At 38.9% G+C, this 143,561-nt stretch overlaps 9 protein-coding genes and 1 non-coding gene across 17 annotated transcripts; 4 read left to right on the forward strand and 6 right to left on the reverse strand.

Annotated features, from left to right (window-relative positions):
- The first annotated feature begins 2,344 nt into the window (after positions 1-2,344).
- LOC141599113 (succinate-semialdehyde dehydrogenase, mitochondrial) lies at positions 2,345-19,428 on the forward strand. 6 transcript variants are annotated; one of them, XM_074419022.1, is made up of 22 exons: positions 2,346-2,527; positions 3,236-3,432; positions 3,986-4,099; positions 4,884-4,983; positions 6,121-6,169; positions 8,398-8,485; positions 9,020-9,148; positions 10,624-10,734; positions 11,520-11,582; positions 11,703-11,813; positions 12,455-12,520; positions 12,612-12,689; positions 12,766-12,843; positions 15,100-15,166; positions 15,259-15,344; positions 15,859-15,891; positions 15,987-16,019; positions 16,240-16,340; positions 17,591-17,676; positions 17,843-17,949; positions 18,021-18,098; positions 19,089-19,428. In XM_074419022.1, exons 2-22 carry the CDS (start codon positions 3,313-3,315, stop codon positions 19,122-19,124), a joined length of 1,734 nt encoding a protein of 577 aa, XP_074275123.1. In that variant the 5' UTR covers positions 2,346-2,527; positions 3,236-3,312; the 3' UTR covers positions 19,125-19,428. The 6 variants fall into 6 exon arrangements, with proteins under 6 accessions (XP_074275125.1, XP_074275123.1, XP_074275122.1 ...); XM_074419021.1 differs by having other exon boundaries at positions 2,353-2,446; XM_074419024.1 differs by lacking the exon at positions 9,020-9,148 and having other exon boundaries at positions 2,345-2,527.
- Positions 19,429-21,651: 2,223 nt separating this feature from the next.
- On the forward strand, positions 21,652-29,200 carry LOC141599115 (ribonuclease TUDOR 1-like). Its single transcript, XM_074419027.1, has 17 exons — positions 21,652-21,988; positions 22,681-22,849; positions 23,396-23,470; positions 23,601-23,732; positions 23,825-23,920; positions 24,145-24,351; positions 24,457-24,669; positions 24,764-24,871; positions 25,235-25,405; positions 25,496-25,693; positions 25,959-26,318; positions 26,701-26,931; positions 27,055-27,243; positions 27,459-27,539; positions 27,632-27,826; positions 28,240-28,620; positions 28,759-29,200. Exons 2-17 carry the CDS (start codon positions 22,700-22,702, stop codon positions 28,945-28,947), a joined length of 2,976 nt encoding a protein of 991 aa, XP_074275128.1. The 5' UTR covers positions 21,652-21,988; positions 22,681-22,699; the 3' UTR covers positions 28,948-29,200.
- Positions 29,201-36,473: 7,273 nt separating this feature from the next.
- On the reverse strand, positions 36,474-37,208 carry LOC141600600 (uncharacterized). Its single transcript, XM_074420844.1, has 2 exons — positions 36,962-37,208; positions 36,474-36,796 (listed from the first exon to the last, which is right to left on the reverse strand). The coding sequence occupies exons 1-2, from the start codon at positions 37,206-37,208 to the stop codon at positions 36,474-36,476; spliced, it is 570 nt and encodes a 189-aa protein (XP_074276945.1).
- Positions 37,209-37,798: 590 nt separating this feature from the next.
- LOC141599116 (uncharacterized) lies at positions 37,799-42,961 on the reverse strand. Its single transcript, XM_074419028.1, has 11 exons — positions 42,649-42,961; positions 42,441-42,549; positions 41,110-41,198; positions 40,894-40,950; positions 40,656-40,764; positions 40,467-40,568; positions 40,221-40,285; positions 39,672-39,772; positions 39,512-39,576; positions 39,028-39,082; positions 37,799-38,085 (listed from the first exon to the last, which is right to left on the reverse strand). Exons 1-11 carry the CDS (start codon positions 42,804-42,806, stop codon positions 37,925-37,927), a joined length of 1,071 nt encoding a protein of 356 aa, XP_074275129.1. The 5' UTR covers positions 42,807-42,961; the 3' UTR covers positions 37,799-37,924.
- Positions 42,962-45,305: 2,344 nt separating this feature from the next.
- Positions 45,306-54,485, reverse strand: LOC141599117 (potassium transporter 4-like). Its single transcript, XM_074419030.1, has 9 exons — positions 54,202-54,485; positions 51,629-51,869; positions 51,293-51,538; positions 48,996-49,046; positions 48,635-48,895; positions 48,110-48,162; positions 47,667-47,781; positions 47,320-47,574; positions 45,306-46,610 (listed from the first exon to the last, which is right to left on the reverse strand). Exons 1-9 carry the CDS (start codon positions 54,244-54,246, stop codon positions 45,526-45,528), a joined length of 2,352 nt encoding a protein of 783 aa, XP_074275131.1. The 5' UTR covers positions 54,247-54,485; the 3' UTR covers positions 45,306-45,525.
- A 27,275-nt stretch (positions 54,486-81,760) lies between these two features.
- On the forward strand, positions 81,761-81,867 carry LOC141603675 (small nucleolar RNA R71). Its single transcript, XR_012525533.1, has one exon. It is a non-coding gene; the product is annotated as a small nucleolar RNA R71 (small nucleolar RNA).
- A 3,434-nt stretch (positions 81,868-85,301) lies between these two features.
- LOC141599118 (chaperonin 60 subunit alpha 2, chloroplastic-like) lies at positions 85,302-95,929 on the forward strand. 2 transcript variants are annotated; one of them, XM_074419031.1, is made up of 11 exons: positions 85,302-85,364; positions 86,889-87,127; positions 87,722-87,896; positions 90,048-90,169; positions 90,264-90,471; positions 90,560-90,705; positions 91,583-91,889; positions 92,224-92,474; positions 93,294-93,494; positions 94,139-94,499; positions 95,498-95,929. In XM_074419031.1, the coding sequence occupies exons 2-10, from the start codon at positions 87,005-87,007 to the stop codon at positions 94,424-94,426; spliced, it is 1,821 nt and encodes a 606-aa protein (XP_074275132.1). In that variant the 5' UTR covers positions 85,302-85,364; positions 86,889-87,004; the 3' UTR covers positions 94,427-94,499; positions 95,498-95,929. The 2 variants fall into 2 exon arrangements, with proteins under 2 accessions (XP_074275132.1, XP_074275133.1); XM_074419032.1 differs by lacking the exons at positions 85,302-85,364; positions 95,498-95,929 and adding an exon at positions 95,396-95,482 and having other exon boundaries at positions 86,887-87,127.
- Positions 94,726-99,541, reverse strand: LOC141599119 (nudix hydrolase 12, mitochondrial-like). The gene is made up of 5 exons (XM_074419033.1): positions 99,139-99,541; positions 95,956-96,070; positions 95,746-95,829; positions 95,469-95,618; positions 94,726-95,266 (listed from the first exon to the last, which is right to left on the reverse strand). The coding sequence occupies exons 1-5, from the start codon at positions 99,210-99,212 to the stop codon at positions 95,018-95,020; spliced, it is 672 nt and encodes a 223-aa protein (XP_074275134.1). The 5' UTR covers positions 99,213-99,541; the 3' UTR covers positions 94,726-95,017.
- Positions 99,542-121,130: 21,589 nt separating this feature from the next.
- Positions 121,131-124,158, reverse strand: LOC141599120 (small ribosomal subunit protein eS27y). Its single transcript, XM_074419035.1, has 4 exons — positions 124,041-124,158; positions 123,790-123,891; positions 123,633-123,661; positions 121,131-121,486 (listed from the first exon to the last, which is right to left on the reverse strand). Exons 1-4 carry the CDS (start codon positions 124,041-124,043, stop codon positions 121,360-121,362), a joined length of 261 nt encoding a protein of 86 aa, XP_074275136.1. The 5' UTR covers positions 124,044-124,158; the 3' UTR covers positions 121,131-121,359.
- A 2,947-nt stretch (positions 124,159-127,105) lies between these two features.
- Positions 127,106-132,496, reverse strand: LOC141599121 (calcium-dependent mitochondrial ATP-magnesium/phosphate carrier protein 3-like). Of its 2 annotated transcripts, none has more exons than XM_074419037.1 (4): positions 131,118-132,496; positions 128,546-131,078; positions 128,340-128,430; positions 127,106-127,630 (listed from the first exon to the last, which is right to left on the reverse strand). In XM_074419037.1, the coding sequence occupies exons 2-4, from the start codon at positions 129,378-129,380 to the stop codon at positions 127,453-127,455; spliced, it is 1,104 nt and encodes a 367-aa protein (XP_074275138.1). In that variant the 5' UTR covers positions 129,381-131,078; positions 131,118-132,496; the 3' UTR covers positions 127,106-127,452. The 2 variants fall into 2 exon arrangements, with proteins under 2 accessions (XP_074275138.1, XP_074275137.1); XM_074419036.1 differs by having other exon boundaries at positions 128,546-129,325; positions 131,576-132,481.
- Positions 132,497-143,561: the final 11,065 nt, after the last annotated feature.

Raw genomic sequence — 143,561 nt, forward strand, 5'->3', positions numbered from 1 at the left:
GGATTAGTGTATTAAATAACAAAAAAAAAGGTTATTAGTCAGATAAGTAACGGAGTGATGACGGAAGTTTGGCAAAGGGTATTTTGGGAAGGAAAAATGTAAACACATGGGTACCATATGTAGAAACTTAAAATGAGGGGTACCATGTGTAATCTGTCAAAGTTCGAGGGTACCATGGGAAAAAACCGTTGATTTAAATGAAAAGCGTATTGTTTTTTTTTTGTCAATATTAGAAAACAGGTATGAAATTATAATTGATATAAGTTGTACTCCCTCCATTCAACAATTATCACCTCATTTCTCCATTATATGTGAGAGGTATTATATTGGAATGGGGTGATAATTGTTGAATGGAGGGAGTATGAACTTGTCTAAGTTGAGCTTATAGGAATTGAACAGAACTTATAGGAGTAGAAATTGAACTTAACTTATAAGAGGTGAACTAAACTGAACTTATAGGAACGAAACTGAACTTAACTTATATGAAATGAACTGAACTTAACGGGAGGTGACTTTAAGTCCAAAAGAATAGGACCTTATTCCTCCGATTTCGCTCATTTATTACCTTTTTTTTATTATTAGGTAAGAAACACAAGATTTATCTTATTGGGTAGGACCAACCTATCTCATTCTTTCGAATGAGTGACGTAAGTTGAAGCCACCGACTTTCAAACAACCTCGAAAGAGTTGGACATGAATGTCCAATAGAAGCCATAAAACCAGCAACTTTGTTGGCTTCACGAAATCAATGTTTAATTATAATTTCATCGAAGAAATGAAGGTTTAATTTTACATCCTTGATAATACTAGAAATTTCCCAATGAATTTGCCAAGTATTACGAATTGAGTTAATAACACATAGATTATCACCTTGCACAATTAACTTTGAGATTCATAGGTATTTAGCTGCTAAAATACCTTCTTTTAAAGCGAGAGCTTCCGCAACAAGAATACTATTAGATCAACACTTTTTGCTCCCAACAAAACAACTTCACCATTATGATCTCTTATAGAGTACTCTAAAACAGCTTTATTACCATCTATTTTCGATCCGTCAAAATTTAGCTTTAGAAAACCGTTTTTAGATTTCTCTCACCAGATTGTTTTCTTATAATAGTGTTTCTAGATGAGTCATCTTTCTCGAGATTGCTGAGATCTTTATGTCTAGTTTCATTCTATATCTTAATGTTATTACCACATAAGAGAATAAGTTTCCTGATATCTAAATGAACATTATTAAAGATAATATCATTTTTATAGAAACATGTATTCCACTTAATAAAAATAATCTTAATAAGCAATTTTTGGAATTATGTCTTCGAGATAGTTTTTTTTCATTATAAAACTTTGACTAGTAATATTATCATGTATTGCCAAAAATTTATTAAAACTAACTAGTAATGTTCGTTTCTTGGATAATTAAAACAATCAACGGACATTTGAAAAAGAAATGATCTTTGTCTTCAAATGGACTATCGCATAAAACACAATGAGCTAGGGGACATTAATATGATTTTTAAGAAGGCTACCTTTCGTAGGAAGGCAATCAACGCAAGTTTTGCAAAGAAAAACTTTAACTTAAGAGGAATATTCAGTTTTCAAATCCAAAAAAATTTACATTTTCAAGACTTTGATCAAACAAACCTTCTGCTAACCAAGTTGCTATTTTGGTAGAGAAATTTCCATCCACAAACAGCTCCCAAATGAGGGTATTCAGAAAATCATTTTGCGAGAGTGAAATATCAGTTATCTGATTAACAATATCGTTATTCACATCCCATTGTTTATCAGGTGTTATGAAATCTTTAACCAAAAGATTAAGATCACGTGCACTATCAGCATCAATAATGTTGGTAAGAGGATATGAAAAAGCCTTATTATCAGATCAAAATTTAATATTGCTACCATTACTTACTTGCCATCTCAACCCTTTTCTAAACAGAGTACGAAGACTCATAAATTTACTCCATTAACAAGAAGAGACTGTATTAGACAAGTACTTTTTTATTTTTTTATTATATAATTCAGTCTTAGTCATAGTCCTAACCATCATTCCGATGCCATGTCAATATTTTCCGCTGAGTAAATGGTCTGAATTTCTAAAAGTGGGCTTAATTACACATCTTGTATAACGTGTGGGGCGAATTTGCACCCGTCGAAAATTATGAGACTAATTTACACATAATGTCAAACGTTTGAGACTTATTTGCCACTACCAATATTTTTAACTTTGATTGTTATAAATTTATAATCCTGCCATATGGCACTTTAGTGAGAGGAATTCGTGACATGTGGCAGCTCAAGATACTCCGTATATATTTCTTTCTTTGATTGACCCTTCTTTCACAACCACACTTGTATAGTGCTCACTCTTGTACTTCGCATCATCCTTCATCGTTGTCTATTATTAGTTGAAGCAACTATATGTGCGCTACTATCGTTTCAAGTACCCTCTCATTGTTTTTTTGTTTGTCAGCTCTACTTTCAAGACGGTGTCGACACTCTAACTGTCTATCTGCCTTGTGAGGTTGATTCTTTTCCTTAATTTCGAAATTGGATCTTCAAATTGAATTGCTTCTACTTAATTCACATTAATTAATATACATCTTTCAATTTCATCATTAAGTAATTGAGTGTAAAATTCTCATTCAATTAGGGTTTGTGTGATTTGTCGGATTCGAATTTGTTCGATATAATTGATATTTTGGTGGCAAATGAATTGAGAAATCACAAATTGAAAGGTGTAAATTAATCTAAAATTCAGCTTATTCTCTTCATCTCTTATCTTCTTGATTGTATTTGCTATAGTGGTATTGCGGTCATTTGTTTATTTATTCCATTTTAGGGTGTTTCATTCAATTGTTTACGTTTCTATTTTGGAAATCTTTGTATGAACAATTTGATCCTACACTCAATTAGTGGAGTAATTTGTTTATTTATTCCATTTTAGGGTGTTTCATTCAATTGTTTACCTTTTTATTTTGAGAATTTTTGTATGAACAATTTGATGTTTCACCCTCAATTTGTTCCACTTGTCATCAAATAATTGGTCCGTTCTATCCTCTTTCCTTGGTCGTCTTTGTGCCAAAATAAAAGGTAAACAAATGATGGGATGGAGGGAGTAGTTTTTACTGGAATCGAAAGCTTATCTGATTGTAGAAAATGGGTATGGCAAAGAGTAATATTGACTGATAAGTATAGTTTTTGTCTGCTTAATTCTGTTTTGTATCCGTAGATTCGGCTGGGTTGAGGCACGTATATTATGACGTGAAGCAAGAGATACACGAGCAATTCCGTTTTGTTTCAAAGAAAATGGGAATGATTAGTAGAGCGACGAGGATTTCAGGCTTTTCAATCAGATTACTTTCACAGTCTTTGCAACCTGTTGCATACAAGCATCGCTGTTTTTCGTCTCATCTCTTTTGTCGCCAGGCATTTTCCTCTTATGTGCATTTTGTTCATTACAAAACTTGTTTCCATCCCTCATCATTGTATCATTTGATTGATTTATCTGAACGGAAATGATTTTATTCCCTACCTCGTTGGCATAATCAATCAATCGTCATATTTTATTTGAATTTGGTATTGTTCTTTTTATTTGTCATATTTTCGCAATCTACTCGTTGCAACGAATGTGCTCACCTACTAGCCCCCAGCGTTGTACTCCCTTTATTTCAACCAATAAGCCCCATTTCCTTATTTTTCCATCTATCTAAATAATTGACACCCTCTGATGTCAAAATTGATTTCGTTTTTAAAACCTATAAATTTACCTGACTTTTGTATGTTTCACTCCCCTTTTGTTTTTCACTTTTCCTTTTTGTATGTGCGATCACCCATGGACGGTTCTAAAGGATGATTCATGTCAGCCGACCCCAAATCATTCTGGGATTAAGGCTCTGATGTTGTTGTTGTTATTATCTAAATAATAGTTATTATCTAAATAATAATTGACACCCTCTGATGTCAAAATTGTTTTGTGTAGATGAGTACCGAAGCAGACAATGTCATTGCAAGGCTTAAAAGCTCGGGTTTGTTACAACATCAAGCTTTAATTGGAGGAAAATGGACGGATGCGTATGATGGGAAGGTTATCGAGGTATACTTCTCTCATTCTTGTTCTGTTTATTGCTCAATGTGGAGATTGGAGTGGTTGCAATTTATGATCTTTAATATTTCAATTTAAGAAAATTGTCTGTCTGAAACTCTCGGCTGATATTATCTGGACAAGCTCTAGAAGAATCTGTTGGTGAGGGTAAACAAAGTCATTATTAGTTTGATATCACTTGTTTAAATTGGATTCATTTTCTACTCAATGCTGCTTGTCTGTTAGCTTTGTTTTGAAAATTTTAAATAGCAGAAGTTTGATTGACATAATCAGATGAAATCAAATAATTTTAACGCACATGATGAAATCAAAATGGGATTGTTTTAGGCAGGCACAAACTTGGGACTAGAAATGGATAAAACACCTTATTCTATATGGTGTTTTTTTGTTCGTGTTATTAAAAAATACTGTACAACTTTCTTCTATCATTTTCATAGGGAGAGTTAGTCTTTTGGGGGAAGATATCCGTGTTTTAGTTCTTAAATCTTGGGCTTTTTTATGGGTTTTAAATACTTGGAAAAAAATATGTTGCGGAAAAGAAAAAAATCCTGTTAGCTAAGTGGCTGTGTCTGGCAGTGTCTTGGTGAGTAAGTGTATTCATAAGCTCAATTTTTAGAATGCAACAATATGAGGAGTTTAAATGCTTGAAGTGTGACAGCCACGATTGTTGACTGCTGCTAGACGGTTTAAATCTATTTTCTAGTGGCTGATACTTGAATTTCTGTATACACCACAGTTTACCTGCCTGTATTAAGAAACTGCTTGATGTGCTCAGGTAACTAATCCTGCCTCAGGGGACGTCATAGCAAATGTTGCATGTGTGGGTACAAAAGAGACCAATGATGCGATATCTGCAGCTTCTGACGCTTTCACTTGTACGTTACTCGATTTTGATGCTTGTTTGATTAGTTGCAAGTGTTGATTATTGAAAATCACAAGAAAACATATGCTTGATCATTTTAGTTTTGTGATTAAGCTCCGAATTTGTAATATACTATGATGGTGGTATTCTGTGTAATACGTGAGTTGATTTGGTGAATTATCACTTGGAAAAAATTTTAGTCGTTCATTTTGTTGCAAATTGTGTGCTTAGTTTATCCTAATAATAAATGAAGATCCAAGAATTTCTTTAAGCTTTTTGCAACAACTTTTGTTTTTCCACCTATTCATACCTAGAGGTTGCATCTCGTATTCAAGGCGCCATCTTTTTTTTGTCTCGTATTTTAGGCTGGTCAGCATCCATTTTAAAGGAATAGCGGTGCTATTACTAAGAGAGATTGTCATTGGACTGTAGGGAATTATTCACACCTAAGATAAGCGCATGTCTTTTTGAAGTAAGATGGTTGTCGTGTGAGCTTAACAATGAGACGTGAGACCATTACAATTTGAGACCTTAGAAAAGTGGTAACCTCGAGCCATTGTCATAATACACTCTACGAAATCACATCCTACATTCTAATACAATATGATTCTACTTCGTGTTACCCTTCATACACCTTTCTAAAAATTAGCATTTCTGTCATCTCTTTTTTTCCTCCTTTTCCATATTCCACCCTACCCCATAAACCACTGCTTCACCACCTACCCTATCACTGCTTCACCACCCCCTTACTACCACCACTAACTCACCTACCAACAGCAGTTGGGACTATGGGAGAACCAAACTAGAATGCTAGCATATTGTCAGAAATGCTAATTTCTAGAAAGCTTAGTCCACAAGTGAGTACAATCTCTATAGTCGATAGTGGTTTTTATACATTGTCAGAATTGACTCTCAAGCTTTTTCACTTCTTATATTTATGATGTACGAGTCATTCAATGCAACCCGAGAAGCAATGCCGTTTCTCTTTGTTTCAACAATGAGTAAGGCTAGGCTGCATACATTCGAACCATTACCCGACCATAGTCGGGAGCAGTTGATGCATGAGGGTAATGTTGTTTATATTGGTATTTAGACATGCTCGATTTATACAATGACCCTAACCATCAATTTCCTTCCTTTTTCTCTCTAGCGTGGAGCAGAACAACAGCAACAGAAAGGAGCAAATGCCTACGGAAATGGTATCACTATATTATGTCATAATTTTTAACAGATTTCTAGTTAATTGCTTCTATTGCTTGCATGCCAACATTGCTAACAGTAACATTAAGCAGATGAGAGTTTGAATGTATATATTTCTTTCCACCGATTTAGCTTCACTCAGCTTGAGCTTATATAAAGTAAACAAGGGCTTTTAGTGGCGCTGCTTGTTGCTTCACTCAAATATTTAAGACAAAAAAATATAATTCCTCCATTCATTTGGATTCACTACATGCTCAAATGCACGAGTTTGATGAAAGGGTCATGTGAGAAGGGCATATTTGTCAAGTGGATGGAGAGTGTAAGCAAGCAAGCGAATGAATAGTTGAACCCACATACTTTCGATGGTGTATCATGGTCTTTTAACTGTCAAATTTACCCAAAAGAGAAACGTAGCGAATTGATTAGATGACTGAAAATGGAAAATGTAGTGAATCCAAATGAATGGAAAGAGTATATCAGGGTGAAATATCAAGGTCATAGTGCTGATCACACACTAGAACCTACAGTATGACGAATAAGCCTAAAAATCCCTGATTGAGTGGGACTTTTTGCAGGCCTTATCACCTGTTCCTCTCTTCGTACTATTTAGTGTCGTGGTTTAAAGCTAGCAAATTAACCATTTATAAAACCTTACGATATTCACGACCTAGGTAGAAAGTGGTAAGGGTTGAACCCAGGGGAAAGGATGGTTTTGCTAAGAATTGATGCTAAGTAAAAAAACTAAGGGCAATTATGGAAAAAAGGAGGGTTTTAGTTGGTATCAAGTCTAAAATAAGGTTGAACAATAACATAACAAGATTAATTAAAACCAACACGAGTAATATGATTTTTTTTTTGAAAGGCAAGTTATTTGACATATTTAGTATTTTTATTTAATTTTTAAAAAATTTTATTTGTTTTTCTCTCCTTTATCAGTTATCACCTTTTTTACAACTTTTTTCTTATATATTTTACTTGGTTCACTTTTAAGGTATTCCGGACCCTTAAATTTTATTTCGGTTTTCAAAATCGTTTTAATCTTTATTCTCGATTTAAATTTTAAGTTTTATAAAAGAAATCCGGACTTCGATTTTAAAACCTATAAGTTTACCTTAACTTTTGTATTATGTTTCACTCTCCCTTTTGTTTTTCATTTTTCCTTTTTTTTTTTTTTTTTTTTTTTTTTTTTTTTTTTTTTTTTTTTCCCGCATTTTGAGGTGTGCGTTCACCATGAACGGTTTTAAAGGATGATTCATGTCAGCCGACCCCTTAAGGCTCCGATGATGTTGTTGTTGTGAAAGGCCAGTTATATGAATTTTTATAAATTATTGGAACTAGTCTTGTGTAATCCCATTGCTACATGGATGATATCATTGTAAACTTGCAAGACATTTGTTAGTGACCAAGTACAATTAGAAACTTGTATCTTTCAATCATTAATTGTAACTTAGGGCACATCTCAATCATTATCTTCACCCTTCTATTGTCAACGACCCCTATCCCTAATGACTAGTTTAAGAATGTTCAGCGAACAATATCTCCTGGATAAAGCATCAATAATAGTTAATTCAGCTTGTCAGACTTATGCTGAGTCATGAAATTAAAAGGTGACGAGTTTTTTCCTACATAGCATGCCTTGAACTTTCATTGTGTTGGTCGATGGTCATTTAGGAACATAAGAGCTCTATAATCTGAATGCAGTTTGAAGCCTTTTGACAGAAAAAGATATTTTGTGCTTTGGTAATTGCACTAAGCACCTTTTCGTAGGTAAAAAATTGCGTGTTGCCATCATTGAGTATCTCACTGAGAAAGACTTTGGTGTACTCTCTTGAAATAAAACAATTTTAATGCCCACTTCTGTATCATCCCATATTACCTCAAAAATTTTCTCAATATCTGAAACTGAGGGTAGTGGACCTAATGAGTTTGGTACTTTGGTTGTAACAACTTCAGGCTGATACCTGCACCTTGAATCCACTAAAATTTCTGACCACTTAAGAATTATGAAGTGTTCTCACAAACTGCTCTTCCAAATAGAAGCTTCTTCTTTTGGTGCTCTGCAGACTGTCATAGCTCATTATATTCTTTTTCCTTTGGTGGTCTGCAGACTTATTATTTATATGTTTTCTGACAGCTTCATATATGTCGTTTTGTGAAAATTTACTTCTTTTTCTACATACTTGTGGATGCTTTATTATTTTTTTTTCATCTCAATGGTGCATCTTAGGTATGATCTGCTGATTGCTCACAAGGAAGAGCTTGGACAGCTTATTACTCTAGAGCAAGGAAAACCTCTAAAAGAAGCAATAGGGGAGGTAATTGTTTTGGACTTAATTTTCATTAGGGGAAATTCAATAATAGCCTGTGTAAAATCAACTACATGGTAAGGTTGTGTTCATCTGAGTATCCTTACCTTGTCAAAGAGAGGAGCCTTTGAGACATAGGGTGATATTGTTGGTGGACATTTCCATAAACAGAAAAAATGCTGGTCATTGTACTTCTACAGAGTTAATGAGCATACAAAAGTTATCATGTTCAAGTAAGGTCGTGTCTTACACACTTTTACATATGGCACTAACTTAATTTGACAATTGAAAATGCTGATTGAGAAGCCTTTTTCAGTTGACACCACAGAGAATTAAGTTGCAGCCACAAGAAACAACGACTTGCGTAATCTTTTAGCGATTCTGAATTGTACACATTCTCTCACATAAGTCTCTCTAAAACACTCTAAAACAATCTTTCTGCCCGAGTTCTTTCTTTCCATCCAAGAATTCTTGCAGTTAGCTACCATTTCGTGATATTCTTAAGATTAATTCCTGATTGTGAGTCACCTCCTAATCGGTTAGAGGAAGCACGGACAGAAGAGAAACTCTAAAAGCGCACGCATGTTGTATCTAGCCAAAAGTACGGAGTACGTTTACTCCATCAGTTATTCCATCAGTTACTTAGTCATAGTCCATCAGTTACTCCATCAGGTACTTTGTCATAGAGTTCCGTTTGAATATGGTGATGTATTTCATTGAAATCTCCAATCATGACAATATTTAGCAACATGTGAAAGGAATCACATGATTACTCTGTGAGTTGGTTAATGACTAAGTATCATAGCTGATGGTATTGAGATGCCAAACCATGCACATGGGTGCATGTTAGAGTCACACCGAAAAACTTCGATAAGGTTTCGCTTAATATCAATAAGGTTTCTGTTTAACTATTCCTTACATGTCAGGCATATTTTGACCATAAATATGATGTTTGTATTTGTCATGAAGCATGATAAAATTGTTGTTAAACAAGATGACAATTCAATTGAAAAAGTGATTGAGATTCATAAGGATGATAGTTATCCCACCTAATTTTCAATTGAAGATGATAGAAGCAAAGATACTTCGTGTAATTGGACAAAATACAAGTAGGACAGTGGGATATTGTTGGAATGTGTATTGTCAGATTGTTACAATCCACGTCTGTTTCAGCCAATCTGGGGATTTCAAAACTATAAGTCCAGTCCAGGGGACAAAGAAATAGGAAATGCTATTTGCTTCGTAAGAAGACTTCTATGAAATTAAAAAGTTTTAACGGGAATTGTCTCCCATGCGAAAGCCAAGCCTAGTCATCTTTATTAATTAAAAAGCTCATCCAGATATAATTTTTATAATATTTTATGAGCCGTTGATGTTTCGAGTGTTTCAATTGTTTAAGACTCGGGTAATGTTAAATGGGCTAATGGTCATGTATATTGTATATGACGATTGACGAGTTAGGCATTCTTTTTATTAGTCTTACTAATTACAAGTTGCAAGGCCTTGTAAGGAATTCGCTCAACTGAAAGCGTCTTAGGATTCCGCTCCTCCATATACAGAATTATAGAAATCAAAGGCGTGTAATTTTTAGTTAACCAGAAGTCCAGACCATAACGAGGATCAAATTCCCCAAGTAAAGAGAGAAATATTTCAGCCTTTATGTGTTAAACATATGGTTCACAGTACTTAGCACCTCTTATTTTCATCCTTGATTAATTTTGTTACAAAGTTTTGTTACAACATTGTTTCGGAACCCTACTAGAACTCTTCATTTTACACTCCTCTTTCATCAATATTTGCACTTGTACCCTCTCTAGTTTTTTTCCTTCCAAAAAATATAGATATGCATCAATTAAGTGATATTGAAATGTGCTCGATCAGCCACTGTAGACTTGTAGAAGATGAATCTTTGGTGATCTTTGGAAAATTTTTCGACTTTGGAGGAATGTGGTCATGATGATTGCTACTTTTGTTTCTTGTTATAAAGTGTTACTTGAGCCTCAGTAGGCATTTAATTAATAACTTCTATTTTCAGCCCTGCAAACCTCTGGTCCAGTTTTTTTTTTTTTTTTTTTTTTTTTTTTTTTTTTTTTTAAAAAAAATTTTTTAATGAGAATTACAGCAGACACTGAAGATGTTTGTTACAGGTTGCATATGGGGCTGGCTTTATTGAATTCTTTGCAGAGGAAGCAAAACGTATTTATGGGGACATCATTCCAGCTCCTCTATCTGATCGCCGACTGTTTGTTCTGAAACAGGTGTCTAAACGTACTTTTTATGGTTCATTATGTGTACTCTCTGGATCGGAAATAATAATTCCACCGACTTGCCATGTCCTTGGATGTCTTTCCTTTTGTCCATGTTTTGTATGGACAAAGGATTGCTCCTAACTTAGTATAGCGCACGCGCGCGCGCGCACACGCACACACATTTCCATTTCTTAGATGTCTCTCCTTGTGTATTCTCCAGATAGGAAATGATAATTCCACTGACTTTGCTATTTCTTGGATGTTTTACATTTGTTCAAGTTTTGTATGGAATTGTTCCTAACTTGGTATAGCAATGAAATAGGTGTTTCAGTTCTTGATCTACAACTCAGAAAACGTGTATATAGAACCATAATAATGTGAAATAGGTGTTTTCAGCTCTTGACCTACAACTCAGAAAAAAGTCATATGAATCATGTAAAGTTAGGATGAAGAATTAGAATGGGCAAAAATGTAAAGTTACAGAAGAATTATGTAAAGCTCAACATCTTTTCTCGTCTAAAATTTCAAATGTGTGTTTTCAGTTTTGGACCTACAATTCAGAAAAAAGTCATATGATGGAAGTTAGGATGAAGAGTTACAGGGGGCTAGAATTTAAAGCTACAGAACAATTTTGTAAAGTTCAACGTCTTTTTTCGTCTAAAGTTTCAGATGTGTTCCTCGTGCAAGGTTGAGCAGCATTGAATTCAGTGTCGTTATGCCGTGTTAGAATGACTTATTTCTTGTGTACAAACTTGTACTTATGAATATGGTGAAATTCTGTCTACACTCTACAGCCAGTTGGTGTTGTTGGGGTAATTACACCTTGGAATTTTCCATTGGCAATGATAACCCGAAAGGTACAAATCCTCCCCTTTTCTTTGCTGTGACATCTAAGCAATTTTGTTTGGACATACTTCATATTTGACATGATACATCTCCCCTTAAAATTTTTTCTTCTGGTTCTTACTTTGTGTTAGGTTGGTCCTGCTCTTGCTAGTGGTTGTACTGTGGTGATAAAGCCATCTGAGCTTACCCCATTGACAGCTTTGGCAGCAGCCGAGCTCTCTATTCAGGCTGGGATACCTCCGGTAATGATTTTAATTTGCGAAGTTCTATTTGACGAGCTATCACTTGGAGTCGGTTAGAAGTATATGAGACAGGCGCGTGCTCAAGTGTTGGAGTCAACTATTTTATCAAGCATCCTCATATAAATTGCTTAACTGAAGTGTCCCATTGTCATACTACTCATACTTGTGTCAAACTGTGGAGCACATGTACCCGAGTAGTGAGTAACATAGATGACAGTTCCCGAACTATAAACAAATGGAGATCGGCTTCTGTTCGATATATAAATTCTGTTGGTGGTTTTGACTTAAAATTGGTGATATAGATCTTTGCTTAAGCTCACAGGTTGCTGTCAACTATTGTGGTTTGTGAAGTTATCACTGAAATGTGAAACTACAATAAACGATGTATAACTAGATGTCAAACAAGTTCTAGTAACTAGTTTGTTCACCTTATTATGGGTTAAATCCATCGTTTGTGGAAATGAGCCTGTGAAGAAGCACTAATCTAAAAGGCCTCCTAGTTTCAATTTTATCTATCAACTGTTTTAGCATGGGTCGATTTGATGAACTTGAAAACTATCTATTTGCCTGCGTAGGCTTTACTGTGACTGGATTTTAGTTAACTTCTAATAAGGCAAGTGTTTAATTTGTTTACTATTTAGGGTACAGTGAATATTGTTATGGGAAATGCTTCAGAAATTGGTGACACATTATCAGCAAGCACACAGGTTTGCTACTGAACATGGCACTTTTATATAAGCTTAATGAAGTATCAGACTGGGTAGAAACATGGATGACAATATGCTGTTGATTTCGTAGGTGAGAAAGATTACCTTCACGGGTTCAACTGCTGTCGGGAAAAAGTTAATGGCTAGCGCTGCCTCTACTGTGAAGAGGGTACAGCCGTACAGCTCATATAAACTTTCTTAATCATGTAAACTTGTCTCCTCATGTATCTCATTGTTGTATTTAGATTTCCTTGGAGCTTGGTGGAAATGCACCCTGTGTAGTGTTTGATGATGCAGACTTGGATGTAGCAGTGAAAGGAGCTGTAAGAATTAAGACAGCGTTTTTTATGTGCTTATTCTTTTATTTAATTCAAGATATCTATAGCTTCCTGAAACTATGTTTCTGGATAATTTTGCATTGTATGGATCTTTGGTGGTTAATTGGTGATGCTATCCTAAACCTCGAAAAGAGATATGTACCTAACTCAGTTTAACATATTAGCAACCTAAGAGATAGATTAACAGCTAAGTTGAACAGTTTAGAAGGAACCCATCCTGGATACAACGTTGGGCATATACATAGGTATACATAGAGGCTATGCACTACCGGGGTGAATGTGGTACTGGTGAGAATTTAGTAAACTAATTCGTGTTTTGTTGAAGATGGGCCTTGTAAGATTTTGTTATCGTTTCCTGTGGAATAATAAAACCAGAAAGAACAGAAGTACCTACCGTTCATTCAAAGATTTGGTTTCACGAATGAAGTCATCAACTGGTGGGATATATGCTGTTTTCTCCCATTTTTAATATCAAAACTGCAAGAAAATAGCGTGATTTTAATCTTTTGCTCAGCTGGAATTTTGTCAAAGATTTTCCCACTCGATTTTTAAGATTTCCGTAAAAGGGTCTCTCTTTTCGAATCTCCAGTATTATCTTTTTCTTACTTTCTGAAAATCCAGCTTCTCTTGGTCCTTGTGAAAGCTCGTTCTTTCCTGGATCATGCATCTTTTCAGATTCCTTAAAATATGAAGAGATACTGCATTGTTGTCATTTAGGTTTGCGTTTATGATATAGTTCAGACATCTCTTGTTTGAGCTTATTTTACTAAAAAAAAAGACAGAATAATTTATCTGATGTAGCTGTGAGAGTTAAAATACCACCTTTTTGTGGGAAACCTTCACGGTTTCCTAGAAAGCATTCGGGTTTTTCTACATAGTACACCTATGTTTTTTCAAAGTCTACCTTATACAATATACACTCTGCGTTAAAGGTTAAAGTGACCCTAAGTTCGTTTTCCGCCGATTAGGTCCGTTAAATTTAACCCTTGTGAACACCGTTAAGACCACCTATCTCCTTCATCTACCCATCACCTGCAGCCAAAACACCATTATTAAAACCACCTCTAAGAAGCGCCCACCCCACCGTTCAATCACCGCAACCTACTCCAAACCACCCGATATGACCACCTCAAACTCAATTTAGTCTATTGATTATGGTGGTGTCTGGATGGGAAAAGCTTGAAGGTTGTGTAAATATTACTGGTGATTTGAATGAATGAAATAGGTGGTATTTAATGGAGTTGATGGTATGTGGTGATTAGGATGTTGTGATGGATAAAGCTTTAAGGTGGGTTTAACGGTTGAAAGAGATGACGTGTAATGGCATTGATGGTGGGAGATTAGATTTAACCTCTGATGCTCGGACTTGTCATTCTGCCTTGATGTACCCGTGTTGACACAACCCAACCAGGGATTGGTGAAAACGGACTCGACACTTGCTCAGATGAAGCGTGGTTGAATGGTAGCAGCCAAGGCGCTCCTGGTGGTGGTACTCTAATATTAACGGCAGCTAGTGGCGGTACTATATTGTTAGCGGTGGACAGGGGTGGTACTATTGAGTTGCTTCTTAACAATCAAAAGTATCTTACTGGAAAAATGGTGTGTAATGCCAGATTTAGACGGTGAGGAAGGAAGACGACAGCGATACCTAGGTAGATTAAAATGAGGGCAATAGAAGGGGATTATAACAGGGGGTTGCTAGGGTTTTATAATTAAGGGTATACTAGTCTTTTTGCTTTTAGAAAGAGAACAAAACTATACCACGTATCTCAGATAGTAGCATGTCTGTCAAATTTCTGTCAACCACTTGAGTCTTGCCCGACTTTAAACATGAGCCACTAAGGACATTAAACATGTACTCCTATGCAAGTTCCTATGCGTTTTAGTTACACTCTTAAGCTTATATGATTCACTTTGATAATAATATCTAATTAGTTATAGTTCAATACTTAATATCCTGTAGAAGATCCCAAAAACAATTTAATTGTAGGTTAGTTTATATGTTTCCTAAAAAATCTTTGGTTCTGTCGAAATCATGTAAGAAAAAACAGGCATTTGTTGGAAGCTTCTTTTTGTCTATGACTCTATGCTGTATGTTACTCGCTGTATTGATCAAAGTTTGGTCTATGCAATGGATATTCTAGGGTTTCCTAATTTTTTGTCACTAACTCACAATTACACAGTGGCTTCTATTAATTGCTGAAAAAAAAAAGATTTACAGACAAAAACATACTTTTGCAGCTTGGATCAAAGTTCCGTAACAGTGGGCAAACATGTGTATGTTCAAATCGGATTCTTGTTCAAGAAGGTACACGTTGATTCTAAACAGACTATTGGAACACGTGCGAGAAAATTTCTAGTCTTTGTCTTGTGATTGATAACAACCATTATAACTTGCAGGTATTTATGAAAAATTTGCAAATGCATTTTCAAATGCTGTCCAGGAATTAGAAGTTGGAAATGGCTTTGCTGATGGTGTTGTCCAGGTGATAATAGTCATTTGATTTTGTAGTTAAACTAATTAACTATACGGTGTTTTATTCTTGTAATTTGCAGGAAGTGTCTCTGTTCTATCTATAACTGTAAGTTGCTCTAGATGCAAAACGTATCGCTAGGTTTAGGCCTTTAGCTCCTGTAGGACATTGAGCAGAGGGGTTGATGATTACCCTGAGGCTCATGTTAAAATGACTGCGAGTGTGTCAAAGGTTACCCTTTAAGCCTATTTTCTACGTTGGAATGTGGATAAGCCATGGGTGATGGGCCTGTTAAAACATCTCTCCTACTTATAATTGTTGCCTTATAAAAGGAGTTTGGTAACTAACGGTACTTTTTAGATTATAACTTCATATTACCATTTATGATAGCTGTTAGATGTACATTATCTCGCATAGCATTTAAATGGTGCCTTTGTGTTGGCACAAAATTGCAACATCTACAGTTACTTTTTAGCTATTGCAATGATTTCCACGTAAGCATTATGTAAAAAATGTCTTGATGCAGGGCCCACTTATTAATGAAGCTGCAGTTCAGAAGGCAAGTTTGGATTCAAACTTCTTTTGATTTTATTGATCCTACTGAACCGGTTGAGAAGGTACTCATTATTTAACTTATGTAATGCTGTGGAACAGGTCGAAAAATTTGTTGAAGATGCCATTTCAAAGGTAACTCATTCTTCATTTTGTTGAATGATAATCATGGTTTGTGCTTGCGTTTCTTCCCCGTAGATTGTGATGTCTGAACATAAAAAAAGAGACCATCTCTGATAGCATTTGATGCACAATTGCACATGCATTTTCTCCTTCCAGGCTTCCATTGACCCTTCATAGCTAATATTTGCTCACTCCTTGAACTTTTCTTGATACTCTCTCTTTCATTCTTTAGGGAGCAATGGTGCTGCTTGGCGGTAGTAGACATCGTCTTGGGATGACATTTTTTGAGCCCACAGTCATGACTGGTGTCAACAGTGAGATGCTATTGTCAAGGTATCTTAATAATATGTCTATTTGTCTGGTCTTTATATAGGGTAATTTCCCAGTTTGGTGCAGTGGTTACTCCATATCATCGTCAAATTAACTCTTCCAAGTGTCTCAACATTTTTAAAAAGGTGCCGACTTTACCCATGGATATAGAGAATTAGATGCGTATTTGTAATGTGACCATTTTGATGAAAGAGTAGATGCCTATCTCCAGTTTATAAGTCCTATATTGGCGTAGTAGGGAGTTCTCACTTTATAAGGCCTTGTGGTTCTGCTGTTTCTAATGTTTTAGGAAAGCTGGAGTTCCTTTGGGATTGTGAAGTGGGCACTCTCTCATTTGGGGTATGGCCAAGCCCATTTTGAATTCTAACAAGTAAAAATAATAACTTATTGACCATAAGATGATGGCTTGAGTTAAAAATTGAAAATTAACTATGACCTCTGAAAAAAGGAATTTTCATTGTACAGAGATTGAAGAGAAGGAACATTGTATTTGTAGAATATCATACCTAAATCATTGTAGAAAATGAAACGACATTAATGTCAAGACTTCTGAATCAACTTCCAGAAAAGTCCAGCACTCCAGCATGCATAACGTATAGTCTAGAATGAAAATAAATAGCAGATGCATAAAACTAAAAATTAGAGGGGCCGGCATCTGTGTATGTACCCCAATATCTAGATCAAAAAGTTTGTCAATGAAAAATAGTCCAATTTGTTTGAAGTGATTCTACTCCTTCATTTTGATTTCTCAGGGAGCTTAAGAACTAGGATTATATAATGTATGTACTTGAATAAAGTTGACTCTTGCAACCCCGCCATTTATTAACTCAATCTGATTCTTTATAAATCAACCTATAGTCCAACCCGCTCAATTGCTCAAATACCTATCTAAGCTAGTTAGTGATAAGAAAAGCACATTCCTGTAAACTTAATGGTTTGAATTAAACATAAGTAGTAGTTATCTAAACATTGTCATCCATAGTCCAACCCCACTAAAACATGAAATCATCTGTCTTCAAAGATCCATGACCCGAGCGAAATACCGCATTTAGAAGCCCATTTAGGGGTCTTTTTTCCGGATTTAATGGTTTGAAAAATTGCAGATTCAACTCTGTGCTTCCATATGCTTTCAAACATGATTTTAAGATAGTCAACCATTTGGTTAACTTATTCTTTTTTGCAAAATGCAATCAACACCATAGTCGCAGGCTGTCACTTGTTAATTCTAAGACTGCTTTGATTCTAATATGCAGGGATGAAATATTTGGTCCAGTCGCTCCTCTTCTGCCTTTCAAAACAGAGGAAGAAGCTATTCACATGGCCAATGACACCAATGCAGGTGAGCTTTTCATTTTGTGAGAAGTTTACATTGTCGGCACTTAGGTGGATGTGTTGGTTCTGTATGAAATTAATAAACAATGTTCTTGGCTGCATTCCTAAATATATTTCGCATCAAATTGCAGGACTTAATATTAGTTCCTAACTATATTTCGCATCAAATGCAGGATTAGCTGCATATATATTCACAACAAATATTCAGCGTTCTTGGCGCGTCACTGAGGCTCTTGAATATGGTATCGTCGGGGTCAACGAAGGATTAGTGTCCACAGAGGTTTGTATACAATTCTTGACCTTAGCACACAGCGCGAGTATTTTCTTAATATACAATTCTATGCCAAACAGGTGGCACCATTTGGAGGAGTCAAAGAATCTGGTATTGGACGAGAGGGTTCAAAGTATGGTATGGATGAATACCTCGAAGTAAGTAATATGCTCCTCTCCATGTTTAGGGCATTTATAAAAACAATGTCATAAAGTAATACTGTACTTGAAGCCTTTAAGGAACTTCTATGTGGAGCAACTTCGTTGTTTCTAGAACCAAGAATCTTGTAGCTTTTATTGGTGATTACTCAAAATTTTACATACAAAATCAATAGGATTATTTTGCCAAGTAAATGAAAAAATATTAACATGTTAAAGATTCTACCCCTTCGAACACTATTGCATGAGAACTTTAGCCGCCTATGTAAATTGAAATGCATATATGAGAATGTCAGCCTTCTACATATCTCTAGACAGGAACATATTGTGTGTTGATTACATGACGTTGGAGCTAGATCCACTTCAATAATTCAGTGTCCTGTAATTTATTTTGGATTGAGTGCTCACTTTCAAAATCCAATTTTGAGATCAACTTCCAGTAGAGGGGGATGGATGGATGGAGTTTGTTGTTGGTGGTGGCTTAGAAAGAAGAAAACTCCTTGGGTTTGGATTTGGTTTATGCCTATCATTACTTTATTACCCAAGTAATATGAGTGGTTTTAGACCTTTATAATTTGCCCATTTTTCTCAAACAGAAGTTCCAAAAAAAATTACCCTTTATCTTTTCTGGTTTATCTGGTTTTTCTTGCTGCATGTTTTCCATTTTCTTGCCGGATGAAGCTCTCCATTAGAATGCGTTGAGATGTTTATGAAACTGGATTTCGAATTGAATTAAAACATTTTAGTTTCTACCATTGGAATGATGGAAATGAAATCAATTATGTGTTGTCAAACACTACCCTAAAGAAGAAGGATAAATAGCTAGGGTTTGATGCTATGATGTAGTTCCAAGATTTTTCTTAGCCTTGACGCTGCTGGAAGTCTTCTTGTCATGTCTGAAATTGCAGCCCTAATGTGTTTGCTCGAAAAATATTTAATCTTCTTGCTGCAATGTTACTGAAATTCTTATTATCATGTCTCCTGGTGCAGATGAAATATGTATGCTTCGGAAATATGAACAGCTAGATAATTTCAATGGTAGGCTCTCAAAACAAACTTCTTCCACAATGTTGGCTTCACTTATATCTGCTCCAAGAGTTGTGGCTGGCGTTTATTTACCGTGAATTTCAGTTTGTTTCATTGCCTAGAGATGTCTTAGATTTAAATGTGCCATGGAAGGATCCAGTTCGTAGCACATTAGATTCAGCTGAATCACAGAACTCTTGCTCTGAATTTTTCTCGTTTCTTTATCTTCCGTTTGTATTCTGTTTTCGTAGAATTGTGGAAAACCTTTTGGCTTAATAGAGATAGACTTCGGTCATTCAATCAAGTTTCGCATCAGGTTCAGTCAGATCGGTGTCAGTTCGATTACCTGCCTTAATTGTTTTTCTGCTTTTTGGAATCGTGTGTGAATTAGGTCGGGTCAATATCAAATCACTTGAGTTTCACATCGCTATATATTTTATTGGCTTAACATTCACAATTAATTGGCTTACCATTCATTTTTTTATAACGAATATAGTAATTTAAAGTATCATTACTAAATAAAGAATTAATGTGAAGAAGTTAAGAAATTGAGTGTGTGTATTTAAAATAAGTCTTAATTTGGGTTCAATTATAATTGGTTCAGGTACTTTTAAGGGTTATATGTAGAATTCGGTTTACACAAATTCGTTTGATGGAGGTATACATGTTACACTCATATTAGGGCTTTGATCGGATTATATTCATACATTTTCTTTTGATTTTTCGGATTTGGGTTTACTACAGGTTTACGCAAATTCGTTTGATTTAGGTATACAGGTTTACACAAATTCGTACATTTTCATTCTGAACATAATATCATCCCTTTCCCAACGCCCATGAATCCACGACTAACACAAACCTTGTTTACCTTGTTTGTGCCCATCCTCGTCCCATCACGCGACCAAAGTCTTATGCTGTAATGCACCGCTCGTACTGAAGTACTACCAATTGTAGCTTTACCGGATTTATCGTGTGCTATAAAGTTTGGGATTTTGTTCTATTTATTTACATTCGCTTGAGTTAGGTATTAAGACCCGTCCCACGTCCCACCTTCGCCAATCGCTATCCGGAAAACGATTGAATTTTTAAAAGATTCCCATTTTAATCTCACTTTGGGATCTAGTTCTTTATTAAAGACTGAACAAAAATTACGAATATTCCAAATCTTTAGTCCATTTAGGTCCTATTAATGACGTATAAAGGTTCAGAATTTTGATCGAAAATACAGATAGTAATAGCTCGAAGTTTGGATTAAGTCATCATCTCATATATAACCTTCTAAACTATTACTCCATACAACATACTTTACAAAATACGAGTTTAATCGTAAATGTACAAATACAATATGTCATCTAGTTTTTTTTTTTTTTAAATATTTTCTTAACACAAATAGGATCCTACAACCTGTTGTACAGTAGTATTGTACAACAGGCCCATATATTACATATTAAACTATCTAAGCCCAATAAAAAAAAAATCTACACATCTCCATTTTTCCCTAATTCTGATTTCTCTTCAGTCGACAAACCCTACCTCCTCTTTCTCTTCTCTAAATTTCTCTTAAACGACGACAAACCTCCTTTCTCGGTAATTCTGATTCTAATATGGTGAAAGGGAAGCAATTGACATCATAATCAAGGAGGAAAAACGCATCTAACAATATTTTGGTGAACGAGAAGCAATTTACATCATCATCAAGAAGAAACAATGGATCTAATAATACTTTGAGGTAAATTTCTACACCAATCATACGAACTATTATTAGAAGAATACAAGCTAAAAAATTCGAGCACATAAGAATACGAGCTATTAAGATAAGAATATGAGCTAATGTAAAAAGAATATGAGCTTAAAAGAATCACAAACTTAAAAATACGAGCACATAAGAATACGAGCTATTAAGATAATAATACAAGCTAATGTAAAAAGAATATGAGTTTAAAGGATCACGAGCTTAAAAATACGAGCACATAAGAATATGAGCTATTAAGATAAGAATACGAGCTAATGTAAAAAGAATACGAGCTTAAAAGGATCAAGAGCTTTAAAATACGAGCACGTAAGAATACGAGCTATAAAGATAAGAATACGTAGCCTAATATAAAAGAATACGACTTCAACTATTTTCATGCATTAGAAATTTTGGATAAAAAAATTCCTTCCTCATGAGTCACGTCATATTGATTTGTTCCATATAGTCAATTAATTATAATAATTTAAACGAGAATATGATTTATTAGCTGGATGATGGATGAAGATGGAGAGGAGTTAGAAAAATATGGAAGCAGTTAGAGAGAGAATGAGGATTTGATTGAAAATTGGATTACGTTTTTTTTTTTTTTGTAAAAGTATTTGGAAAAAGACTAAAATAACTTTGGATGTACAATGCTCATTGTACATCCAGTTGTATAGTCTTGGAACTGTTTTCTTAACCATTGTAGGCAATTAATATAGTACATGATCACAATGACATCACATCATTCACATGACATCTATATAAAACCAAAAATAGTTAGACATTTGAGTCAGCAATCAAAACTCAGACGTTTTAATATTACCAAATCCGTCTATTAAACAGAGTACTCGAGTTTAAAGACACCCAACCCAAACAAAGTAGGACTAGTACTCTAATCTAGAAGTATAGTAGGAGTCGAATATCTGTTACTCAACTAAAAAACCCCCACCTTCTTCTCCCTCTTCCCTACCTTCCTTCTCCTCCTCCTTATATATATATATACACAGGGCACACACAAATAAATATCTCCTCCTTGGCGTAGCCGTCGAGGTTTCTTCTTCCTTAGATCTTCTCTCTTTCTTCTTCGCTTCCTCATTCATCACTCCGCCATCGCTGTCGATCTTTCAAGGTTTCATCATCTTTATTGAATTTCATTGATTGAATTGATTTTGATTTGATTTGATTTTGATTGAATTGGATTGAATTTGATTTGTTAATTTGTGATTTGATTGATTTTGATTATGTTCAGTTTTCACTGTTTATGGATCGAAACTGATACTCGATTTCTCGATCTTTTATTAATGATCATCATGAATTTCCTGTTTAAATTATGATCTTAATTCTTCAGTTCAATTAACAATGTTTAGTTATATGCATGTTTGATTGATTAAATGTGTTTTTTTGTGTGTGCAGATTTTATGAACTGATCATGTATAATTTTGATTCGTAATATTGAAATTTAATTTAATTTAATTGAATGTGATTCAATTGAATGTGATTCCGTGTTTAATTTATTATCTTAATTCTTCAGTTCAATTAACAATGTTTAGTTATATGCATGTTTGATTGTTTGATTACATGTGTTTTTTTTGTGTGCAGATTTTATGAACTGATCATGTATAATTTTGATTCGTAATATTGAAATTTAATTTAATTAATTGAATGTGATGTGATTATTTTCATGTACGATGCGTTACGATACAATGCTCGATCGATCTGATTGTTAATTCATCACTTGTTTACGATTGCATGTTATTTAATTCAGAATTTAATTGAGGTTTATATAATGAAGAGTTTAATTTAGGCGGCATTTCGTTGTAGGTTCGAGTGATAATCGGTGATGGCGGCTGCAGCGACGCAGGGAAGGTGGTTGAGGGGGAGAGTGAAGGCTGTTCCTTCAGGGGACACCTTGGTTATTATGGGAATGGCTAAGGCCGATATCCCGCCCGAAAAGATGGTTACTTTAGCATCTGTCATTGCTCCTCGTCTGGTTCGTTTTTACTGCCCTGTTTCTAGGGTTTTTTATATTTTGTGGCTGTAACAATGGATTTTTACGAAATTTACCCTAAACCTTAGATAATAGTCTATCTATGTCAAATCGTGTCATCCATGGGATGCTAGTGTGCTTAGTTTTCCAAGGCGGCTGCCTCATGCATATTATGTGCACCGATTTGTGTTTTCAGAATTTTAGATTGTGCAACTATACGTTCATGGTTTTAAGATGTAAAGTGAAGTTTAGGAATAATGGGGTGATCGTAAGGGCATAGCAAAAGAATTAGAAGGCAAAAACATATGGAATTTGTATAACAACTCATTTCACATGGCACTCCTTGTGTAGTAGCCTGCAGAACGGTTTTATAATTGAGTAATGTGACTATAGGTTTTACTAAATTTGAAACTTTGTATAACTTACTTCTTGGTGGTCATTGATTTTAATGAGAAATTTTAGTGTAGTTGACGATTTTTGCTATGTTACAAACATTTTCCAGCTCATGATTCAAAACTTAATTGCTGCCTAATTATTGTGATGCTATAGGCCCGTAGAGATGGAGTTGATGAGCCCTTTGCATGGGAAAGCAGAGAGTTTTTGAGGAAACTGTGCATCGGAAAGGTGCAATCCTCTTCGCTTTTCTCAATTTCCTGTATTGTTAAGCAAACACAGCGTTTTTTCTTTGGCTATGCTGTAGAGATTTTAAAATTTTGCATTTTTGACTTACATAATATTGTATTTATGACTGTAGGAAGTAACTTTCCTATCCCATGCATCACCGCCTACGCAATCAGGGATGCAAAGGGAGTTCGCAACCGTACTCCTTGGGGGTAGCACGGCTCAGAATGTCTCAAAGCTGGTGGTTGCACAAGGCTGGGCAAAGGTTTATACTTGATATCTATGTGTATTATTCACACGTCTACAATTTTCTCCTTGTCCACCTTTTCTTTTTTCTGATTTGCCCTATTCAAGCAGGTCAAGGAACAGAAAAGTGAATCAAAGGAGGATGTGGCGGAGTTGCTGCGGCTTGAGGAGCAAGCGAAGGAACAGGGTTTAGGAAAATGGAGCAAGGTATCAATTCATACTGAAACATAATTCAATTAGCAATTCCATAAGTTCACGCATCTCTGAAAGACTGAAACATAATTCAATTCATACTTGCCTTTTACTGAGAAGCAGTCAATATGCTTAGTCTGTTATTGATGATTTTATTGCAATATGATTTTTTTAAGGAACCTAATGATATTGTTTGGTATCACCGGGACTTACTCTCGTTTTTTCCTTCGTTTTTACAGGTGCCTGGTGCCTCAGACGCTGCCATTAGAAATCTGCCTCCATCTGCCATCGGTGGTTACAGTGGCTTTGATGCTTTTGATTTTGCAACTAGAAACAAAGGGAGGTCGATTCAAGCAATTGTTGAGCAGGTTCGCGATGGGAGTGCTATCCGTGTCTACTTGCTTCCCGAGTTTCAGTTTGTTCAGGTTTTCGTGGCCGGAGTTCAGGTAAGATTATGTTGCAATTATTGACTTATTGGGACCCCAGAAAGTATATTTTCTGGATCCGCCATTGGACTGCTTGCTCATACACTTAATCTTTGTGGATATTAGTCTCCTTCTATGGGAAGAAGAGCTGTTTCAGAGAACATAGCTCAGGTTGACGGGAGTTCTGATAAACCAAATGGAGCAAGTAAAGCTGAACCTCACGGTCAGCCAACATCAGCCCAGAAAGTTGCTTCGGGTCCCACAACGGTTGAGGTGGCACCCGACCCTTTTGGAAGGGAGGCTAAGCATTTTACAGAGTTGCGTACATTACATAGAGATGTAAGTTCATTCTATATATCTGATTATGTGTCTTGTCTTACATCAATGTTGATCTTCGGAAGTGTGGGTTTTTAAATTTGTACTGCATTTGCAGGTTCGTTTTCTACCTGAAACTGGAGATAGATTTAATAACCTGACAGGCTCAATCTATTATGATGATGCTGGTGAAGTTAAGAACTTGGCTTTAGAATTGGCGAAAAATGTAAGTACATCTGACTGACTGACCTTAGGAGCATTAGGAAGCTTAAGCTGACTGCAATAATCATATTTTAATTTCTGTTGAAACATGTTATTAAGTCGCGTATCGCACTCATTCTTGTGGCACACACATGGATGTCATTTTTTATGTGTAAAGATATCTGTTACTTCCATAAGTGCTACCTTACTCTTGTAATGATGTCAACTATGTAAATCTTGTCGGCATCATTGTGCATGATTTCTACAGTGGCATGTTACTACCTGCATAACGAAGGGGGAGTTTTATTTGTACAATTGACAGCTGGTACATGAATTAGTGCGTTTGTTTTGCAATTTATCTAACAAAGTTTAATTTGGTGAAATTCAGGGCTTAGCTAAATATGTTGAATGGAGTGGAAAAATGTTGGAAGAGAAGGACAAAAGAGAACTGAAAGCAGCAGAACTAGAAGCAAAGAAAAATAGAATGAGGATGTGGACAAACTATGTTCCCCCAGTTACAAATTCAAAGCCTATACATGACCAGAATTTTACTGGGAAGGTAATATAGTGTTTTGGTTTCTGTAATATACTAATATCTTTGCATGTTACTCTCATCCCACTCAAGTGTTGTGTCTGATGTTCCCATCAGGTGGTGGAGGTGGTTAGTGGAGATTGTATTATCGTGGCCGATGATGCCGTGCCTTCTGGTAGCCAATTGGCAGAGAGAAGAGTAAATCTTTCAAGCATTCGGTGTCCCAAAATGGGAAATCCACGAACAGGCGAAGGGCGTGAGAATTATGCTCGTGAGGCAAAAGAATTTCTTCGCCAAAAGCTCATTGGTCGTCAGGTATCCTTGTTCTGACCTTTTGTAGGATATTTAGTGATATGAGTATAAGACTGATATCATACAGTTCATTCAAAAGTATATCTGACAGTGTGTACATCCAATTGTCGGACACTGCCATTTCTATGAACAATCGACTTGTTTCTGGCTTAAATGAAGTGTCCAAGTGTCATACTCTTGTGGCATGTGAGCATGTCCCAGTGTCCAGTGTTGGACACGGTTACACCAAGTAATTTGAAGAGTCTAATATTATTATTGGCTTGGACAGGTTAATGTTTGCATGGAGTACTCGAGAAAAATTCCTGTTGGCGACAATACTAATCCCGGGGCTGTCACAGCTGATTCCAAGGTTATTGACTTTGGATCAGTATTCCTGCCTCCTCAGGCAAAAGGCGAAGGAGTTGTTTCATCTGTACCATCTACAACTGGTGGACAACCAGCTGGATCCAATGTTGCTGAAATGTTGGTTGTGCGTGGATACGCTGATGCAGTAAAACATCGGGATTTCGAAGAAAGGTCGAGTTATTACGATGCACTTTTGGCTGCTGAATCAAAAGCTATCGCTAATAGGAAAGGGAAACACTCTTCCAGTGAACCTCCTGCTTATCACATTCAAGACCTAACGACTGTAAGTAAAACTACTCCCATCCCAAAATGTATGGACTTTAGTTGTAGCGAATGTCACGATTGACGATTAATGGAGCCAAATATGTGTAATCACAATGTAAACTCTGTCACGTTTTATCAAATCACATATTCTCATATTGTCATTTTAAAAGTTTTTATTGTTGTATATTAGCCTATTGGGAGTAAATGTCAGTCAACGTCGACATTGTTTCACTAAAGTCAAATGACGATGAATTAAATGGGATAAGGGGTAGTATTGTGTCTCTTATCTGCTTGACTTTTGTTTATTGTACGTGATGGCACCTTGTGACACTCCTCTTTGTCTTAATCATCTGGGTTATTTTACTGCGAAGCATCTCATCTCTAGTATCAAAATATTTCAGGCATCAGCAAAGAAAACCAAGGATTTCTTACCATTTTTGCAACGAAGCAGGAGGATGCCTGCCGTAGTTGACTATGTACTAAGTGGCCATAGATTCAAGCTGGTAATTCCTAAGGAAACATGCAGCATCGCCTTCTCCCTTTCTGGCGTGAGGTGTCCTGGACGAGGTGAACCTTACTCCGAGGAGGCAATTGCTTTGATGAGGAGAAGAATTCTGCAGAGAGATGTTGAGGTAATGTATAATGTATAATGTATAATGTATAATGTATAATGTATAATGTATAATGTATAATGAAACATGCTTCTATACTCACAGGGTTACCACATGATTGATCCCAATATTTTTTTTTCTCAGATTGAAGTGGAAACTGTAGATAGAAATGGAACTTTCTTGGGTTCCCTTTGGGAATCTAGAACAAACATGGGGGCAGTGTTACTACAGGCTGGGCTTGCGAAGTTTCAAGCCTCTTTTGGTGCGGACAGGATAGCAGATTCCCATCTTCTAGCTCAAGCTGAGGAATCAGCCAAACGACAAAAATTAAAGGTAAGCAACTAGGACTCTCAATCTCTCATACCTGATTTTGTGAGATAGTTCCCTAATGACCCATAAACAAAACTCAGTCGAGAATCACAATGAATGACGACGACTAAATAGCGAAAAGAAACTTAGCTAACTTAGTGAGTCATATTGCTTTATACCATCATCTTGCTTGTGATAGCAAGATGAATGACATTTTCTAACTAGTCGACTGGTTCTAGATATGGGAAAACTATGTGGAAGGACAGGAAGTCGCTAATGGGTCTGCTGTTGCCGAAAGCAGGAAGAAGGAGGTCCTAAAGGTAAATTTGGCCATTTATTGTACAGTACATTGTTCTATCCATTTGTGAATTGCTGTTTGAAACTGAACATGTTGTGTCTTCACCATCCCCAGGTTGTTGTCACCGAAGTTCTTGGTGGTGGCAAGTTTTATGTTCAAACTGTTGGTGACAAAATGGTCGCTTCCATTCAGCAGCAGCTCGCTTCCCTTGATATTGGGGAAGCGCCTGTACTTGGCAGCTTCAATCCCAAGAAGGGTGATCTGGTTCTTGCTCAATTCAGTGCAGATAACTCATGGAACAGGGCTATGGTAAGATATTCCACCTTCTCCTATTGTGTAACAGAAGGGCGGTAGATGATGTAGTTTTGTTTTGGGTAGATCTAGCAAAAATGGCGGCACTGATCTCATAAAAATGACCCCGAGTCCTAAGTTAGCACCAAGCTGTATAACCCGAAAATATTGGAATTGTGATTGACCCATTTTGACCTCTGCCTATTTTGCGCTGATCTGAAATGACTCAACAGTCAACTCAAGCTCGAAATACACTGCCTGACCGGCTGTAATCACCTGCCTAAGAATAACAGCCAAAATTATCCGACCTGGCCCAAAGTGCATAAAACACCCAAACGGCCTTCACTGATCTGTTTTGACACGGTATCCCCAAAATTTTTGTTTTTGATGACACGATTAAGTAATTAACTGTGTCTTGGTTGTTATGATAGATTGTGAACGTTCCTCGTGGCGGTATTGCTCAATCACAGAAGGATGAGTTTGAGGTTTTCTACATAGATTACGGAAATCAAGAACTACTTCCATACAGCCGCCTACGGCCTGTACCTCCTTCTGTACACTCTGCACCTGGATCAGCTCAGCTCTGCAGTCTGGCTTTCCTCAAGGTGCCTAGCTTAGAGGAAGATTATGGACAAGAAGCAGCCGAGTATTTCAGTGAGCTCACTCTTAGCAGTTCTCCAGAATTTAACGCCGTGATAGAGGAAAGAGATACTTCGGGTGGGAAAGCAAAAGGTCAAGGAACCGGGACAGTTCTCCTTGTGTCTTTGGTCAATGAGGGAACGAGCTCTAACATTAGTGCCGCCATGTTAACGGTACTGACTTTTCTTCCGTGTTAGTGGTTTATATAATTTTTCATCAACTTGTTTTTGCAGTCGAACTAGGCAAAATCAAAGTAAATTTAAGCCTGTGTTTTTAAAGAGACTATAAATTGTGATGGACCCGTGTTTCAGGCTGGACTCGCTAGGTTAGAAAAACGGAGAAGGTGGGACACCAAGGAAAGGAAGGCTGCCTTCGATGAGCTGGAAGAATTCCAGCAAGAAGCTAAAACCAGCCGGAGTGGAATGTGGCAATACGGTGATATTCAGTCGGATGACGAGGATTCTGCCCCCTCTACGAGGAAACCGGCTGGCAAGCGTTGAATAATACCTCGGCAATGAACTAGCATAAATCGATGCTCCAAGAGAATCAGAGATAGAGAAGAGAGACACTGCAGGCTAAATTACACCAATTTTTTTTACTTCCCAATTTTTCAACTTTATTTCATTTTTGTGTTTTTTTAGAAGTATACCCCCACATTTATTTCAGGCAAGTTATAGGGCACAATTTTGTATTTTTTTTTTCAGATTTCCCATAGAACGATTACAATAATGCATAAAAGCTTTTTTTTTTCCTCTCTCGGGAGCTACGTGACATAGTGATGTTATATTTGATACATTCACGCTAACTTCTCTTGGTAATACTCCGTATATCACTAAGACGAAATATACAACAGCACACCTGAAGCCACCACCTAAATCTCTATGCCAAGTGATTGACACTATTTTCATCCTATGCCTAATAAGTTATAACCCTAATATCGTATTTAGAGATAATAATAACAATAACGTTATACTTCGTTCTGTTTAATTAGCAATTGACGCGAGTATTTAAATAAAATGTTGTGATTAGTTAAATTGAAGAGAGTGCTATACTTTATGCCTTTACAAAATCGTCTTGATTCAAGATTCTAAGTTTGTGCACATGTTATTAAAGCTAAATTCTTTTTTCAGATGAACTATTTTCGTCTAAAATTAAGACGGACTAAATGTTTATCATTTTACTATAAAATGTAAATATTTTCTGATATAAATATTACCATCATTTTTTTTTGTTAAAAAGTGATAACTTTAGTTATATAACATTTTAGCATTAAATGATTACTTTCTATTAAAAAATATTGATATTTTCTAATCTTAAGATAAAACCGTCGACCTAGTCATTATTAGAAGGAGACCGTAAAACTGTAGAAGTGTGAATGGCATATGACGTATTGCAATGTCCGAAAATACAAGGGAATTCTACAAACTTGGTCATTACTCTTTACGTACCGGAAATCCGGATAAAGCAAAACCACATAGGAAACAAAGCAATTATTCTCTCCTTTAATTTATTCCTCTTCTTCTTTTATCTTCACTTTCTATGGATTATGATATGAGCATACACAAAATCTCATTGAAGACGGGCGATATCCGTCACAAGCTTGTGACGGATACCGTTTCCTCTCACAAAATACCCATTAAGAGGTGAGTGAGAAGCACATGAAGGATGCCCCACCTTGTCCCCTCTCCCTTTTTATAAGAGGTCTTCAGCTTGTGACGGGATTAGCCCGTCAGCCCGTCACAAGCAAGACGCTTTGGCATGAGCATATGACCAATGCCTCCTTATTAATTAATTTAGATTTAGATGTACTTTCATATATTTTTCATATTATCCACACTTTTAAGGGCAAATCTCAAGTCATTTTCTCCTACACATCGCGATCCATCTCTCAAATTATATATGAGTAAAAAAATATGGAATCTAATTTTCACCACGACAGTAACATGCAAAATAACGTGTATAGAAGAGAGTGAAAAGAGTATAACATTACTAATAACTATGCTGGTTAAAAAGGAAAATAAGATAACGTCATTCTCTGGTATGTACTGTAAAAGCAATTATAACTCAATTATCATATTCAAAACATATTGCAATACAATTTCAAACAATTACAAAATGGCATCTCGGGTAAATATAATCTTGTATATATAAATTAGGAGCAATAAAGAATAAGAGCATGTGTATGGATAGTATGGTAGTCGCAGATTTGAACCAAAAATAAAAAATGAAATAACCAAGCTAAGCAATTTAAAATCGTAATTTTATTCTACCTTATATTCCATTTTAAAATCAAAAATTAAATAACCAAGCAATTAAACTTACATCACTCTTGCTACCCTATTATGGAGTAAAAGATTTATCTTCTAATCCAAAAATATACTCTCTACATGGCTACATCCCGTCATTTGTTTACCTTTGCTTAACAAAGCATAAAGCGGTCAGATCAACAAATGACTCAAACGGAGGGAGTAACTAATAAAATTGAAAGCGAAAAAAAGAAGCTTTCATGAATACAAATTAAACCCTTAATTTTCCTAATACCACACAAACTTATTACCCTGCAATCTGCAATTCTGCATCATACAATATTACTTCCTTTGTCTCGATTATTTGTTTACCTTTTATATTCTTCGTGAGAAGTACTTAATGAAAGGTAAACAAATGATTGAGACGAAGAAAAGTATGCATTAAACTTGCAAGAGTTGTTGATGCCTCTCCAAGGAAAATTGCTTCTCAAGCTGAATCTCTCTTTTAAATCTTTGTATGAACAAATCCGCCGCTTGATCAATATCCTCCTCCTCGTCCACATCCTCATCCTCATCCTCGTCCTCGTCCTCGTCCTCGTCCTCCTCATCTTCCACAACTTGAACATCTCCAACACCAGTGTACTCCTCATCCTCGTACTCGTCCTCGTTCTGGTCCTCATACTCATAATTTGGTTCACATACACCATCATAGTGCAACAACAACCCATCATGGGCTTCATGGCATTCTTCTAAGACGACACCGTCATCCGGTGTCGTCTTACGTTGATGTTGTGAAGGTGGATGGGAAACAAGGGCATGAAGAGAATGAGTTAAGGTAGTTTTATCAATATTTTTGTGTAATAAAAAGAAAATCATAATACGTATTCTTAGCTCATTTGTTTTGTCAGAAAATGCAGTTATTATTTTCTTCAATATACTTGGTGTCTTCATCACCTTCATTTTTACTAAGGATTTGTTATTTGTAAGATTTGTGGTGCATGCATGTAACCCTAATAATTAAGGTGGTTTTATAGCATTTGTTAGTTTACGTTTGAATTTGTGTTATAATTATAAGGGAGAAATAATAAAGCATAGGGTAAAATGAGTGGATGATATGTTGTTTATATATAGAGTTGTAAGTGGGAGAGGGTAACGCCGTCATGGTGTTCCAAATGAATTTCAAAAGTTGTATGAGATTGGAATTTTATTATTAAAAGTTGTATGTTTTTTTATTACGTAATTGCTCATAACATATCCAAATTTATTAATATTTTTTTTAATAAATATAAAAAACGTCGGTAAGGGCCGCCTCTAATAACAGTTAAAATTTCGATAAAATTTGAAAAGGATTATTCAATTTAATATCAACAATTAAAACAATCTTTTAGGGTTATTTTTATCATTAGGTTATGCTTTTTAAACTTTAAGTTGACATAAATTCATAAACAACATCCGTTTAGCTATAAAAGAAGATTTTTTTAAAAAAATTGCATTTTCTTATGAGTTTACGTCACTTGAAAGGCCCTATTCGATTTTTTAGTCTGAATTAAGGTGAAATGATAAGCTGAATTGAATTGAATTAACCAGAAATAAGCTGAATGGAGCTAAACTGAATTGAAATTAGCTTAGATAAGTATAGTTGAAATAAGCTGAGCTAAAGTGAGCTAAAATGAATTGAAATTAGTTGAGATAATATAGTGAAGTGAGCTGAAATGAATTGAAATTAATTGAGATAATATAGTGAATTGAACTGAGATGAATACGAGTTGAAATTAAATAAAAAAAACTCTTATTCGTAACTTAACATTACTCATGACATAAACATATTCAATTATACATTATACATTATTATATCAGTTAGTCTTGCTGAAGAAGGGTCGAAGCAAGTGACGGGTAATGCCACTCACAAAACGGATAGGGGGGACAAGGTGGGGAAATCCCCATATGCTTCTCTCTCTCCTCTATTTAGGTCATTTGTGAGAGAAAATGGTATCCGTCATTCCAAAGTAACGAATACGTGCCGTCTTCGATGGGATTTTGTGTTATTATATTTACATGAGCACTTTAAAGAAAACAAAGCATGATGTTACGTGATGATGAAAATTGAAAAAGGTAACTCAAAATAAATTAGCTTGAATAGGAAGCCGGCTAGTTGATGCAAGCAAAGGTTAAAGGCTAAGGAAGTGGAGATTTTTTGCAATTGAAAATGATATATCATGAGTGTGACACGTGGCACAAGATCTTAGAGTTTAGGGCTTTAGATAGTAAATGGAGGGCAAGGATTGAAGATTAAAGTCTAATAGTAATAGTAATTGATAATGGAAGTGTGTAGTTTTAGGAGTGGGACTATAATGTAATAATGGAGTCCCATAGTTTAGGGTGCAAATTGAAGGATTGTCTTTCATTGTCCCATACCATTGAGGTTTAGACTTTGAAGACTTAGTTGGGAAGCTTTTGCTTTTTTGCTTTTTGTTTTTGTGTGTGGAACAAGTGACCCCATGTCTTAATAGACAAGACCAAAAGTTGATTTAAGATTCTCATTAATCATTAGTTTTATTTAATCTTGTGTGATTAATTAGTTTCTCATGTAATGTTGATTTTATTTTAGTCAAATCATCTAATATAATCTATAGTCGAGCAGGTTAGGACCATACGAATGGTAAAATTACCGCTTATAAGTTACATTGGTGTATTTTTAAAATTTGAACTCAAAACATCTTGTAAATTTAAAACAATCTTTTATCGGCTCTAGTTCTAAGTGTCCGTGGATTACATTAGTGATGTTTATTTGGTTTTTTTTTTTATCAGCTCTAGTTCTAAGTGTCCATAGTTTGTTGAATGAATTCTTAATTAGTGTTTTTTTTACTTGAATGTTTTATTTTGTTTGAATTGAAAAAAAATAGTATATTGAACCAATAATTTCATAAGGTTACAAGCTACTGTATTTATCTAGGCCAGAGATTTTATGTTTAAAAATCATTTTTAAGTTCTTATCCTAAACAAATAATCAATAGGTCTTGGTATAGATGAGTGGGGCGAACAGACGGGTAAAGACCTCTAATAAAATGGGTAGGGGGGACAAGGTGGGGCACCCCCTATGTGCTTCCCATTTTATGACAAATGGATATTTTGTAAGGCAAAATGGTATCCGTCTATACGTATAGACGGATAGTGTCCGTCTATAATGAGAATTTGTGACAAATAATCTTGTCTCAAGATCAACCGAAACATCGGAATGCGGAAAATAACATTCAAAAGAGAGATGAGGATATCACCAAAAAATCGGCCCCATAGGCCCAATGGCCATATCTAATCATCCTTGGATACCCTCATGGCCTCATGATGTTTTTTATGTTTATGATTACATGCATAAAGTATTTCCGTCTAGATTTGACAAACGGGTCAATTGAATCTAGTTCTGATCGAGCCAATTTGGATTTTTCGTTGATTTTGGGTTAAGTTGGATCGGGTCATTTTAGGTCTATTTCGGATTTGTTGGTCGGGTATAATTCGGGTCAGATCATTTTCGGGTCAATGAATAAGAGAAAAAACCCATTTCAAGTCTTTTCGGTTTAATTAAGAGTTATGTTTGTCGGGTCATTTTCCGATTGGGTGGTTTCAGACCGGGTCATTTTCGGATCGGGTCGGTTCAATTCGGGTTTCGGTTCATATTTGGTTCGGGTAAGCTTTTACGGGTCGGTCCGGATTGCTTTTGCCAAGTCTATTCTCCGAGGATTTGTAATTAGTGTAATTACGGGTCGGGTCAGTACAATGTATTGCATGCTAAGCAAAGCAAGCCTGGTTCTACAGCTACCCGTAGCTAGGGTTGAGCAAAAAAGTCCGAACCGTATTTTTAAACCGAAATCGAATCGAAAACCGAATTATGGAGTCCGAATATTCGGTATTTTTTCCGATGCGGTAACCGAACCGGATTTTTTACTATAAAAACGGAGCGGATTCGGTTGTAGAAAATTCAAAACCGGGGACCGGTTTTTAAACCGGTTTCTTTTTTAGAAACTAAAAAGTCAAAATTAACGTAAATTCAAAACCGGAGACCGGGTTTTAAACCGCTTTTTAAACCGGTAACCTAATTTTTCTATGTGTTTCTATGCAATTGATTGTGCATCTTTCTTGAAACCGGTTATGAAAACCGGAGCGGATAAACCGATGTTCGGATCCGGTTTTTAAATTCAGAAAAAACCGGTTAACCGGATTAATCCGGAGCGGATTCGGTTTAGGAAAAAAGCCAAATTTTAAAACCGGTTACCGAACCGATTTGCAAAACCGGAGCGGATAACCGGTTTGCTCAGCCCTACCCGTAGCCCGTAGGCTCAGTTCGTGAGGAACGTAGATCAGCAGATGTTTTAGGGAGCCTCGACATATCTGTCCAAGCTCAATGGTTTTGTAAAGGATTAACTTACCTTGGATCGTAAAATAAGAAGCGCAAATAGTTTATTGAGTTCTTAACTTATTCGATCATGCTTTAAATTAAATTAAAAAGAGGTTTAAGAGTTAGGAATCTGACTCCATTCGATATGAAAATGACTTTAAACTTTAATAAGTCAAAATAATTTTCGTTTGTGATGAATCGACTAAGGTGTTGTTTAAGACAATTAAGTAATTTTGTAAACCTTTTCTTTTCAGCATTCTTCTCTAACAGAAATGCATCCAAACAGATAAAACTGATACGGAAATTAAGATGATAAAATAAAATCGAGTATTTATTAATTTAAGCAATGCTATACGCCTTTTCATATTAATCTTTTCCTGTCATAATCAAATATATTTTGCGAAATGTGTAATATTGTGCTTCTTATGTGATTGTGAGACGTAAATTTGGAGAAAAATTCATTCCGAATCTCTTTATTACCCACAATTATGTAGGATACAATATAATTCCCAATTCAGCGGTCCAAAAGGACACCAGGAAAACAATTAGTACCGAAATGATCTGTGGTCGACTAACACAAATCATTATTAAAATCATAATTATATCACTTAGGGGTCGTTTGGTTCAGTGCGTAGGAATGGAATGAAATGGAATGAGAAATCATAGTAGTATGAGGTTCTAATTCCATTCCTTTAAAAACTTGTTTGGTTCATTTTCATAATAAACATGAAGGAATGGAGTTGAAATCCAACGGTAAGAGGTGGGTATGGGATTCCAAGGGGTTGAGGTGGAATTAGAATTCATTTGGTATCTAACTCCATTCCAAAATCACCCAACCAAACACTTGAATGGACTCAATCCATTCCATTCCATTCCAAAGTAACCAACCAAACAACCCCTTATTAGATAGCGTTCCCAGACAATACAATTCATGGATTATACAACCAGTTGTACGGTATAGAACCCGAGCTCTGTAATAAAGTATCCGAGCTTTATGTTAAAGAATATGAGTTTTATTAGAAAGTATTTGAACTCATCCATTTACACATTAAAAATATGAACTTTGAATTAGCTCAGAAAAAATTACATATAAGCTCGGATTCCTATACATTTGTGGTACAATGCTATATATACAACTGGATGTATAATCCTATTTGTGTAGACGATATCTTTAGACGCATTGGGGGTACTCTTAATTTTCTCTTCTTTTTTTTTTCTTTTTTTTTCTCGCGAAAAGGGCATCCCTTGAATTTCAAAGCTGAATATTCAGCAACTACTCTCACCAAACATTGTCTGCACTCTTCTTTACGCAACTTTGAATACCATGACCTACGAGACTATGACTCGAAAGTCATGACTCAGCTACCACTTTCACTTTCACGTCCACAATTCACCCATGTTGATAATACCCACAATGTGGATCCCCATACGACGGATATCCATACTGAATCGATGGATAGACGACATATGGTGGCGGTGGAGAAAGGAAATGGGTTGGTATGGGAGGTGGCAGGCTGCATTGAATTTCTGCAGGCGGCGGGTATACAGTCACAGGAGTTGGGTAATGACTAATGTTTGGAGATATTGGTGATAAACTTGTAGGAATAATATCACTCAAATCCTCCAAATCAATTTTCGGGTACATAATCTTTTCCGGGTTAGACGAAGATTGCTGAACCAGGCGAGTACGATGACATTCAGAGAGATTCTTATCTGAACTCGTAGACGTTGCAGTATCAGTATGAGCATCATGTCTACTGTCTACATGTTTGCTGTTATGACGATGACGATGATGATGATGATGATGATGATGACGATGATGATAATCATCGTTTCTAATCACTTGAAAACAAAAATCAAGAACACCATTATGCTTACCTTCAGGGTTACGTACCTCGTAACTAACAAATTTGACATTTTCATTAGTAGCTTGTTCAATCAACCTCCTTAAAGGAACTTGAACTTCACCAACAGTCTTAAACCCAACCAATTGCTGATGTCGAAACTTAAACACGAGCAACAAATCATCAAAACCAGAGGGAATGGATTGAAGACGAGAAATATCAAATGTCATGGGGTGGCTCCATTCAGGGTTACCACCACCTTCCTCGTCGACTGGTGTCATCTGTTGTTGTTTTTGGTGGTGGGTTAGTTTCAGGTTCTTACTATCGCTCTTTATCGAGACGATAGTATAGATTTTGAGCTTTTGGAAGAAGTTGAAGGATGTTAAGCCCTTGCACCACATTACTTTGATCACCAACTTCATTATTTTTTTTTTTGTTATGGAGAGTTTAGATGTTTGGAATGGTCTTGAGGATGCAATAATAGGACTTTTAAGAGCAAAATTATTGGGGAATGACTTGGTATAGTTGACTTGCATCAATTTTTGTGGTCTTAATTCCTAGACATTTTTCTTCCTAAATTGGTCTCAGTAGAACCGGTCTATATATTTCTAGAAGAAAAGTAAGTCGATTTTCGAAGTATCTTAGAAAGAACGGGTACGAATGTTATGTGTCAAGTCACAACTTATAAAACACATTTTTTTTTCTCTACATTCAAAGCCATGGAGTCGTGGAGAGAATCGAATTTTCCCAAAATAAATAGAATTCGGTTTTAATATAATTTTTAAAGTATTTGGTTTTTATTGTGCTTATTCAGCTTTTTCTTACCCATTTCAACTATCAACTATCAATCATAAGAAGTAGAAGCTCACTCTAAATCAAGAACACTACACTTTTCCGTGTGGAATTTCAATCATTTTGATTTTCGAAAGTTATACAAGAATATCGAACAGCTAAAATATACTCTAATTAAAAAGAATGAGAAAAGAACGTCTTAAGGCTAGGGACATGGATTTGTGAACATTGAATGTACCTTGTTAACTTCTGCAATTACTTCAGCGCTTAGCTCAACATGGCATGCATTGAGAACCTCCTGAAGCTGCCACATCTTGGTGGCTCCAAAAACAGCACTTGCTACAAGTGGATGCATCAAAACAAATGCTGGCAGAAAAAAAAAACACATTGAATAATTTAATACCGCGAAAATTTAAGCAAGACAGAGACCCACGTCAAACACCGAGGATAGACACAAATCCAAGTAAAGCCAAGGGAATCTTAGACCTGATATACAATGCTACTGTCATACTAAGCTTCCTATACTGATCAATCTTATGAATTCGTCCTCTTTACCCCTTGTTTTTCATGGACGGATTTTGAGGAAGGGAAGGAAAATAGAGGCCCCAAAGGTTTTTTTTTTTTTTTTTTTTTTTTTTTTTTTTTTTTTTTTTTTTTTTTTTTTATGAATACAGATTATAGGAACTCTAACAGCAATTGACAAGTGTAGAACTGATTGTTGAGGCGGTATGTGATCTATCAACGGTAACAGATGATGGTGTAAGTCCAATTTTTATACAACAGCAAGCCTTCAACCAAAATCATCCTTGAGAACCATCATTGAATGGTCGACACCTCAAAATGCAATGCGATAAAAAGAAAAGAGATGAGTCCAGTTTTCACAAAGAGAAAAAATTGCGAACATAAAAAATCGGACTTTTCAATGGATTAAAGTGACTTGCATTCTGATAATTAAGATCCCAAGGGTAGGATACTGTTGCTGCTGCCGGCGTCATCATATCTCAACAGTCAAGATGAATTCAAACGGTACCATACTAAATTCCAAAGAATATGAAACAAGATATCATGTTCCATTTTGCTGATTTCAGTTTCATGGGAGAGAGCACTTCCAAAAAAGAGAGACGACAAAGAAAGAATGGAAGTAGTGTTAAGGTTCCCAGATATGGTGTTCATTAGTATTCATGGATGTAACAAACTTCAAATTATCGCTAGAAGAATCAGACAGGAATCACTTTAATTTTAATACACCACCAGGGAGTAAAACAGGGGAAAAAAGGGAATCAGAGCAAAAGATGGAAATCATCGTACCAATAGCTAAAGAAACTGGGTGAAGCCCGTACTTGTTTGCAATAAGAAGATACTCCTGCAATTCAAATAGTATATGATTACTGTAAAGGATGAATGGCTGAAAGCTTCCAAACCCACAGTAAAATATTACTCCCTCTGTCCCGGTCATTTGTTGTCCTTTTCCGTTTTGGGGTGTCTCAGTCATTTGTTGTCCTTTCTATTTTAAGAATGAATTTGATGAGTAATTTGATCATTCTCATTCAATTTGTTCCACATGTCATTTAGTTATTGGCATATTCCTCTTTCCTTGGTCTTTGTGTCAAAACGAAAGGACAACAATTGACCGGGATGGAGGGAGTATCATTTTTTGGCGGAACACATGAAAATCCATTTCAATCATAGCCTAGCAATATAAGTATACACCCTATTGAACTAGAGCCAACTATGATTTCGACAAGGAAATTGTGCATATTGCAATAAAATATGTTGATAGAAGAAGTCTTACTCTTGTTGCTGCTGTAACAGTGGCCTTGGACAAATTGTATCTAGATTCCCCTTCTGAATATCTCCCTATTGTAAAAGTGAGCAAGCACATAATGTAAGACCAAAAATCTAAATACAATTAATTTTTAGAGGAAAGGAATAGAAGCACTACTAAATGCAACCTTTAAAAAGATTCAATCTAGCATCTGTCGGGCCACCATCTGAAAAGTACTTCCCTGATAGTATTCCCATAGCCAAAGGACTGTATGCTAACAGGAAGACGCTGCCATAATAAAACGAGAAAGGTGTATTTTACTCCAATTAAACTAGATCAATACTGAGCAAGAAAAAGTAGACAAGAAACAATAGCAACTCAAATAAATAACAGACATAACCAAACAATCAAGGTAAAGACTGTCGAGCATATATACACCAAGAATCTTTGAAAATCAAAGTCAACTGACAGCGGAGGCCGGAGAGAATATACAGGGGAAATGTACATCCTTCCCCCTCTCAAATAAAAAAAGAAGATATTAAAGAATGCCTTAAATTAAATCTAGAAAATCACAGTGATGAATGGTGATCAATTATTTCGCCCTCTCAAAAAACAATCTGATTAGAGGATAAACAAAATAGTTATATGATACACTCTTCTATGTCATTTTTAGTTTCGATTAAGAGAAGACCAACTAGACATTTTATTCCATAAGCAGTCATTAGCCAGATAGTACCTTTCGTGATGACAGCATTCAGCCAGCGCAGAATCAAATGTCCGGCACAGCAAGCTGTATGAATTCTGCCAGACCAAAATGTAGCCTGTTAGTTTATCAATAACATATAAAAAATATTGCTAAGTTTAATAGCAGTTCAACTTTGTTCGTTAAGATAACCCACAAATCATACAGACCTAGAGCCGGCACTCATATTATTTTTCCTTTTTGTAGGATAAGGATGAGGGATGTGAAGAGGAAAGGAACCTGCAAGGAGACGATCATCGGACGGCCTTTGGCCCTATCAGCCGCTTGAAGGAACTTCATCAGACCATATGGTGTCTCATTACTAAGACCGATGTATCTGATCTACAAACAAGTAACATCGTTTATTTAGAAGCTGTATCTGCTACGTTGCTAAAACGTTTCACTATGAATGTAACTCATAACATTTACCTTACCAGCATCAATAGCTTTACTCAGTGCATGAAGCTGATCCTCTATAGGGCTAGAACAGTACTGTCTTGCAGGATCGTATTCAGTTTCTCCAAACATGGGGACATACCTTCACGCGAAATAGAAAAATCATATGCTACCATATTTTTTACTATAGAAACTATTAGTAACGTTTTACTTCACTGTAACAAGACTAAAAATCATATGTATAAAGAAAGACAAAGATCAACATACAAACCGATCAGGCCAGTGAATTTGATATAGATCAATGTAATCAGTTTGAAGGCGCGTTAAACTGTGAAGTGTCAAATAAATGTGTGAGAATGCAGAGGAAAGAAACAAAAATGAAGACTATGCCATTTGAGAATCGAATTAAGTTGCAGAGATAAAGTCTTGGATACCAATCCAACAACACAAAATTTCAAACAGCCTTAACCAAGGGATGGAAACACACCTATTGTCTATGGCTTCTGTAATGTTCTTACCATCCAAACACTCTGGACCACCACGAATCCAAGTCATCTGCCCAGACGGACCAGCAACCTGCAGAAGAAGAAAAGAAACAACAGTTCATCCAAATGCTTCAGATATCAGAATACATTATCACTTCAAGAATTTATTCATGTATCTTTAGCTACGAGCATAAAATTAGGTCAAGAAACCCATCTTGTTTGCCAAATTTCTAATGAGGTAATGAAAAATCCTTACGGGAACTTTTTGAGGATAGGTACATGTTCTTGTACACAAGCCATCTCAGGCTCTATCTAGAAAATCTATTCAACCTTATGGAAACAATCGCCACTCTCAGTCTTCAATGACTATACCGATACACTCAAGTGGCAAATGTACATCAATGAACCAGTAACAACTCCCTAGTAGATACCTGATGCATAACCTCAACCTATGTAAAGACAGAACGGGACTGATTCCTCAGTTCACAAGCAAATACAAATCGAGCATTTTCTTACACAACTACTACTAAAATTTTCGAACTTTTTTCCAAAACGGGCATTTTTTACAAATTAATTATCAAAATGGGTCGACTTTCAAATTTATTACCCAAAATGGGTCCACGTTATCGCCGAAGCTAGGCTCGGATCCAAGTCGCCAATTCGGTCAGCGACTATACCCAAAGCTTTGCAAAATTTCATCCAACTCTCAAAACTCCATGTGAGTTGGCCATTTCTGCAATTTTTTTTTTTTTTTTTTTTTTAAAGGGGGAAAGGGGAAGGTGATTTCTGGATTATACAACGAAACAAGTCGCCAAGCGGGTTGGCAATTTGCCTCCTCAGCCTAGGTTCGATAAATACGATCCTACGTGGACCCATTTCGGTAATAAATTTGAAAGTCGACCCATTTTGATAATTAATTTGTGGAAAATGCCTATTTTGGAAAAAAAATTCAAAATTTTCCCTAAGAGATCAAACCATCATTCCAACTACTCATCACTCTAACTATATGCCAAAAATTGTCAGCCATAAATCACAACCACTAGCATACGCATGCTCGCACCCAAATCTTGTTACTAGCTACCGGTTCAACACACAGTACCGTCATCAAATCTAGAAACCATTTAAAATTGGCAAAATGGGTCTACATTCTACAACACTATCACAGCTAAACATAAAAACTCCATAATAATCCATGTAATCATATACATTTGATACACACAGTATTACTTTTCTCTAATTGTAAACGTATGCAAACACTACAACATTAACCCCAATGCCACAAGGGTTACTTTTCCCACAAATTGCGAGGTAAGGGGGAGTCGGAAATATATACCTTGGTAGCCAAAACAATACGGTCTCGAGAAATCCCCCGGTCCTTAATCCAACGACCCAAGTACTCCTCACTCCTTCCCTGTGTATCCGCACGCTGCGGGACAGGATACCTACCACAACCATTACAAAAATCAAAACTTTCAGATAAAATTGAACTCAATTAGTAAATAATCAAGAATTAATCCATTGACAGAACAGTAAAGGAATACATTTCGGCGGAATCGAAGAAATTGATTCCAGAATTGAAGGCTTTATCGAGAAGTTGAAAAGATTCAATCATTGAATTTTGTTCACCAAATGTCATGGTTCCTAAACATAGTCTTGAAACTGTGAGATTTGGAGCGAGATTGAATAAAGGAACTGACATTGTTTAATTGGGGATTAATTGATTGATAATTTGATATGAATGTGAAATTGGAAGATGGATTTTGGTGAGTTTCGCAAACCCTAGAAGTTGAAGTAGGCAGCCATGGCGGGAGATATCGTGATCTTTATCTGTTGTCTGTTGACTGTTGTTTACTTGTTTTATGAATCCGTTTTTTTGACAAGAGTAATAGAGTAGAGACGTGTACTTATTATTCGTCTTAAAACGGGTTAAACAAGATAAATGTGCAAATATTTTGGAATTCGAAAAAAATAGTCTATCTATTAAGTAGAACGTAATTAGAGTTGTGGTTTGTATCGAGAATATTTGTTCAAAAATAGGTCTTATGCAGCTCAAAGCCAGGGCAGATTACAAGCTCCTTTGAGAAAATCGACCCTCAGACTTCAAGGTCAAAAGGTGTATTTTTTTGGATTACTATCTATATAAACTTGTGCTTTTTTTAACGAATTTAAAGCAAAATCGCTACTTGATGTAGTGACTAATGCTTATAATCTCGAAAATCCAAAAACATATACTCCGTATTAAACAAAAAGAAAAAAAGAATCGTATGGTGGCAGACAACTACTTCACCACGGATTTTCTCCGAATTGTTTCTTATGCAAAAAATCGAAAATTTTGAAGTCATCTAAGATAATACTCTGTATAACTTTTAAAAAAATGAGCTCGGTAACTTTCATCTCGTTGTAAATGTAACTAGTAAGATTTTTTTTTTTCTTTTAATGAAAACAACCGGGTTGTAGAATACTCATGAATTCTTGATCTAATTAGTACAAAGGCAAACTTTATAAAAAATTATTGTACTAGAAAAACATCAATGTCCATTGCAATTGCAATCAAATATACAAATAATTGAGACGGAAAAAGTATGATATAACAAATACTACACATTATAAAATAAACTCCGTATTCTACAGTATAACAATCATTATGAATAAACCCCCACAAAGAAGCATCATCAGACGTGAAAACGACCATACTCCAGCTGAATTCTGAACTGAGTTCTTGGTTGCACCTGTAACAACATTAAAATTAAATTAACACATTTTCGATTGTTTTTTGTTTTTATAAAATGATGAATATAACGGAAATTGTTATAGGAGCGTTTTTTATATTGTGAAGTAGTTGTCAGTCGATGAAATTCTCGTGGAAAAAAGGATTATACCACCAGTTGTATAAGAACATTTGATTAAGGGCACCCGAGGGGGGAAGAAGAGTACCTTTAAGGCAGGCAAGAGGGTTGACACGCTGGCCGCAACGTTCAGGCAACATTTCAACTTGAGAGATGTTGATGCCAAGGAGCTGTGCTTGGAAAGTACCTTGAGTGCTTATCAACTGGCACAAACATTGCTGGTCTGATTTTATTACTTCTTTCAGTGGGTCGCAACACGAATCAGGAAGATCCCGAGTTGTATTCAAGTAATTCAGGCACGGGACTAGCTTGTTCACGCACGAGGATGAGGACGACGATGATGATGATGACGGGAAAGTGGAAGACGGAAAAGAGGGTGCGCTGGGAGGTCCGTATTGAGGCAGTTGAGCTCGTAATGTCAACAGGTTCGTCGACAGAATTGCTACCACGATGATAACCAAACGACTTGCTTTAAACTTAAACTCCATATCTTTGTTCTTTACCGCCTTTCTTTTCTGTCTAAACCGCGTATGTATGTATTTATGTGTTGGTATAATTCGAGGTTGGTGATCAAACTTAATAATTTCAGTAGTATATTGGTTAAGGTGGGGTGATAGGTGAAGACTGATCTGTTTTAAATTGGGAATGTTCTTTATTCTGAAGAATTGACTTGGGATTATTCAGTAAAAAGGGACACATGTTAAGGAAAACACTGTTTTTCAAAATACAGGTTGAACTGCTCAACTACTTCACAGAAGAGCAGTATGTCAAACTAAGACCCTGTAAGAAGCAACCAGTAGACCACGCAATCAGCCCATTCGGGTCAGGTCATCTCGAGTACTGGCTAAGTTCCGGTATGTGGCCAGTATTCAGGTTGAGTTGTTTTGAATTGTGATTATTGAGGCTTTTTTTTTTTTTTTTTTTTGATGACGAGGGGGGTTGAGCCCCCCGGGCCCATGCATTCCCGCACCACCACACGGACCATGTAAGCCACCCCCTTCGGGGGCTGCAATGGCCAAGTGATCATCGCCCCAGCTGGTAGTCAAACCCGGGACCTCTCAACTCCTGCATTTTTGCAAGTTTCAAGGTTTAACCCGGTTACCACTAGACTAACACCACTTGGTTTATTGAGGCTTTTTTGCTTCATTAATCATTTCAAATAATATCAGATCGGGTCTCACTCTTTGGAATCAGGTCAATTCGGGTTGTATATTTATACCATTCATAGATCAAGCCAATCAGGTCGGATCAATCTTGTCAGGTCTAGCAACAGAATAACGCTTTGGCCAACTACTGACATCACAATAATACTTTCGTCTATGACGAGTTACACGAGTTAAGGGAGTTGTGTAAAAAAAAAAATGGGTATAAACTTTATTAAATCTTAGCGATGTACTACAAAATTATATCGATCTATACAAAGTACAACGAAAAAAAAGGCAGGAGAAAAGGGGATAAATTATCGCGTACCTTATCAATGCTACCGGTACCTATCCAATAAACAACTTCAACTTTGTATTCCCCTGGTACTCTAGAAAAGAACACAATACTTACAGAAAAACAGACATATTACTAGACATAGTAAATCATGCCGACTTCGATGAGGCTGATGTGAGGTATGTTGAGTGCTACTGAAGGACCTCTGCAGTTCTTCCTAAGAAACGAGTATCCGATATCAATTGAGATCTTTTTCAAGAAAGACGAGGATCGTCTGGCCTTCACATATGAATGCCCCATTATATATGCAACACCGGCCTCTTTGGCCTCGATTAAGTCCAACAGTTCGTCTCTAACACCTGGGTCCATAGTCGGGCTTTGAGGGAGCTGAAACTTTACTCGCCGCCTTCTCAGATGGGCACCCTCGTCCTCGTACACGGATCGCAAACTCTGAAGGGTTAGGGATCGGCTTGTTTGAGTTACGTCATTCAAGTCCCTGTCATCGTGCTCGGAGACTATCAAGCTCGATGTTTGCCCGACTGTTCTCGTGCTTATCACTGCCATCCTGCCATCGAACGAGGAACTCTCGGAATTTGAATGTTGAGGTTCCACGGCTTCCATCTCGATGAATTCAGCAATGCTTTTAATAAGCAAGTTTTCAAAGTCGCCGTCATCTCCCGGGATGTCCTTATACCCATACCTTACTATGCATCTGTACATTCGATAGGGTCTTGGGCAGATCCGGCCAATAAGAAAGCGCTCTTCGTGAGACACGTATGGGACAGGGACGGACTTTACACAGACGAAAACCACGACCTTGTGAAAAGCGGGAAGATTGGTGACAAAATGAGAGAAGATAGAAGGTACTCCTGTGGCTAACTCAGAGTAGATGAGACCGATACCGGGCACCCGTACTATTCCAAGGCTAGGGCCAAGACCGAGAATCCACTTCAAAGAGACTTTGTTGTGAAGGTCAAAATTGTACTTCTTGCGAGTGCCATAATGCCAGACATACATTACGAGCATAAATACAAGGGACAACATGAGGGGAACCCAACCCCCTTGTGGTACCTTTGTAAATGCTGAAGACAAATACATGCCTTCTATAAAACCAAATAAGAGAAGAAATGGAAGAGCAAGAAGACCCTTTTGCCACACAAAGGTTATGACGAGCGCCATTAGGCAAGATGTAATGAGCATCACTGTTACGCAAGCCAGACCTGGGAACAAGACAGCGTAAGTCAGAGACATCCGTCCAAAGAGTTGACCACAATGAAACATGATTAGTTGAGTTGATTGTATATCATCCTTTAGCAGCTTAGATTGATAACTTGAAGTCCTGTTCTACACCTAACACAGGAGTACAGGACTGTATTGGTCTCTGAATTTATTCTGAAGTGGTCGATACTTATTTGTAGAAAAAATCGAATGGTACGGTTCCAGACATTCAGGTGATGTGAACAAGGGTCAGAACACACTAAAGTTGGGTTTTATCGGATCAACATCACCATTCACATCAAGCCGGGATATGTGTGGTCACTGATTGTTCAATCGGGGTTATTAGCGGTCATTTTATCGGTGTTGTACTGAATTCAGGTCAACAACTTCACGTTTCAGCTACAAAAGTCAAATTATTTGTACTCCATATTTAGGCTAGCTTTATAAATTTAATAAAACCCAAGTCGGCTCATCATTATGATCAATTGAGTCCCTTCATTATCAGTCGCTTCGGGTGGGAGAAATCATGTTGTATTGGGTACCGATTTGACAATTATGGTCACTATATTTCGAGTTTGAAACTTAGAATTCTACAACTTCGCCGGCATGAGACTAATTTCACCATCAACTCCAATACTGGGAAATTAAGACTACATGATAAAGGTGCATAAACACAAGAAGTTAAAACATGACAGAAACCAATAAACTTACCATAAGCATTCCCAATGAATGTCGTGTCGCCGAAACCTATTGTAACTGCGAGTGTAATGATCATGAGTATCCAATTTATTTCCGGTATATATATCTGGCCATATATATGTTTTGATGTGTGAACAACTTTCACTCGTGGAAAGCAACCAAGAGCATGACATTGTTTCACAATAGAGAACGTTGCAGTGATGACAGCTTGACTTCCAACAATTGCAGCAAGGGTAGCAATCACGAACACAGGCCAAAATACAGGATCTGTGTGACATGACAAGCCAACGCAATAATATTACATCTGTACTGCATGAAATACTCAGAAATCAATATCTTATGGTTATGAGAGAACTTACCAGGAATTGAGTCATAAAAACTGTTTTCAATGCTTTTTAAGTTGATAGACAAAAAAGCAGCCTGGCCCATGTATTGCATCACTAGACAAGGGTATATTACACATGTGAACACAAGCTGCAAAATGGAAAACCAGAGTCATGCTCATATCACTGCATGCAGGGGAACATTAAGAGAGAGCAGCTACACCCCAGATGCAGGAAAAATGCTCAACTAAGCGCTACCAAAGAAGCTCTTAAAGTAACAAACTCCTAATTAATATATGAATGCATTTGCGAATAACATCTGCCCACGCAACATCGGATGCTGATCAAAGGATTAGTCGAAACTCAAAAAAGGATTAACGTGTCTAAATACGACAATACGAGTATTTTTTACTGAGATATTAAACCATCCTATCATAACCACGTGGCTTCTTAAAGGAGGAAGTACAAGATATACATACCCTGACAGAGAAAGCTGTAAAATGACCAATATCTGCAAACATTGTTTCAGTGCCTGCAGAAACCCAGGAAAATAAGTGGGGTCATCAGTCAGATGTCAAATCATTGAAATGCACTGAATGGGGTTGCAGAGTATGTCAACATCAGGGTTCAACAAAAGCTACACAAAAAGAAAAAAGGAAAAAAAACTAATAATTTTGTCGTATTTTGCTATCTAAAAATTAGCTTCGTTTTGTTTCAGAAAAAATAGAAAAAAAAAAGTTGATACGACCATGCAAATGTTGGACAGTAAAACCTTTTTACATGTGCCACTCCCTAATGACTGGAAAGTAGCCACTGATAATAAAGGTGTGGAAGTTAAAAACTTAAAATGCGGGTAATACGGCTCAGCATCTAACAAGACCAGTGTCCTCCCAGACTGATACGAAGCGCAGATTGCACAGTAAGAAGTAAAGATTCTCTGAGTTGAATGGTTGAAAAATAAATACTGCATAGTAAAAGATTACAAGGTTTCTTACTTTACTCACCAGTTATGCAGAGAAGTATACCACCTAGAGAAAGCCAGCCATCTTTCCCAGTTTCCTTAAAATATCTGATAATATAGTGTGGAGAAAGCGCTTTCACAATTTTGGGATTCCAATGGATTGTATTGTATATACCAATTCCAAATATCGTGAACAGCCAGATAAAGACGACTGGAGCAAACAAGAAGGCCACCTTGTGGGTCCCACAATGTTGCAGGGCAAACAGGCCAACCAATATGATGCAGGCAAGCAGCACGAGCTCACCTGCGGCAATAAATGTAGAATACCAGCGACTGAGCAAAGATGACTCCCTAGAACTAGAAGAATAGAAAGGAAGAGATAAGGGAGGAGCATGTTGACGAACCTTCTTTCAGTTTATTGTCTGCAACTCGAAGACCTGAAACGGCTGACAAGACTGCCAAAAAGCCAAACTTTGTTTAGTCAAGAACATTGGAAGGTAAATTACAACATTTTCCTTTACCCTTTTCTTAATGTTTAGCTGACAACAATTGAGAAAGCTATTTCCCAAAATAACATTATCTTATAGTGTTGACAGGTTTTTATATATTTGTGCAGCGAAAAAAGAGTAAAGAGAATCTTCTAAGAACACTCAAAATTTTGAAGCATGTCATATGAAAGTGGATGTTGACATGCAAGGGTAAATAAAACCTTAGACTGATAGAGAGTGATTTAAAGCCCAGGTTATGTATCCCGTTATGAAACAGCAGGATAAACATCATTTACAAGGGACCCATGGGATAAGACCATGAGTTGAAAAAAACACAGGTGAAGTCAATAGGACTCCAATCCATAAGTTTAAAACTAAACGGAAAAGACGACGGAAATTATACATGATTCTTAACTGGATCGGGACATGATTACTGGACTCGCCCAAGTAGCCTACAAATCACGGATAGATTCCTGATTCATTTGTGAATCCACTAGCCCAAATTCGTAGATATGCTCAAATTTATGTTGAATTTGTTTAAAGTAGAGAATTATAAGTGTCATTCATAGAGAAATATTAGGAAATTAACATGTTCATGGAACTAAATATCATGCTTAGAAACTTCAATCCACAATAAATTCATTCAGATGAGAAAATACCAAGTTTTGATATTGTCATGGCTTTTTAAGGGAAAAAAGAATGAAGTGAGAATTCTGCTTTTGAAAAGGAAGTTAAATTAATATCAAAACAGAGAAGAATTTAAAATATGATAATGCCATACCCTATCTTTTCTTTATGTAAGTCATTCTCACATTTCGAGACAATCATTATTTTCCTTTAATATCTCTCAAGTTACTCCGTATATGAGCAAATATTATGAAATATATACTTTTCTGAAAACATTTTTCATTACCAATAAAATGGTAAAAGTGTCAATAATTTTCTCAAAATGTTCTTGCTTCAAAATTGAACGTCAAAAGCTTACCTTGAAGAAGAAAACGACTTACTCCATGTGCCCACTTTAATCATCTTCTTACTTTTCAAAATCCCCTCACATATTTTGAAAACTAAGAGGATTCAATCGGGACGGAGGGTGTATGTAAGAAGGCATACAAATAACACCAAAATAATAGAAATGGGTGGAAGAGATGAGTAAGGGAAAAACTTAATACAAACGAAAAATTGAGATGAAGCAAAGCAAGAAAAATGAGTGAATAACATCCATTTGCTCTACCTATTAGACAAAATCATATAAAAATGAAAGGGTTTGTAAAAGGATTATAATTTTATGATTTTCCTTGTAGCTAAGGCTTTAAGCTATTTCTAAATACCCGTATTATTTATGCTCAAGTACAGGAAATATAAAGCCTATTGACAATAAAAATTTGTGTGTTAATGTAATATGCTCAGAGAGTGTCAAATACACTAATAACTAAATAAGAGTGAATAGCATGCCGTATTAGTGTATTACTATAAGTATTCATATCGGGGTACTACAAATCTGGTTATCAGAAATCAAACTCAATCAGCTGACAAGCTCCAACATAAGACTGGCTATCATACATTCATACCCAACCCAACATATAAAGACTGGTTGCCAAAGCCAATCACCTGACAAGCTCCCAGCATACAAATAAGCCCTTTACATCACTTACATCAGCTCAAGAATATGAATTAAATGAAGACGTGCAGATATAAAGACTGCTTGGATGAAGCCACATTGTTGTTGCACTAGGGGTGCCATTCTACCAAAGACGAGTTAATCATGAATCAATTTCTATAATATTCTCAGTATATTACAATATTCCTTCCTACTATAAATATATATTTATTCCTATTATAATAGTCACCTGTAAATCTCCCTAAATAAATCTCTTCAAGTGAACTGTTTAATTTGATTACATGTTAATAATAGTAATACCTGAATTTCTTGGTGATGTTTAAAAGTCAATTTAATAGTTTACACTCTCAGGCACTTTGCAGAAACATTATGTTCTCATTCTCTGTCTTAACATAACCCATTTTTGACAAGACCACAGGGGTAAGACCGAGCACATTTGAAAATCATGTTCTCACTCTACGTGCAAATATTGACTTCCTCATTTCTATATTTGACGTCATTATAGTCTGTGACCCCACAACGTTTATAATTTTGTAGAAGACTAGGAAGGTCATTTATTAGCATAGAAGACTAAAATATTATAGAAAAGCACCTGACATAGCAGGTGTCAGTACACCATCACCAATAACCATGCTTGCACCAGACAGCACCAACAATAATAAGGCTGTTCGCAACTTCTTGTGTTTCTCAAGGAATCTCTTCAATGGAGAAGTAGCAGCTGTCGGTGCTGAATGGCCATACTTATAAGTAGACAGCTCTTCATCTGCAGCTTGTTGATTTGGAAGTAAGCTAAATTTTGCATGCCTGCAGAGCAGGGAGTAAAGAGCAAATGTTCCACCTAAAAATTATTGCATACAGTAAGCTCTATAGCGATAAATGAAGTCAATCAATTAAGACGATGTTTTGATGAATATTAATAGCATCTAACCTTCCCCGTTATCATCTGCATTTAACACAATGAAGACATACTTCAGCAATGGAATTAGAGTTAGAGTCCAAAAAATCAAGGAAAATGCGCCAAATACCGCATCTTCAGTCAGAAGGTTCTGCCTCTTCCCTTTAAACGTACTCGTGTAAACATAAAGTGGTGATGTGCTCAAGTCCCCATACACAACACCAACACTTTGATATGCTAATAATAGATTCCTTGACAAGTTTATCCATGAAATCTGCATTGTCGTGCATCAAAAAAGGTTAAAAATAAGTATCTACGTAATACAACAGCATGCATTATCATTAGGCACTAGGCAGCTATCACCATATGAAGAAGTGACCTACAACTATCACCATATGAAGAAGTCATGTCCCAAAATGACTTGAGGTGGACTACAACTATCACCATATGAAGAAGTCATGTCATGTCCGAGTGTCGGACACGGGACACGCAACCAAAGTGAAGTATCCGAGTAACTCAACTTTGGATGGAAAACTATATATTCTTCTGGGCAAGGCAATTTCTTTTGCATATGCTTTTTACAAGTAACAGAGGATGTTGATTAAAGAACACCAAGAGGTGTTGCCCACTTGCCCGTGTATTAAAAGTCATAAAAAAGGGATGACACACTGACACCTGTACACATAAGAAGAGCTAGGTATGTGAACTCTTTTCCTCACATGAGTAATATTTTCTACAGAAGGAAGAAAAATGGACGAACAATAGATAATTCCAGTAACTGTTATGGACTATGGGCTATGTATTACAGATTTACAGACTATGGATTCTGGACTAACGGAGCTTTCAAATAGTTTCAATCAAAGTAGATCAGAAGAGTCGCATAGCAATATGATATTGTTAATTTTATTGTCATGATAGAATGAGGATAGAGTTTATCAAGTACAAAAAAAAAAAAAAAAAAAAAAAAAAAAAAAAGCGGAAAGAAAGAAGTGGGGAGGAGACACACACATTTCAAGCAAACATAACTCACAAGAGTATCAAATCTCCACAAAAAGGGAACTCTACCAGCTAAGCTCCCTTCCACGCACTGAGTACTAAGCATATTGGCAAGAGACAAAAGTGGTCAAAGGAACTACAGTTTAATTATTTTTCTAGATTAGATATAATTTGGCTTATAAGTAAATTTCACCGAGGACATGAAAGTACAACAGATTGATAGGGAAACAACAGTCCACGTCACAAAATCACATCAAGCATAAAAGGGCAGCCGGGTGCACGATGGCGCCCCCGCTAGGCAAGGGTCCGGGGAAGGGTCCCACCACAAGGGTGTAATTGGGGCAAGCCTTCCCTTGCCATTTTGGCAAGAGGCCGCTCCAAGGACTTGAACCCGTGACCTCACGGTCACAAAGCAACACCTTAACCGGTGCGCCAAGGCTCCCCTTCAAAATCACATCAAGCATATGCACATGAAAATCATATAGTCGTTTTTGTATGTAAGCATAATACTTACAGCCGCAGACAAGGGGAAAACTCCTTCGCAGCTATGTTGCAGTTGTCAAAAAGGAACGAAAGGGCATCAATAAGCCTTCACTTTGTGATGATACCTCAAATGTTTAGTGAAGCCAAAGTAACTTAATCTTACAGGTTAATAGGACTAATGGTCGTGGGTCTCATATCGAAAAATTACTGACTACATAAGATTTAGAAAGCCAATGATTACTGTTTAGCATTAACTAAGCGAACTGGAGAAATCCCCGAAACTGACACAGACAACAAGATAGAAGACCCTCTTAACGGATAAAAACGCAGCTCCAATTTAGTGTCAAGTGCAATTCTCCAACTCAAGATCAGCTATCTACTACTGCTGACATCAGATTATGAAGATAAATGGATATGTAACCATACTTTAGTCCCATCTTATATTCAGGGATGTACGACTAACAGAACTTGAGAATTGCTATCTAGTATCTACCTTCACTTTTCTACCTTCTCCTTTCACATCCTTAAATTATTACATATTCGGCCTCATCCACTTGTCTTCCGACCCCACACGATATATATTAGTTTAATCTATTGTGAGAGGATAAAGAGAGAAGGTGGATAGCAATTCTCATAGAATTTACATGTAACAACAACGATCAAAATTCACCATCAAAATTAAATGGTCATCCAATTATAACTAAACCAGTCCAAAGACAAAAACCGATACTCCTTCCGTCCCAATCATTTGTTTACATATTCTATTCTCTGTAAGGGGTATTTTAATCGGGACGAGGGAGTACAATTCATCCATCATTAACAAAGCCATGATTAACCCATCTCATATCACATACTCAAAAACTCAATTCCTAATCTCTAATTAAAAACCAGATACCAATCAAATCATCTTAAACACCCAGAAAATGAGAATTTCCAACTTCAAAGATTCATATACCCCCTAATTTGCATCATAACAATTGAATTCTAGAGTTCAATCTAATATTCCAATCCAATACCATAACAAAATAAAGCTCCAAAATTATTCAATTGTACAAATACCCAGATCAATTAATTGCTCTAAACTAATCTGAATAATTGAATATGAAGAAGAAGAATTTTGAAAGTACCTGCGAAGGAATTTTAGGAGGAGAAATCCCAATCTCTTGTTCCATTTTGGTCCCACAACAGTTCTCTCTTTCTAGCTCACTTCTAAATCAAAAATCTCAACTATTTATATCGAACGTCTTTTAATCCATTGTTTAAGACCGTATTCCATATCATTTATTTATTTTTTATTTTCAAATGAGCGCACTTTGTCGATCAGATAATCCCCCAATTTTATGAATGAGGTTTGAAACTTTTTATCCATTTAAGTTAATTCTCGTTCTCATATTCCATATCATATTAATTTATGGACTCGAATATCTCATTCGATATCGAACATGTTTTAATCTCATTTTGAAATGTAATAGAGTTGGTCGAGGTGAGTGTTAAATTGTTAAAGGGAGCGGTCGTAACTCGTGGTTTAATTTCTGAGTTTTGCGAATGAAAAACCTCAAACTTATGAGGATTCTACTCGTTAAATTGTTGTTAACACTCAGAGGAGATTGTCTCAGCTATTGATAGGTGATACTCTGGTCAACACATACACAAAATTATTAAAATGTCAAATTTTTATTTATTTATTTATGTGTTTTTTATAACTTTGTTATTGGCCTATTGGGGCTCAAATGATACTCTAATTTTGTACTCCTTTTGTTCCTGATATTTGTTTATTATTAGTTTTAACACAAAGACTAAGAAGAGGGTAGTTTCGGTTGTTTTTATACTTGTAATTTTGGCACAGAGACTAAAGAGAGGGTAGTGGCCCTAGTGGGTCATTTATGTAGATGATCAAATTAGCCTTAAAAACATTCTCAATATAAAAGGTAAACGGAATAACTAAACAAATAACAAGATAGATAGGGTATAGTTTTCATAATTAAGTTAAATATTAAAAGTAAATCACTTTATGTTATAGGTAAATTGTTGAGTTACTTTTGAGACTAATTTACTACTCCGTATAAGTTATTGTAAAACCGTCTAGTAAGCGACTTAGTAGATGTTATCGTAACTTGATTCTCCATCCTTTTCAAATTACGGGGGAGGAAGTGATGAACTTTGGCGGAATGCAAGGACGTACACGACGTCTACGTTGTTTGACACTTTGACAGTCAATACGGCATCGTTTTTAATGCAGTGACATATTTATAGGACCATTAGAGGAAAGTTTTGATTTGTACTCTAATTTATTTACACATTTATTTATTGTTGTCGGGCCGCCTAAAAAATTAGGAATTTGTTGGTATGTGTTAATGTGTATAATATAGTCCTCATTCGTCAATTTATGTACCAAAATTCAAAAGGATTTTGTGGCCAATATTGAATACTTATATATATTTTTTTGATCAAGAGTATCCCCTGCCGCCGATAACTGGGACAATGTTCTTCGGAATACTGAAAACAATCTAATATTTTAATGTGTTGACTTCTTCTAAGTTGGGCTTTTTCATTCGCAAGAGTTAGGAATCGAACCTCTGACCACTTGAATACTTACCCTGAATTTGTCTTATTAACGCATACTATGAAAGGTTTAGAAAAGTTTATTTACCGTATATAGTTAAAAGAATTGTCATTACTATATTAGAAAAGATTTTAAATTTGTTTTCAAATATACAAATTGGACAAAAACACAAATTTTTTTTCCTGAGGAACAAAAAATTGTTATTGGTGGTAGACGGGTAGGTGGATGTTATGGATTCGAGGTAAACTCGCTTCACCGTCAAACATTGTCCCTTCTCTCATTGTATTCATATATTTTCCATTTTTTTTTAAAACGGAATATACCTTTTTTGAACAATTAGGCGAAATAAGTTCAAGATCGAGATATGTAATTGATGAATTTGCAAGTTGTAACTTGAAGTCTTGAATCTTTCAACCTTTGCTTGTCAAATTGAAAATACCGTTGGTCTTGCTTGTGACGGGCATTACCCATCACAAGTTGAAAACGGATAGTACCCCTCTAATAATAAAGCAAGTGGGCGGGCAAGTGAGGGAAAATGGAGCACCCCCACGAATAGTGCCACTTGCATATTGTGAGAGGGATACTATCCGTCTTCAGATTGTGACTGATAGTGTCCATCTTCAATGAGATTTTATGTTGAAAATATGAGAACTTCTGATTAGTTGGTGAAAAATTTATAAAACGCATAAGCTAGTTTTAGGAAACCGAGTGATAGTTACAATAAATTCATTATCCATTATTTAAAATTGTTCTATACACTTTAAGCAAGTTGAAAATAAAGAGTATAAATATAAAATGAAATGGAGAGGATTTCAATCGGCTTTGTAAACTCTGTCGTTCAACGTTTGGCTTGCTATCTACTCCGTATGAAGGTGAGTGAGAGTTAATGGTGGCCAATATAATTACGAGGTGCGACTAGTTGCACTTGATTCAAGTTTTGATAATGAGAACAATTTATCATGGATTCATGGGTCACTTTCTCCATACTTAGTCATCACACACTATTTTATTATTGTGATAAGTATCAACGTGTTTATTTCGAGAAATTGAACCAACACAAACGATCCTGATCACCTCAATATTCTTTTTTCACAAATGTGTGGCTAGTTTTGTCATTTACAGAATTAATATCCGAGTGCATCGAAAGTCAATAAATTACAAATTCTTATTTACAAACCGTTATAAATGAGAATAATTTATAACGAGAGTATGAAGTCATTTAAAGTTTCAAATCAACGTTTTTTTTTGGAAATGGTAGTTCATTATGCATATCACTACTTTCTGATAACTTACAACCGTTATACCTTATAAGCAAGTATAAGCTAGTTAGTTAGCTACTCCTAATAGGTACTCCTAATTAGTTACTCGTAGTTAATATCCTAATATTAAGAAAAGTCGTTAGAGGTGCTTACAAAGTTACAAGTTTTTATAATCAACTAACTACTCAATTACTTGTCTTATATACACACACAAGATGTCTAATGTATTCATTTATAATAAATATATGAAATATAGGCCCTGTTTGGAAAAAATGATTAATTTCAAGATATAAGCGATTAAAAAAAGCAGATTATAAATGATGATTTTATCGAAGGTTTGACTAGCATATTATAATTAGCAGAATTGATTTGAGTGTTTGGTAATTGGCAGATTACGATTAGTAGATTGTTAGTTTTCTTTGTAAAATGGAGAAAAATTTCCTATTTTAGAATATGCTAACCAATATGCTAGGGTAAGCAGCATATTGACCCCAAATATGTTGTTTCAATATGCTGTTTACCAAACACTAAAATTAGCATATTGATTGGTCAAACACGCTAAAAGCCTTGAATATGCTAAAATTTGACCAATATGCTGTTTACCAAGCAGCGCCATAATTCTCAATTTCACAATATTTATTCTCTCTCAATTTCCCCGTACATTCTTCTTCTCTAATTCATCTTTATTAATGGTGAATTAGTTTTATATATAGCAAGTTTAAATTGTGCTCAAAATACCACCGCCTTACAAAATGACAATATATGCAAGTCGGGACTAGAGGACATTCGACTATTGTGTTTGAATAGGGCCATGAGATATAAAAGGCTCAAGTAAATAATTTTATTTACTCAAATTTCATATATTTGGGTAAATATACATGAGAGTTCTTTTAATCAAATATATGAAATTGTAGTGCACAAATAAAATATATAATAAAGGTTAAACATTCAAAAATAAAAATATAAAAACTCCATCAAGGATGATATACATCTATAAAATGGTTGGATTACTCAAATAAGGCGTGTATAAACTGGACTAATACTCAACTAGAAAGTAAGTACACTCCTTTTAATCAGCGCCCACATGTCTTAACATTATCCATGGTATATTGGTATGTGGATATTTTACTTCTATTGGATCAACCGAAAGGGGTGTGGATGGTTCCACTTCAACTTGTTCTTCCCTTTGAGGTCGTTGATACCAAGGATTGTTGAATAACCAAGAATATGCTCCAAATGCGTCTTCTTCGTTTGGAGTGAACTCACCACCTTGTTGGGACCTAGGCATAAAACTTTACACTAAACAAGATAGATTAGAACTACCACTTACTTTGAACAATAACAAGGAAAAAAGAACAACAAAGCATGAATCACAACTTCAAGTTCTAGTTATGTTGCCCTTCCGCGGCAACGGCGCCAAAATTTGATAGCTAAAATACCGGTTGTCGTTGTTACTATAATTAAACTACCAAATTAACAATTTATAAGCCAAACTATACTCTAGGTTACTCTAATTGAAAAAGCAATATAGTGCAAGTAAGGGTCGATCCCAAGAGAAGGACTACTAAACTAAAGATTTGAATTGTAAACTATTGAATACTTAGTTGAGATTCTACTACTAATTAAGGCTCGCTAATCAACTTTATAAACACACAATGATTATTAACAATGACCAACAATAGATGAACATAGACTGAAAATGGGGTTTGAGTTGATTGGTAACATGAATGTAAGGGAAAGTTGCAATCTTTTCTAACAAGGCACTATAACAAACACTTAGTGTGCAAGAAAATTCAATATTAAAGAGAACTTGGTGTAACTCCTTCTTAGTAACCAACAATTAATAAAGTTTGACCATTTTTACTCTCTCAAAGTTGTCTACCCAATACTACCATCTCAAGATGTTTTTTTTTTTTTGACAGCAAGCGGAGAATAACTTACATTATTTCGAATGTTACAAAGTAAGTTATTCGACTAAGTAGCACCAGAGAACTGACTACCAAATCTAGTGCTACCAAACCATTCCTAACGATAACATACACATTAGCAAAGATTAAAACTGCCACAAGACGGACTAGAGCCTTAAGGGCGTGATGTTAAATGCAGGATAACAAACCGCTGGCCATGGAACGAGCTTCATACCCACGTGAGACCTCCGAATTCCATCGATACATACGAGCCGCATAGTGACAATAACAAGGTATACTTACACTCTTACGAAAAGAGCGTAGAAAGACAAAGTGGTAAGCAAGACGTCGAAGTCCGTCGACGATGGAGAAAAACCTCCTACACCTTAGAAATCGTACCCTTTGATCGTAGGACCAACATACCAGGTAATCTGACATGCGATGACCACCACAACACTAAGCCACGGGGACGGTGCACCCACGCCCATAGTCAGATGCGGAATAGCCATAACCCTAATATGGTTCAGAGACACGACACTACAAACTACCCCAAAAATCAAGGGACATGACACCCATAACCCAAGGGAGGTTTTTATTAGCATAAAGACAAGAAAAAACCACAGCATCAATAAAAAAGAAACGAAGACTAGCATCAACTAGTAGCGACAACCACCACATCCAACTTGACCAACAACACAACCAACAACCCGATTCATCCCCTACCAGACACATCTAAAAAAGGAAGACTCGTCCATCAAGATCTCACACCAACCAAAAAAAAGAGACGGACTCCACAGACATAAACACAGAAAGTCGCACCAACACTACTACAGATACAGGCTAAACCGTTGTTATATAAAAAAGCGGACGTTGTTAAAGCGTCCGTTGTAGAAGGTTTTAACAACGGTTGGTTTACTTAAGGAAACCGTTGTTAAAACTATTAACCAAGGTTTTATGTATAAAAACCCGTTGTGGAAAGTGTGACTCAATTTTGGGGGGAAAGTTATAACAACGGGTTTTAATATACAAAACCGTTGTTATAACTAAAGACAACGGGTTGTTTGTAAATACCCGTTGTTGTTTGTTCTTAAAAAATAAAAAAAATTAAATTAAACATTACTAGATGCATGCATAATTACGGCCCGTTAGAATTCCGATGCATGCATTATTACTGACATCACTGTACATATGAACGGATAATATGGAATGAGAAGGGTTAGTAATAAGATTTGAAGCAGCATTATTGAGAGATATGATGATGATTATGGCACAACTTCCTAACATATATATTAATTAAAAAACAACTCAACCCACACATTGCTTAGTATAAATACATTGCATTATCTCAACTAACATTTCCATTATCTCAATATATTCATCTCCAAACCCTAACTGCTAAAACAAACTCTACTTAATCTTTCAAAACAAACTCAAAAAACTCCAACAAAATGAATGATTTCATCCTTAAGACTCTTACCATGATCGAGAACAACAACAACTTCATCCGCCGGTTCCTCCATATTGAGGAAAGTTTCAGAAGCTACCTTGCGGATGCTCGATCCGCACTCAAGCACGCCAAAGAAGATGGCTTGACGGAGCGGCGAGCGATTGCGGCTATATGACGATATAGCAATCTGGCTGAACGGAACCTCCAAATAGCCAAGGAGGAGAGGACGGATACGATAGAGCAGAATAAGATCCTCTATGAAAATATAAGAATTGCATTTTTACATATGCAATTTTTTTTTTTAATTTATGTATTTATAAATATATATATATATATATATATATATATATATATATTAATTATGTTTATCTTACTTCTTCATTTTGCTTCTTCATTGTTTTACTAACTAATTATGCGAACAATACTTAAACAAATAACATAATGGTCGATAAAAACACATACATGCAAAAGAAATAAATAGAAAAAGAAAATAATGACGATGAAACTAACGATGGACGGCGAGATTTACCCGATAAATACTGAACGTAATAGACGATGAAATCAACAGTGACGGCGAGAAGATAAAGCGACGATGAGAAAGAGAGAAAGAGAGAAAGAGGGTGTGTGTTTTGTGTTTGTTTGTCTGCTGTGTTTGTGTTTGTGTATTAAGGGTTGTGTTTTGTGGCTGCAGCAGACTTCTGTTTGTGTGGTTTATAGTATGGAAGGTATTGACAACGGTTATTAAACAACAACCGTTGTGAAATATGTTTTAACAACGGTTGTAAAAAACACTCGTTGTTAAATAAGTTTTAACAACGGGTTTCAAAAGTAACCGTTGTGATTACTTTTCACTAACTTTGCGCCAATTTTGCGCCAAATTATTAACAACGGTTGTGCATGTGTGACCCGTTGTTAAAACTAATAACAACGGTTTTTATAACCATACCCGTTGTAATTTATTTTAGTAAAATTCGCGCCATACATTCTACAACGTCTATTGTGATTTTCGTGAATAATCGTTGTTAAAGGGGCGTTGTAGTTGCCTGGATTTGTAGTAGTGCAAAAGCCAAGCAAAGACCACCTATTTCACCAAACGAATCCTCCCAGGACCACCGACAAGCATGCACAAACTAACTACCACAACCACAAACGAGATACAGGACAAAAGACCGAAAGGTGGGGGAAATGGGGGGGATCACCAATCAGTCCCAAACTGACAAGATGAGCTATGCTCATGACAACAACAACAAAGATTAAGGACCGATAGGTGGGGGAAGTGGGAGGATCACCAATCGGTCCCTAACCGACCCGGAACATAACAAAACACAGACCAACAACAACGGCCCAACAATCAGAGGGCTAAATCGCGTTCCCAGAACCAGAAACACAAGGAAACCGTTTCATGAAACCGAGATTGAACGTGATAATGGTTGTAGTGAGGTAGCTATTTAAGTGAATAATTTGTAAACACAAACCAACATCAACGGCCTAACAATCTCTTCTTCCACAACCCGGAAAGACACTAGACATACCAGGGGTGGGGGAGACAGGGGGATCACCCCAGAGCAACATGCAAAAAGATCGGTGACAAGACGAGGAATCAAAGGGACAGGAGCCCCGTGGAAGCAACGACAACCACCGAAGAGCCCAAAAGCCGACAGAACGAAAAACGAGCACCGCCACAAAACCGATGAACCAAAAAAGTGAGATTAAAAAGATGAGTCAAACGGGGAGAGATGTGAAGGATCGCCGGTGAAGGGCCATGGGAAGGACCCAACACCGGCGATCGGGTAGAGGAAGAGGGGGGGTGTGGTCAGTGGAGGCGGCGGCACAAAGGAACCTAGGGTTTTTTGTGTTTCTTTTTTTAGAGAGAAGGAAGAGAAGACTTTAGAGAGAGATAAATAATGACTAAGAAAAAAAAAAACTCTCAAGATGTTGATACATGTAAATTAAACCGCATCTATATATACCCTTCAAACTTAGACAACAAGTCATTAAACCATGAAAAGAGACTAAGTATGAGCATTAAGATTTTAACCAAAAGATGAAGTTAGGATCAATTCATCATAAGATTAAACCATACAAATGAGAAAAATACATAAACTTTCCTATTTGTCATATGAATCCTTTAAACCAAATCAACATACAACAAACTTGCTTCAAACAATCCTAGATAGATTAAACCATTTCTCTAGAATTTGCAATAGTTGAACAACAATAAGCATGGATGGCCAACCCAAACATAACATCATTCAACATAAGGAATTAAGCACAAGGAAATGATATTAGATAAATTAAGAGGGATTAGAGGGACTTACAATACCAAATTTGGAAACTTTAAATGAAATTATACCAAGTAATGGAAGATTAGCCTTTCATAATTGTCTTACAACCCAATTTTTGTGGAAAGATTACAAAGAAAATATAAATGATTAAGGTCTAATTATTACAAGATTAAAAACAAAGCATAAGATCCTTTTGTTCTCAAATATTGGGGTATATATAGTGCTGCACAAAATCCTAGGGTAATCACGGAATGAGCCTTGATTTACGCAAAAAGCAGAGTAACAAATCCGAGCCTAACACACCGGCAGACTGCCGGCTAAATGGCAGACTGCTATAGCAGTCTGCCAAAATGCCTGAATGTTCTTTTCCAAAATCCGCCTTGATGCTTGTCTTGTTGCTTCAAAGGTCCTTCTTGATTTCCCTTAACTTGTGACATATCTCGGACATGATCTTGTTCACTTTGTCAATCCCAAGCAAGTCCAAATACACCACGATCATAGCCCTGACAATTGAGAATCATTTATTATCATAAACATACTTAAAAACCCGTATTAGACACATGAGTACGTGGTGCTAAGAATACTCACTTGACTCGACTCTTTATGATACTATCACATGCTTCTTTTACTGGAGCTTTCGTCAAGGCAGTACGACATCTACGATACCTCTAGGTACATATTTAACATTTTATAATTGGATTGTACTTCGCTTATTATGATTAACGCCTTAGATTCTATGATTAATTTTCCGTATTTAAAGGAAAGTTAATTCTTAGATTCGGATAACACAATTTCAATATTGAATTCAAATAATGAATGTTTACCGTCGCTTTGATTATTATGATTAATGTCTCAAATCGGCCAGCTATGATAAATTGGTAATCTCACTGTACTTGGGTTGTTATGGCTGAGGCCTCAGACAACTGAATTGATTAATTCGATCTTTGTACTTAACTGAACGTTTCTGTAACATTATAGTATAATTTTACGACTAATTGGGGGAAATGAAATGCTTAAAATTGCAGGTTTTAGAGTATTGTTAATGCAGATGTTGTGCCTAATAGTCACAACGTGTTACTCGGCAAGAAATCTGGCAAGGTTGGAAGCGGCAAAGCCGAAATCAACACCGCTTCTCAGGAGTTTTAGGCTGTAATGTTTAGTGTCTTAGGAGGTTACTGTAAGGTTTTCAGGCTGATATGAGATGTGTTACTGTTAATTTGATTTGGAGTTTTTTTTTTTTTTTTTTGACAGTTAAACAATAACTTACAATATCCCAAACAGTACAAAGTAAGCTACTAGACTAAGTAACACCAGAAATATGACAACCATACAGTTTTATTTTGGGAGTGTTGGAACTTGGCATTGCAAAAAATTATGGGATTTTGTCATTTTAATCGAATGGATACACTAATCTTAAAGCACATTGAAGTGAATGTTGCATGCCTATGTAACACCCCGTATTTTATTAAGTTGGATAAAATTCTTTTAATTGCTATTTTGAATTTAATTACATCATTTAACGATTTATATATATATGCTTAGCTAATTAATTAATTTCATCATAATTCGATACGTTAATTTTAATAATCATTAATAAGTTTATTGAAAGTTGGTATCAGAGCATATTTGCTCCCGACGCACGTTTGTGCACCCCAATATAAATAACTTGACCTTAAAATAATAAACTTGAGAGATGAGTAAGATGGGTAGACTTAGGACCTTATGTTGTAGTCTCTTTGTGTTTGCTCTTTGTTAGGTACTAACCTGTTTGTTGATTGTCATTTAATAATTGTTGCGTTCTTAGATCAATGACCGTGAGCTTATCTATAGCTAATGGATCTATTACCCTTATTATAAAAAAATTTGAACTAAAGGTTTTGAAAATATTTTAATGTTTTTCACTGGTTTTAACGTCAATTAGTGTTAAAGCTTGTTATTGGAGACGTCTGATAATTAGTTTTATCATTTGTTGGTGTAAAAATGTATTTTTACGTCTTTGAATTGGAATATTGATGTTCTTGAGTGATCGCCAAGAGTATCTCCGTTCCATTGAAAGGACACTTATATTTTACGAAGATTAAGATTTAGTGCCTTTTGCTGAGGATTGAAGATTTGTTCAACCTTTGAAGAATGCTTCTACTTCCTTGAAGATGTTTCTCGTTTTTTTTTTTGTATCTCGCCTTATTCTTAATCTCTTGGTGCCTATACTTCTTCTAAACTCTCTATTCTTCTTCCTAGGAAGTTACATTTGTATCCTCCCAACTTGTCCTTTCACCCTTGCTAACCCTCCCTTAACGCCTTTTAGATAGTTCTCTTTCTTTTGTGGGGTGTTAACCTTGGTTGGATAATTTGGCTCGTGGAGTTGTTTCTGGTTGACCTATAACCCCGGTTTTGAGAAGTTGTGATATTGGAAGGACTTAGGTAGTGTGGTGAGACGTACTTGGGGATTCTTATACCTAACCCCTTGGTAATGTGAGTATAAGTGATCGGTGGAATTATGTGTGTTAAGAGTGAGTTGCCTATGTTACTAAAGTTATAGAACTTGGCTTTGTTGTTTTTGTTTGGGATTTGGTCGTTTTGTCATGAAGGTACAATACCCTAATAGACGTGACCTTGTTAGAGAGAACCTTAAGTTTTAGGAAGCATATGGATTAAGCCTTAAAATTTTCTTTCGTACCATCAATCGTTTTCCCCCCTTTCGTTCATACCTTGGTTGGATTTGATTCTTAAGTATAAAAGTTTACTCGTTATTTCCTTGTCTTGAATACCTCCCTAATTCTAATATCTCTTGCTGGTTGTTAACTAGTTATCTTTATGATTCGACTCTTTTAGTATCACATCTTGACATATTCATATATCCCTTTTTAAATTTCCTATCATTTCCTGACCTGGTTATTACCCTTTGTTTCCTTAGTGGAGTGATGACATTGTTGTTTGAGATTTGAGTATCTGGCGTTTCCTTGTTGTCTAATTTCCCTTTCTCCTTGATCATAAGCGTTACCGTTCATACCTCATTTCCTCGCTTCATCTTGCTCCTCCTTTAAGTTTGACATTCGTATCTTGTGAAACTCTATCTTTGACATCCTTGTAATTTTGACTTCAATTTTTACCCTATGAAAGTCATTATAGCTCTCTTGTGGTTTAAGTTTGAGCTCTCTTAACATACTTTGTTTTTATGCTATCTAAGTTACTTTCCTTTTTGTACAACTTCTAAACTTTCAAGCTACCAGTTTCGATTCATTCTTAAAAGTTTATGTACCACGAGATTACTTAGGAATTTTGATAGTTGTTATAGTATAATTTTATGAGTACTACTAATTTATGTCTCTAGTCTTAATTTTATTAGCTTGTGAGATGGGTTTATAATTAATGTCTTAGATGGTCCGAGAGTTTGGTATGTCTGATGAAGGATGCTTATGTTAATTATAGTCAGTTGTGAAGTTGGTGGTCTAAGAGTAGTATGAATTTATATATTAAAGTGCACATTGTTGTCAGGGACTTAGCAAGTTAAACGATTGAAAGTGTTAAGAGGCCTTTGCGAAGTTACTACGTACTGAAGGCTGAGTAGTATAATTGGGATTAATGTTAGAATATTGTGGTATTGTATTATTATTGTCGTATCCTTTGTTCTTGGCTAGTGGGTGAATAGCTTGGAGTTATACTCTAAATGTTGAGCAATTCCTTTAATGGAATATTTGACAATATCGATATTGAAATTGAGATGGAAATCTGGTTACTATGGAGTATTATATTATAGGACGGAGTAATGAGAGAGATGGGGTAGAGAGTTGAGATTGAATTAATTTTTGGGACGAGAGTGACTTTTATAAGGTTGGTCGTGGCCTGTTGTTGTAGCCTAGCAAAGAATTTGGCAAAGTGGCCTAGCCGTGGCCCAGGCCTGGCCTGGCCTGGCCGTGGCCTAGGCAAGCGAGGCCTGGCTAAGTCGCGAGTTTGGGCCGTATCTATAAATTGTTTTGACGCTAGTTTGGTTTATTTAAAATATAATTAAATTAATTTCCGTCTCATATTTTATATAACGATAATTCGTTAATATCGTCCTTTCACATAATTATTTTAGGTGACTCATATGTGGTTGAAGATGAAGAGTAATTTTGGGTTTTAGAAGCTTTCTCAAGTTTATTGCTTGTCTCTTTGCTAGCTGAAGGTAACTATTCCGAGTTACTCGACGAATTAATGTCACATTAGTAGTTGATGTTGTGTTTGTTGTTTGATAAGTGTTTAGGTGATTGATAATGTTTTACTTTTGTTTTTCACATGATAAAAATTGGAAATAACATGAGAATAATATTGCGATAAATTTTGTAATTTGGGCCAAAGTAGGCCAAGACTCTGAGCTGGGCCAGATTGACCGAACGAGTTTGGTCAAGCTAGGTTTAAACCGATCGACCTCGATTTGACCGATGACCGTCGCGGGACTCGGGTCGAGGGTTTGTCTTTGAGGTGAGATTGGATGTTTTATGTTATGCCTTGATATTTGTAATTATCATTTCACATGTTGGTTGTTGGATGCTTTGGATGCTTTATACTTGAGTCTTCTTGCCTTGTTGCCATTTTAGCTTGTTCTCATGAATTATGAGATTAACGGTTAGCTGGAATTTGGACTATTATTGATATTGAGGATATTGTTGGATTGTCTGCTGAATAGACATTTATATAGCCTTTCACATGATAGAAGGTTTGCATTTATGTTGGTAAGTTGGACTCTTTGCCCTCTTATGGTTAAGTGGGTGTCTTACTTGTCTTGTGTGGTGTGGGCTAAAGTATTCAAGCTGGGACTAGGTCCTAGGTGAGTATTTCGGCCTTCATCATAGATAGGTCTTTATAGTCTTTGACGAGTATATGTTCACTGCTTAATAGCCTTTGTGTTCCTCACTTGGTGGGATTATATCCAAGTTGGGGCATGATCTCGTTACTTATTTTGAGAGTAAGTGGTCAGCTTAAGTACTAGCCAACCCTTTGGTGGACTCCTTAGAGTACTCACTTTGTTTTAGAAAAATTGTGGGTCTTGGGTGCGGTGGTGTGTATCCGCATGTCTAGGTCTGCGCAGATTTTAGGCTAGGGTTGTGTTGTGTCTTGGCCATGTTTTGATAGAACCTCTGAGCCAAGATACCGGTTCGATTACCTTCCCTACCTCGTGGTATAGACTCGAGTTACAAAGTGACTATTGACCGTACTAAGAACTTATGCCTGTCTTTGATATATTGCCCTTTCTTGTTTGATAATTCTATGAATCATAGAAGGTGAGATGCAAGCCGGCTATGGTTGATAGAGTTTGGATTCCTGGATGTTATGTGATTCACATGATAGTGTAGTATGAGTCGGTCTAGTATTCACATGCTAGGACTATGTGTTGTTATATTGTTGTTCACATGATAAGCACGATTGTCTAGCATCTATATGCTAAGGCTATGTGTTATTCATATTCATATTCTTATGTTTACATGTTATATTAACTATGACATTTCGTGGCTGGGAGAACTCGGAGTTACTCCCCACTGACCGTGGCTTTCGTATTTGTATAAAATGCGAATGACAGGTAGGTGATGCATATATGGGGTACATGGACGAGCTAGCGAGCAAAGTAACCTTGGGACCTAGACTGGTTTTATTTCATTGTGACCCTTAAACCCTTTTTATGTCACATACATTTTAGGGACATATGTCTCTCTTTCTCATATTTGGTTTGTATAACTTTGTTTCGCGACTTTAGCGATGTTTCATTCATGAGATTTATTTTGGACCTTGCATGTTTGACACCTTCCCTTTTGGATATCCTTATAACAGGTTCAGGTTTTAAAAATTACAGGTTTTTACCCAATTGAACCTATTACAAACATATCCTGTCAGTTTTTCTGTAGAATTACGTGTTTACTTTTCCGCAATATATAAAGGTGTCACACCTATTTGGACGAACTCTATCAAGGACATTTTGAAGGTAAATGATGAATTGATGACACTTGCTATTTTGGAAGCGAACATGAAATCCTTATTTACAATTTCTACAACCTTTTTGGACATGAGTGTGTCACAGTAAGTTTGTTGAGAGATTAGGGTAATAAAATAGATATAAATCACGATTAAAGATATAATAAGTATATTAATTAAGAAAAAAAGGTACAAAATTACTATGTCACGATCTCATGATCAACAATAAAAGTACGTAGTTGCTCTTTCATGGACGGGTTTTACTCTTTCATGGACTTTTTTTCATTTTTTTTTCCATAATATGCCCTTTGCCTAGAGAGGGAAAAAAATCTCCCTAATTCTCTTCCTCACAAGATTAATCAAATCCGTCAAATTACACATTTATGGATGCCAATTTTCATATCGATCAAGTAATAAATCTACTTATTGAGTTTATCAATTATATTATATCAAATTAGGGAATTAATTTACACTAATTAAATTAGGGTTTGTTTCAAAGCCTCGCCGGTGTAAATTGACGGATTTGGTTGAACAAAATTTGCTTTAAACTATTCTCTGATGAAAAATGGCAGATAGAGATTGTTTAATTTCAGTGTTGCAATTGTTCGTAGTTCTATTTAACTAGCTTGGTTCTGGGAATGGTTTCAAGTTTGCGGAATGCTACCTATGCTGTACCGTATTAGGGTTAGACACGGTGGTATTAATGTTAGTGATAATAGGAAATTTGTCGTCTACTTCCTATACCAAAACTATTTATAAAACCCGAAAAAGCGTAGTATTTAGTCGGGGTCGAACTCAAGGATGGTGGGGGTTGCTACGAAGTTCAATTAGGAGTCAAGTTTAATCAAAATTAAAAGAAAAGGTTTTGGTTATAATCACTAGAGCAAAAGACAAACAAGATGATGATAATGAATACGGTTAATTAAAAGCTAGGGCTTTCGGGGTCATCAATATGGTCTAGGGGCAAACATGAAGATCAAAAAGGGTCAATGGTGAAGGATTAACCTAAGATGAAGAACCAATGTCTTGGCTATCTTAAGGGTGGCTACTAATTTTCATTAAGTATCCCTCCTCTCCTAACATACATCAAGACTCCCAAAAACTTTCATTTCAAAGGAGAATTAAGCAATAATGGAAGAAAGGCAAAAGCTTTCACTTGAGCAAATCAACAAACACCTTGAGTGCAATGAATAGGAAAGTTAAACAATTTCACCAAAGACCAAAATATTCAAAGAATCAAGCCCCTAAATTCCATAAAGAATCACCCTAAACCCTAGAGGGAATCTACTCACTCATGTTAAGGGAAATTATGCTAAATAGAGAAGAAAAGCAAACAACACAAGGAGGAGACATGATGAATGTTATAGCAATATCAAAGGACAAGGAAAATGTAAACAAATGATAAACAAGTAAAAGAAGGGAGAGAAATTATACCAACAAAAGAAAAGATGGAAGCTTGATTGATTAATAGGAAGGAAAACCCTTCAAATATCCCCAATACAAACTTCAACAAACAAGTGTAAACAATTGACTATTACTAGAACTAACTAATTCTTGCTAAATATTAATAATAATTATTGAAAGATTAGTGCTTGATTAAGGAGGTATTACAATAAAAATGGAATATTTTTCAGATCTAGGGTTGCGTGTCCAAGGGTTTAAGGAGAGGGGTATATATAGGTTACACAAGGATTAGGACCGAAATTGGAAATGGGCTTTGAAACACGTATGTGCACTCCCGGTCGGTCATCGGCCGCCGGCGGTCATTTGACCGGCCTGGGAGTTTCTGGATTTTAAATTGAAGTTTTGAAGTCATCAGTGTGCACGGCCGGTCAACCGGCCACGTCCCCGACGGGTCGGGGCACCCTTGACTTTGAAGCTTGACGGCCTTTTGAGGGACCGGCCCGGCTAGCGGCCACGGTCATTTGACCTGGGAGTTTCTGTAACTTTCTTCAATTTCTTCGTCTTCAAACTCATAGTGTCTTCCCAGTAGGTTAGCAATGGCCACCGCCACCCGGGGGGGTACTTCTCCAACTTCCTTCCTTCATTTCCTTGTAATACGTACTCCCAGCCGGCTAGCCGGCTGCCGGCCTACCGGCTGAGGGTACTCCTCAGCATAATCCCCTTCATCTTTCATGCATAGCTTAGAAATCCCGTCTTTCTAGCTTCGTTTCGCCCGTTCCCGCCTCAATATCTGCAAGGGGGCCAAAGTGTCATAGTAAAGGGAATCGGGACTAGAAACGAGAGTAAAGGGGGCACAAAACCGCCTTAAAAGGGGTCGAACAAGCATGAAAATAGAGGGAAAAAGAGTGCAAAATGGTCCTATATCAAACTTCCCCACACTTGAACCTTACTCGTCCCCGAGTAAGTCCTCAACCAATTTGCACAAAGCATTATTATGATAGATAATGAAGAGTGGATGCACGATATAAACATCACTCAACTAAACTATTACTTAAGCCGATCGAGTATTAGCGCACTCAACGCCCCTTCAACTCACAATTTGACACCCATGAGGGAAGAGTGCCCTATTGCAAGGCAAGTTGGGTCTTGCTACAAAACTTTCGACACATTCATCATGAAAGCACGTAATCAACAAGTAGAATGCATCTAACAAAATGATCCACTTTCCTCATCTAAGTGGCCGAATTTTTCAAACAACAAAACACGGTTTAGGTCGGGAGTACCGTCTCAGAAGTGCCAATTGAGGTGCCAATCCCCTAAGCGTGACCCAAGCAACCCTTGTGTGACCAATGCTCAAGAAACTAATTCAAGAGCGGGGAAAGGGAAGAGAGGGCAAGTCCGCCGAGAATTACAAGGCCGACACAAGATTCGACCAAAGGACCCATGACTAAGGGGACCAAGGCAACGACATCCTCACGGTTTTCACTCGTCACTCAATGAAAGAACAGGGTGATTTTTGTGACAAAAAGTAACCAAAATCACTCAACTAACTCGACTAGCGAAAACGTGCCCGCAATCTAATGTGTAAGACCGTCCTATGTCCAATGAAATGCAAACAATGATAAAAATGCATACAATATGAAGCAAAGGGTTACAACGGGGCTAAGGAGGAGGTCAAAACGGGATTGGTGCAAGCACCGATTGGATATGTGGAGCTCAAATCAAGAATCGTCGACACATCACATCCCATCTTTTATTGCAACACAAGAGACACGTCTATGCCCTAACATAGCAATGGTGAGCAAAACTATGCAAAAATTGCATAAACCCAACTCAAGTAGGAAAAATTTGATAAAACTCCTTTTATTTCAACAAATGGTAACGTCTACACCGTAACAACGACTCGGTTTCCCAAGCCATGCAAAAAAATGTGCAAACCCGACTCATCTTTGGAAAAACATCAATTTGCCCCTTTTTATTTAGCAACGGCTTTTTCTACCCCTTTAAATGATGAGTAGGGGTGTTGCTCGCCTTTTTCTTTTTCTTGACAACAAACAAATATATACAACATAACTCATTTTTCTTTTGATTTTTCATGACTTTTTCACTTTTCTATTTTGTTTTTCATTTCTTTTTCCCTCTTATTTTATATACAACACCAAATGTAGACAAAATTTCGACCCAATGGACACGTACTTCGTCCATCACCAAATTCCGACTCCACCACCTAGACACTTCTACAAATCATGACCCATTCTTGATTAAGGAGGGGTGTTTTTGGGATGTAGCTCTTTTAGTGGGTATGCCAAAAGGAATAGGCTAAGGCTCAGAGGGGTGAATCAAAAAGGAAATCAATGCAAGGGACGAAACTAAGCTAATTTGGCTATTGTGAGGTTTATAAAAACTGATTTTTGCTTCATATCATGTGCACAAAAAAGTAATGCAATTTCATGGTCTAAGGACGATGCGACACACTTATGCGTAATGATGTGACACGCCTCGCGAGGAGACCTACTCTCAAACCTAGATGAGGGCGGGGTATGAATGTACCCGCCCTAGGAGGCTCTACCCTTACCCTTGAGTAGTTAAGTCGAGCCAAAGGTCTAGTCTACGGCCCTAGGTCTCACAAGATCGGTCTAGACTCATTGGTCAAGCTCCCCCTTCCTCGGCTAACTAAGAGGCCACGGGTGCGAGTCACGAGGAGGGGAAAGGCACTATTGGGCACATTAGTTCATCATGGGGGTACTTGGTTCCCTTCCTTTGACCATGTTCTTCCTTAAAAACTTATTTACAAACTCAATGCAAAAGAAAGAAATGCAACAAGTATTTACATGTGAGCAAATGCATGCGGAAATTTAAACAAACATGAAATGAAACATGCAACAAATTGGCTAAACCTAGCAGCACATCAACACCAAAATTCCAAACGGTCTCCCAAGGAGACACCCAAAGCAACAAAGTTCCCATCCTCCTTCAAAATATCAAAGATACCAAAAAGAAAGAATAGTAAAAAGGAGCAAGAGATAGGAAGGATTATACCAAGCGGTCTTCAAGCTCCTTTTTGCCTCAAGTGGTCAATGCGCCGAGCCAAAGGTTAGACAAAACATATATATACAATGCAAATTTTTTTTTTGAATTTTTCAATTTTTCAATTTTTAGGCATTTTCTTTAATTTATAAACAATTACAATTATAAACAAATATTCACACGAGTGGATATTTCCCTCCCCACACTTGAGATGTACATTGTCCTCAATGGACAAAAGCATAGGGAGTGAATAAGAAAAAGAAAGGAACATATTTTTTTTGTTTTTTGATTTTTCAAAGGGAAAATAACATATTTTTGGGATTTTTGGTTTTGAAAAATTAAAAAGACATATTTTTTTTTTTTTTTTGATATGAGAACTCCCTCCCCACACTTATTTATTTACATTACTTCCAAATGGAAATAAATGTGTGGAGGGAGTACAAGTTAAAAGACATATTTTTGTTTTTTTTTTTTTTTAGGCCCTCCCCACACTTATTTATAGACATGGGAGGGCATATTAGTGAAATAAATTAACATGTTTATGGTTTTTAGGTCATTTTTCAATTTTTAGTTGGTTTTTATTTTGAAAATGCAATGCATGCTCTATTCTACATGCAAAATTGAAATGACAATGCAAATTATGCTAAGTGAATGCATTACGAAATGTGACAATATATTACAAAATTGAAATCTAATGCAATCTTTTATGATGCAACTAAATGAATTATTAACTAAATGCATGCGAAAAATTTAAATATGGATGAGAAATTTGGATAAAGGGGAAAGATCATACTTGTCATTTGGATTGATTGGGAGGATAAACGAAACCATCAACTCGGGGACTAAGACCCCATCTCGTCATCATCATCTTCATCATCTTCATTACCATCACCATCACCATCACCTTGAATTGCCCCGAACTCGGATTCACGAATGAAATCGTCCGCGTTCAAGTGGACATCCGAGCTAAAATCCTCCATTGGTTGGCTCATACCAACAAACATCTCCGGGTGCCCTCCGGCACCACTAGACCCGCCCTCTTGGAAGATCGAAGGGGCACCCCCGAACCACCTCGCGTCATGTCCCTCCCCTTGGGAGGTAGGCGGGGTGGGAAAAACCGGAGCGCTAAAGTAGTCGGGCCGCAAGTTAATATCTCCGTAGCGGAAGGTCCCGTCTTCCGGATGTCCGCCATCCGGGAATAAATAGTAGGAGGGGTGAAGGCCGGAGGGGTGCTTGTAATGGTTCCTCATACAATCGTCATAGACCGGAAATTGACCAAGAGAGGTGTCATAGTAAATCCGGTCAAGTCTTTGTTGAAGGCCATGCCGCTCGTTTGCGGCGTTTGTCATATTAATCTTCATCTCCGCTATGAAGGAAACGAGGTCGGCATGGAGAGGAGGCGATTGTTGTTGGTGTTGACTGGAGGACCCCTCTCCTTGTTGCAAGGGGCCGGGGACAAAAGGAGAAGTCGGTGTGGCATACCGCAAGGTGGACCTTGCGGGAATGATGGGTCGGCCACGAGCATACCGAAGATTAGGGTTAATTTGTTGGGGGATGGAGGGATCTTCAAGATCTTCAATCTCAAGCAAGTAATATTCTTGGTTAGGTACTACTTTCATTTTATCGGGGTTGGGAAGAGGGATAGAATTCCGATCAACTCCATCAACCCGAATTTGCCAATAGTCTAGGCCATCATTCGGGTTGGTCTTCAACCAACCGAGGTTGTGGTGGATATAATTTTTGAACAACATTGTATCACCAATCATAGAACGCAACCCACCCAAGTTGACCCTCCGATTGAGCCTCTTCATCAAATGGGTAATGAGTCCACCCACGACAACGGCCGTATTAGAGGCCGGAGAATTGCTAAGCCGTTGTAATGTAAGGGCCAAATGGTGGGCAATGTCAATTTTGAAAGTAGTTGGGTTGGAGCGAAGGTAAGAGCCGAGAATTTCCAATTCCTCCGTTCTGAAATTATGATTTTCCTCTCGGCCAAAGATGGTCCAACCCATGTACCTATGCCAAACCCGGATAGCCGCATTGTGGACTGTGTTGGCGGCTCTCTTGACCCCCTTAACATCATCTAAACCCGTAATAGCCTTCCATAAGGCCCCATGGTCAAATGTCTCGGGTGCCTTGTGAGGAGGGCTAGTGTCAAGCCCAAAATGGGATGCAAAGGTCGGAAGGGTCAAGGAGTAGTCTTTGTTCATCAATCTAAAGTGCAAAAAGGCTACCTTTTGGGTTTGGCGATGTTTGTCAAGACGGAGGGAGCTCAAAAACTCCCAAGTAAGACGAACATAGGTCCGCTCATGAATTCCATACATCATTTTCATTCCCACCCCATCAAATAAATCAAGAGTAACTTGATATAATCCTAGTTCCCTCATGGATTGACGATCAATGAATCGGGTAGGGACAATAGGGCGTCTCTTGAATAAGACAAACTTACCTTTCATTGTGATTGAGGTGAATTGGATGTCCGGGAAGTCGGGGTCGGAGCTCATGTCGGTCGCCGCCGCCGCTACCGCCTCCGCCTGTTGAAGAGCCAAGTCTCCTCTCCTCACTCTCTTCTTTGGGGCCATGTTTGTGATTTTGATAGTGGGTGAAAGGTTAGGAAGGAGGTGAGGTGGTTGTTGGTGGTTGTTGGTGGTGGTGGGTGGTGGCGGGAAAGGTTGTTGAAGGGAATGAGGGAGGGGGAGTTAGGGTTAGAGTGAGAGAGAGGGGAAGAAAGTGTCGAAAATAATGAGGGAAATTGGGTGAATTTGGTGTTAAAACACGATCAGAGTACTCCCAGCCGGTCAGGAGACCGGCCGCCGGTCACCCGGCTGGGAGTTCGGGTGATTTTTGAAATTCCATAGAAAAGATCAGAAAACTCCCAGCCGGTCAGGAGACCGGCCGTCGGTCACCCGGCTGGGAGAACACCCATTTCCCATTTTCTTCATACGTGCATTCCCAGCCGGTGGACCGGCTGCCGGCCTGCCGGCTGGGACTTCCCTCTTAAGAAAACTTGATGAAAATTCCTCATAAGCGTATCCCCAGCCGGTGGACCGCCTGCCGGCCTGCCGGCTGGGACTTCCCTTCAATCCAATTTGATACATTTCAATTGTATACGCATTCCCAGCCGGTGGACCGGCTGCCGGCCTACCGGCTGGGACTACCCTTCCTTGGGTTTTCAACAAAATTCCAACAAATTTACAGGAACTTCCCAGCCGGTCAGAAGACCGGCCGCCGGTCACCCGGCTGGGACTCCCTTCATCATGATTTCTTCAATAAACCCCTTATTCCAATTCCCATCATTTATTGGCCTCGTTTTCCGTGTTTTCGACTTTCAAACCCGACTCGGGACGTCGGATAAAGGCCAATAAATGGTCAAACGCTTGTTCATCAAACAAAAACCCCAAATCTTCAACAATCATGGCCGACAACAATCAAATTGACAAGTAGTATCCATCCAAAATTCCTCAAATTCTACCTAAATGCATGATATTTACAAATGGTGGTTCTTGTGGAACTCCACCAAACCAATTCATTTTCAAGAGTTTCAACTTTCCCTCATCTCGGGGAGGGGTTCCCCGAGATAGAGTACTTCAATTGGACCTTTGTTATCGCCGTCGTAGTAACGCTTTACTCTTTGACCATTCACCCGAAAGGTACCTCCCTCCTCGCTCCAAAGCTCAAAGGCGCCATAGGGGAATACCTTCATCACTTTGAAGGGTCCGGACCACCTTGACTTGAGCTTACCCGGGAACACCTTTATCTTGGAATTGAAGAGGAGAACGAGGTCTCCAACACTTACCTCTTTTTTCATGATCTTGGCATCATGTCATTTCTTCGTTTGATCTTTGTAGATTTTGGAGCTCTCATAAGCCTCCAATCTCAACTCTTCAAGCTCATTCATTTGGAGAAAGCGCACTTCTCCGGCGGCATCAAAGTCAAAATTCATTTCTTTAAGAGCCCACCAAGCCTTGTGCTCCAACTCCACGGGCAAATGGCAAGCTTTTCCGTACACAAGCTTATACGGGGTGGTGCCAAGCGGTGTCTTGAAGGTGGTTCTCAATGCCCATAAGACATCCGGGAGCTTTTGAGACCAATCTTTCCGGCTCTTGTTGGTGACCTTCTCCAAAATAGCTTTAATTTGGCGGTTAGAAACCTCCACTTGCCCACTAGTTTGAGGGTGGTAGGCAAGTGCGGTTTTGTGCCGCACTCCATGTGATTCAAGTAGAGCTTTGAAGGTACTTTTGCGGAAATGAGATCCGCCATCACTTATGACTACTCTTGGTGTTCCGAACCTTGGAAAAATCGTGCCTTTAAAAAGCTTCATTACAACCTTGCTATCATTGGTGGGGGAGGCAACCGCTTCAATCCATTTGGATACATAGTCTACCGCAACCAAGATGTATTCATTTCCACAAGAGTTGGGAAAGGGTCCCATGAAGTCTATGCCCCAACAATCAAAAAGCTCAATCTCCAATATGTTAGTCAAGGGCATCTCACTTCTCTTCCCAATGTTCCCAACTCTTTGACAAGCATCACAAGATTTAACCAAGTAGTGAATGTCTTTGAACATGGAGGGCCAATAAAACCCACCTTGGAGGATCTTGGCAATAGTTCTAGAGGTGGCCAAGTGTCCCCCATAGGCGGAATTGTGAACCCGGTCCACAATCTCTAAGCCCTCCTCTCTCGAAACACATCTCCGGAACATTCCATCCCCACACTTGCGAAACAAATGTGGGTCATTCCAAAAGTATCTCCTAGCATCATTTCTCAACTTCCGCCTCTCTCTTGGTTCCATTTCATCCGGCAAGAAACCACTCACAATGTAGTTTGCAAGATCCGCAAACCAAGGGGTCTTGGCGGTAACTTCCATGAGTCCATCATCCCGCAACCACTCATTTATGGGTCCACTCTTGTCTTGTATCCCATGGTCTTCAACGGTCAATCTAGATAAGTGGTCGGCAACAACATTTTCCGAACCGGCCTTATCCTTAATCTCTAAATCAAATTCTTGAAGAAGAAGGACCCATCTCAAGAGCCGGGGCTTCGCATCTTTCTTCACCATCAATTGTCTCAAGGCGGTGTGATCGGAGTAAACCACCACCTTAGACCCAACAAGGTATTGCCGAAATTTCTCCACGGCATGAACAATCGCCAACATTTCCTTTTCGGTAGTAGCATATCCACATTGAGTTTGATCAAGAGTCTTGCTTGTGTAATATATCACATGATGCTTCTTATCCACAACTTGCCCAAGCACCGCACCAACCGCGAAGTCCGAAGCATCACACATTATCTCAAAGGGAAGATTCCAATCCGGAGACCGGATTATCGGTGCCGTGACCAATGCTCTCTTCAACCTATTGAAAGCTTCAAGACAAGAATCATCAAACACAAAGGGGGAATCCTTGAGGAGTAATGAGGTTAGGGGCTTTGCTATTTTTGAAAAATCCTTAATGAAACGCCGATAAAACCCGGCATGGCCTAGAAAACTTCTCACTCCCTTGACGTTGGAAGGGGGTGACAAGTTCTCTATGACCGCAACTTTGGCGCCATCAACCTCAATACCCCTACTAGAGACAATGTGACCGAGTACAACCCCTTCCTCTACCATAAAATGGCATTTTTCCCAATTGAGGACGAGGTTGTGCTCCTCACATCTCTTCAACACACTAGTCAAGTTCTCTAGACCATGATCAAATGAGTCTCCATGGACACTAAAGTCGTCCATGAAGACTTCCATGCTTTTCTCTAGAAAGTCCGAAAAGATTGCCATCATGCACCTTTGAAAGGTACCGGGCGCATTACAAAGCCCGAATGGCATCCTTCGGTAGGCATAAACTCCTATTGGACAAGTGAAGGTCGTCTTCTCTTGGTCATCCGGGTGGATGGGAATTTGGAAAAACCCGGAATAACCGTCTAAGAAGCAATAGTAAGCATGGCCCGCGAGTCTCTCTAGCATTTGGTCAATGAAGGGAATTGGGAAGTGGTCTTTTAGGGTGGCGGCATTGAGCTTGCGGTAGTCAATACACATACGCCACCCGGTCACGGGTCTAGTGGGTAGGGTGGTGCCATCCTCTTGTTCAACCATTTGTATCCCCCCTTTTTGGGTACCACGTGGACCGGACTAACCCATTTGCTATCGGTAATTTGGTATATAATACCGGCCTCTAGGAGTTTCAACACTTCATTTTTCACCACCTCGGCCATCTTTGGGTTAATCCTCCTAAGACCATCAACTTTGGGTTGACTCCCCTCTTCCAAAACTATTCTATGCATGCACAAACTCGGACTTAAACCTTTGATGTCATCAATGCTATACCCAAGTGCTCCTCTATGAGTTTTCAAGATTTCCAAAAGCTTCTTTTCTTGGGACTCACTTAAGTTAGCATTAACGATCACCGGATAGGTCTCTCCCTCATCAAGAAAAGCATATTTGAGTGAGGGAGGCAAGGGTTTGAGTTGTACCTTTGGAGGGAGAAAGCCCTCCACTTTCTTTAATAGTTCCTCATCGACTTCGTGATCCTCTTTCATTGCCTCATCATGCAAAGAGATTTGAAAAACCTCTTCCATCTCCGCCTCTTCACGGGCTACTTCGTGCACTACCTCATCAATTACCTCGATTGTGCTCAACCTTTCTATACTTGGACCTTTCATCAAATTTGGCAAGTTAAATTCGGTTTTGTTGCCCTCAATTTGGAAGGTTAGCCGCCCATTCTTCACATCAATGAGTACTCCCCCGGTAGCCAAAAATGGCCTACCTAGGATGATGGGAGTGTGGCTATCCTCCGGAATATCAAGGACAACAAAATCGGTGGGAATCAAAAACTTTCCAACCTTGACGGGCACGTCCTCAAGTACCCCCATAGGGCGCTTGACGGACCTATCCGCCAATTGGAGAGTCATGGTAGTGGGAGCCAAGTTTTGAATGCCAATCCTTTTTGCAACTTTCAAAGGAATAACACTAACACTTGCTCCCAAGTCACAAAGAGCTCTGGTGATAGGAACACCGCCAACTACACAAGGGATGGAGAAGCTTCCCGGGTCACCAAGTTTAGTGGGCAATTTGTTAAGGATATGAGCACTACATGCTTCTTCCATAGCCACTATTTCTTGGTCACCCAAGACTCTTTTCTTTGTCAAAATGTCTTTTAAAAATTTTGAGTAGGTTGACATGTTCATTATCACCTCCGTAAAGGGTAGGGTAACCTCAAGTTTCTCAAGCATATCACAAAATTTGGCATACTTGAGGTTTTCCCTACTCTTTATGGCTCTTGAAGGGTAAGGAATTTTAGAAACAAGTTGGGAATTGGAAGATACCTTTGGAGGAGCCGAACTTTTTGTTACCTTTTTAGAATGTTGCAAAGGTATTTCTTCAATAGCTTCCTCCTCATAAGGGAGGTCTTCCACATATCCATCAACATCCTTGTCCACTTGAATTCCTTTTCTAGTCAAATCTTCACAAGCTTTCTTTCCTTTGGTGTCTTCATTAGCTTTACCCGAAGCCTCAATGGGTGAGCTTTCTTCTTCATCATCCATTTCTACCTCATTCCCCTTGGGATCTTCATCAACTTCCAACTCAAGATCTTTGTAAGGGTCCTCAAGCTCTAAACCACTCCTTAGCACTACCGCATGAGCATGGTGGCTATTTGAGGCATCTTTGGAGCTTTGTCCTTGAGCCAACAAACCACCGGGTAGCCTTTGAGGGTTAGCCATAGCATGAGAAGCCATCCTAGATTCCATTTCCCTCATGTCCTTAAGAAATGTAGCTCTCAAGTTTGCTTGTTCTTGTTGAGTAGCTTTTGCAAAGTTAGCTATCTCTTGGCTATGTTGAAGTTGCATGTTCTTAATCATCTTCAAAAGCTCCACTTGAGAGAGCTCACCTTGGGGTTCTTGATGAGGTTGGTTGGCTATGGGTAAAGGGAACCCATAGTCATATCTAGCATTTGAACCTTGGTTGTTGTTTTGCCCCACTTGTAGGTTACCTCTCGGACCATAGTTGTTGAAATTTGATCCTTGACCTTGTTCTTGAGACCCTTGAACATACCCTTGCCCAAATCCTTGATTTGCTTGATTTACTTGATTCCCTTGGTAAAACCCTTGGTTGCCTTGGTTTCCTCCAAACTCTTGGTGCCCTTGTTGTTGGTTGCCATAGTTTTGGGGTGGATTGTTGCTTGACCATTGGTTTTGATTTCCAAAATTATTTCTTGGGTTTGGGAGAATTCCCCTTGGTTGAGCAAAACCGGGTGGATTGGTTTGGGTTTGTGGTTGGAGATGTTGGGGGTTTTGAACATTGGTGCTTTTGTAACTAAAGTTGGGGTGGTTTCTTAACCCGGGGTGGTAGAAATTGGTATTTGGATTGTAGGTGTTTGGGTTGTTGTAAGGAGGCCTTGGTGGCCTAGGATTGTTGTTGTAACTTTGAAAAGCGTTCACCTCTTGGGTATTCTCTTCATAGGCACCATTGTAATTGTTGCCACACAAGTCATATGTATGACCACTTCCTCCACAAAGTTCACAACTCGCGACTTGAGCAACTTCTTCCATGGGCGGCCCATATGAGGTCGCGGCTTGGTTCACTTGATTCTTTGAAAACTTCTCAAATTGCTTTGTGAGCAAGTCGAGCTTGGCATTTGTCTCGGAGTTGGAGGCATTTTCCTTAGGATATTTCCCGTTCCTTCGTAGCATGTTCCCTCTAGAACCATAGTTTGCCTCCGAGTCTACCATTTTTTTGATCAATGCCGTGCCCTCTTCATCATTCAAGTGGTCAAAGCCTCCCCCCGCGGAGGCATTTACCATCTCCTTAGTTCTTGGTAGTAGAGTTTGGAAGAATGTTTGAGTAATGTACCATTCCGGTATTCCATGGTGGGGGCAACTTGCTATCAAATCTTGATAACGGTCCCAAGCCTCACCTAATGACTCCCCATCCTCTTGTTGGAACGTATGGATCTCGTTGCGGAGCATCGCGGTCTTTGAGGAAGGGTAGTACTTGGCCATAAATGCTTGGGCTAAGTCATCCCAAGTAGTGAAAGTATCCGGTGGGTGAATGTTCAACCACCGGTCCGCTTTGCCGTCAACGAAAAACGGAAACAACATCATTCTCAAGGTGTCTTCGGACACCCCATTCTTCTTCATCATCGATACTTTCCTCTTAAACTTCCGGAGATGAGCATGGGCATCCTCCTCAAGATGACCTCCAAACAAGTCCTTCTCAACTAACCCGACTTGGGCGGGGTGCATTTCAAAATTGTTTGGGGCCAAAGTGCCAAAGTTGATGGGATTACATGAATCATTATGGTTAGGCCGGTTGTGATAACTAAGAGCCATTTGTGGTGGGTGGTTCGGTTCTTGATGTGGTGGTGTTTGAGGTGGACTATTGTAATTAAGGAAGTTATGAAATGGGTTCTCTACTAAGGTCTCAATTGTGGTATTTGGTTGAATCGTAGTTGTTGTATCAAAATTTTGTGGGATGTGTGAGTTTGGTTGATCAATGTTTGCTTGGGTGGAATTGTTCCTCACTCTTTCAAGAGTCCTAGTCCTCAAGGTTCTAAAAAGCCTTTCGGGGTCGGAGTTGAATAGGAGAGCTTGGTGATTCCTTCTAGGCATACACTTGACAAATCGTAAGTCTCCTAGTGTTTTTACACACTAGGGAAAGGCAAAAATCACACACACTCTACAAACAACAATCAACTACTAAAGCAAAAATGACAATTGAGACAAGATTAATTAAAGCAAAGACTCTAAATAAAACTAAGCATAACCTAACGCCATCCCCGGCAACGGCGCCATTTGATAATAGGAAATTTGTCGTCTACTTCCTATACCAAAACTATTTATAAAACCCGAAAAAGCGTAGTATTTAGTCGGGGTCGAACTCAAGGATGGTGGGGGTTGCTACGAAGTTCAATTAGGAGTCAAGTTTAATCAAAATTAAAAGAAAAGGTTTTGGTTATAATCACTAGAGCAAAAGACAAACAAGATGATGATAATGAATACGGTTAATTAAAAGCTAGGGCTTTCGGGGTCATCAATATGGTCTAGGGGCAAACATGAAGATCAAAAAGGGTCAATGGTGAAGGATTAACCTAAGATGAAGAACCAATGTCTTGGCTATCTTAAGGGTGGCTACTAATTTTCATTAAGTATCCCTCCTCTCCTAACATACATCAAGACTCCCAAAAACTTTCATTTCAAAGGAGAATTAAGCAATAATGGAAGAAAGGCAAAAGCTTTCACTTGAGCAAATCAACAAACACCTTGAGTGCAATGAATAGGAAAGTTAAACAATTTCACCAAAGACCAAAATATTCAAAGAATCAAGCCCCTAAATTCCATAAAGAATCACCCTAAACCCTAGAGGGAATCTACTCACTCATGTTAAGGGAAATTATGCTAAATAGAGAAGAAAAGCAAACAACACAAGGAGGAGACATGATGAATGTTATAGCAATATCAAAGGACAAGGAAAATGTAAACAAATGATAAACAAGTAAAAGAAGGGAGAGAAATTATACCAACAAAAGAAAAGATGGAAGCTTGATTGATTAATAGGAAGGAAAACCCTTCAAATATCCCCAATACAAACTTCAACAAACAAGTGTAAACAATTGACTATTACTAGAACTAACTAATTCTTGCTAAATATTAATAATAATTATTGAAAGATTAGTGCTTGATTAAGGAGGTATTACAATAAAAATGGAATATTTTTCAGATCTAGGGTTGCGTGTCCAAGGGTTTAAGGAGAGGGGTATATATAGGTTACACAAGGATTAGGACCGAAATTGGAAATGGGCTTTGAAACACGTATGTGCACTCCCGGCCGGTCAACCGGCCGCCGGTCATTTGACCGGCTGGGAGTTTCCTGGATTTTAAATTGAAGTTTTGAAGTCATCAGGTGTGCACGGCCGGTCAACCGGCCGCCGGTCCCTGACCGGCTGGGGCACCCTTGACTTTGAAGCTTGACTTCGGCTTTTGAGGACTCCCGTATGGCGGCCACGGTCATTTGACCGGCTGGGAGTTTCCTGTAACTTTCTTCAATTTCTTCGTCTTCAAACTCATAGTGTCTTCCCAGCCGGTTAGCCGGCCGCCGGGCCACCGGCTGGGGGTACTTCTCCAACTTCCTTCCTTCATTTCCTTGTAATACGTACTCCCGGTAGGCTGGCCGTGCTTGGCCACCTACAGGTGAGGGTACTCCTCAGCATAATCCCCTTCATCTTTCATGCATAGCTTAGAAATCCCGTCTTTCTAGCTTCGTTTCGCCCGTTCCCGCCTCAATATCTGCAAGGGGGCCAAAGTGTCATAGTAAAGGGAATCGGGACTAGAAACGAGAGTAAAGGGGGCACAAAACCGCCTTAAAAGGGGTCGAACAAGCATGAAAATAGAGGGAAAAAGAGTGCAAAATGGTCCTATATCAGTTAGACAAGCTGTCCGTCTCTGACCGTTAGAGGGGGTGTAAGATGGAGGTCGTGCGTGAGTCGCAGGCAGTGGTACCGGTGTTGCTGGTGATGGCAGGGAAGGGGGTAGGGAGGGTTGTCTAAAGTACGGACATCATTGTTCATCCGTTATTGCTTGTTTGTACTTTTCTTTTTCTTTTTTCTTTTTTAATTTTGTTAAATATTTTGTAATTTAGAGGTATAATGGTCATTTACGTCCATAAAAGAGTAAAACCCGTCCATGAATGAGCACTACCCTAAAAGTAAGAGACTATCTCTCCCAAGTTTTTTTTTTTTTTTTTTTTTTGATGACGAGGGGGTTGAATCCTCCCCGGGCCCATGCATTCCCACACCACCACATGGACCATGTAAGCCACCTCCTTCGGGGGCTGCAGTGGCCAAGTGATCATCGCCCCAGCTGGTAGTCGAACCCTGGACCTCTCAACTCCTGCACTTCTGCAAGCTTCAAGGTTTAACCCGGCTACCACTGGACTAACAGCACTTGGTTTCTCTCCCAAGTTTCGGTGTTTCGGCATTGCTATCAACTCGCACTATAGAAAACAACTTAAGTGGCATTAGCGATGAACAACACACTCTGTTAGTTGATTACTCTTACGACTTTACGACTAATTAGCGATGAACAACACACTCTTTTACTTAATTAGAGCACCATTACTTTTATGATGAATATTTTAACTAAAGTAAATAAAAATTAAAATGGTCTGTACTCCGTAGTATTTAGCATGTTTTAATCATCATAAAATTTGTTTTGAAACAAACATACTTGTACTCATATTTTAAACAAAATGCTAAACTACTTTTGAAAAACTCGTCCTACCAATTGAAGTAAAGTGTTATTACTTTAATTCTAACACGAATATTACCGTTTTAAGAGAAATTAACTATTTAATTATTGAATTTTTTAATTAAATGGCGTTCTAAATCAAATTATTTACGAAATGGGTCAGTTGTGGCGAAACCTAGTAATCGATGAAACTATCTCCCTTCAACAGGCCATTCTCCATAGTCCACCCTTAAGGGTCCGTTTGGATACAATTTTAGGAGGGAAGGGGAGGGGAAGGGGAGTGAGGGGAGGTGAAGGGAGGGGAGAGAAGGCAGTTCATAGACTATACAACTGGATGTACAATGCTATTGTACATCCAGGGTTATTTTAGTCTTTTTCTAATACAATTATTAAATCCTAAAATAATAAACCTAAAACAAATCAAACATAATCACTCCTCTCCATAACTGCTTCCCTATTCTAACTACTGATCTCCATCTTCTTCCCTTATACTTAATTATCTTCCCCCTCTAAATTATTCAATCAACTATCACAACTCTCATTCTTCAATCAAAATCATTAAGAAATTAATCAATTTTTACCATCAATGGTGGACGGAGCTTTATTGGTTGATTGCCGATGACTCGAATTCTTTATATATCCATCTTTTTTCCATTATGCCTTACATAATCATCCTCTCCCTCTAGTTTATTTAATCTATTATAACTCTCTTTCTTCAATCGAAATCAATTTTTACTATCAATGATTGATGATGGATGGCTCGAATTCTTCATATTTAAGCTCGAGTTCTATTGTCAATAACGCATCTAGTATGTGTAATAGCTCGACTTCTTAGATAACTTGGAAAAGCCCTGGGAAATTCAATTGGCAAGTCACGCATCAGGTGGAGCTTTAATGGCTAATGATTGATGGCTCGAATTTTTTTTATATAAGCTCGAGTTCTATGTTCAATAACACATGTATTATGGGTAATAGCTCGACTTCTTAGATGACTTGCAAAAGCCTTGGGAAATATAATTGAGAAGTCATGTTTAGTTATATCATCTTGTTCAAAGAACATATCAATAAGGATATAAAAGTAACTTAAAAATAGTTTGTATATAAAATTTCAACAAAAAACTCTACATTACAATTAGAACTAAAAGACTAGATATAGACTCAAAATCTCATGTAAATAATATTTTGTTGAACCATTAGTAGATGTAATGCCAAGAACTCGAAACATATACTAAAAACATGAAGAATTGTTGAAATGGGTAAACATAACCTCAAAATATATAGCTCGAGTTCTTTATATATTAGCTCGAATTCCTCAAAATATATAGCTCGAGTTCTTTATATATTAGCTCGAATTCTAGCCAGATGTATAATGAGCATTATACAACTGGATGTAGGATCCTATTTGTGGAGAGAAGGGGAGGGCAAATGGGATGTGGATGTTTGGATAACAAAAATTATAAAGGGAAATGGAAGGGGAGGAATGAGGGAGATGAAGAATGGATGGAGGATTAAAGGATGTTGGTAATATAATTAGAGTCCAAATAATGTTTTCTTTCCAAATCTTGCCACCATTGGAAAGATTATAGTTTGTTCTATAGGAGAGAAAATAAGTCCTCTCATTTCTCTCCCCCTCCATTTCCTTTCTCCCATATTTTTTATCCAAACAAAGTAAATTAAATTCCTCCCTTTCCCTCCCCTCCCCTTCTCTCCAATTCCTTCAATCCAAACGGACCCTAAACGTACAGTCTACAACTCTCCACACCCACAAAGTCTGGTATACTCTCTTTCAACACAACTCTCATTTTTCACCATTTACTCATTAAGTAAAGCTTAATTACCCTACACAATTCCAATTTGTTAAATGTCTTGCTGTTTCCCCATGGTTCTGGGTTCTGTTAATGGTGCTCTAATTAGGGCAAACCCACGTTTTAGTGACACAATTAATCTATCCCCTTCTGTTTCTTGCTTCAATCTTCATACCCATGTAAGTTTAATTTTACAGTATAATGCTTATCTTCTGCTTTTTGAATGTTAAGTGCTTTCTTTTCTAATCATGGAATCTGCAGAATTAATTTTGAGTTCATATAATAGCTTTAAATTCAAAAACATTAACTGGGTTGTTGGTGAATTTTTGTCTAAGGCTGAAATAATGTTAGGGTCGGAATTTTTCATCTTGGCTCATTTGGAAACAATTCGAATTTATTTCCGTTGATAATACAAGGGTAAGGCTGCATATATCGGACCTCCCTTACCTCCCAATTTGCGGGAGTCCTAATGTTATTGCTGGTGAAATAATGTTGGTTTTGAGAATGTGACTTTCCCAACTGGTAGATATGGAGATTTGAATGCAGTTCAGTTCTTTGAACAGTTTATGAAACAGTGGCAGTTTTGTTACTGAATTTGATTATTTTTGCAGTACAGTTCTTTAATTAATGTGAATAGTTAGTTGGTTTTATTTCATAATTTTTTTCGGCCAGCCCAATTCACCGTAATTGTGTTTGTATAGCATAATGGACGAATTTAGATTTAAGATGGTGTCTGTTGACTGTAATTGATTTCATTGTATTTGCCATTACAGAATTGCTATGCAACTTTGCCAATTTCTGGATATTGTAAAAATATGTCAATCAGAAACCGGTTGATTGTAAGAGCTGGTCCGAAGAGTATTACATTTGATACAAAGTGTAGAGAAGCTCTGCGAGCTGGTATAGACAAGCTAGCTGATGCTGTTTCAGTTACATTAGGACCTAAAGGTATAAACTCCACAAATTAAGCTTCCATTTTCCGTTGTCTTGTTGTTTATGTTACTTCTGCTTCCCACTCCCTTTTTCTGTGTATAAACTGCGAAAATATAGTAAAATATGGATGGAAATGGAAGTTGATGATATATATGAGGTCACAAACTATAGTGACCGAAAATAACATACGAAAATGAAGTGGGAAGTTTATTCATGTACACCTTCAAAGAGGAAACAAGGTGTGTGTATTCATGGATCGCAGGACTAAAGTGGTGAATAAAAGAGTGTCCAGTTGCCCCTTATTTTACCCCATGCTGTCTGCACTCTGCAGTATGAGCTGTTGACAGTATTCTCTCTTAATAATCTACCATAATCGTCATTACATTTTTGGTGTTGAAGAAGAGAACTTGCAGGTTTTCTTGGTTATATTAGTGTGATGTTTGTAAAACAGTATAATGAATCTATGTCTGTCAGACTGTCACTGCCAGTTGTTTTTTAGGTGAACACTGCTGCACTATACGGAGTTATTTTCAATCATTAATTGTTTAATCGACTGTTAGTCCGTTATGCACTTAATAGAAGTAATCGAAGGACTGCAGTTTCAAATGAAGTGATCGGTACTTTCTCATGTGACTGGGTTCAATTCAGCTTAATATTACAAGTGAAATGACGGTTACGCACGGATTTAATGTATACTAGTGTGTGTGGGGTTTATATGATACCTATACTATCATTTCATTTGAGTCCAAATTGAAAGTGTGTTTATGAGCTACAATGGGTAAAATGTTAACCCTAGTAAACCAAAACCAGTTCATTTTGTTAAAATTCTATCCAATAAAATTTAGTTCTGTTCTGCTCAATCGCCTCAATGTTCATACAACAACATAATCTATTTTCAATGTCAATAAAGAGATAAGACTTTTCTTTTTCAGAATTATACGTCTTACATGCACAACAACAAATCGAAGAAAATGTATGTCATAACTCATAAAAGAATGAAACTCAATTTAAAATCCTGAAGAATCAAGCCAATAAGGATTATATTTGTCTGCTGATGGATATAATAGTTTAAAAAAAGCTTTCGCTTTAATTCTCGTGTGGTTGGAGGAGGTAGGTCCATTTCTGGAGCCTCATGTGGTATTTATAAGTTCCAGAAGTATAACTTTTTTAAAGAGAGCATTAATCAGTTCTTTCTACCGAGTATGCAAGCTTATTTGCTGATGTCTGCAATCTGTGCAAAGCAGAAACTAGTGGATCAGGTGTCTGACATTAGGTACCTTATAGGAGTCATTTTTGTTGTAGCTCTACATTTCAGCTGTCGTAAAGTGGTCCAATATCTAGCTTTTCAGGCAAAGTATATAGATTAAAAAAAAGGATACAACAATAGGTAAGGTTAGGAGCGGAAGTTTACAGGGTGCAGAAGCTTGATGGACATGAAATAGGAAGGACACACCATTATGGAGGGAGATTTCTACAGACTCTGTGTGATAGGATTATAGGAAGAAAGAGGCCGGGAGAGAAGACGGATGATCAATGAAGCATTTTATGTGTTGGTTACACCTTTATATAGCTTAATTGATATTCTCTGTGTTACTTTTGTATCCTTTAGTAAATAAGTTCTAACTATCAAAATTCATGATTGGTTCAACTGTAGCTATATGATGGATGAAGTCGGTATCAGTTATCATATATTCACGTACATGCTAAATAATAAAATCTAATCCGACCCTTTTTGGAAATATAAAAAGGTAAACTGTTAGGCAGCACCTGTTCAAGACGGAGTGACTACTTTCCCGGTCTTTTGCTTATTGGTAACAATCATTCATATTGTAGGTCATGTAGGATTGAGTAATGAGTTCCGGAAATACCTTTCCTAGACTAGTACTGGAAAAGATAGGATGGGAATAAGCCCAATAGAAGTCGTCAGGTTATTTTCATGCTCTCTAAATTGATTGACACTTCACTTTGTAATGCGAGTCATAATTACCAATCCACATCTCACAGGCAGGAGGCTCAAAATATGCTATTGGAGTGTAAAACTCTATACCTGAAAACTCCTACAAAGTGTAAACCCATGACTTCAACCTACATTTCACCTTTTCAGTGCTCACTTCTGCTGTCACATGTCAGGTTGCATATTAGTTAATACTATTCACTATTTTGCAGGGCGCAATGTGATTATCTCTGATTCAAAGAGTTTGAAAGTCATAAATGATGGTGTCACAATTGCAAAGGCAATAGAACTTCCTGATGCGGTTGAGAATGCTGGGGCAATGCTTATTCAAGAGGTCATAATTGGTTGCTTCATTTACATGCTTTATACCTTGAAATTTTTTTCTGGGCTTGAAGCAATATGCGATATGCTCTCTAGTGTGCATACAGGTTGCATCTAAGGTGAATAATGCAGCTGGTGATGGCACAACAACAGCAATTATTTTAGCTCGGGAAATGATCAAATATGGTTTATTAGCTATTAACTTTGGTGCCAATCCAAGTGGTGTAAGGCGAGGAATGGAGAAGACAGCGAATGAGCTTATCAGAATTTTGAAGAAGCGAAGTATTCCAGTTAAAGGAAGAGATAATATAAAAGGTAAATATCCTGTAAATTTTATATGAATGTATTATGTATATGTAAAATCAGCAACATTTAAGTCTCTACTTATATATGTTTTCCTCAGCTATCGCCTCCATTTCTGCTGGAAATGATGACTATATTGGAAATCTAATTGCTGATGCCATTGATCAGATTGGGGCTGATGGTGTGATCACTATTGAGACATCCTCCACTTCTGAAACTCATATAGTTGTCGAGGAAGGAATGAAGGTTTGAACATCTATCATGATATTTGTCTCATCATTGTTATAGAAACTGCGAAGTAGCAGATGGTCAATTCGTTTCTCAATGCAATTCCATTATGGGTCATTCAGACTTCAGAGGCAACTTTGTGTTTCAGTGCTGGGGCATGGGTATGTACATAAAGTTCCCTACCACTTTCCTAAGACATAAACGTTGAACTGGGGCCCTGTGTTGCTGTTGTTCACAGTTGTGCTGTGCACCTGTTTTGTTCCTGTATATGATACACAACTTACGCTCATTATCATCATCATCAGCAGCAGCACGCTACTCTCCAGTGATATATAATGGCCCCCTCTAAGTAGGGTACTAAGGATTCTAATGTATTATGATGTTTCATTGAAAGTCAAACCCCTGCCTATGATTGTAGCACAACTAGTCATGAAAATTCGTAAAGTTGCATAAGAGGCTCTTAGTTATACACTGTTGAATCATGGTTGAGCTAGAATTTTGTATTGGACTTCATGCGATCCATGACATTTAGCAAGGTAGATTGGTTTTGCTTAATCAAGTCATCTTGAACTACTTGAAGAGTATATCCTATCATAATAAGGGTAGTAAACTATATGTGTGTTTAATGTTTGTATCAACGCTTTCTTTCTGGGGTAGTATCATAGGCCATTGATCTAGGAACCTCTCAGTTGTACAACTCTTTAGAGTATTGACTGTTTGGTTGGGGAGTGAGGCAATGATTGTCTATGGCTAACCCTAAGGTAGATAGTAGATACATATGAGGCGGTTATAATTGTTTATTTTGTTGCTTTTGTCTGGAAGTTTAAAGCCCCTTGTTCTAGTATTTGTGATTACATATTTATCAAATACAACCTTCATGTTTTTTATCCTGCAGATCGACAAGGGTTATATGTCACCTCATTTTGTGACTAACCCGGACAAGTCTACTGTAGAATTTGAGAATGCTAAAGTTCTAGTCACTGATCAGAAGATATCTTCTGTGCAAGAGATTGTTCCTTTGTTAGAAAAGACTACTCAACTTAGTGTGCCTTTACTAATCATCGCGGAGGACATCTCAAAGGAAGTATTGGAAACACTTATTGTGAACAAAGCCAAAGGCGTTGTTAGAGCAGCTGTTGTGAAATGCCCTGGGTTAGGAGATGGCAAAAAGTCTTTGCTGCAAGATATCGCTCTCATGACAGGTGCGCAATTTTCTGTTCATATGTATTCTCCCTTCGCCCATGAATAAATTTCATGATTGCATAGCACATTGATCAAGGAAAAATAACATGTAGACAATGCAAGTAGAGGGAAGATGTGGGGTCTTAATCCACGCTGACCACAAATAACATACAAATGGGGAAAGATTCCAAGTAGGAAATCTGAATGTGGTCACCCAAAAAGGAAAGTAGAAATTTTTTTCATGGTTGGAGGTAGTAACGCATATTCGTTTATTTGTGGTCTGAATGATCCTTCCATATTGTATCAACCATACACAATAAATCATGTGTATATTTTAATTCCATGTGATTTCAGGTGCTGACTTTCTCTCAGCGGATTTGGGTCTTTGCATTGGATTTGCCACTTCTGATCAGCTTGGTATAGCCAGAAAAGTAACCATATCAAATAACTCCACCACTATTGTTTCAGACCCTTCAACAAAAGCCGAAATCCAAGCAAGGATTTTGCAGATAAAGAAGGATTTAGCTGAAACTGATAGCTCTAGTTTCTCCAAGAAACTTGCTGAGAGAATTGCTAAGCTCTCTGGTGGTGTGGCAGTAATCAAGGTGATGTGAGCATTTTGTATTAGAGGTTTCATTAGCATTTGAAACTTTTTAAGGCTTGTGACCAGTGGGTGCTGAGTCTGCTGACTAGTGAGAACTGTCAAATATCTGTTCTAGAGTTTCGTTAGAGACACGTGTTTGAAAATTTATTTTTTCTTGCCCGAGATTTTTGACCAAATGGGTTGTAGATCTCTCTGTCATCTTATTGGCTAAATGGATCATGATTAAGTCTGTTCCAAGAAAGCGAGGTATGTCTTCATAACTTGTAAGATGTATAACCCAGAAGGTCCTGGGCTATTCTCATAAATGAAACCTACGAGAGTAAGCTACCATTAGGATTCAAAGATTGGGCCTTTGAGTTTAAAGTTCCATGCTGAAATCTCACTTCAGAACATTAGGACCTCTCTGTGTTTTGTCGTAAATTACGGAGTTACGTGGGTAATCTTGCCCAAAACATGCGTTTTCATTTTGTCTTAATTAGGAACTCCTATCATGCGACTTTCGGCTAGTGGGAGTGTGGGACGGTGGGAGGGTAGAACCAGTTGCTTTCAATTACCTTTCTTTAACATCTATTGGCTAATGGCTATTGCAAGATTGAGTTGTGAATTGTGACCTATTTATTAGCGAAGGTCTCGTTACTGATCTTTGTGTCAAGAAATTTGTGCCGTGAATATATTTTTATTCTATTAGCAATGGAGCGGTTTTGGTTTTGATTTTACTAGGGTTTATTCAGAGGGCAGTCCTTACTGAAACATGTCTTGGAAGCCATTATTTATGTCATAGTGCATTTGCTGATCAACCAATTATCTTGTGAACCTTCAGGTTGGAGCTCACACTGAGACTGAGCTTGAGGATCGTAAACTTAGGATCGAGGATGCAAAAAGTGCCACATTTGCTGCCATGGATGAAGGAATAGTCCCTGGTGGTGGGGCAACTTATATCCATCTCTGTGAAGAGATTCCTTCGATCATATCTTCATGGGAAGACACCGATGAAAAGATTGGGGCTGAGATATTGAGAAAGGTATGGTGATTGGTGACTCTTAATTAGCCATGCTTGCTATTGGACCTACTTGTTAATTGTCATCATATTCGTGTTTACCTTTTATTTTATTGCAAAGGAGACACCTAGCTACCAACCATGTCATCCTGCGAACCTATCTATTAAATACGTAGTTATCACTGTGAACTTAAGTTGGACCAAGCATCCTATGGGTTAGTTGTTAAGAGTTAACCTCTCTTACCTAACGTTCTCAGTCGCTACCTTCCTCTTTCTTGAATGTGAGTTGTAGATTAACCAAGGCAATAGAGTAGGACCTTGACTAATTATAAAAGTTGCGAATTTGGTCGTGGACTAGTTGAAGGTTGCAAAATATCGGTACCATGATGTAGCGTATTTAATGATGGACCGCCACCCCTGCGGCCGTAATTGAAAGAGCGTTTATTAAACATGTTAGTTTCTTAAGATCTGAAATTTGAGTTGGGTTTTCACGTTTGTAGCCTATATTTTCTCTTATGAAGTCAGATGTCTTTCAGTAGATACTAGAAACGTCTTCTTGCAGTAACCAAACATGCCATCTAATGCTGTTATGTCTTTCGAAATCAAATTTCTCCTCCTATTTTGTTTGGTTTTGCATGTCACTGAAGTTGATTGATACTGAATTTCAGGCACTGCTTGCACCTGCAAAAACTATAGCTGCAAATGCAGGTGTTGACGGCGACGTTGTAGTAGAAAAAACACGCTCTTCTGAATGGCGCGTCGGTTATAATGCAATGACTGACAAATATGAAGATCTTGTTGAGGCCGGTGTGATTGATCCTTGTCGTGTTCCTAGATGTGCTCTACAGTATGCAGTTTCTATAGCCGGTCTAGTTTTATCAACTCAAGCCATATTGGTCGACAGATTTAGGAAACCAAAACCATCTGTACCTCATGTTCCGGGAATATCTCCTTGAGAAGAGAGGGGTAATAGACTACTAGAAGATAGATATCCTTTGCAAATGAATAGCAGGCTCACGAAAGATCCAGGTAATCTACAAGCATATCTTTAAAGGTCGCATAAGTTAGTTTATTAGCCGTCTTTAGTTAGTTGTCCATTGTGTTTCCAGATTTTGGTAAGCTACAGTAGGGATTTTTTCCATTAATGAAATAAGCGAGGTTGAAATTTATGATTTCACAAGGTGTACCGAAATGACTGACCTTCAGTTCACTGTCATGAAAGTAGACATTCTATAGCGGGGAACATTATCAAACTAGGATTACAGTTGGATGCATTAAATATCGGTTCCAATCTTGATTTGGAATCGGTCATCACAACCTGATCTCCACCACCGGCTTAAAATGTGGCCACGATAATTTTTCAAACCTTTACAGGACGGTCCTAATTTAATGTCAGGCTTCTACTAAATTTAAGGTAGGTAGCCAAAACAATGTGATAGACTGATAAGATGGTTGGGAATGGGGCACGGTTTCTCTAAACTGTAGTTTTCCTGGATTCATATTGACATTTTCTTCATTGGAAGAGTCGGAGAAACTCATAATTTACCCTAGTTGTAGAAACAAAGTCTCGGTGCTACAATTGCTAGGATCGCTTTAGATCTTGCAAAGTTGCTCCTGGAAGTTGGCTTAGAAACTTGACGATTTGGTATGATGGCGAGTGCCATAGCACTCGGCTCCTTAGCCATTTCGGTATTCACCTTCATGGTCTTGTCGCTTTCCATTTGTTCGAGAAATGCTCTTAATGCATCCTTCATCCATTCATATCGGCAGAGTGTGAATGCTTCTCTTACATCCAACTGCACCAAGAGGAAAATGAAGGTCAATGATACATCGCGAAAATTTGTACAGAGTGGTCTAAATAAACTGTTATTTATTTATTTATTTTTTCTTTTCGAAAGCTTGAAATCTAATTGTTTATCTTGCAGTCGTCTGGTAAGGCGGTCTGAACAGGTTATTCGTTCATTTTGAGGAATGCCATGACCGGAACTGAAATCTTACCCATTTGCGTCCGTGGTTTTCTTGTTCAGGCCAAGAATCGAGCTCCTCAGTGACCTCCAAAGCAAACATGTAACCCCGGCAACCTCCATCGAGGCTGCATTTGGCTTGCCTGCTCTTGCTTCTAAATTCCCAAACTCCCAACTGTTTGTTCTGCAATAATGTTTAGTCTCTCGCATTAAGAAGCTTTCAGGTATGTACACCGTAGTGAATGACTTTATCAGTAAAATTAGTTAACATCTCGCATTATGAGGTATTGTTAGGAGAACTCGAGTCTTACATTGAGAATTCCGCGGACACCAGCTTCCTCTAATGCTTCACGACACGCAGCTTCATGTACACTCTCATCGTTCTCCCATCCTCCCTGCATCCATTAGAAAGCGTCGTTAGTGTAATTACTCCAACTAGCTTATGTAATTAGTCCATCATTTTCGGATTATTAAATTTTCAAAAACGATAAAATATCAATAGTCGGAGGGAATAATTTTACCTTTGGAAATACGAGGTCGTTGCGACTTGGGGACGAAATCATCAACACTTCTAAACAATCTTCTATGCAATCGTTATATTCTTCGTATCCCTTCTTAACTCTGTAGGGAATGCACCTTTTGGGAGGAAAGAAAAACATGTAAAAGGTAAACAATTGATTGAGGGTGCAAGAATATTGTAAGAAGCAAACGAGATTAGTTGTCATAAACGAACACACTGCCCTGTTTGGCAAATAGCAGAAGCATATTTATAATCGTAGATAACGTTAGCAGAATACAGTTAGCAGATTTTAGTAGCGGGTTTGATAATTAGCAGCATATTCAAAAACAGTAGATTCCGGCCAATATGCTATCAGAATATGCCATCTACCAAACACATCGAATTAGTAGATTGATTGGTCAACATACTATTTAGGTTGAAATCTACTAATTTCAGCCAATATGTTGTTTACCAAACAGCGCCAGCATATAATCTAATTAATAAAAAATTGTTATCATCATAAACATCTTTATCATATATTGCTAATGGATTAATAATCTAACGAATAAAGTCGAAATAATATTTTTAAATGTGAAATTATATTTTCACTTCGGCTGATAGTTACTCACCAACTGCTATTTGAAATAGGTGTCCATGCAAAATAAATAAATAAATAAAATAGTACAATATTATAACCTTTTTTTTATTGATTAGGACAACACAATATTTATTTCTCCATGCTTGTTATGGGGAAGACATCATATTAATTGACATGAAATTATTGGATGTTAGGCCACGTTAAATCACATGGAGAAGACCTACACAATCCCTCATGTTAGGTCTATGCTAATACAGTATATCGTTAAGCTGACGTCGCTTCTGTGTAAAACCGTTTTACTATATAAAACATCACAATCAGAGTAGTTAATATTTAATATTGCTATTATTAAATGTCTAAATATGAGCATTATTAAGATGGAGTAGGTCATTTCAGTCAATTTTACAAGATTATTTTGCAACAAAAGGGAATTTTTCGATTAATTAGAGATTAACGAAACATGTGTTAAAATATGACGAAAATGTATTAAAATACAAGAACAACTTGTATAAAATTTGTATTGCAATTTGCAATAAGAAATTCATATTATAGATCATCCAAGGATTGCGGACTTTTTAGAATATACGAAGTAGAAGTTTATCATGTTATTTAATTAGTATTATCGATCTAGTTATTGCATTTGAACACACAAAAAATAATACAAAATCTTGGATTATTATTAGACCCGAAAAAAATGTACTTATTGTGTTAATTAAATTAAGAAGATTCCTTTCTAGTCGCAACATCAATAGTCGTAATCGCCAACGGCAGCAACAATCAGCCCTTCGGGTACATTTAAAAGATTATCGTAAAACCGTTTTATTAAATTTAACTTAATCGAAAAAACAACCCGAGTTTAAACTGGTCGACATCAAACTACACATGTGAGTTGTGACTCTATTCACACGCAAAAAAATATCCTTGTAAAATACGAATTAAACATTTTTTTTGGCAAGAGAAAACAAAAAACTACTCCGTATTTATTGTGGAGATGGTTATCACTTGTCCCTTTGCAATTATTATAGGTCTCTTTCACAATGTTACCGAACCCAAGACATTTATATTTTGCCCCAAATTTTTGTTTCATGGCCACTTTTCGTCTTAAATTTCAGACGGATAGATCATAGATATGGCCATTTTATGATTTAAATGTAACCATATTAGTACAGTCACTGTTACAGTTTATGATAACTTGTTTTTCAATAGTGGTAACATATTGTAATGGTTACAAAGTTCCTTTTTTTTTTTTTTTTTTTTTACTTCAGATCAAAATAGCTCGTTTGAAACAAGACCAACTGAATTTTTGCAGCCTTTGTCATCGAGTATGGTAATTGTTTTAAAAAATTGTACCAAAAAAAAAAAAGACCAAAGCCCGAAAATGATATCTGATCAAATAAGAAAATAGAGTTTTAACGATGACCTTCTGTAAAACTGTTGTATTAGTCCAACATAATTTATCAACGTGAGATAAAAGAAGATTCTTTTGAAGCAATACTTCCAAAATTTTTAATCAAACGTAAATAAATGATGGAAACTTTTAATAAATAGTAACATTGCACAGAAGTACAAATAAAACCAAATTTCGTGCAAAAGTTGATTAGAAATTCACAAAATGATTTACTTTTTAGTTGAAATATTCGACCCATAGTAATTTCACAAATTCTCATTATAGACGGACACTATCCGTCTATACGTATAGACGGATACCATTTTCCTCACAAAATACCCATTTGCCATAAAGTGGGAAGCACATGGGGAGTGCCCCACCTTGTCCCCCCTACCCATTTTATTAGAGGTCTTTACCCGTTTGTTCGCCCCACCCGTCTATACCAAGACCTATTGTAGTAATTTTATTTCATTACTATTTCACATAATATTTAGGTCATTGTCAACAATTACAACTTGTAACATCATCTATACAAGTTATAAATATCATTATATAACGAGTAATGTAATTAATCAACAATGCTCGACACATTGGTTCGAAAGTATTGTTGGCGTCAAATTATACATAGAATACCACAAATAGGATTATACATCCAGTCGTACCATAAGCATTATACAATCAAGGTATAAGAATCCGAGCTTATATGTATTTTTTCTAAGCTAATTCAAAGTTCATGTTTTTAATGGATAAATGGATGAATTCAATATTTTCTAATAAAACTCGTATTATTTAACATAAAACTCAGATACTTTATCATAAAACGCAGGTTATACGCCGTACAACATATACAACTGGTATAATCCATAAATTGATAGAATACTCATGTAGTCATGTTCATGTATGTTAGGATAACGTTTTCAAATTTAAATAAAAACAATTCAATTTTTAATTTAGCAAATAAATACTTCGAGAAAAAAAAATCATTAGTTAAAGTGATACAAAATAGTTTGTTAGGATGTGAATTTTCTAAATACTTTGTATTTTGAGAAGTAAATGTCTCGAAATTGAGGAGCTAATGGACATTATAAACGCTAAACAAAATAAACTAACAGAACGATAAAACATCCTAATGTCCGAATTATCTTGTAAGACCATAATAACATGATTAAATATATTTAAATGAATGATAATAATTAACGTAATGAATAACAACGACTAACCCAGAAACAAGCCTGAAATTGTCTTCATAGAGCTGCCTGTGACGTCCTTGGCGCGCCATTAATACAGTCGACATTTCTAAATGTGACTCGGTCTGATTAAGTGTGATTTCAAATTAGTTTTTATCGATGTTCTGGGTCAACTTCGATTCTTTGGCTTATATATTGCTACAATTGTAACAAAGACGACTTGAGTCTTTAACTAACAACAATTTTGTCACAAGTTTGTAATGATTGGGAAATTGTATCGCGTATTTGATAAGTCGATAATTATATAATAAAAGTTTTATTTTGAGTAAGAAAAATCAAGGAAATGAATGGTAGTAAATAGAGATTGCAAGGAACATGAAGTTAAGGGATGGGGTTACGTTGAGGAGTTCTTTAGAAATATATATAGTGATGAACCAAACTTGTGGGGGTGGGGAACTCTATTAATCATTTGTCTCATAATTATTTAATTATTAATTTATTATCAATAACATTTTTTTGACAAGTCTATTAAGGAATAGTAAACTAAGTTGATTTCCTGTTTTTTTCGACTTAATTTCATCTCTCAATCATTCAGCTCAGCTTTATTAATTTCAGCAAATTTCAATTCAGTTAAACTATATTAAGCTTACTTAAGGTCAATTTAGCTTCATTCAGTCCAAAAGAACGAGGCCTAATTAAAATAAGATCAGCTTATGACATCCGAATAATAAATAATGAAGGAGGAAATTACTAGCTTGGTGTATTACCGTGTATGAATCACCCATGGTGATGCGTTATTCACCTTTTACATGAACGATCCAACGAGCAACAACTAGAAAACTATGTGCTCATTTCGGAATAAAGGCGTATTCTCTTCTAAAATCAAGTGGGTTACCATTTGGCCTTTTACTTGCCTTTTTGTGAAAGGGATTCGACCTGTCTTTTATTATAGATGGATATCCTCCGTCTATAATGAGAATTTGTGATAGTGCTAATACTTGAATTATTATTGATGGGGCATATTCTGCACCGTTGACCAAGTCAACACACTGAGCAAGGTCAGAGACATCCACAAAGAAAGTCAACATATCGACATGACAAATTTAGCCGACGCAATCCATCTACTGTCACACTTGGCCCCTACCGGCACCTAGCCAAATGGGAGACATATCCGCGTACTCATATCCAAGACCCGCTTACGCCCGCCATAGGTCCATCTACGAGGGTAGAACGGTCTTTCCACCGCTAGCCACTTGGCCACTACGTGACAAAAGGTGAAAGTCTATAAATACTCCTCAACCTTCATTGAGGAAAGGATCCCACAACTTAACCTAAATACACTATTCATCCTCAGTAATATCCTCTTTATCTCTCTACAATACGTACCTAGCCAAGTAACACAACTTAATCCTTTAAGTTTACTGACTTGAGCGTCGGAGTGAGTACGCTTGGCACAAAGCCAAGCCCTCAGTTCGTTCATTGTCGCAGGAGAAGCCGAGAGGAACAATAGAGGCAAGAAGGGTTCAACTCAAGACATTATTCTACAAGCCACGGGTGGTAACGATACTTGCTCTGGAATTACGCCCGGAACAATTGGCGCCGTCTGTGGGGAATAGACACTAGAAGCTAGTCATATTCATTCCCAAACAAAGAAAAAAAAAAAACAACAAAAACCCACCCAAAAAAGCTAAGAAAATGTCGAAACAACAAGACGCAGTCGTGACCGACGAAACCGCGTTCTACCAAGATGATGCTTTCAACAACTCGAGTCGTGCGACCCTCCACCGTGAGTAATCCAACCGAGTTCGGGATGCCAATAATACCCGACACGCCGCTGCCAGCCAACCAGGTCACCATCATGGGACAGGTGGTTGACGTAGCGAAACTGAAAATGCTCCTGGACCTAATCAGTAATACGCCTGCTCACACTGTCACGCCGACAAGAGCGGCGGAAACCGTCCAGGAGACCAGGGAAATTTGAACGGAGCACTAGGAGAAGCTGACCCAGTCAAGACGCCGGGGGAGCCCAAAGTGGGCGCGGTAGACCTAAGTCCTTCCCGCACTCGTGGGAGGACAGCGTCCCCGCCACACGAACGAGGCTCACCCCGAAGGAGCCAGAGGAGTCCGACTCGACGAGTTGGAGAAGAAGTCCGAGTCGAAGAAGGAGCCCCTCCCGCTACGGGGGGAGGAGCCAGGTTAGGGATGCGAGGAGCCGATCGCCGCGTGTCGTTCGACACGTGGTTAGGCATCCCCTCAACGCCTACGTCCTAGAAGTCTCGGTGCCAACTAAGCTCAAGTTGCCACCTATTTCATACAAAGGAGATAGTGATCCATCCGACCACGCTGAGGCTTTCGAGTCTTACATGTCGGTATGGGAACAGCCTGATGAGGTCTGGTGCCGAGTTTTCCCAACAACTTTGCATGGGATGGCTCAGAGCTGGTACAAAGGGCTTCCCGACGGCTCGGTGTATTATTACGCCGACCTGAAGGACGCTTTCCTAGCCCAAAGTATTCCCCGACAACAAGAGAAGAGCCGTAGAGACATCCGACCTCCCGACTATCGACAGGGAGGGAGGCGAGTCTCTCCGGAGCTATGTGAAGAGGTTTGATGGAAAGGTCCAGCAGATTCGAGAAATTAATCCGAGCCGGCGGCCTTCGCACGATGAAGGGCCTCCCAAGGGGAGCCTTAAAAATGAGCTCATCAAGAGCGGAGGCCGGGCTTGGACGCCGCCGGGAAGTTGGCCGACCAAGCCATCAAGGTGGAGGACTATCACAAGACCTGGGTAGATCCCGGCCGAGGCCGAGCTCTCAGAAAAGAAGAGTCACCGAGAGGACAGCCAGGACGAAAGACGCCGTGACAACAACAGGTCGCGGTCCGATGAAAGACGCCGTGAGAATAATAGGTCACGGTCGGACAGATCCACCAGGAAACAGGACTCGGCGGGCGCCGGGTGGAATTCGGGAACGTACCACCAGAGGCGGTATAGTGAAAAAACCCCTCTCGTCGTATCAGCCGCCGAGGTCTTCGCCCTGAGCAAAAACGAGGGCCAGAAGTGGGAGAGACCCCCCAAGCCAAAAAGTAACGGTGACACGAGCCAGTACTGTGAGTACCACGGCCATACCGGCCATTTAACCAACGACTGCCGCCATCTGAAGAATGCCATAGAGGAACTGATCCGGAAGGGAAGCCTCGGCAAGTACGTTGCAAAAGGTCAAAAGACCGACGCCGCGATTCGGATAAGAAGTCCGTCTTCGAGCGGATAGGAGTGATTCATGTTGTCATCGGGGGCAACGAAAACGGAGGGTCCGCTCATGGGCACAAACGACACTTGAACGAGCTATATCAGGCCATCAACTTTGTGCCCAACTCAGGGATCCCCTCTGCAAATATCCCCGATATGACTATTGGAAGAAAGGACTACGAAGGGGTCATCGCTCCTCACAGCGACCCGCTTGTAGTCAATTTGGACATATCCAACCACCTGGTCAAGAGGTGCCGATTGACACAGCGCATACACGAACATCATGTGTTCGAGAGTGCTTTCTTGGCCTCGGCCGAAGATCAAGGACTTGAGCCCCCGCACCAACCCCCTATACTGCCTTCTCTGGGCCGGCCTCGGTACCGGGATCAATCGGACTCCGGTGACGTTCGGCGAAAAGAATGCGGCTAAAAACGTCCTAGCCGAGTTCGTGGTCATCGACGGCTCGTCCGCCTACAACGTTCTCATAGGTCGGGTCACCCCGAGCGAGGCCGACGCAGTGATGTCCATCAGGGCCCTAACACTGATGTACGTCTCGGACCGGGGGAAGCGCATAAGCTCGTCTCCAAGGACGAGAAGGATGAGGTGGTCAACGTCCGATAGCCGCCCGAGGATGCAACATGAAATCCCTCAAAGAGGCGAAGAAGTCCGAAAAAGGAAAAAGCCCGTCCTTACGGCGGGAGGGCGACCTCATGGATACAACTAGTGGCTGACTGGGAAGGTGTGCCTGTGATGAGCCATTAGGGCATTGGGAATCTCGTGAAAATTTATGTAGCGGCGGAGGTGTCCAAAACAGTTGTGGACACCCCAACGCATGTTTTTACCTAATGAAAAACCCTCCAAGCCTTCCATCAAGATAAATTTTTCCCATCAGATATTTAAAAGAAACCGACGCTCGCTCACATGTCATACCGACAAGAGCGCGCCAAGATCAAGAAATGTACGCCGCACACTGTCACACCGACAAGAGCGGCAATCGCTATGAAGAAACAGCGCGTCGCAGTCACCCCAAGTAGTAGACGCCACGGCAGTCACCCCAAGAGGTAGACTCCGTCGCAGTCACTCCAAGTGGTAGACGCCACGTAACACGCTATCAAGAAACAGACGCCGGCTCACACTGTCACACCGACAAGAGCGGCAGTCGCTATGAAGAAATACAGCGCCGTCGCAGTCACCCCAAGTAGTAGACGCCACGGCAGTCACCCCAAGAGGTAGACTCCGTCTAGAGCTGGTCAAATGGCCCAAGCCCATTGGCCTTACCCGGCCCGACCCGCTTTTTTGAAGGGCTTGGGCCTTTAGTTTTGGCCAAAAAAAGCCCATGGGCCGGCCTAAAAAGGCCCAAAATATTTTGGGGCCGGGTTTGGACCAAGTATTTGGCCCAAATTTTGGCCCGACCCGGCCCATATTTATTAATAATGAATATTTTTTCTAATAAAACATATTAAAGTAGCGTAAAAGTTATACCCAACTCTTTACAAACTCAAGTATATTTTTTTAGATTTATAAAACAAAGTATACATAACATAAATCATATATACCAATGCATTATTAAGCATTCTGAGTTGGCTATGTTTGTCTTTATTTTATTTTAGTGAGCAATTCATATGCATTTCATCATATTTTGTACAATTTTATACACTATGTATATTTTAAAAGTTGTAACTAAAGGTATTACACTAATTATTTCCTAAGGTAAGTCGTAAATTTTAGGGCCCGAAAAAGCCCATTTAGGCCCATAAGCCCGCATTAGCCCATAAGGGCCGGGTTTGGGCTTGCTAAATAAGCCCACGCATTTGGCCCGACCCGGCCCGACCCGCACAAATGGGCCGCTAGTTAGAAATGCCCGGCCCAAGCCCGCACGCCCGGCCCATGATCACCTCTAACTCCGTCGCAAATCACTCCAAGTGGTAGACGCCACGTAACACGCTATCAAGAAACAGACGCGGCCACACCGTCACACCGACAAGAGCGGGCCGCTATGAAGAAAAATACACGCGTCGCAGTCACCCCAAGTACTAGACGCCACGGCAGATCACCCCAAGAGGTAGACTCGTCGCAAATCACTCCAAGTGGTAGACGCCACGTAACACGCTATCAAGAAACAGACGCCGGCTCACACTGTCACACCGACAAGAGCGGCAGTCGCTATGAAGAAATACAGCGCCGTCGCAGTCACCCCAAGTAGTAGACGCCACGGCAGTCACCCCAAGAGGTAGACTCCGTCTAGAGCTGATCAAATGGCCCAAGCCCATTGGCCTTACCCGGCCCGGCCCGCTTTTTTGAAGGGCTTGGGCCTTTAGTGTAATACCCCGTATTTTATATAATATAATTAATTAAACGGATATTATTATATATTAATTATTATATATATTATTTTACTAATTATGTCGGGATAATAGTTGAGTCGAGTTAATTGTTTAGTCGTGTTGATATCGTAAGACCAAGTTACTCGTAAACTTGTTGAGACGGGTCTAATTGAATGATAACTTACCCATACCCATGACCCATATCACGTTACCCATACCCATGACCCATTTACCATCTAACTTAACCTTTTAACCTAAGTTTAACCTAATTCTACCCTAACACAAAACACCACTCCCTCAAACCGTCACCCTCCTTTTCAAGAACACCAATCCCCATCTTCACGCAATTCGAGAGGGAGTGAGAGGGCGTGGACATTAACGGCGCAGCAGGGAAGAGATAGGGGTGGTTGTCGACACTCATAGGCGGCTCCGGCGGCGGTGGTGGTGGCAGGAAAAGGTAAGAACACAACCCTTCTTCTCGGTTTTCACTTTCTGGCAGTTTTGTTGGTTGTTTCGTGCCCTAGAGAGGTGAGGCTGGTGGTTGTTGATAGGGTAAGGGAATTGGGTGGAAAGGGACGAGTGTATTGGTGGTGGTTAGGGAGGTTTTGGGTGGTGGTGGTGGTTGTGAGAGGCGGCGGCGACAGGGGGTAACCAAAACGGGTTTGGGTTACGGTTTCAAAGTAGTTTTAGACGGTTGGGTTTAGGGTGGCACCACCGTGGACTCGGGGAGGTCGAAATGGTGGTGCCACGGTGTTTAGGTTCGTGGGATGACGGCGAGTTGGATGGTGGTTAGGTGGCGTGGTATGGTTGTTGGTTGCGGTGGTGGTAAAAAGGAAAACAGTGGGTGTTGGTGATGATGCGCGGTGAACCAGGCCAAATGCCAGCCCTGGTTCGACTCGCCGTGCGCAATCGACCAGCTGGTGGTGGTTGGTGGTGGGGACGAAGTGGGGTCGAATGTCAGTGGTTGTCGTGGTGGCTAGGTGGTGCGTGAGGGGGTGTGTGAGTGTGCGAAGGGACGGTGGTGCGTGAGGGGTTATTCGAGTTGTTGTTGAAACGGGTTTTCATAGTTAATCGTTATAATTCGTTAATGGGTCGTATGTTTAACTAATTAATTTAATTCCGAGTTATTTAATTAATGAAAGACGGGTTTAAGTCGGGTTGTTGAATTGTTTTATGTTCGAGTCGGGTTTTCTTAAAATGTTTAATTCGTTCAATATTTTATCTATCATAGTAGTTATTTAATTTAATTCCCGAGTCGGTTAAATAATTCAAGTCGGGTTTTGAGTCGGGACTGATTAAAGTGGGAAGTTACTATTTCGGGAAAGTTTCTATTTTGGGAAATTCTGTATTTAGTAGTTTTATCAGACTGTATCTTTTGGTCATATTTTTGGAGGCTTTGTTTTTATTCCTGTTGTAATATCACTTTAAACATTTTAATAAAGTACTGTGTTTCCTTCCTTTGTATCTACTACCTCGGGTTTCCGAGATGGTAACACCGTCATTTATCTGAGGAGTCCTAGTTCAGGACCTTAAATAAATGGGGGTGTTACAAAGTGGTATCAGAGCGAACGATCCTCAGGCCTAAACCAATGAACCCAATGAACGTAGGATGCGTCTAAATAAAATGAACCCCTGGGAATAAACTGCTAGGAGCTCACAGTGCGGTTAAGAAGGCGCCCTTAATGCGTGCTCTTTTGCCCTCTCAGTTTTGAACCAGGCAACCCAAGAGAAAACGAGTGAATGGGGTAGTTAGAAGGAAAACCTTGGACATAAGCTAGTTGATGTATACCTTGAGACCTAGTGCTGAAATTATGATATTTATCTGGATGGATAATCAATGAAGCGTTGGATTGTGGTAATCGTGAGCGTGAGAATAATTGCGAATTTATGATATTTATCTGGATGGATGTGAATGACGTGTTGATAGTGCTATTATGTCTAGTAATATGTGGTTATGTGATCCCGAAGCCATGCTAGTATAGTATCGTGATAGTAATGAGAGACACCATTGAATTGCTTGTTTCTAGTCGTAGCAAACTTGATTAGATGTAAGGGGTAGGTCGGGATGCGAAAGGATTTCTATGGGGTAGATGTTTACGTATATACAAAAGTGCGAGATTTAAGTTAGGATGAGTTAGTGTCGATAGTATGGTTGTAAGAGGGTGGAACATGGAGAATGAATGATTTAGTGTTGAGATCCGTTTTGTTTGATTATACTCTGTAATTGATCTTGCTGTCATTTCCTTTCTGTTAATTTTCTATGGATGAAAATTTTATGAGAAATAGCCTCGTGAGTTAGTGTTCTTTTGGCGTAGGTTTCATGCTTATAGGGTATACGGATTAAGAGTAATAAATGTTTTAGTGGGCTGTGGTCGGGAAGTTCCTGTGCAGTGATGTGTTGACCAACGGTTTTGTAAAAATCCTCATTTAATTTGTGTAAATGATTTTTGCATAATTCCAACTCCATCGACTAGAGGTTTCGCATACGTTTCCAAATTGATAAGCCACGAAAATTCTTGATGTCTCTATATTAAATGGTAAGCTTTGCAAACTGACCCAAGTTTCGGACCAATTGCTGTCACATACTTGTTTGGACCAACTGAGTTGTAAAATTCTTTAAAAAATTGAGTTCTTGAACTTTCGACCTCATTCTTTTTATCACAAATTATTAACTCTCTGTATGTTATGAAAAGTAATCTAACTCAAGTATTCGTTGGACGGTTATTTAATTGTGATTTTTGAAAGTTACAACGTGAATCATGACCTGTAAAATGTGCGTTCTATGCTAAGTTTTCACACAGTTGTTTGATTAATTCATGAGCCTTAGTAAGGTGGAATTATAATGTTTTATATGATGATAGTAGCACGCATGTTCAGTAGTCATATATCTTAACAAGTGATAAAATTAAAACTTAGTTGATAACATTGTCGGCATGATAGCATGAGTAAAATTGAATAGCTTAATTTGATTCTTAATCGAGGGTGAAATGTTTATACGAGTCCAGTTGTTTGCATACTTTGTATACATTTGGCATGATGTAATGTCTCTGGGTGTGCATCTTATTCGTATAGTGGTCGGGTATACATAAACATAAAACCATATTATCATATCTTGGTAAATTTGGTGGCGTTAAATGTCCTAATGTACTCGCATGAATATTTACAATAATGATGTTAAATATTTTACACAGGGACGGTAGTAATGGTTATGTCTAAATGTTCCCACATGTAGGATGTCATCTGGGTCCTAAGGTCCTTTATGTGAGTCTGTGTGCCTATAGTTATACTTATTGCCTTCATTGTATTAAATGATTTCAGTCGAACCTAAAACCTATAACATGATAATAAACAGTGTTGTTATTTTTGTTATTGAATATGTTCGTTATTACAATGTCGTAAAGCACTAAAGTGATTCTTGCAAATGCATGGGTATGATATAAAGGAAAACTGTTTGATATAACACGACAATTGGCATATTTATATTCTCGTGTCGTTACTATCAATTATATTAACATGAAGATTGTTATGATAACTATCCTGACAATTATAATAGGACAACCCTTTGATGATTCACATGATATGCATTGGTTTAAATGATAGTCGTTATAGTTACATTTAATTGAGTCTACGGGTTGCCTAAGTATTTAAGTCGTGCAAATCAGTGAAGTTTCCAAGTTGCTAATCTTCTACTATAGCTAGAATTCTACAAAGTATACGATGGTGAACGAATGTGAAACTATTTATGCGATATCGGTTGTTTTGCTGAAAATGAGTGGTACTAAGTTGCTGGACACAATTGAACGATATGGTTGCTATGATGTCAAACACATGTGTGATATGGAAGTAATGTTTTGTTGTTATGAATCATATGTTGTTACTTTTATTAGCAAATACGTTTCAGAATTTATATCAAACAAATTGACTAATTCGTGTTGTATGTCTGACGAGTCAAAAGGTTTTGATTACGTGTTATGTCTTCTATGGTTTCAAGGTGTTAAGTAGTGCGTATGTACCGCATGTTTTAATACTCCTGGTGATTTATTAGTGGTAGGGCGGGTCAATTGTTCGAAATTAGTAATGGTTTTGACTTGGGAGAGGAATTTGGTGGAGTCAATGTTAGATTGTATGTTGGTTTACGTGTATTCTGCGGTTGATATTCCTAAAGTGGTTGCTTCCTGGTAGATAATGCGAATCGTGATGATCCCGAGTTGACCAAAACCCTGGTATTACAACAGATTACCCGAAAACTTGTTATATATCTTTCGCACACTTAAACCTCGAGGATGAATCCCTTGTCTTAACACCCTTGTGTCTAAATTTGTTAACCTTCCATTTTGTAGGATGGATCCCTACAATGTACACCCGCAAGACTGTTACATGTCACTTGATGCTGACTTTAATGAGCATTGTGAGAGACTTTGCTCGCCATGGACATGTATGGCCATAATGGGCACCCCGAGTATTTAACTAATACTCGATTAAGAGCGTATACCCTTATCGATTCTATCCCGACTCGGCATACTAAAGGACAAAGCAAACGCTTCTATATGAGAGAGTTGACCACCCATTGCATGAGGCTATTCCGTGACCCCATTCTTTGCGGCGGGGCCAAATACCCGCCCGAGCATACCTTCGACTTTATAGCAGGCGACCTGAGATACGAATTTTACGCTAATGTACCTGATGCCGAAAGTACGACTGAACCACCCATGCCAGACTTCGGGGAAGAGGTGAACCAGAAAGGGAATGACATAGAAGTCACCAGAAACAGAGGAAGCGCGACCTAAGGACCGTTAGGTTAGAGCTAGTAACCCCATGATCGGTCTGTTGTGAAACCGTGTAAACCTTTGGTTCCTTCTTGTTGTTCTTTTAGTTTAATGTTGTGTTTTAAGTCAAGCATGAACTAAGTAATAAGTATTACTTGTTGACAATCGATTAATTTCATAATAAAACCTTGTTTTCAACTCTAATATTCTTGTGCAATCTTTTGGTCATGTGTTCTTTTCGTTACATGTTGTTGAGTGTTTTGTTACGTTGGAATATGAAAGTTGAGAAGAGGTTACGAGGACGTAACCATGTTTTTAGTTGGGTAGGATTGTAAAATCTTAAGGGTTATGTTCCACTTGTGTATAGATTGTGGTTTTGATCAAGTTGTAGATCGTAGTTTGTTCAAGCTGATGTTTCGCTGATGTTTCGTTGCGTGGTACCCATACAAATGAGTCCTCTATGTTGTGTAATTAAACCTCGCTTTGTTATGGTGTTCGATAGTTTGCATGAGTTTATGAGTGGTGTTAGGTTTGCATGAAGTAAGTTCCGGGACGTAACTTTCTTTTTAGGAGGGAAGAATGTAACATTCCGTTCCAACCGCTTGAGTCCATGAATCCTTGTACTAGAAAATCTGTTTGGTAGTTGAGCGAACTTCGGGACGAAGTTCATTTTAAGGGGGGAAGACTGTAATACCCCGTATTTTATATAATATAATTAATTAAACGGATATTATTATATATTAATTATTATATATATTATTTTACTAATTATGTCGGGATAATAGTTGAGTCGAGTTAATTGTTTAGTCGTGTTGATATCGTAAGACCAAGTTACTCGTAAACTTGTTGAGACGGGTCTAATTGAATGATAACTTACCCATACCCATGACCCATATCACGTTACCCATACCCATGACCCATTTACCATCTAACTTAACCTTTTAACCTAAGTTTAACCTAATTCTACCCTAACACAAAACACCACTCCCTCAAACCGTCACCCTCCTTTCAAAGAACACCAATCCCCATCTTCACGCAATTCGAGAGGGAGTGAGAGGGCGTGGACATTAACGGCGCAGCAGGGAAGAGATAGGGGTGGTTGTCGACACTCATAGGCGGCTCCGGCGGCGGTGGTGGTGGCGGGGAAAAGGTAAGAACACAACCCTTCTTCTCGGTTTTCACTTTACGCGCGTTTTGTTGGTTGTTTCGTGCCCTAGAGAGGTGAGGCTGGTGGTTGTTGATAGGGTAAGGGAATTGGGTGGAAAGGGACGAGTGTATTGGTGGTGGTTAGGGAGGTTTTGGGTGGTGGTGGTGGTTGTGAGAGGCGGCAGCGACAGGGGTAACCAAAACGGGTTTGGGTTACGGTTTCAGGCGAGTTTTAGACGGCTGGGTTTAGGGTGGCACCACCGTGGACTCGGGGGAGGTCGAAATGGTGGTGCCACGGTGTTTAGGTTCGTGGGATGACGGCGAGTTGGATGGTGGTTAGGTGGCAGGGTATGGTTGTTGGTTGCGGTGGTGGTAAAAAGGAAAACAGTGGGTGTTGGTGATGATGCGCGGTGAACCAGGCCAAATGCCAGCCCTGGTTCGACTCGCCGGCGGCAGTCGACCAGGCTGGTGGTGGTTGCTGGTGGTGGGGACGAAGTGGGGGTCAGGTCTGGTGGTTGTCGTGGTGGCTAGGTGGTGCGTGAGGGGTGTGTGAGTGTGTGAAGGGACGGTGGTGCGTGAGGGGTTATTCGAGTTGTTGTTGAAACGGGTTTTCATAGTTAATCGTTATAATTCGTTAATGGGTCGTATGTTTAACTAATTAATTTAATTCCGAGTTATTTAATTAATGAAAGACGGGTTTAAGTCGGGTTGTTGAATTGTTTTATGTTCGAGTCGGGTTTTCTTAAAATGTTTAATTCGTTCAATATTTTATCTATCATAGTAGTTATTTAATTTAATTCCCGAGTCGGTTAAATAATTCAAGTCGGGTTTTGAGTCGGGACTGATTAAAGTGGGAAGTTACTATTTCGGGAAAGTTTCTATTTTGGGAAATTCTGTATTTAGTAGTTTTATCAGACTGTATCTTTTGGTCATATTTTTGGAGGCTTTGTTTTTATTCCTGTTGTAATATCACTTTAAACATTTTAATAAAGTACTGTGTTTCCTTCCTTTGTATCTACTACCTCGGGTTTCCGAGATGGTAACACCGTCATTTATCTGAGGAGTCCTAGTTCAGGACCTTAAATAAATGGGGGTGTTACATTTAGTTTTGGCCAAAAAAAACCCATGGGCCGGCCTAAAAAGGCCCAAAATATTTTGGGGCCGGGTTTGGGCCAAGTATTTGGCCCAAATTTTGGCCCGACCCGGCCCATATTTATTAATAATGAATATTTTTTCTAATAAAACATATTAAAGTAGCGTAAAAGTTATACCCAACTCTTTACAAACTCAAGTATATTTTTTTAGATTTATAAAACAAAGTATACATAACATAAATCATATATACCAATGCATTATTAAGCATTCTGAGTTGGCTATGTTTGTCTTTATTTTATTTTAGTGAGCAATTCATATGCATTTCATCATATTTTGTACAATTTTATACACTATGTATATTTTAAAAGTTGTAACTAAAGGTATTACACTAATTATTTCCTAAGGTAAGTCGTAAATTTTAGGGCCCGAAAAAGCCCATTTAGGCCCATAAGCCCGCATTAGCCCATAAGGGCCGGGTTTGGGCTTGCTAAATAAGCCCACGCATTTGGCCCGACCCGGCCCGACCCGCACAAATGGGCCGCTTTCGTTAGAAATGCCCGGCCCAAGCCCGCATTGGCCCGGCCCATGATCACCTCTAACTCCGTCGCAGTCACTCCAAGTGGTAGACGCCACGTAACACGCTATCAAGAAACAGACGCCGGCTCACACTGTCACACCGACAAGAGCGGCAGTCGCTATGAAGAAATACAGCGCCGTCGCAGTCACCCCAAGTAGTAGACGCCACTAGCCACCCCAAGAGGTAGACTCCGTCGCAGATCACTCCAAGTGGTGACGCCACGTAACACGCTATCAAGAAATGTACGCTCACACTGTCACACCGACAAGAGCGGGCCGCTATGAAGAAATGCAGCGCCGTCGCAGTCACCCCAAGTAGTAGACGCCACGGCAGTCACCCCAAGAGGTAGACTCCGTCGCATTCACTCCAAGTGGTAGACGCCACGTAACACGCTATCAAGAAACAGTACGCGGCCACACTGTCACACCGACAAGAGCTAGCCGCTATGAAGAAATAAGCGCCGTCGCAGTCACCCCAAGTATTAGACGCCACGCTATCACCCCAAGAGGTAGACTCGTCATAGATCATTCCAAGTGGTAGACGCCACGTAACACGCTACCAAGAAAAGAGACGCCGCCACACTGTCACACCGACAAGAGCAGTCGATACCAAGAAATGACGCCGCTCACACTGTCACACCGACACGAGCGGCAGTCAGTATCAAGAAATAGACGCCGGCTCACACTGTCACACCGACAAGAGCGGCAGTCAGTAACACGGAGCACCCGCCGGTTGACACCGTCACACCGGCAAGAATGGCAATCACAAGAAGGAAATAAACACCTAAGATCGCCTCGACTGTGCCAAGGCGGAAGCAGAGGAGGCGCCCAATTAATAACAAAAAAAAAAAAAAAAAAAAAAAAAAAAAAATCAGACAAGGATGAGAAAAGACCTCGGCCAAGCCGGAGGCAGAGGAAACGAGCTCTTATTAAATACGTTTAAGCAAATTACAAAGAATACAGACAATGGCCGTCCCCATTGGGATGAGCCAAAACACAACCTGCCAAAGGTGTACAAACTACAAGGAAAGAAAAGCAAAAGTTACAAGTATATCATTTGAAGCGCCAAAAGATGGCAGAGAGGAAGGGTTTAGTATTTGGCCCCTGAACGGCTGAAACAGATCTGCTGTAAACTTGTTCTCATCAGCAAAGACATAGTAGTGTGTGAAGAGATAAGGCAATCCGAGACGCCGGTGGGCTCGGTGACCGCCGCCCGTCCCCCTATGATCGTTTCGCTTGCTTGCCGTCAGCAGCGGTGGCCGCATCTTCTTCAAGGGGCAACCCGGCAGCTTTCCTAGCGCCTCGGCCTTGGCCTCGGCATCATCAGCTGCCCTCATCCTCTCGGCTTCCTCCTTGGCCGCCTTAGCCTTCTCAGCAAGAGCTGCTTTCTCCGCGGCCGCCTCCTTCTCCATCTTCGCCTTCACCGCCTCCTTGGCCTTCTCCGCCACGGCTTTCTCCTTAGCCTCGAGCTTATCATCAAGCAGCTCGTCAAATCGGCCCCACGGAAAGGAACCATCGAGAGGGAAAAGCTCCCCGATCACTTCCCTAGCAGCATCTTCGGCCAAATCCCGGAATTCAAGCGCACGGTTTGGGGAGCATGACGGTTTGGAGCATCTCAATGTCCTCCTCCTTTTGCTTGATGATGGCCTCTTTGCCCCGAATCACCTCCGCCTGAGCCTTAAACAGGCCCCTGGATTCGTCCCTCTCGCCGGAGATAGAGGTCGGCACGCCCCGAACAAGGCTACATTTCTCCAGCAGACTTCGCAGCCTTGGGCTGCCGCGCAGCCTCGGCCTTGGCTCTCTCAAAGAAGGACCTCCTTTTCAGCGTCCTCCTTGAGTTTTCTCTCGGCCAAGAGCGCCTTCTCAAAGCATCCCTCCTAAGCCTCTCGCTTCATTAAGGAGATTCGGCTTCGCCGACGCAGCCCACCGCTTAGTGGCATTACGCTCAAAAAAACGGCTTGAGCAACGGCTTTCTCCCGCTCCATGAGACGAGCACCAGTAACCACGTTCCACCTCGCCGGCTCCTTAATCGCCTTCGTACCTTCCTCTATAAGCCGGGAGACGGAAGCCTTCGGGATGAGGGCGGTGGTGACACTTTGTGACCACCACTGCAACGGGAGAGGGAAGCCTTCGGGATGAAGAGTTGACGGTGACGCCTTGATCACCAACCGCGCAGAGATCCCCTCCACTTGCGCCCAATGAGAGCAAAAGCGGCGGCGCCTGGTCTACAAAAATTTAATAAAGGCATCAGTATCAACATATTTCGACATATCAGAGAGCCTGTCATCAGGGGCACCTAATGACCCGGCTAAATTAGAGCCACAGGATAGATAGGTACCATGTTTGGCCTTCTTGGCCGGAAGAGGCACCTCCTTGCCAACGGTAGAGGCCGTCCTTTTCCTCTTACAAATAAGGGGAGATCCCTCCGCGTCAGAGTCCCCCTCATCGGGAATATCAACAATCTCCACCTTCTTAAGGGAGGAGATGGGAGTTGGAACCGGTGTCGACGCCGTTGCCGCTGAAGACTTTGTTTTCCGCGTCCGACGCACCACGCCGCTAACAACCCTCGCCTGCGCCTCCTCCTTGCTCAAGACCTTCAGCCGCTTCTCCATAAGATCATTCGGCGACATCCTGCGGTCATGGGCTAGAGCCTTGGGATGCAAGTTAGCAACGGTTTTATCTTTATGCAGCCCCATTCTCCGAAGGATATCCTCAAATAGGTCCGGTCCAAAGTGGTCTGCAAAAGAAACAAAGCAAGAGTCAAGTATAGGAAATAAATCGAGGTCCGAAGAGCAGGAACATCGAGAGCGGTGGTGGGCCTCACACCGACCCCACTCACCCCGTGCTAGGGCCGGTATGAGGCCGACATAGCAGAGCGGCTCATCCTGAAGAATGATCTGCGTCGGGGGAATCCATCTTTTCGGCATCCCACTCTTGTCCACCTCAAAGAGCCTCATTGTCAGCCTCTCATCCTCCTTGAGAACGACCCTGCTAGCATCCATTTTAAGATGCTTCCGAGTGACCCATCTGTCATGCTCCGCCCTAGTCTCACACCGCAAATTAACCTGGTGCTGGAAGGAGCGGGGCAGCGGATAGTCATCCGGCACTTTAACGTACACCCACCGACCTTGCCAGTCCTTGCAAGAAGAAAGTTTGTCAACAGAAATATAACCCTGCTCCGTTTGCACACTGTACCATCCGACGCGGCCAGGGATTGACGGTTTAAGATGATGAAGTCGGCGGAATAAATTCACCGTCGGAGCCTCTCCCTTAAAGAGACAAAGCCAGACAAAACCGATTATAGTTCTCATAGCCAGCGGGTGCAGTTGGGCAACGGCAACGTTCATGGCTCTAATTATGGCCATAACGTACCCATTCAGCGGAAACCGGAGCCCGTACTCCAAATGCCGCATGTATACGCTAGTATAGCCCGGCGGAGGACAACATACTACTGTCCCTCCTCGGGGATAACAATTTTGTATCCCCTACCAAAGAAAAAATGGTCCTCGAAAAGTTTCCACGGAACAATCGGCAAGCTTATGGGACCAAGCACGGTCAAGACGAACCTTACAGGCATCGCCGTGATCCATGACGTACTGTCTCCCCTCATTAGGACGAGAACTTTCCGCATCATCACCAAAGTCATCACCAAAATCACCTAGAGAATCATCATATTCCCATTCCTCCAGAATTTGAGGATCAACTTCGGGAGAAGGAGACCTAGGGCCCCCAAACCTTAGCGGGATGGCATCTAGTATCCCCTCCTCGTCAAGACGCGACGGGGAACCCCCCGGCGCAGAAGTGCTAGTCCCGGCATCAGCAGAAGACATGTTCACAACAAATTACTAGCAAGACAAAAGAAAAATTCGTTTGTTTACCTTAAAAGAAAAAACACTCGCCGGATCAAAGACTCTGAAGATTGGAAGAAAAGGAAGCCCTTGAAAGTTTAGAAAGATGAAGATTTTGAGAAAAATTTGAGAAAACGAAATTGGTGGCCAAAATCACGAAAAAACTGCCCTATTTATAGGGAAAAAGGCCCATGAAGAAGGACCAATCGAGCACGACCCATAAAGCGACAAACCCAATCGGCGAGCGGACACGTGTCGAGCATGCAACCACGGAATGTCAATCGTCGCAACGATTAAACGTCAATCAATGCAACCGTGACCAAGCGTCTTCAACACGCCCATTCACATCTCTTCGACTATTCATCTTCCTCAACAAATTCCTAGGTACCTAGTCTTCGCCGCCACCGATCAACCAAGCTAGGAAGCACGGCACGGGGCAATCAAAATCAACCTAAGACTCTCACCCGGTCTCGGCCGGCGTCATGTTCTTTTCCACATCGGATACCCTTTACGCATCCATGTGGAGGGGGGATATGGTATATGGTACGGCCTAACAAGAGCCACGCCGATGCACAAGAAGAAGCCGATACAAAAATTTGCGAAAATTACTTGTGCAGAATATATGCTCAGCATACATCGGAGCCCATACCACGGCATAGACTACGCTGGGGGCAAATTGATGGGGCATATTCTGCACCGTTGACCAAGTCAACACACCGAGCAAGGTCGAGACATCCACAAAGAAAGTCAACATATCGATGACCTAGCCGACGCAATCCATCTACTGTCACACTGGGCCCCCCGGCACCTAGCCAGCCGGGAGACATATCCGCGTACTCATATCCAAGACCCGTCGGCCGGCCTGCCATAGGTCCATCGGCCGAGGGTAGAACGTCTTTCCACCTGCTAGCCACTTGGCCACTTGGCCACTACGTGACAAAAGGTGAAAGTCTATAAATACTCCTCAACCTTCATTGAGGAAAGGATCCCACAACTTAACCTAAATACACTATTCATCTGGTAATATCCTCTTTATCTCTCTACAATACGTACCTAGCCAAGTAACACAACTTAATCCTTTAAGTTTACTGACTTGAGCGTCGGAGTGAGTACGCTTGGCACAAAGCCAAGCCCTCAGTTCGTTCATTGTCACAGGAGAAGCCGAGAGGAACAATAGAGGCAAGAAGGGTTCAACTCAAGACATTATTCTACAAGCCACGGGTGGTAACGATACTTGCTCTGGAATTACGCCCGGAACAATTATCTTAGATGAATCGTTGTATATACATAATCGAGTTATCCATTAACTTAATAAGTAAGGCAACATTAATAAATCGTGACCTACTAACATCGATACATGACATGAGACTATGAGAGTATAGTAAATGACTAGACGTACGGTTATACGTATCTATCACTTTTTGTAATCTAATTACAATGAACGCAAGAAATTAGGTTGGGGGCGTCATTTAATGGTAATATATATTAAGTATATTCAAACTAAGATAGAGATAATATTTTGAATTGTTCTTGAGTTGCGGCTTCTCCAAACCTACTCCCTTTATTTGTTACCAAGTCTAAATTCTAAATGCATGGCTACTATGGATACAGGATACTCATCATTTCTTATAGTAGAGGTCTTCTCATGGCATCTTCCTTGAGCATTTATTATGTCATTACAACAACATACATTACCCCACTCGATCTTAATGGCTTCTGCATATTAAAAGATACAGTTAGTTTTGCTGAATACGGGTCGGAGCAAATAACGGGTAATGTCACTCACAAAACGAATAGGGGGGACAAGGTGGGTCAACTCCCATGTGCTTCCCTCTCTCCTCTATTTGGGTCATTTGTGAAAAGAAATGGTATCCGTCACTCCAAAGTGACGGATACGTGCCGTCTTCAATGAGATTTTGTGTAAAAGATAAGGGGGTCGAATATACACGGTCTCATCCTTGTATTAAAGAAGTAGTTTCTAAATGACTCGAAAAAAAAAAAAAAAAAAAAAAAAAAAAAAAAAAAAAAAAATCTCTTGTTGATGTTCTAACAAGCTTCAAACTTCAACATAACATTGTCGTTGATTTTCTAACAACTACTCCTTCTGTCCCAGTGAATAGTTTACATTTGCTTTATTTTGTGAGGGAAAAATAAAGCAAATGTAAATTATAGTCTTGAACAGGGGAAAATAAAGCATATGTAAATTATAGTCTGCGATATAGGGAGTAGTTTATTCCGGTTAGGACCGAGACACACATAAACTGCTTGATGAGTTTACTATGGTTAAGACCCCATGGAGGATCTTAGTTATGTCGGAAGGGGACTTGATTCTGGTTGATTTTTTATATTTCGGTCTATAATTGTCATCCAGGTTCCCTTAGACGATCGGTCATTGAGTAATATATATTCACAAACTAATAAAGAATTTAGACCTCAGCCTCCCTTACTGTTTGCTCCAAGATAACCTACTGCCCACATTTTAGACCTAGGAATACGGAAACTGCTTCAAACTTTTATATCAGCATGATACCTTCGTCTTATCCACTAAGTTGACCGTAATTGTGAATGTTATCTTGGTTAGACCTAGACATAGGGAAAGTGGTAGAAGAGTTTGACCAAGACGTTATAAATGACCGAATGAGAGGCCCGGGCCAAGTCAACTGAACCATGCCGGTGTGTTGGGGTTCCTTAGTTGACATGATCTCCTTTGATTTTGGTTAATTTGTCCACACCATTAATGCATGGTTCTATATTAGTGTTGGTTCTATTCGAAGGATCGTGGGAAGCCGTATTTTTGTATTAAATTTTGCATTATGTCACAATAATTATGTATTTTATTAATACATCTAAATTAAGGAAGTGTGTGCATGTTGGTTTGTCGTTTCTCAATTATCCGAGTTTAAAATACAAGACTCAAGATTCGTTGTTCCATCAACATTATTAATAAAATGATTTTTCTGCCCTAAGTTACACATTAATAATCCATATATGGTAATATTTACAATATATTCTCATTAAATATAGTAAAAATGAGAATATACTTGAGTATCTCATTTAAATATGTTGTAAATATTATCATATATGGGTTATTAATGTGTGCCCTTAGAAAAACCAAAATTGTACAAACCTCCTGTATGTTACAAGATAAACACCAATTCTCATTGAAGACGGACACTTTTCGTTACAAGCTAAAGACGGGCCAAATGTCGTCATTTTAACGACAAAATGTGACCATTTTAATGACAAATTATTATAGCTTAGGAAATTGTTCTGATAACTTTTTAGATATAATGATTACATTTCCGACTTAAATGAATCACATTTTATCCCCTCTTCAGCTTGTGATGAAATGTAGCCGTCGCAAGCAAGACGCTTTGCAAGATAAAAGAGGGAATAATTTACATTAATAGTTCGTCATTGCTCAACTAGGCGAAGACAACAACAAAAAAATAGGTGTTGAGAAACAAAAAGCATGGTCGACATTCGGTTATCCTTATAGAGCCGACCGACCATTAGCCAAGCATCATTATGTGCTGAGTGGCTTAGACCGACCTATAACGAATTAACGTACAATGAAAGCAACTCCTTGAATTAAGATATGTTAACACTCTTTAACAAGGTTAAATATTTACTTAGATACTTATTTATGATGGACACTATCTATCTTAACTTTTAAATGATTTAAATATAAACTAAATCACATGGTAAGCTGACTAGGAAAAGCCAAATTTTTTGTCTTTATTATTAGTTATTACCACCATATGGTATTAGTTGACCCGTTTTAAGCGAGTCTTGTTGATTATTTAACCCTGAAACATGCGTGAAAAATAAGTGAGTTTTATTTCAGAAATTATTATATGAGACGATCTTAGTGTCTTAGGACGTAAAACGGTTCATTTATATAAAAAAACACTTATTGATACAAATGATTTTAGATTTTTTCGACCGCCTTAGGGTACGAGATGTTTTATTATAGAAATCTGGTCTTATATGGGCTAGTGAGCTTCGCCGGGCATAAAAGATACTGGAAAAAAAAAAAAAAAAAAAAAAAAAAAAAAAAAAAAAGTCGCAAAATGTACTTGGAACCAACATTGGTTACTACTGACTAGCCATGGGAGCTCTTCGTGTGGTTAAGTAGATGGCTATGAAGATAAAAGGGTGCTTTGTTCCTCGGTTAGGGGTCATATTCGAAAGCTCTATCGCCGATGGAGAAATTGAGCAAACTTCAGACCAAACCAGAATACTTGGTTGTTGGACTTTAAACTATCCTACTGCTGATAGGCCGGTATTGTGAGTAGGCTAGAATCATCACAGTTACTCAGCCCATTTCGCCACCACAACTCTTAACTTAATTATGATCAAAGATCGACCACTTTTAAAATATCATTTGGTGCAGCCGTGCAGACTGACAAAAAAGCACACAACATAACCGATAAATTGCTCAAGTGACGAGGGAAAGAGTGGTGCCATTGTAAGCAATGGAGAGAAATAATAAGCAAGCCCTCTTTTTTGCGCTACAATAAAGCTAAACTAAACTTGATGGAGTCAAATTGTACTAAATTGGGCAAAAAAATTCACAGGAACAAAAATTCATCCATTTGCGTAATAAGATATTACTCCGTATATTAATCCAACAAATCTATCTATTAAATAATTTAATGTAAAAAGTTTTTAAAACCCAAAGAATGGCTTGGTAAGACATCATTTTAATTTGGTAGAAACAAATTAATTCTTGACACTCCAATTTAAGAACAAAATATTAGCAAACGACTCGCATAATTTTCAATATTTTTCATATAACTACCATTTTAATTGCTGAAAGAGAAGTTTGATGTTTAATTCAGTTAAATGTTTATTTCAGAACACAAACTCTTACACTTGTGACCGTCACAAGCTTCTGACAACACACGCCCGATTTAAATAATGATGAGAAGGGGTTTTGAGATGTGACGGTCACAAGCACCGATTTCCGAATAGGAAATGGAAGAACCACTATGGCACTACCTAAAGGAAAGAGGACCAACAGGATAAATTGAAAAACCCACAGGATAAATAGTGATATCATAAGCCTCTCAATAAAACAACTGATATCAAACTACAGCTAATTGTCACCTTAATTCTTCAGGCATTACAGCACTTAAAACAGAAGAAGTCTAGGAATTAATCGGGAGACAAAAGACCGTCCAACATCACCAACCAAAAACTAAGTGCATAAGCCATAAACACTTGAGGCAATTAAATTACTTGGATAAGTCTTCTAGTCTCCCTTTCTCCTGAAGGAGCAGCCCTCAGTTAGTCTGGCACGACCACCGGTAGGCTGGCACAAGACAGTCTGACAGTTACCGCAAACCACGACAGTTTGTGAGTGGCTGAAAACAGTGGTTCTGTAACACAGTTGAGAACAAAAGAATTAGCACAAATTGTTCAAAGAGCCAGCGAGCAAAATATGAATAAGCAGGCAGGTGGCAAAACAAGGCTCAGACAATCGACTGATAAGCATTTCGCTAATTTAGAGCTTTCTTTTTTGTTTGCCACCCACAAATGATAGGTCATTGTTGTCATCCAATTTCCAAAGAACAAACATAAATTAGAAAACAAGGGTGAGTCCTTTAGCTCCTCTCTCCCAGTGACAGGGGTTAGAACAAATGAGGTTATTTGGCCCATTGGTGGAGAGTGGAGACTAAGGCATATGGACAACAGAATGCACATTAAAATTTCGAAAACGTAACACATTAAGTCGCAGAAGAAAATGTTGCCAGAAGAAATTCCAAACGATGGTTGAAAATGTTCCAAATATACCAGAAGAAATTTTTCTGTAATGTTAGTGCAATACTAACTTCTCCGACCACTCTATCATCTTAGGTGATTTACAAGTTCCTCATCCATCTTGCCTAAATCCCAGAATAAAATCATGTTCCAAAAATACCAGAATAAAATCATGGATAATTGCCAACATTTGCAAGCAACAACAAACATGAGGCAAACCATTTTTTTGGCAGTCACAAACACGTTTACTTTTCCATCTAGCCTAAACCTGCCTAAACCTTTGGCTCATGAGATGAGTCATTAGTTTGTAAAGCTCCAACATTTGCTAAACAACAATGCCCATCCTCTATGTTGACAATGCCACACGTACACCTGACCACCACTTACCTAACCAGCATGCCCTTATCTCAGACCACCCAAACAACCACCCTATTCCACGAATCCACGTAGCACAACTCATGCTCCTCCTTAGTATCAATTAAATTCTTCAACCGCGAAGTTCCAACAAAATCAAATCGTATAGTCAAGAAAACTCGTACACTATAATAGACTCATTCAAGCCACTCACCTAGACCTCTTTCATTTACTACTAGTTTCTATGTCATTTGTGTTGGAAGGCAGATGTGGAAGTTAGTGGGTGGTAGAAATGAAGGCTGTGGATGTGGGGATTCAAGTAGAAGATTGAAAGTTTGAAGTAGTTGATTAGCTGCGGTAGAGGGGCCACTACGAAGTGGGGTGGGAGAAGAGAGGAGAGGAGAGGAAGAACGTCATATACAACTGTAAGGAAGAGAAGAAAAACCTTTTACAAATAGAAAACATACAAAAAACAAATAGGACAGAGATGAGTACTTATATTTGAGTGTCATAAAGAGTTCAACGTTATGCAAGGTAAAGCATGGAAAATGAAAGCTTTTCATTCAAAAGATGGTGAGATTTACGGCATCAAGAAGGACTACAAAATACATACGAACCAGACTACTGCTAAATTAATTCTAAAGGCGAACTGCAAAGGAATAGATAGATGACATACATATATATAATTCTCACTTCATCCTACTTATATCGTTCCCTTTTTCCACTCAATTTATACTAGATTAATTGTCTCTTCTAACTTTAGTAAAAACCCAAAATGGACGAAGTTATATAATTACTGTCCGTATTTTAATTAAATCACGGTGTAGAGCTGCTACTTATCATTTTAGTGTCAAAACAGATACTGACACGATACAAATGGGATGAGGGAGTATAGTAGAGGCATTAAACAAATGGTTCATCAAACAACATATAATTGTAACACTGTTAATATTGTGAAGAAATCGTTAACGGTGATTGATGCTCAGATAGAATGTGAGAAAGATATATTCCACCGTCCCAATCATTTGTTACCCTAAGCTAATAGTCGAATGGAACGGTTTAATATCCTAATTCATACCAGTGCAAACTATGCTAACAACCAGGCACACAAAAGGAAATTGAGTGCAAAAAACAAATATAATTTTAACACAATCATTCAACCAGCAAGTTAGATAAATATGCTAATACCGCAATCAATTTCGCTACATTAAACACTAGAATTAATGGTAACAAAGGACAGTCTACCAATTTCTTACTCCCTTTGTCACAATCATTTGTTTAGTCTTATATTCTTTACAAGCGGTATTTCAATCAAAGGTAAACAGGTAAACAAATGATCGGAACGTAGGGAATACGAAAAAAATACAAGCTTGTTGAATCAAATAAGAGAAAATAAAGGATAGAGCTTACATGTTGAAGCATCCTTGGCACTTGACATCCTACACCCACAAAAACAAAACAAAAAATAAAAAAATTAAGCAAAACCCAATAAAAAACAAACAATAGGGTATATAAAAATAATATTAAAATTGTTTTTTGTTTTAAAAAAAAAAGGAAAAAATCTGACCATGAAGAAAGAGTTGGGGGATTGAACAAGGCGCTTGAGCTTGTGCTTCCTCTTCTCAAGCTCAGCTGGTGGGTTCAACAGATCAATGTCATTTTGCAATACCTGAAAAAACATATAAATATAAACAACAAAAAGGAGTTAAAAATCATGAATATTATGATTATGATTAAATGAGGAACCCTAAAAACCCAGAAAAATGAATTGATGTAAAGATTGATGAAGAAGGAGAAGATGGTAGTTTGAGGAATCACCATTTTGAGATGGAGAGATGATGAACAACAGGGGAAGATGAAGCTGCGATTGATGCGCGGCGGAGTGAGAAGAGGGTTTTTGGAAGTGAGTAGTGTTGGTTTTTATATTGAGAGATAGGGTTTACATTGCTGTTCGATTATTTTCATTTGTGGTTCGAAAATTAATACGGTTATATCCGTTTAAAATTTTAACGCAATTTCTTGTTTAAGACGAGTATATTCGTTTTAAATAAATAACCGGGCTAAATAGGGTATTAATTTTGCAATTGGTCTCCCTTGTGACGGGTTATCATTTGTGGCGGATATTTTGTGAGATAAAATGGTAACAAAATGGGTTAGTGGAGAAAGGGGATCACGTGAATAGTGTTGCAGAGAGAGAAAAAGTGGGTCGTCACAAACAAGAATTTGTGTAAGGGTTTTGTAGAATAAATTACCTAGGAAGCCTTTGTTCTTTTCGTCTGAATGGAGTTGAGCTGAATTGAATTTGAACTGAAAGGAACCAGCTGAACCGTGTGGAGTTGGAGTAAAGTTAATTTGTGAAGAGTTGAGGTGAAATGAATTGAATAAAGTTAAACTAAACTGAATAGACCTGGACTAAACTTAAATAAGCAGGAATTAAGCCAGAAAGAACATGACCGAACTAGTAATATGTTTGTCGCTATTATTATTAAGTGGTGGTATGTAGATCCGTTTTAAGTAAGATTAGTTGTGAACGAGCCAATTAAGATAAATGAGACAAAAGCAGATATATAGGGGCTAGCAATGAAGTTTATCTTATACATCCAAATTATATTAGGAGTTATTTAACTCGTTTTAATTTTAAGACATATATAACTGTTTAAAAAGAGACCAACTGAACATCAGAAATTGTTTGGGTAGGGGAAAAAAAACTGAAAACCTACCCATATACAAGACATGAAATTAACGTAATAGTCTTATTATGACCGGAATTTAACTCCGACCAGACTCTATCTAAATCTGGTTGAACCTGATTTTCATTCTAACTATAGTAACCAAACTCAAAACCACTCAAAACAGATCATTGATTCAGCCCAAAATGATCTGAAATCACTTGGAATAATTTATTTGAAGGCATATTGAACATTTTTATAGATTAAAAAAAGGGGTTACAATCACAATTTCAATCATTATTTAATAAAAAAAAGTGGCTTTTATTTGCAAAATACTGTTTAGTCAAACTATTACTACTAATTAAAGTACTTTAAATCATGGGCTCAATAGGCTAGCTCAGAGCAACTCGCACTCTAAAATGACGTAAACTTGAAATGACCGAACAACAATACATTCAGAATCGACTCAAATCGGAAACAATATGTGTACCGAAATCCAAAGGGGGCTGATTTATATCGACGACGTTTTAGTAAATATCGACGACGTTTTTCATAAAAAAGACGATGACTGCCCTTTTAACTTTCTCTCTCTAAAAAAATTTCTCTCAAACTCAACTAAATTAAAAACAAAAAACAACAACAACAATTAACAATATGTCAACCTAATTAGTTCATGACATTAATTTTGTAAATAACATATTGTTAATTGTTTGCGTAAATCTGAAATTTATACCCCCAAGGTTGAACCATGGACCAAACTTTGAGATCTAACGTCAGCCATAGACCAAACGTGGGAAATCAATGTTTGCCGTGGTCCAAACGTTGGAATCCCACGTTTGGCCACGGAGGATTTTTTTTTTGGATTCCCAAACGTGGCCAAACGTGGGATTCCAACGTTTGGACCACGGCCAATGTTGGATTCCCACGTTTGGACCATGGCAAACGTTGGTTTTCAACGTTTGGTCCGTGGTCGATTGTTGAATCTCAACATTTAGTTAATGAACTAGTTCACTTTTTTTTAAAAAAAAACCGTGTTTAATACGTTTATTTGCCGATTTTTTAAATTTATTTAAGTTTTCTAGTCGATGTGCGTTAATTTCTAACATCTTTTAATTGGTTTAATGAAATGAGAGATCAAAATGTAGTTGATTTTTAGTAGAATTTGAGAGAAAATTGTTTAGAGAGAGAAAATAGTGTAATTATGCAAAGGGCATTATCGTCTTTTGGAATGAAAACGTCGACGATATTTACTAAAACGTCGACGATATTTACTAAAACGTCGACGATATTTACAAATCCGGTTGACTTGACCTAAACTAATTTGACCCATTTGGCAACCTCGCCCACTTATGTTATGGCAGAATTAATGGGCTACTTACTCAGAGCTAGCAATTGGCTACCAGATTTTGTCCCAGAACTAGATCATCACTTCGCGGTCACTGTGGCATGACTGAATGTAGAGTAGTCCGCTCTTATGGCCTTTGATCAGTAGATTATTTAGAACTTCGGAATGAGCTGTACGACGACCACTTAATTTGATTCGTATACTTGGGAGGTATAGGTAAGCGTTGTTGCATTGCAGTGGTAAAGAATTGGGAGCTTCTAAAATTATTTGATTATGTAAAACAAATAAACATCTCGCAACGTAGACCTCATGACTTAAGAATTTTACAAAATCTAATACAGCAAAGTAAAGATCCACAAGAACTGTCGAAGTATGAGTGAATGACTGCTAAATCCATGTAAACCATTTTTTTTTTTTGACAATCAGGTTAACGAGATCTACATAATCCATGTAAACCTATACATACATAAATTATAATTATCGAACTGTAATAAGCTGGGCAATGGGTTCGAGATAATGGATGAACTGAAGCTCCATAAAGATTGACAGAAGCATCAGTAACATTTCAATTTGGACTCTGGTTCAGGGTTTGCCAAGCCGGAATTTGGATTAGGTTAGGTTAGTGTTTAGAGGCCATAACAAAAGAGACATAAAGATACCGGCATCATGAAGGGTAAACATAAAACAACCTGAAACGAGATTGTCTGACATCTACACAAAAGACCGAAGCAAAGATCTGCTAAATACACTAGAATAGACCTATAATATCCATTGGAACCCAAATTATAACGCTTGTAACATTACCGCTTAAATAACATCTGCTACGAGATAACATGTAGTACTAAGAAATGCTAATGATCTGTAAAGAGTGAAACCGAAATTTAGCTGCCGTGCTTGATGAAAGTATTTAGACTCAATATCGCTACAAAATTGGTAGTCAACAGTTCCCGTTATGCCACCGAGCATATAACAAATCATGGGAAAGAAACATTCAAACCCACTAAATTACAAAATAATCTCTGCTATATAGCAAGAAATCTACCTGAAAATTCGGATATATATAATATCAAGACAGTAGTTATACGGAGTATATGATAATGTTTACTTGAGTGAAGGAAGACCATGATTATTGGCCATCCATGTAATTGTACCACCAAGTCGCCAATTTTTCGACATAAATAGGTAGGCATGTCAAAAGAAGGGTATCATGCACACCTTATTCCAAATCCAGGCGTTTCTTCATGGCCTCGTAAGCCATGTATGTAATACTTGCAGATGGGATTACTTTCAAAAGATTGGGAAAGAGTCCTTTGTAGAATCCCCTCAATCTTTCCTGTTGAAAAGTCTTCAGAAACACTTCAGACATTGTTGCCTTTGACTGATTGGCTTGCATTCTGAGAAAATGAGTCGAGTCAGGCTATGGTAAAGTACTATTCTGGATAAATTAGTTTGACAATAAGCTTAAATAACAGAATACAGCAGGTTAAGGTGTTAGAAAGAAGGCTCAAATTAGATTAATCAGGAAGAACTCCGTATCATGTTCATCTCTTTTCTTCCTTCACCTATATGTTTCATAAATCAACTAATGTTTATTAATGCTCTATAATAAACTTATCAAAATGGGGTTGGGGCGAAGCTAATTATAGATGAGTACATGTACCCTCAATTCTTTCTTTAAAGGTTCCAACAACCTCCCTGAATTGTTCAGCAATTGGTTATGATTTTCTTCGCTGAGCCATTCGACAAATTAATGAACTACAGACTACTATTTCTTACCTACAGGAAACTAAATTGGCGTGTCATAAAGTGGTGTTTTATGAAGGATACTCCAAATCTAAATTATAAAAACAGAGCCGCTGCTGACCCATTTCAACAGGGTCAATCTGTAAGGCTTTTGTACAAGGCTCATATGCGATAAGCATGGAAACGCGCATTTTTATGCCCCAAACAACTCTGTCATACAAATATGGCAGTGTCAAACAAGTTTCTTTAGGGTTTATCCTAGAAATTAAAAACAACACTCATAAATCAAACAAATGTCCACAAAGCAACAGAAAACTACAGCAAACGTTTGCGGACAGACTTCAAAAATTACACGCATACCTTGTTCTAACGACCTGCAATGGATAGACACAGGTTGCTCCAACAGTACCAGATACTGTCCCACAACCCAATTGCACAAGAGCTCCAGGTTCTACAAATGGTGCAAGCAATGCAGAGTGAAATATATTACTTTAAAAAGCAACTGCCAAAAGCAGCTATTAAACTGCACAAAAAGAAGGACACGATGTCATGAACTGAAACATTACCGCTATCCATGTAGTTTTTAGCCATATCCTTCAATGTTTCATAAGCAGCAAGATCAATCCCTGCATAAGGAATTATACCCAGAAGTGAAGGAAAAAGTCCCTTGTAGAAAGCTCGTACACCCTCCTTAATCCAGATATCCCTTGTTAAAGCTCCTAATCGTGGGACTTTCCCATCAATGCATTCATGTGTTTGTAACCGTGTTTTCACAAGATCCATCGGATATATAACAGTCTGAGCAACTGCACCTGCGAGGCCACCAGAAACAAGGCGACCCGCCGCACCAATATCAGCCTTGTCCTCACCTTTAGCATCTGATATAACACCTTTAAGCAACTCATATGTGTAAAATCTAATAGCACTTTCAGGTGCCACCTTTATCACATTTAACCCGTTTCCTCGAAAAAAAGCGAAAATCTTTCCTTCTTTCCATATTTTTTTTATTTCTGGCATGATGCGAGCATCTTTAGTTTGAACTTGTAAAACGACTTTCAAACGATCTAAAGGGGCAGTAGCAGTACGAGATGCAGCACCTGCAATACCGCCTGCTATTAAATATCGTCCGGCATGCACGTGCTTGCTAATACCTTCTGGTATGATGGTTTGTTCACCAATGTCAACAAGGCAGACCCTCTCCCAGTACTGATAGATATTTGCAATTGTTACTTCATGAGGATATAAAAGGAGAAAGTCTCGCCACTCTTCAAAAGTTATAACACCATTATTATCCTTATCAACACGTTCAACAAAACGAGCAAGTTCTTCATCATCAATCTCAATCCCTACATAAGATAAACTGCTGTGGCTTATATGATGAACAGTAAAAACACAATACATGGGATGCAAGTATGGAGCTACTTAAGGCAACACACAAGAACGCACTGGGTATCTTAAGTAATGTAGTAGCAGTCAATCGATCAATTCTCTATGTAATTTTCATCCTAAGCCATCTGGAAACAACCTCATTGTATCAAAGCATATATCCGACTCGCTCTACCTTGTAATTTGCGGGAGCCTTGAGGCAATTTGGTAATTTTGTTGTTGTAGTTGTGACTTTAGTGAGGTATTGGAAAACATTGGAGTATCCTGTCCTGATAGACAGATACCAGTTGTAATGAACACAGTTAAACAGCATCGCCAGCTAAAATAGCATTGCAATTGAGAAGGATAAATGCCACAAAACCTACAAATGTTTTCCCAAAGATGAACAAACCCTAGGCTTGTTGAGCATGTAAGCACTTTTGTCCAGCAATATGCCAACCTATTGCTTGTTAAAGCTAATTTTGGAATAGAATAGCATGATGCAGAGAACATTTGACAGGTATTGCATTGACAATAGTCAATAGCTCCTATAGATGTCAATACCATGGCGGCACTTAAGTGTATGTGTTTGTAATTTCAGAAACAGGGAAAAGTTATCTGACCTAAAAATTACACACAAGAGATGGGGGAAATAAACCCATGATAAGTCGTAGTTAATGAGCGTTGAAACTGAGAAGCAAAGTAAGAGTAAAATAAAATAGTAAATCGAAAAAAATGAAAAGAGAAAGGAATCAAACAATAAACCAAGTTCCTACTCCAATCACAATACCATCCAGTACTCCATTAGAGTCAGCTGAAGCTTCATAGTTGCTCTTATGGGTGACAATTAGACTAAGGTAGATATTTAATATGGATTTTATCCAAATACCCCTACTCCTGCGTTCTCTTGTTCACATCTATCCATTTCACGGGATGATCAAAGGATAACTACATATATTGTAGGTTTTAACATCAACAACAAAACATGTCGTGTTAATCATTCTTAAATGTGGAGGATCCATATATTTGCATTAGTAAGTAGATTTTATTTGAGGGGTTTTTAAAAAAAGGGTAAACGACAGTAAAGGATCACGTTTTAATTAAGTGTCTGGGTAAAGAAGTGAAGTTGAAGCAATAGAGTTGGTATAAAAAGGAAGTGAGGTTATTTAGAGTTTAGGAAATATGCTACTGAATGGAAGAGAGGTTCAGTAAGCTTTCAGTTTTTACAGTAAAAGCAAAACCACCAATTATTTGGATTTGCAAATTTTTTTCTTTTCTGGCAAATTCAATTGATTTTACAGAGGTTCGTATATTGGCAAGAATAGCATAGTACTACTTTACCAGTAATACCCTTCAAACTAGGATATGTGTCGTTTGCAAAGCCAAAGAGTTGGAGGGAGCATATGTTTCCTTTCCCTCTTGGCTAAATACACAAAACAGTTCAGCTAAATAGCAACTCAAATACACACATCAGGGACACAGGATATACCAATAATATTTTTCTTCCCTCAATTCCAGTCTTCATCCCCACCACGTCATCTTCAATTCCAGCCAACATTAGGAGCTAACGAATTATCTACTGAAGTCCTTATATTTGTTGGAGAATTTAGTCATAGCATAATTTTCATAAATTGCTAAGGTCAACGGATGACTTCATTTCCAAGGCCACAAATTAATTATTCTTTGGTTCTAAACAAGTATGAAGGAATGAAGAAAATTGGCTAATTAAGCAGGCTGCACTTCTTTTAATTGTCAAGTAGCGTCATTCCATACAGTTATCAATGCAATTTTCACTTTGAGTCACTAGGATGAAAAATGAGACATTGTGTCACAGGGGTAAGGTTGCATAAATGTGAAGCACATCGCTCCGCATGTCATGGGATAATGTTCTTGTTGCTAGGGTTAATGTACTTCTTGTTGTCGCTTTCAGCCCTTCCCGCAAGCAGAGAAACTGACAGTAAACAAGTGAAGGAACATCGCAAGTCCTAATACTGTCATCAAATGTAAACAGCAATATAGGCATATCTGCAATAATACTACTTCATACAGTCACATAACTCACATTGACGATTATCAAGGCCAAGTCAGACGATAAAGCCAACGCATTAAGTGAAACACACTAGTGGATAATAGTATTGCACACAATATACGATTAAACAAAGAATCAAACAAATCAAACTCAATAGCATGAATAAATACACAGCCACTTAAGCTTAAAACTACCAGTTTACCTGCACTAACAAGAGCATCATAAAGTTCCTCAGGCAAGATACACCCATTATGCTCAACATCAATAGTCTGAAAAATACGATACAATTCAAGCTCCTTCTCATCCATATACCTCCTAAACTCCTGATAATTAACCCGACCATCCCGATCAGCATCACAAACATGTAACAAATCCCTAGCATACTTATAATCCGATGGAATATGAAGCGCTGTTAAACCCGTCTCAATCTCAGCAGAATCCAAGTACCCAGTACTCGACTTATCGAAAAAATTGAACAAACTCCTAATCCTAACCTCCCTCTCCTCCTTTGTTTCCTGCAATGCCAGTAACACGTGCTCCATTGTAGCCGGTCCCGCCTTCTTCACCGGATTACACCCATCACACCGCTTCGATTCACCTTCATTCTTCATCTTCCCCTCCTCAATTTTTTTCATCACCATCAACGATACGATTAACAATAACAATATAGCATAACCCTATAATCCTCCTTAATTACCTAATATATCAATTCATAACCCTAATAACAAGCTCACCAATTCACAATTCCAATAATCCAATGTTCGACTACTTAATTTGAGTTTTCGAGTGCAAATTCCTCAATAATTCCAAGAAATTTGGAATATTAATTAACAGTAACAAGGAAATAAATATGAATAAGGGATTAATAACCTAAATTAAAGCACGCAAATCGATGGAGCTATAATTCAATTGAACAGTAGATAATGGTGTTGATCCGACAAATGGAGGTCGCCGGAAACAATGGCGGATGCTATCAGGAAATTGACGGTCGCCGGAGATCGCCGGAAAATGGCATTGATAAATTTGGGGAAATGTGATAATTAATTGATTGATCGGAGAGTGTGCAAAATGTGTGATGTTGGTATGAGCAAACCAAACTGATGATGATATTTTGTTTCCTTTTATTTTATTTTTTAACGGTCGTTTCTTTAAGAAATTAAGACGGGTCGGCACCTCCGTTTTGGACCTTGTTCTTTTTTGCTTAATTTTAGTTCATTTATTTCAGTTTAGGTCTATGAAGTTCGATTCTTCTTTTCAAAAATCAACTCTTATTTTGGTAAGTTTAGCTCCATTAAGTTCAGTTCAGTTTAGCTATATTAGGTTCAGTTCTCAGTCCAGATAGTTTCAGTCCAAAAGAACAGGTTTAAAGACGGGCGTTTGGTTCAACAAAGGGAAAGGGAGTGGAAACAAGAAAGGGAATGGAAGGAAAATAAATGAGATTGCCCCAAATCTTATTACTTGTTTGGTTACAAAATAAAGAGAATGCCTTATCAATTGAACAACCACCTACTTACTTAATAACAACCTAACAACCACCCCTAATACAGATATGACCGACCACTTCTACCACAAGTACCGCCAACCCGCACCATGAGGAGACCCCGACGCCGACAACCTACTGTCGACACCTCATTCCCGTCCATCCATATTCGTTGTCCCTTTAACCACCACTAAAACCACCTATCTTTAAACCTTAAAAACTTGCCCCAATAATCGAAATCCCCTCCCCCAGCCATGAAACCACCAGATAGTCGAAATCCCCTCTCTCACCCACGAAACCACCGGATCTGGTGGTTTCATGACTCGGGGAGGGGATTTCGGCTATTGGGGTAAGTTTTTAAGGTTTAAAGATGGGTGGTTTTAGTGGTGGTTGGTGGAGTTTCGAATGAGAAAAGGAGGACCAGTGGGTCTTCGATGGAGGCCGCCGATGGGAGGTGGTGTCGCTGGCGTCAAGAGGTCGCCGACAATCAGGTTGCCGGAGGGTGGACGACTGATGGTGGTGGTTCCTGTGTTTGGGATAGGTGGTAGTGGGTAGCTGAAGATGGTGTTGGGTGGATGGGGGAAAGGTATGGGATACCTTGGGGGTAAGGGGTAAGGATGTAGAAGGACTTGACGATAAAATATGGGTAAAGGGTATCATTCTTTTAGTCAAACAAACATCAACAAAGGATATCCCTCCTTTTGTTTCCCTTTCCTTTTCCTGAATACCCCTAACCAAACAGCCCCTAAAAGTCTACAATGACTCGAATAACATCGGATAGATGAGAAACAAGCAACGGATAGAGTACTATATATGTTGGACCCAAATCCGATTCATATCCGTAGGATTTGGGTCTCAAATGTTGGACCCAAATCCGATTCATATCCGTATGATTTGGGTCTCAAATGGGTCTGATTGTTATCAATTTTTATTTATTAATTCTTCATCTTTTAAATGAAATATTAATATTAAAATTACATAAAATGTATTAGAATGTTTAATAGGGTTATATAAGGTATAAAATTTGTCGACATTTACCATGATAAACTAACAAATTACCGCGCGTAAGTTATTATTTGAATGATGAAAAAGTTATTTGTTGCTTCTCGAATATTAAAATTATGTTGTAAATTCATTAATAACCTAATAACTAAGTAAAGTGACATGTGAGAGTTGAATGAAAGATAAGAAAACATGATTTTTATAAACTCTAGTTATTTTATATTTAAAAATAAAAATAAAAAATATAGTCCATGGGTAGGGTACGAGTCTTAACGACAAGACCCGGGCCCATATCCGCATAAACTTTTCTAGACCCCATATCCGATATCCATTGGGTGCAAAAAAAATGAGATTCATATCCATCCCATCAGGCCGATCCAGCGGATCTTGCCGGGTAGGATCCCAGACCTATTGTTATCCCTAGATGAGACCATCTTTTTGCTAGTTTAGTGACATTATGTTTTTGACTCATTTATCATGTTTGACAAGTTTAAATTTAAGACGAATATATTTATTTTAAACAAAAATGTGTGAATCATGGACGGATCCTGGGGTAAGTATGGGAAGGCACGTGTCTACCCCTTCAAAAAAGAAAACAATTGAAGAAAACACAAATAAAACAAAGTATATATGCACGACTTCTCTCCCTCAAAGGGACACCCCAAAACCAAACATGTAATTATTTTATTATAAACTTCTTAATTGTATATTTTAGTGAACAACAAATTAAGGTTAGAGCGAGGAAAAACAAATAGGTCAAATTGAGTTTTAGATCACAATTTTGAACAAACTTCTACGAGATTTATGAATATGAAATGTCATTATTTTATTATAAACTTCTTAATTGTATAGTTTAGTGAACAACAAATTAAGGTTAGAGCGAGAAAAAATAAATAGGTCAAACTGAGTTTTAGATCACATTTTTGAACAAACTTCTACATGATTTATGAATATGAAATGTAATCATTTTATTATAAACTTCATAATTATATAGTTTAGTGAACAACTAATTAAGGTTAGAGCGAGGAAAAAAATAGGTTAAATTGAGTTTTACATCACATTTTTTAACAAACTTCTACAAGATTTATGAATATGACATGTAATTATTTTATTATAAACTTCTTAATTATATAGTTTAGTGAACAACAAATTAAGGTTAGAGGGAGGAAAAACAAATAGATCAAACTGAGTTTTAGATCATATTTTTGATCAAATTTCTACAAAATTTATGAATATGACAGTTAATTATTATATGATGAAATAATTTAGCTGTATAAAACTGATATGAATTTGATTCACCAATACTTCTTTAATATTGATGACTATAAGCAAAACGCCTAAAACCTACCTAACCAGAAGATGGTCACGACTCATGTCAATGTCATATTTATTAATTAAAATGGCTACATTGTTTTGACAAATAAATTTATTGATACTATGGCCTCCATAGATTTACAAATAATGACTGTCTTTTTCTATAGAAAATTAATTAAAGTAATACTCTACAACTTTGTAACTCCACAATTTTTTAGAGCCAAGTATGTATTAGGAGGGTGCGAAAATAAAGTTATGATCAGAGTAAGATACGAAGTATTAAACGACTCGGTTAAAAGAGTGTTCGAAATGTAATTAAAAAAAAATTCAGATATTAATCAGTCAGTATATAACTAAAGAGCTAGCGGTCAGTGACACAACCAAGCGGGGTTAGTATGAATGTATGATCATCCTCACTAAATTGAAAATTTTAGTTGAAATTCATGTTACATTAGCATTTTATTTGTTTCATTGGAAGTTCTCAACCCTCTTTAACACTAACTCCCAACTCCATCAAACAATCACGGGCAGTGGTGAGGCTAGGAGGAGAGGCTAGCAAGGACACTTGCCCCGTTGTCCCCACTCAAAAATAAAAAATCAGGAATTTTTTGTTAGTTTTTGAATTTTTTTCAACTTTTACCTAGTTAATAACATTACTCGTTTGCCTCCTAACAAAAATTCCCGACTCTACCACTAATCATTGGGAGCTACTACGATACTACCCCAAGTCCCCAACCAACCCTCATTTGGCTGGTAAGTAAGCCTGAAGACCATAATAATACTCCGCAAATTTTTATTCCAGACAAGTTATTTTCCGTCTGAAATAAGACGAATCAAATGTAGTCATTTTACGATAAAATGTTACTACTAATTTCTGATACAATGCTACCATCATTTTCAGGGTAAAAAAGTGACAACTTTAGTTGTACTCCCTCCTATAAGTTCTATCCTCTATTTTCTTCCTTATTTCCTAAAACGGATTATTCGGGTTTTCTTCTCTATTTTCTTTTTTGGAAAATTTGTATGGTCCAAATTCATTTGCATGTGAGATAGTGTGTTTTGTGTGGTGCAAATTCATTTTCTTTATTCCTTGTGCAAAAAGGAGAGGGGAAGAAAATAGAGGATATAAGGGAAGTGTTTTTTGTCAAACACAACCTTCAAAAAACTTTTTTTTCCAAACACCCCCTTTAAAAAAAAGTTTGTCAAACACAACCTTTAATAATTTTTTTTTTGTCAAACACGACTTTTTGGCCGCTTGCAATGGGATGACTTTCAGTCTATATTTGAGATAGCAAACGAGGTCGGTTTGAGGTGTTCTTGGACTTGTTGGAAATGTGGGAGTACAGACTTTCTAGGAGTTGTCAACACGGTGGCAAAATGTGGCCTTATGTAGGGTCAATTGGTGCGTAAAATAAGGCTGGTCAAAGAAAGGGTTAGAAGTTTGGGTTTACAGTGGGTTGTTAGAGGGGTTTTCGAGGGTCTTTTAATAGGGTTATGATGTTTTGTTTGGTCTGAAATTTGGTATGTAGATTGAAGGAGTGCAAGGTATATCGTAGTTGTGTTGTTTGTGGTGAGCGTTGGTTGCAAGTGGTGGCTCAAGGGAGTGAATTGACCCACGAAAAAATCCTACTTTAACTTACTTCAAACCCATGTGACCAGCCTTACTTTATACACTAATATACCCCTTATAAGGCCACCTTTGACCACATGCTGACAACCGGTGGAAAGCCTGTACTCCCACCTTTCCAACGAGTTCAAAAACACCTCAAACCGATCTCGTTTGCTATCTCAAACATCAACTGAAAGTCACCCCCTTACAAGTCCTCAAACTTTGGCCAAAATGTTGTGTTTGTCAAAAAAAAAATTATTAAAGGTTGTGTTTGACAAACTTTTTTTTAAAGGTGGTGTTTGGAAAAAAAAGTTTTTTAAAGGTTGTGTTTGACAAAAAAACCCTATAAAAGAATAACATTTTGTCATTAAATGATTACATTTTATTTAAAAAATGGTGATATTTGATCCGTCTTATTTCAAATGATCTGAAACAAGACTTATTGATAATACTCATAGTCAGTGAGTCAGCCGTAATCACTGTATAATTTCACCAATGCATGTTGATGGGGCATATTCTGCACCGCTGACCAAGTCAAACATACTGAGCAAGGTCAAAGATGTCCACAGCAAGTCAACGACTTAGACAACCTAGCCGATGCCGCCCATCTACTGTCAACTCGGGTCCCGCGTGACAAACCGCCACCGGGACACATATCCGCGTACTCATATCCAAGACCCCTCGGCGGTGAGTCAACAGGGCCCGCCGGCCAGCCATAGGTCCCTCGGCCGAGGGGTAGATCGATCTTTCCACCGCTAGCCACTTGGCCACTTGGCCACCACGTGACAAAAGGTGAAGTCTATAAATACTCCTCAACCTTCATTGAGGAAAGGATCCAATCCAGAAATACACAACTTGACCTAAATACACTATTCATCTGGTATAATCTTCCTTATCTCTCTACAATATATTCCTAGCCAATTAGCATACAACTTATACATCTAAGTTTACTGACTTGGGCGTCGGAGTGGGTACGCTTGGCACAAAGCCAAGCCCTCGCGCCTCGTTCATTGTTGCAGGAGAGGCCGAGAGGAACGATTAAGGCCAAGGGAGAATCCAACTCAAGACATCATTCAACAAGCCACGGGTGGTAACTATACTTGCTCTGGAATTACACCCGGAACAATTGGCGCCGTCTGTGGGGAGAGACACTAGAAGCTAGTCACATTCATTCCCAAACACAAAAAAAAAAAAAAAAACAACAAAAACCCACCCAAAAAGCTAAGAAGATGTCAAAAGAACAAGAGGTGTTCGTAACCGACGAGCCCCTCCACCCATATGATACCTTCAACAATTTCGAGTCATATGACCCTCCGCCGGCGGAGTAATCCAACCGGAGTTCGGGATGCCAATAACACCAGATGCGACGCTGCCCGCCAACCAAGTCACCCTCATGGGACATGTGGTCGACGTGGCATTGCTAAAGCAAATCCTGGACCTCATCGGTAGGACGTCGGCTCACACCGTCACACCGACAAGAGCGGCGGGACCCGTCCGGAGACGGGGCCTTAACGTGACTCCAAGAGACTTGAACGGAGCACCGGAAGAGGTTGGCCTGTTGAAACACCGGAGGAGCCTGGAATGCTAGTGATGGACATAAGTCCCGACCGCACTCGCGGGGATAGCGTCACCGCAGCAGCCCACGAGGCCCACTCCGGAGGAATGAAAGAAGTCCGACCCATCAGAGTCGGAGAAGAAGAAGCCCGACTCGCGCAGTCGGGGAAGGAGTCCCTCCCGCTACGAGGAGAGGAGTCGGGCTAGGAATGCGAGGAGCCGATCGCCACGTGTCGTCCTAAGATGTGATCGACACCCCTCGGCGCCACGTCCTAGAAGTCCGGTGCCAACTAAGCTCAAGTTGCCACCCATATCATACAAAGGGGAGGGTGATCCAGCCGACCACGCTGAGGCTTTCGAGTCTCACATGTCAGTATGGGAGCAGCCCGATGAAGTATGGTGCCGAGTTTTCCCAACGACATTGCATGGGATGGCTCAAAGTTGGTACAAGGGGCTCCCCGACGGCTCGGTGTACTACTACGCCGACCTAAGGGACGACTTTCTAGCCCAGTACTCTTGCAACAAGAGAAGGGCCGTGGAGACATCGGACCTCCTAACTATCAAACAAGAAGGGGGCGAGTCTCTACGAAGCTACATGAAGAGGTTCGACGGAAAGGTCCAACAGATTCGGGAGATTAATCCCGAACTGGCGGCCTTCGCGCTGATGAAAGGCCTCCCAAGGGGAGATTTGAAAAATGAGCTCATCAAGTGCGGAGGCCTGGGCTTGGATGCCGCCAGGAAGAAGGCTGACCAAGCCATTAAGGTAGAAGACTATCACAAGACGTGGTTAGGCCCCAACGAGGCCGAGCACTCAGAAAAGAAGAGCCGCCAGGAGGACAACCCGCATGAAAGACGCCGTGACAACAACGGGTCACGGTCCGAAGAAAGACGCCGTGACAATAATAGGTCACGGCCTGACAAATCTGCCAGGAAACAGGACTCGGCGGGCGCCGGGTGGAGTTCGGGAACGTACCACCAGAGGCGGTATAACGATAAAACCCCTCTCGTCGTATCGTCGTCAAGTCTTCGCCCGAGCAAAAGCGAGGGCCGAAGTGGGAGAGACCCCAAAACCAAAAAGTGAGCGGAGACACGAGCCAAGATCTTGTGAGTACCACGGCCACACCGGCCATCTAACAACGATCGCCGCCATCCGAAGAATGCCATTGAAGAGCCGATCCGGAAGGGGAGCCTCAGCAAGTACGTTGCCAAAAGCCAAAAGACCGACGCGCGCAGTTCAGAGAAGAAATCCGTCTTGAACGGATAGGAGTGATCCACGTTGTCATCGGGGCCACGAGAACGGAGGGTCCGCTCACGGGTACAAACGACACCGAACGAGCTCTATCGGGCCATCAACTTTGTGCCCAACACAGCCACCCCCTCTTCCAACATCCCCGACATAACTATCGGAAGAAAGGACTACGAAGGAGTCATCGCTCCTCACAGCGACCCACTTGTAGTCAATTTGGACATATCCAACCACCTGGTCAAAAGGTGCCCGATTGACACAGCGCATACACGAATGTCATGTTCGGGGAGTGCTTCCTCGGCCTCTACCGAAGGTCAAGGACTTAAGCCCCCGCACCAACCCGCTATACGATTTCTCGGGGCCGGGACCGGTACCACGGGATCAATCGACTCCGTAACGTTCGGCGAAAGGAATGCGGCCAAGAATGTCCTAGCTGAGTTCGTGGTCATCGACGGCTCATCCGCCTACAACGTTCTCATAGGCCGCGTCACTCTGAGCGAGGTTGACGCAGTGATGTCCATCCGGGCCCTAACATTGATGTACGTCTCGGACCGGGGGGAAGCGCATAAGCTCGTCTCCAAAGACGAGAATGACGAGGTGGTGAACGCCCAGATAGCTGCCAGAGGATGCAACATACAATCCCTTAAGGTGGCAAAGAAATCGGAGAAAGGGAAAGGTCTATCCTTACAACAGGAGAGCGACCTCATGGATGTAACTAGCGTCTAACTGGGGAGGTACGCCTTCAACGGGCCATTAGGACGCCGGAAAATCTCGGGAATACTCCATGTAACGTCGGAGGTGTCCAAAACAACTGTGGGCACCCCGACGCATGTTTTTACCTAAATGAAAAATCATCCAAGTCTTCCATCAGAATGTACGCTCTTCCCATAGTCACTAGGAAGGAGCAGACGCCGACTCACACTGTCATATCGACAAGAACGGGAGTCTCCTTCAAGAAACAGGCACCGTCGCAGTCACTCCAAGTAGTAGACGCCACGGGAGTCTCCTTCAAGAAACAGGCACCGTCGCAGTCACTCCAAGTAGTAGACGCCACGGCAGTCACCCCAAGAGATGTGACGCCGTCGCAGTCACTCCAAGTAGTAGACGCCACGGGAGTCTCCTTCAAGAAATGTCACCGTCGCATCACTCCAAGTAGTAGACGCCACGGCAGTCACCCCAAGAGATATGACGCCGTCGTATCACTCCAAGTAGTAGACGCCACGGGAGTCTCCTTCAAGAAATGTGCACCGTCGCATCACTCCAAGTAGTAGACGCCACGGCAGTCACCCCAAGAGATGTGACGCCGTCGCAGTCACTCCAAGTAGTAGACGCCACGGGAGTCTCCTTCAAGAAACAGGCACCGTCGCAGTCACTCCAAGTAGTAGACGCCACGGCAGTCACCCCAAGAGATATGACGCCGTCGCAGTCACTCCAAGTAGTAGACGCCACGGGAGTCTCCTTCAAGAAATGTGCACCGTCGCATCACTCCAAGTAGTAGACGCCACGGCAATCACCCCAAGAGATGTGACGCCGTCACGTCACTCCAAGTAGTAGACGCCACGGGAGTCTCCTTCAAGAAACAGCACCGTCGCATCACTCCAAGTAGTAGACGCCACGGCAGTCACCCCAAGAGATGTGACGCCGTCGCAGTCACTCCAAGTAGTAGACGCCACGGGAGTCTCCTTCAAGAAACAGCACCGTCGCAGATCACTCCAAGTAGTAGACGCCACGGCTAGTCACCCCAAGAGGTGTGACGCCGTCGCAGATCACCCAAGTAGTAGACGCCACGGCGGACGACGGCTCACACCGTCATACCGACAAGAGCGGCATGCACCCTAAGGAAGAGACACTGCGACGGTTATAACCAACGCGGTTGATACTCGCCGAAACGATCAAGATGCCTTGGAAGCGTTAACACATTGAGACACGCACTCTAGATCGCTCGGCCAAGCCGAGGCAGGAACATAAGAGATACTCAATTAATAACGGAAAGAGACAACCCGGACAAAGACGGAGACGCTAAAAGGACAAATCGAAGCTCGAATACTAGCACAAGGAAAAGAAGTGAAGTAAAAACGAACCCTTATTAAATATATTCAACGAATCACAAGAAATTACAAGGATAAGCCAAAAGACAAAAAGTTACAAATGCTATCCCCCTATGTCCGTTGTTGCTCGCCATCGGCGGCAATGCACTTTTCGGATGGGTACCCGCCAGCTCCCTTTAGAAACCTCGGCTTCAAGGCGGCCTCGGCTTTAGCCTCGGCGGCCTCGGCCGCCTTTGCCCGCTTGGCTTCCTCTTGGGCCTCCTTAGCCTTCTCGGCCGTAGTCGCCTTCTCGCCGGCCGCCTCCTTCTCTCGCCTTCGCCCTCACCGCCTCTTTAGCCTTCTCCGCCACGGCTTGCTCCTTGGCTTCGAGCTTGTCATCAAGCGACTTGTCATATCGTCCCACGGAAAGGAACCATCAAGAGGGAAGAGCTCCTCAATCACTTCCCTAGCAGCTCCTTCGGCTAAATCCCGGAATTCAAAGACACATGTTAGGGAGCATGACGGTTTGGAGCATCTCAATGTCCTTATCCTTTTGCCTAATGACGGCATCTCTGATCCGAACCACCTCCGCCTGGGCCTTAAACAGTCCCCGGATTCATTCCTCTCGCTTGAGGTAGAGGTCGGCGTGCCTCCGAACAAGTGTACACTTCTCCAAAGACTTAGCAGATTCACCTGCCGCAGCCTCGGCCTTGGCTCTCTCAAAGAAGGACCTCTTTCTCAACGCCCCGCCGAGTTTTCTTTCGCCCAAGAGCGCCCTCTCGGCCTCTCCCCTAAGCCTCGCTCATTGAGAAGATCCCGCTTGGCCTTCGCGGCCACCTTCTTAGTGGCATTTAGCTCCAAGGTGGATTGAGCCACGACCTTCTCCCCGCTCTACGATACGAGCACCGGTAAGACTGTTCCACCTCGCCGCCTCCTTGATCGCCTCCGTGCCTTCATCTATGAGCGGGAGAAGGAAACCTTCCGGGATGAAGGGACAAAGTGGCGACATTTTTATCACCGGCTTGCACTGGGGAGGGAAACCTTCTGGGATGAAGAGTTCACGGTGACGTGTTGATCACCAGCCCGCACAGAGCTCCCCTCCACTTGCTGCCCAACAGGAGCGGCGGACGACTGGGGCCGATCTACAAAATTAAAAGCAAGCATAAGTATCGACATACGCAGACATGCCGAAGAGCCTGTCACAGGCAGCGCCTAAGGAACCGGCTAAATCTGAAGCCACAGAAAGAACAATACCGTGCTTGGCCTTCTTGGCCGAAACGCGCGTCTCCTCGTCAGCAGCAGAATCAACGGTCGCGGTATAGGCCGTCTGTTTTCTTTTACGGACAAGGGGGAACCCTCCTCCTCGTCGGAGTCATCCCCGTTGGAGATACAAATGACCTCCACCGTCTCCTTCTGAACAGGGGGGATGGAAGGCGGAGCCGGTGTCGACGCCACCACCGCCGAGGACTTCGTTTTGCGCGTATGACGCGGCACGTTACTAACAACCTTCGCCTGGGTCTCCACCGCACTCAAGCTTTTCAGCCGCTGCTCTATGAGATCAGTCGGCGACCTCCTGCGGTCATTGGGGAGAGCTTTGGGATGTAAGTTAGCAACGGTTTTATCTTTGTTCGATCCCATTCTCAGGAGGATATCTTCAGACAGTCCGGTCCAAAATGGCCTGCGAAGGAAACGAAGCAAGAGTTAAGTAGAAGAAATAAATCAAAGTTCAAAGACACAACGAGAACGGTGATGGGCCTCACACCGACCCCACTCACCCTGCGCTAGGGCCGGTATGAGGTCGACATGGCAAAGCGGCTCATCCTGAAGAATGATCTGCGTTGGAGGAATCCATCTTTTCGGCAGCCCACCCTTGTCTACCTCAAAAAGCCGCATTGCCAACCTCTCGTCCTCCGAGAGAAGAACCCGCCAAAGATCCATTTTGAGTTTCTTCCGGAG

The sequence above is a fragment of the Silene latifolia genome, chromosome 9 (assembly GCF_048544455.1).
Source record: "Silene latifolia isolate original U9 population chromosome 9, ASM4854445v1, whole genome shotgun sequence".
Classification (NCBI taxonomy): Eukaryota; Viridiplantae; Streptophyta; class Magnoliopsida; order Caryophyllales; family Caryophyllaceae; genus Silene; species Silene latifolia.

Coding starts and splice junctions, on each gene's coding strand:
- LOC141599119 (XM_074419033.1), bottom strand. CDS start 99,212: ATGTCGACTGTATTAATGGCGCGCCAAGGACGTCACAGGCAGCTCTAT. Junction 96,071..99,138: donor AATTTCAGGCTTGTTTCTGG/GTTAGTCGTTGT, acceptor TCCTCCCAAAAG/GTGCATTCCCTACAGAGTTA. Junction 95,267..95,468: donor AAAACCACGGACGCAAATGG/GTAAGATTTCAG, acceptor CTCTTGGTGCAG/TTGGATGTAAGAGAAGCATT.
- LOC141599113 (XM_074419021.1), top strand. CDS start 2,425: ATGTGCGCTACTATCGTTTCAA. Junction 6,170..8,397: donor AGCAAATGCCTACGGAAATG/GTATCACTATAT, acceptor GGTGCATCTTAG/GTATGATCTGCTGATTGCTC. Junction 15,892..15,986: donor ATGAAGCTGCAGTTCAGAAG/GCAAGTTTGGAT, acceptor GCTGTGGAACAG/GTCGAAAAATTTGTTGAAGA.
- LOC141599121 (XM_074419036.1), bottom strand. CDS start 132,014: ATGGTGATGAAAAAAATTGAGGAGGGGAAGATGAAGAATGAAGGTGAA. Junction 128,431..128,545: donor TAAAAACTACATGGATAGCG/GTAATGTTTCAG, acceptor CACCATTTGTAG/AACCTGGAGCTCTTGTGCAA. Junction 127,631..128,339: donor TTGCAGGTCGTTAGAACAAG/GTATGCGTGTAA, acceptor TCATTTTCTCAG/AATGCAAGCCAATCAGTCAA.
- LOC141599115 (XM_074419027.1), top strand. CDS start 22,700: ATGGCGGCTGCAGCGACGCAGGGAAGGTGGTTGAGGGGGAGAGTGAAG. Junction 23,921..24,144: donor GTTTAGGAAAATGGAGCAAG/GTATCAATTCAT, acceptor TCGTTTTTACAG/GTGCCTGGTGCCTCAGACGC. Junction 27,244..27,458: donor CCAAACGACAAAAATTAAAG/GTAAGCAACTAG, acceptor GACTGGTTCTAG/ATATGGGAAAACTATGTGGA.
- LOC141599118 (XM_074419031.1), top strand. CDS start 87,005: ATGTCTTGCTGTTTCCCCATGGTTCTGGGTTCTGTTAATGGTGCTCTA. Junction 92,475..93,293: donor GTGGTGTGGCAGTAATCAAG/GTGATGTGAGCA, acceptor GTGAACCTTCAG/GTTGGAGCTCACACTGAGAC. Junction 93,495..94,138: donor GGGCTGAGATATTGAGAAAG/GTATGGTGATTG, acceptor ACTGAATTTCAG/GCACTGCTTGCACCTGCAAA.
- LOC141599116 (XM_074419028.1), bottom strand. CDS start 42,806: ATGTCAGTTCCTTTATTCAATCTCGCTCCAAATCTCACAGTTTCAAGA. Junction 40,569..40,655: donor AAGCTATTGATGCTGGTAAG/GTAAATGTTATG, acceptor ACTTGTTTGTAG/ATCAGATACATCGGTCTTAG. Junction 38,086..39,027: donor CCCAGTTTCTTTAGCTATTG/GTACGATGATTT, acceptor TTTTTCTGCCAG/CATTTGTTTTGATGCATCCA.
- LOC141600600 (XM_074420844.1), bottom strand. CDS start 37,208: ATGACACCAGTCGACGAGGAAGGTGGTGGTAACCCTGAATGGAGCCAC. Junction 36,797..36,961: donor CGAGGTACGTAACCCTGAAG/GTAAGCATAATG, acceptor CTACGAGTTCAG/ATAAGAATCTCTCTGAATGT.
- LOC141599120 (XM_074419035.1), bottom strand. Junction 123,662..123,789: donor CCCCCAACTCTTTCTTCATG/GTCAGATTTTTT, acceptor TTGTGGGTGTAG/GATGTCAAGTGCCAAGGATG. Junction 121,487..123,632: donor TGCCAAGGATGCTTCAACAT/GTAAGCTCTATC, acceptor ACTGTGTTACAG/AACCACTGTTTTCAGCCACT.
- LOC141599117 (XM_074419030.1), bottom strand. CDS start 54,246: ATGGAACAAGAGATTGGGATTTCTCCTCCTAAAATTCCTTCGCAG. Junction 48,896..48,995: donor AGACAATAAACTGAAAGAAG/GTTCGTCAACAT, acceptor TTATTGCCGCAG/GTGAGCTCGTGCTGCTTGCC. Junction 48,163..48,634: donor TATACTTCTCTGCATAACTG/GTGAGTAAAGTA, acceptor GGGTTTCTGCAG/GCACTGAAACAATGTTTGCA.